Genomic DNA, 135,218 nt, shown 5'->3' on the forward strand with positions numbered 1-135,218 from the left:
AGGGAAGAAACTCTTTCTGGAATCTGTGCAAACAAAGGGGAACTCCTGCAATAAAGAGGCATTACGACTTACCATGGGATGCTCTTGGGAGAGGGATTTTGCAACTGAACAAGAGAATTTGATGATTTGCAGGACTATAGCCGTATGTTTGGGGTAATAATTACAGGCAGGGAAATGGGGGGAACAGGATGGGTCAGAGATGAACACACATGAGAAAATGCATAGAGCAGTAAACTAAGCTGCTAATTATGTAAGAAGCTTCTGGTCAGTGCACTGGTCTGAACAAGTTTTGCACCTGATCATCAGCCTGTACTATATTTTTAATAAACCATTTCAGTTATTTCCTGTGTGACTGTGCTCTTTTGTGTGCGTGTGTGTGACACACTAATAAACTTACAAGTCTTTTAGCCCGCAAGTAGGGTGAATGGTTTGAGAGACAAAAACCCAAGAGAGGTCTATGAAGGAAAGCTTCTCTGACCACTGATCCTTAGAAACAAGATCAGGCTATTCATGCTGTGTTTATATAGAGTGTTTTTAAAGTACTGTCTCCTGTCTGTATTAAACTTGTGTCATTCTTGTTGTGAATTTGCACACCACTCTGCTACTGGTGGGAATTCAAACACGCATTATGTTCCCATTCATTGGTCCAGGAAGGAAGGAAGCCTCTGGATCTTTCAATCCACCAGATTCAGCTGCACTTAATACTTTTTAGGGATAGCAGGTGTACCTGGCCAATATCGACAGTCCATTCTCCTTGTTCTATTCCCACAACTAAGCAGGATAGTAGGGATCTTCGAGAATATATCACTACCTGTTCCCTTTGGTGTCTTTATAGATTGGTTTTCCATTAGTTTGTCTACATGCCCTGTGAACCTGTCAATATTGCCTGCTCCTACAACTCCCATAGCTGCATGTTCTTATATTGTAAAGTACTTTGTTTTAAACTGAGCACCTAAAAACTGAAAACTGAGCAGTTTTAGCGTATGCCCCCAGTTCTATCATGGACAGAACTGAAGAAAGCAGATCTTTTTTTTTTTTTTTTTTTTTGCTTAAGAACAGTTTTCTATTCTTTTTATACACTGCCTTCTTTATTTTTGTAGATCTCGATCCCCCATCTGCTCACCAAATTCTGCTCATCAGATGATAGAATCACAGCCTTTCTAGTATCTCCTCATAAAGCACTTGTTCCATCTTTAAATTATTCTCATTGAGGCTCACACTACACTTCATGAAACTGGCTGGTAAGAACTGGCTGGAAACCTGTCTAGCACTATGCCTAAATATAATCGAGGATTCATGTCATCGGCAGCATCGCTTTCTCACATTTTAGGTGCCGACCTTCCCCACCCCGAGCTTCTCAGCAAGTTACAACATCCCAACCTATTTCAGCAAAGGAATTTTGCTGGAGAAACGTCATCTTGCAGAGCAAGCTATGGAGTGATGGTGACACTTAGTGGTCCTACAGGAGAAGTGCACCTTCTGGTTCACTTTTTTTAAAAAATATATCAGGGAGACAGTGGTTGCAAAGGAACTTTATACAAAGGCAAGTAAACAGCATTTACGCGTTGCATAAAGATACGTCTGCATACTGTACTGTACAGAATCATACAGTACAAACATACAAATGGGCATCTAGCCTATGTATCCGTATTTGCCTTCTTTCCCTTACCCATACTTATTTACTCAGTTCAGTCTGCCAGTATTCACTGCAGTCTGCAATCAACTTCAGACACCTCAAATCGAAAACCCTTTCTCTTGTGATGGGGAAGTCTGGAGTTTTCATATGCACTTTCAGGGAACGTGACAGCTTGTAATGGTGTTCAGCTTCAGTTGTCAAGAGTCGGATCAATAGCATGGAGAATGCAAGGGGAGAGAGAAGTCTGATTCAGACTGACCTCCAAGGCTGGGATGCCTTCCTGTTCAGAAAACAGGTTGACGTGACACATCCCAGTAAACCTGGAATAAGTGGGCTAAGTCTACACTGCATTTACTGCTATGATTGTAGTTCACATGCACCAAAGCTAGTCTGGTAATAGCTAGATCCTGTTATATACATGTACTACAGTAATGGCAGTGAGCTTGATGCAGACTATGTGTGATTTATCCACCTCCTCAAAGAACTGTTGTACTCCACACTCTGCTGTAGTGGCAAAAATAACAGCATTATTCCACCTACCTAGTTTGGCTCTGGTTCCAATTTGTGGGAGCTTGCAGTGTCTCCAAGACTACTCTCAAGAGGATATTTGAGTAGATTGGTGAGTGCTCTAGCCAGATGGCAGTACTTCCACATCATACAGGATATGAGAGGAAAGCTAGGTTTACTAGGCATTCCAGTGCTGTAATTATCATGAAAACTTGCTGACCATCATTACTGGATATGAGAATCAAAGTGTACACAACTGTACCTAATAATGGCTTCTTATAAAACATGGCTTACATGTGGGAGTCACAGTGTGTCTGGACAGTCAGTTTACTGCAAGCACTTTTCACCTACCTCACCTCTTTTAGGATGGGTTTCTAAGATGATAAAGGACTCATTGATCCTTTCTCCTATATAGGGCTGTTGGTGTGAGTCAGGAAGAGTTTGAGAGCTCCAGATATAACTGCCTTCCTGCAAGATGCGGCCTGAATGTCAGTTTCCACAACATTCACATTTGGAAAAATGCAAGTAGGTTTCTGAGAAGGAAGAGGTAGTTATTTTGTCTACTCATTACAAACAGGCTTCCTGCAGCTTGTGTGAGAGGCCCAACTAGGTGAGATAGCACTGCTTCTTTTCTCTACTTAGCCAAACTCACAACCCTTTCATCCCCATTTCTTCCAGCTGGCAGTCTTGTCTGATAAGCCTCAGAGACAAATATATTCCCACCTTGTACCTCTTGCAAGCTGCCCAGATCTCCGTTGGTATCCATGCCTTCCCGCACATAGACCAGCCCATCCACACCCTCATAATGTCACTGGAACTCTTCATCAGCTTCCTGCTAACCCTGGCAAATCTGTCCCAACACCATCTCCAGAAGGAAGAAGGTGGTCAGATGATCCTACCCATGCCAGGGTGTAGCTGCCATTTTGTCCTCTCTCTGAGCAGAGACTCAGTGGGCTGTTCTGGCTTCTGTCCTCCTACTTCTCCAGCTTTGCATTTCTTATAAGTCTTTATATAGTATCATCTCTCCCTTCCTTACCCTATATACCCTATAGTTTATTTCCTGTTTAACCAATCCTAGTGTGAATCTGCACTTCCTACCATGTTCTCCATGTTTGTGAGCTGAGATAGTACAGAGGCCAAAACCTCAAATCCCCTCATCTTTGTTTCCCATCCCTCAAGACAAAAACATCAACAACAAAACAGGCCAATGCATGCCAAATCACCTTTCTGCTCCCTGCAGTGATTGGGATGTTGGAAAACATAAGGGGAAGATCGGAATGCTTTGTCTGTGTCTAAGGAGCCAACACCAAGGGGCAGTTACCTGCCGTACCCTGAAGGCAGGCTTCACCTCTCCCCTGCCTTTAAATTGTGAACTACAGATGAAAGGAAAAGCAGATCAACAAGCAAAAGCTGATACATACCAGTATACTTCCAGATGTTACTGGGCCTGGCCATCAAGACTGTATGAATTTAATTGTTTGTCAGCATATCATACCACTTAAATTGCATGACCCTCTAGTTAGAGTGGGAATAGGCCCATTATGAGACATCATCTGTGAAAAGGTACAACACATGAAGTCACAAATTGTGACTTTTCTCAGGAAAGAAGCCTCCGAATGTCAAAGGTAAGCCACATTCCAAGGCCTTTACCCTTAAAGTAAATCAAAACAGGTTAACAAAGGAAATCCAGGCATACTTAAAAAAATTATATCTATTGATGAAAGCTTAAGAAATATTAATCTATTGGATATCTTGGTTTTATCTGTGGGCTGATATCTTGACAGATGTTTTGGCCTTACCTGTGGGTTGATACACCTTGACGCTATTATTTGAGTTTAGTAAGAAGTAACTAATGGAATAAGATTAAATAATAGCAAGTCATTGCATGCAAGTCTAAAAGTATGCTTCCCTTGCACAGAGACACTACAAATCATGAGATGGATCCATGTAGTCTCACACAGTTCTCAGTGGTAGCTACTTAAAAAGCTTGTCATTGCCCTGCAGTTACAAGAGAAAAATCTAAGCCATTGTGCACCTCACAAGGAAGCAGGAAATCTTGGAATAAACTTTAGAATCTGTATACTGTACAACATTTCCTAATAACAAGCCTTACGACTCCAAACTACAGCTCTGCAGTTTTGTATTTCTTTGCTGTTGTGCTAAACTTTGCTAAAATCAGAAAAATAAGGCAGGCAGATTCAAAGCACATTGCTCTGTCTCCAAACTGGCACGTGTCAGTTGAGTATATGGTAACATGCATGTATCCAGGGAATAAGGCATGTGTCCAAGCTTCCAAGAAGATTTTGCCAAGAGAGTGATCAACAGGGAGACGTAGTGACCAGAAAGTCCCAAATGCTAAATAGACATTGAATATTCTCCTTTATGAAGAGTGAAGGGTTGTTTTCTGACACAGCTCAGTGTTTTTGGTTTTATGGGTGTGCAAGAAGCCCAACTTCTAGTAGGTATCCAGATACCTACTGAATATTGTATCAAGATTAGAGACAAAGTGTTTTCTAAGCATAAGTAGGTGTTCAAAGTATCAGGATACAGAAAACCATAGAACCCTCCTGTCCTATGTCCTAACTCCTCTTTATTAGGGTGTATTTCAGAGAAAATAAACTCTGTGAAAACATTCTGTGAAAGCCTAGTGATTTATTCTGACTCACTAGAAGCAGTACAGTCTTTCAACCCTATTTGAACGAAACTGGCAGATAACCACAAAGGTCCAAGTAAGCCACACTCACCAAACCTTTATGAATGCTTCAGCAAATCCCTATCTCTTCAGCATGCCAACTGTCTTCTACATGTATAGATTTTAAATATGCTATTTATTTTTGATACGAGCTTCCTAACAAGGTCAGAATCTATTCAGGGCCCTCTCACATGCTTACAGTTCTCCTTTTTAAGGGGGCTGTTTCTCACTCCTTTTAAGAGCTTTGCTTTGCAGAAAAACCCCTTGGTAGCTGAGATGCTACTTGCCAGATTTCCTGTTAGCCGTATTGTGTTTTTCAGGCTTTTTTTTTTTTTTTTTTTTTTTTTTTCAGTCTGAAGCAGCAGAACTTTATAGGAGGTATAGGAAGTTTCTCAACTGCCTCCAGGCCATCTGGGCAACCAAACTGTGAAAGCTGCTGTGGTGAGGTGATGAGAGGAAGTCTCCTGGCCATCTGCCAGTTATTCATACCCCACCTTCATTTATACATACTGAAAGTTTCTTTCTGGCACAGGAAGGTGTTTCTAATTGATATCACCTAGAATAGGGAGCACCTATTCTACACTCAGCAGAACTGAGCAAGCTTCAGGTCACTCAACTACCGCACAGACTAGCCACTTATCACAGTCCCCAGTGTTTGCTCCAAGAGGCAAAGACTTCACTGACATCTACTGTAGACTCCTATCTTAAGGAAGCTTGCAGCAGGTCTTTTCAAACCCTCTGTTTTACCAACTTCCTCAGCCTCTCATGTGCAGCTGAACAACACCAATCTGATATGAAACCACAGCCCGGAAACATCTTTTTGTACTCACATTTCATGTACTTCATTTCCTTACTTAACTACCCCACCCAGATGCAAGGTAGCAAGACTTTTTATTAGGAGAGGAGTCTTGGTAGGCTTGTTTCTACTCAGATGTAACTTCATGGCTGTTACTTGACAGAAGGTGAAAAATAGACCCTTGACATGTGTCTATTAAGGGGCAGGAGATCCTGGCACATGTGCGCACCAAGTGCATTGTGTTACAATCTTCTATTTTTATTTACAAACTTCCTATCTGAAGTTCAACCAGGTAAAAGCACCATGCTACCTAATCTTCCTCTGTCCAGCCCAAATATCCAGAGTAGGAAACCTGCCAGGAAGGCAACTGGGAGTCTGTGCTGCCCACGTTGCTCCCTTGTCCTTTCCCATCCAGTGGCAAAGGAGCACCATCGGGCCGTACCTATTGACTCCCAGGATGGGCCAATATTAGAGGAATGCTGCTTGGAGGCCCCATGCAGTTTGTTCATTTTTTTGACCTTTTGAGCTCAGCCGTGTCCTCTTTTTGTATCAGTTGCCAAAAAAATTACTTTCTCAAGTTTTCTGCCTCACACCAAATGTTTGTGGAATTTATATTTTTATTTTTTTCTTCTCCCTACTGGAAAATAAAACTCAGAACAATAACAAGTAGGGGAAGAAGGACTGGCTCTGCCTGCTTTATGGGCAGATACTCTGAGTGGCTGGAGAAAAAAACAGATTTACTATCCAAGCAGTGATGTGGTAAATTTACCTCACAGGGCAGCTAAACCACCATAACTGCTCTCTCACTCCTCTTCCTCAGAAGAAGAGGAGGAGAAGAAAATACTATGGAAAGAAGCCAGACCCAGCCAGACCCAGCACAGTAGTTCACGGAAAGAGTGAACTTCCCCAGACAACCCTGGTCACATGACTTACTTCACTTTATATTTCCCTGAAATGTGAAAACTGAAACTAATTCTGTGGGAAGTGGGAGGCATAGTCATGTAAATTAGAGTTCCAACATGGGGAGTGACTGGCCCTGCATTAAAAAAAAAAAAAAAAAAAAAAAAAAAAAGAGAGAGAGAGAGAGAGAAAGAGAGAGGGAAAAGGAAAACAGTTCCATAAATCACTCCTAGATAGACAGTCAATTCAGATTGTTTATCAAAAAAGATCGACATTGAGTAGTGGTGCACAATACAAGAGATGATAGTAAAGAAGGTGTAGTTAACACTGAATATATTGTTCAATGCATGGGTATGCAAAAAGGCAAGCAAAAAAAGGGAACCACTACAATTCAGAGGGAGATATGACAATGAAAAGGACACTAACTACACTATGCATGGAATTGTTCTGTGCTCATCCCTCTTCACCTTCCTTATTCAGGACCTATTCAGGAGTCTGAGGACAGGTACAGTTCTGCTTATTCACCAGTATTTGCCACGGGGTCTTAATTGTGATCTTGATCCCATCCTGCAGTACTACCGTTGTCCTGGTACTACAAGCTGGTTGTAGCATTGAAAGTGGTTGGCATTGAGAGAAAATCCTGGAGCCCAAGGAATGGAATTCGGATCTGAAAGAGATATCTGCAGGATCACACCCTTATGGAATTTCTAAAATACTCCAGCTTGACATAAGAACTAGAGACAAACAAGTGTCTGCACAACACATAGAGAATTTGGAGAGAATTATTTTGGCCTAATGGCCTCCCTTTATAGGACACTGTCTGGAGATCTGGCAAAGTAGTTCTCCTTTGGCTTTCCTTTGCCTGTTCTTACTCTTCAGCTGTGAAAGAAAGATGGTTCAGAGGGCCATGTAGCAACCCCAGAACATGGTTAAAAACTACATTTTTTGCTTGGAGTTTGACTGCAAACACAATGTTGTGTTAAAACATTTGAGAAGGTATCCCAGAGATGGGACTCAGGGAGGAAAGGAATTCTTAAGCCAATATGACAACAAAAAGAAAATTTTGTAATCATGACCTAAGAAATGTTTCTTTCTCTTGTTTTTCAGACATTGAACTCTGTGCAGATTTCATCAACTATCAAGTCACTGCATTCTTTTCAAGTTCTGTGTACTTTATTTCACTTGAACCCAAAGTACTGCACGTCAAGTCATGTTTCACATAAAAACTAGGGCATCAGAAGAAACAGGGTGCATCCAACAGAACACAAGTGTGTACAGCAGAGTACACAGAGTAGAGCCAAAGCAATGAAGTTTTCCTTTTGGAAGTGGGAAACTCAGATTGTTGGTTCCAGAGCCATGGAGTTCTGGTAGGAATCCATCTAGACATCTGCAGAAAGAAAGAACAGGAAAAGGCACAGTGAGTAATGAATTTTTAGGAACAAGTCAAAGGGCCAAGAGGTCATAGGGAATGAATTGCAACATATTTTTGTCATTGACATAGGCATTTCCAGTTGCATTCAGATTTGGGATACTGTGAGGACTGCACACGTGAGGGATATATGGAAATGGAATAAAAATGGATCCTTTAAACTCTCTATGGTATGTTCAGACCCTGGTCTACACTGACATCAGTGTCCACAACTAATACAGTAGATTTCAATTCAACGTGCAGTCCATCTAGCACTTGATGGAATTAAATACAGAACAGAGGTGGTTTCAGGCTGCTTTGCTTGCTTACAGCCAGTTTTCTGATCCTACTATTTCATCTGTTCCCATCTTGAAAGCCTATTAACACTAACCTGAACTGCAAGGGGAATTGTATTCTCTTGCTGTGCGGTCATCTGTAGGAACAAAAAAAAAAGAATGTATGGTGAGCCGCAGAACTACATGGTAAGATAATGCCAAGCTTTTTTCTTTAACACAACCATCCCACTACCTTAATTTTTCAGGTTGTGAATACAGGAACAAAAAATTTCTAGAATTTTCCTTCACACATGTCCACTCCAGCTATAAAAGGTACTATTACACAGTGTGATGCCTTCTAATAGAAGAACGTTTTTTTAAACAGAAAACCTTTCAGTAGGCTTTCCTGGAAGCCTCATTTTTTACTGATAATTGGTAATCTCTTGTCATATAACAGTTTTTAAAGTGTACATATTAAGCACAAAACTTCTGGTAGAGGATGGGATAGCAAAGAGAGCATATCAGGTGACAGTATTTAGGTCTGTAAAGGCAGGATTAAGAATTCTCCTCCTCTTGACATAGCGTGGGAGGGGGAAAAATAAATAAATAAATAAATAAATCAGTATACAACATGTAGACCTACAGTGCAGCTTTCTAAATCTCCAGTGCTACCTTTCACATTTTGCTCTCATATTCTTTTTTAATAATTCTTATTGTTATGTCTGCTGTTTCGCCTCATACTGGTCATGGAATAATCAGAGAGTGGCTCACAATAACACCAAGATTTGTGTGTGCTAATAGTTCATTTAGAGCTTTAAAGGATAAGAAATTATTTTCTTAATATCTTCTCAGATGTGACAGCACCCAGTGGGTAGCAGGATTATTACACTGTATCTGAAAAGCATAGAACTAAATTCTGCCTTACGATGGGTCAGGGTGGCAGCATGTTACACTGATTTTAAACAAATGCCTAAATATTTTCAAGAGAGCTACGAAGAAGGAGAAGACCTGTTAAATTGACAAAGAAGTTTTCTTTCTGCAGAGACCTAGCCTGAAGTTAGAGCAAGTCAAAAAACACTGTAATTTTGAATACATGTACACCAAAAGATAACGGCAGTGTCCATCAGTCTCATCCCAAGAAATGTACAGGGAGAGAAAAGCAAATGATTCTGCAACATGAATGTAGAAATTCTGTACAGAGGAAACCCAAGATCAGAGTTGCTGGAAGAAGTGCACTGAGTAAGGGTTATAAAGGATATGAGCGGGGGGTAAGATAGTGACCCTCTGCCTATGCCACTGAAATCTCACCTGGCTTATAGTAGTCATAGACATGCACTGTTGCTGGTTTCAGGTTCTGTACTTCAATATCTTGTTCCACTGAGATGTTAAGCTTCAGAGAAGTCTTATCCAGCTGGAGGGAAGAACAGAAAGGATCAGAAATGCACTGACTGTCTCAAAGTCATCTGCATCCCAACTTTATTCCCCCTGCATCAGAGATTTCTTTATTCACCTTTAAATGTTCTCCCCCCCTGGCCCCTTCCTCTTTTGTCAAAATTTTGACTTGCTTGACCAGCCTAGAGATTTGTATTTCTGATCTCTAAAAGTCCCAACACAAAACACTGCTGCTGCTACTATGAGAGACCCAAGACAAAGTTCTGCTGTTGCAGCAGTACTGCTTGAATACTACTTGAATGAGCAGATCCCTGTAGTCTTCCTCTTACCTCTTCCAAGTAGATTGTGACTCTGTCTGTTTTTATCTCTGTCTTTTTCACAAAGAGTACCTTCTCCAGCTATGTTGGAAAACAAGAGATGTTTGGTTAGCATCAGCTCATTGGACTTGCCTGTTATTTCACACATACTTTGATATTTGTCAGTGTACCACTGCTAATTATGGCACTTAGCCTAGATAAGGGAAGGCCTGCATTTCCTAACTATAAGGGCATTGATATTTGCTGGGAGCACACAGAGCCTTAGAAAAGACTTTCTCAGATTTGGAACTAACGTCCTTGAGCTGTGATCCTACTTTCAGCACTTGTAGAAAAGGTAAAGCCCTTTAATAGGAAAATACGATGGATCTTTTAACTATTTCCCGGAACACTGAAGCAAGTCATTAAGCAACTCAATGAGATTTAACGATTATTTATGGAGTATCCCTCCAAATAAAATAGCACTGGTAACCGAGAGGAGTTTCAGTGCATCCCAAATGGTTCTAAGTAGGTGTTCTTCAGCTCGTTTCTAACTTCTTTCCTCATACGTGACCTTCACTACTGGACATGACAAAACTGCACAATCAGTTCAGTAAGCAGAAAGTTACCTTGTGAAATAGTACCCTATATCTGCACTTGGTTCATCTAGTTATCTTATATTAAGATAACCTCACAGTAGCTACTGTATTTCAGCAGTTCTTAGAGGTTTGGATATTTCTGGCTGAGTTACATCTGGAAAGTAGATCTTATCTTCAGAGGAGGACAGAGGAAAAAGTCTTACCGCATTCACAGACCTCTTCATAGCAATGAACCCTGACAGCATCTCCACCTCCACCAGGGCCATGTTACTGGTCCCACGGTCCCCGATGTAACTGAAGAAAGGCAGGAGAGAAGCACATTAGATGCAGAAGGCATCACAGCATTTCCAGTGATGGACTATGGTCCAAATTCTGGTATGCTCTACAGTGATGTGAAAGCACAGCAGCTTGCCTAGCTAATAGGAGAAATGAAAAAGTCCTATGCCCCATCTACTTGCTCAATATGGAGACAGATTGTGCAGCAAATGTATAATGCTTAATATTCACACTGCCCTCTACAAAAATTGAAGTTATCTGTGATATTACAGATAGGGAGCAGACTGGTCTCATTTTCTTGCTTTCCCAGTGCTCTGGGAGCTGCTGAGCTGACTGAGATGGTTGCTGTGATTATGCAAGCCACTGCCAATGTGTTTCCCTTGCTTCCCCCGGCCTTAGCTCTCACTTCATGATCTTCTTGTGATACCAGTGTATAGTTAACTTTTGTTTTGTGTGAAAGAGAGAAAATATGTACTTTGAGGAAAGGGCGAGATTACCTAGGCCTTGGAGATGTCTAAAGGATGTTTAACTGAGGAAATGCTAATCAGCAAGAATGTTATGTTGACATTCTTGAGGGAAGCATCCTGATGTATTCCCTTGAATATGTCACGAATCAACGTAATGTGAATAGTTGGCTGAAAAACAAAAATTAGGAGTATTCTAATGTGAACTATCCATGAACTATCCTCATTGTAATAGTAAAAACCATGTCCCTAGGCTGGGAGACCTCACCTCAACAAGGGACCCTTTCTTTCTGAGGATATATAGAATGAATCTGTCATATTGGCGGTTTGCTAATTATCTAACCAATCAGAGGCTGGGGGATTGTAGATGTATTGATAAGAGATTGTATAAAGAGTGGCTTGAAAAATCCTTAGGGGTGCCAGCTTTGTGGGAAACCACCTGGTATCCAGTCTTGCCCAATTCCGAAATAAACAGTATCTTGAGGTAGTGTGTGGATTGGCTCATTGCACACCAGGTAACGAATACAAACATTTTATCAGACAACACTTGGAATCTATAGAGGAGAAGGGTCTGCCCTGGTGTTTGTTGCCACAGACAGGAGGTATTTAGGTGTTTTTTTTCTGCTGAAGGAAGAGCTTTAAGGAACCCCATACCTGACAGAAATGTGGATGTCAAGCTGTTTCCCAACACCATCACATTCTCTTGGTATTGTTTGCACATCCAGGACAAAGGCCTCTTCTGTTTTTGGTGGTGGGGTGTTATAGTAGAGAGTACTCTGGTGGAGGAGAAAACATGCCTGTAAAGTGCCCCAGAGCTTCCCTGCAGGAGACAAAGGCCTATCTGCGCTTCCAGCTTTTAACAAATCAATAACCAGCAATGAACACAGCTGGCTACAGCTGTGCTTTCTGTTTAGATATGCTGTGTTCAGCACATAGGGTCTGATACATCTGCCAAGTGTAATCCCCAGCTTGGAGGCTCAGCTATCTGCAACCCAAGGCCTCACTCAATACAACACTGTCTCATTTTTACTGAAAAAAAAATTAAGTTGTGAGAAAGCACATTAGCTAAAATCCTGCCCATAAAGAGAAAGAAGTCAAGCTTCTTCAAGTTCTCAGAACCTGAGGCAATAGTACCTACTTAGAATCAAACCTCACTTAAAGGGTCAGTGGAAAAAAATTAACAGCTCTGTTCATTCTGTATGCTCACCTGTACATACACACAGCCACTGCCAGTCGCCTGTACTGTGTACGTCCCTGGGACTGCAAGAAGAGATGCCTGTTGCAGGACCAACTTGTTGTTCCTGTGCACGTGGAACTCTAACGGAGAAGCTTCCTTTCCTTTCACTGTCACATTTACATTTCTCATTTCTTGAGGAAACAGGGCTGCATACTGAGACAGTGCCTGCAGGCTCACAACTGTGTCCTGAAGATAGAAAGATAGTCACTTTGGTATGTAGCAATGCAGTACAAGATCCATCACACTAATCCAAGCACTACATGGAGAACCACACACCTCATGGCCCTGCATCATGCTGTGATGCAACTGTGCCAGTAAGGGCATAGGTAGCAGGATGACTTCTGTTAGTTGGCAAGGGTGGCTTCAGAGCCCTAGGACTGGCAGTCACAGAGTTGGGTGATCCCAATTACACCACAGAAAAGAAAGGCTTCCCCACAGCACTCCCCTTCCCAAACAGGGCTCATGTATGCCTCTCTTCAAAGGGTGGATCTGGAGTGACATGCAAGACATATGCACATGCAAGACACATGCATATCTCTCCAGGTACAGTCTCTCTCCTTCCCCCGTAACTTTCTCCAGCTTGTTACCTGTGTGGAAGCAAATCCCCCACGGGCATTTCTTTGTTCACTGAGCCAGTGCACAAGCTTGCTCGCTGTATTTTCATTGACTGCCAAGTCTGGGTTGGAGACGTGAGCCAGAAGGATGTAGGCTACTGTCTCAATCATAGAAGAAGAAGATTCTTTACTACTGGAATCTGATGTCAGATGTTCTGCTGTTGCAGGGAGAAGCATGTGGAAGAGGAAAACATTAGATACCTGTGAGCATTAGCTCATTCTGTGCCAGTAGCCCCGGAGGACTGGTAGCTTTCTTTACAACATCAGAAATGCCTGAAGCTTTCTGGACCACCTCAGAGTGCAGAAGCCAATCCTTCCTTCCTGTTTTTTTGTTGTTGTTGTTTTTTGTTTGGTTGTTTTTTTTTGTGTGTGTGTGTGTGGTTTTGTTGTTGTTGTTGTTTGTTTGTTTGTTTGTTTGTTTTTGTGCTCTGAAAGGCCATCTAGCTACGTTAGACTGCATTTCTTCCTTTGAAAGCACTGGAGATCCAGGCTGCATATATGGCCCCAAATCCTCATCATTTCTTCTAAGAAACTGTTCCTCTGGAACTGATTGATTCTCAACACAGGCTTTTTGCTTAAAGTGCCGTCCTGGTCTTATTGAGCTCTGTGTATATTGAAAGCTATGTCCAGTTAGTGGTGACAGTGACGAACCAGGTCCAATTCCCCTCATCCCAACCTAGGATGAGGGAGCCATATTGGTTTTTGCTCTGCACCCATGAACTTCTTTCTCAGTGATGTGCTGTGAGGAGGGTGGATTCTGGACAGTGACTAGTTCGTTAAGGTCATTAAGTGGTGTAGAATGCATGACTTGACTCTGAGAGCCTGAGGGCATTTTCGGTCTGGCGTGAAGACACAACTATTTCTTGCCTTAGAACCTAGTTTTACACTCTTGTAGAAGTCCCCAATGCAAATTATTCCCATCCTACAGTATTTTTGCTGTTTCTGCACTTACCTGGGATAATCTAACAGGGTTCTTCAAGCTGAGAAGCTCTAGGACTTATCTGCAGTCAGTTGCATCTATTTTACAATAATCGGTCACTCCTTGAGGGTGAATTGCTGGCAGGCAACTGGAGGAGCAAGACTACCCAGCTGATCTTGTTGCAGCCTACCTATACAGTGGATATGCTGGGACAATTTGAGATACTAGTGGATTTCCACCTGTGGTCCAAGCCTACAGGTGCTGAATGCATTTGAATTAGGTTGAAAGCTTTGCTGTGGTATTGGTAGAGGGTAGCTAAAATTCAGCTAAGAGTTTAGATTAATTGTGCTGCTGTAGAAATCTTCTGCAGATATGTGGAAACCTGAAGTACTAAGTCTATTTTCAAAACAAATCTTCACTTTTGAAAAAAAGAATCACAAAAACAGTTGTTTGCATAAAACCAGCATAAAGACTTTATAATTTAGCTTAGGGACTTTAAAGATTTGTATTACTTCATCATGCTTATCACAGTGGAAAGTTTTCACATGAGGCATTTTTGATTTGTTACTTCCAAGGTGACATAAGCAGAACAATTTTTTTGTTAAATGGTAGAAAGCCTCTGGGAGATACAGCCATAGACAACCTATAGATTAACCTTGATTCTTTAAAAAGCACCAAATTTCTCATCAAGATCCAACTGTAATCCTGCTAGTGAGGATAACAGAATCCCAGTCACCTAGCCACGGAAGTTATGTCTCCAGCCAACAGAAGGTAGCCCTCTCAGGCAGGGATTCTCCATTAGACAAACTGGCTGCTGCTGGTAGCTGCTCTCACATCCTCAGACTCAGCAGGCAGGACACAGACATATTTAGACAAGTTTAACAAACACTTTCCCTCACTTACAACTCCAATGTTCTTGGCATGTCATTGCCAGCTATTATCAGTGGAAGCAAGAACCAAAGAAAACTGTTGTTTGACCCGTAGGCAATTTGTAGTGTTCCATGCCCTAAGTTCTCAAGGGGATATTTTCCAAAGTGCTCAGTAAGTTAGAAATATCAGGCTGACTGAATATCAGTGAGGGTGTGCTCCAGTCACTCATTCCATATGTACCTTTTCAGTAGTAGCTCTAGTGTGTGCAATTCTACTCCTTCCAGTTCTCACACCTGCCACCCTGTTAAACCACCTCAGCAGCTTGAATGGATATGCAGTGAACTACACTGGTAGCTGGTGTGGCTGAAAAATACTCTCTTCCTTTTTCTTCTGTTATTTTTCAGTTCTTGGGGTAGTTCACCATACTGCCATATGAAGAGATATGGGGAAGAACTTATTTAAGCCAAGTCAGGTACTGCTGTTACCAACTATATCAGCATATGCTTACGTGATTTCAAACCCTACCTGGAATCTTCATTTGGGATCTAAGTCCAATTCTTTGCAAGTTAAAGAGACAAAAGGAAGAACTGAACTAAAGATTCATAAAACCAAGATCCCTGAGCTGAGTAGAGCAGCAATGTGGAAACTGTCAAAAGGCTTGAATGTCTTAACCAGCAGCTGAATAGACATAGTAAGGCAAGTTGCCTCTGCGAGGTTTCTTGTACTGTGTATGAATTGCTGAGGAATGATAGGGTCAAGATTTGAAGCCAACTCTTCCTAAAGTGAAGTGAGACTTTGACCCCACAAATTAAATGTAGATTGCATCTGTTCCTTTTGAACAGAAATTTTCTCTTTGGTCCAATTGTCTCCAGAATTCTCTCCTGAATACTAGAAACCTTTCACAGCTTCAATAAATTATCATTTTCTGACACAAAAAACGATGTAAGAAAAGTTAAATTTTCCAATCCACTATAATTAAATCCTACCAATATCAGGTCTTAAACGCACTCTCTTGAACCCATTCTTCTAAAAGGCAACAGCTTACCAGTTTCCTTCTCTAGCTTATCCAGGAGCTGTTGTCTCATCTCCATGTCCTTAGTCAATGTGAAGACATAAGCCATCAAGGCCTTGACATAAAGATTGGTCTCATCAATTGTTACATTCTTGAGGCAATGCAAAGCATTATCCAGCATTGTATCCTGATAAAAGAATCAGAAGAAACAGAAGGAATCAGAAAGAAACACTGTAAATTTCATTTGGGACATTTTTGTTTTGAAATAGTATCAATAACACTACAGTATCCCGGATACATCTTTTCTGCAAGCCCTGCATCATTTTCAAAGACTATTGTTCCCCCTAAGATTATCTGGGAATGGCAAATGCTCTGCTTGTTGCAAGTCAGAGCACACACCTTAACCATGGCAAAGATTTCTTTTTGAGATTATTCATGTGCAAAGGTGCGTCATGACAGAGCCTTTCACCAACTCAATCTGAGTATTCCCTGAACCCACAGACCTTGTGAGGAACGATGGGTGGATCATGCTCCCAAACCCTACAAGAGTTCAAATGTGACTTACATTCTTCTCCAGGTGGAGCTCCACGAGTGAAGCAGTGATATAGGCTGTTAATGAGAGTGTATCATCCACACCACCCTGCAAGTCACAGACAGACATCAGAAAGGGGAAAAAACAAAAACAAAAACAAAAAAAAAACATTGCTTGCCTGCAAGCATTGCGTGGACTGTTATTGTTTAACGACTGAAACTGCCTATGGATAGCATATTTACCAGAGGGTAGTAGCATGCTTCTGGACATTCTTGACATAGGAACTGAAAAAAATCACTCCTAGCTCATTTCCTGAACATTGCAAAAGTCTCGTGCTGAGACAGCCTCAGAGCCATGCAGCATAGGCAAGCAGCCTAGGCATAACTTTTCATAGAAGGGAATGAACCAAACTGTTCATAGCATCATAGAATGGTTTGGGTTAGAAGAGATCTTAAAGATCTCCTAATTCCAACACCCTTGCCACAAGCAGGGACACCTTCCACTAGATCAGGTTGCCCATCCAACCTGGTCTTGAACACTTCCAGGAGTGGGGCATCCACAGCTTCTCCGGGCAACCTGTGCCAGTGCCTCACCACCCTTGAAGTGGTGAGCTATATATTTTATAAAATATGTTACAAATGGACACTAGAACAAAGTTTTTATGGTGTAGGATTTGTATACAAGAAGCAATGCAAGGTTACATACAAATCGGTTGACAGCGAGAAGCTACAGATTAACATAGGTAAACAGGCATTCAAGTATTTCTTTCCCCATCAGAGGACATGCATTCTCAGGGAAGTTTTGCCTACATCCTTACACATGAGACAAGACTGCATCATAAATGAGGGGAGAAATTTGGGCTGAGATGCCATGAAGCATTGTTCACATTGATAGCCAAATCTTCAAAGTGCAATAGGAGGGCACTTTGTTGTGCCCCAAAAGATGTGTACAGACAGAAAGCCCATGTTAAGAAATGAATGAAAGTCAGAGAAGGATGAACAGTCTACATGTACATTCTGGTTTTATTTTGTACTGCATAAAAGTTTTAAGAAAAAAAAATGTAACCCCTTGCTTTGCTAAAATATCAGCTTGCTTTCTTCCATAAATTTGCCTTATATTTAGTAAGGGTGACTTTGCAGTATTATCAGTCTGACTTATTCTTACCGTTACAAACAACAAGAACCCAGGTACTGCCAGAATGCATGCAGATGCTTGGTACCTGAGCACCAGGGCATGTTCATCGTGCATTTCCAGCTACAGGGCAGGGATCAATTTTTGGGGTGCCAGGCTCCAGGAGAATTTATAGTCGGTGTACAGTGCAGGGACAATTGTGTCTTCAGATAATCTCATATTAGAGCACAAAATCAGGCCTATCTGGACAATTTCTACTGTGGGCTATGGCCCACAGAATGAAAAGAGGGATAATCTGGCCAAAGTATTATAGACAAGCACTAGAGGATACAAATATTTCTCTCTGTGCCCTTAATGGGCCTTGGTACAATCAGACATGGTGCCATTTGGCTAGAGTAAAAATGAAGAAAACCCAGCAGAGATTAAAACCTCATGTTGAAGAAATGCATGGTGTTTTAGGCCAAGCTTCTTCATTCTGCTCTGGGAAGCTGTCTTGGCTGTGCTAAGCCATGAGGAGATTGCTTTGTGCTACTGTGCACAGCAGAAGAGCCTAGGGAAGTGGCCCTGTCCCTGCGTTATGTTCCCCCCAATCCTACTTCCATGGCTATTGGCCATACCTTCAAGTCATTATTGAAGAGCTTCCCCACACTCTGGAAGCATCCACTGGGCAGCTGGTGCTTCCGCAGCCAAAGCACAGCATCCTGCACATGATCCTTATCGATGTAAATGTGAGAGCTGGCCTGTCCAAAGGACCTGGCCACAAAGGCTGTCAGCCTGTGGACAGAGCACAGAGTAATACTGTGTCACAGCCAGGAGCAGGAAGAGTAAGGACAATAGATTTGGGATGACAGCACCAACTCTGGTCACTCACCACGTGTTGCCCTGGGTGTCTGCCTTCCCAAAGGCACTGTAGGAACCATCATCATGTTTGTAGAGCAGCTGACGCTGGTAACCTGTGAAGACAGGTGCAAGGGCACAACTCTCAGTGTGAAGGCATGTAGCATCTCACACTTTACCCTTGCTGAAGGAAGCATGTTTTACAGCAAGAGACTTCACCAGTTCCTACAGAGACATTGAACCAAACCTACTATACCACAATGCCCTGTGCATCCCATGGCACCAGTTACCAGTTACCATTGCTACTCTGCTCATACAATTCTCTTGTGTAAGTTCCCATCTCCCAAACATCTGTCCCAACTTATGGTACAGGAAAGAAAGGGAGATGAAGGGAGTAAACTTCCTATCCGTGGGAGGCTGCTGAGCATTCTGTGTAGCAGGTTAAGAGGACTGCCAAGCTGGAATGTGATGTGCATTGCAAAATGAGACACAGATAGTAGCACTGCATTAAATTTGGATTGTACTGGACAGAGCTGACACACCAGCATAATAAATGTCCTAAACCAAAAGGAAACACTAAGTTATCAAACTCCTATCTGTCCCCTATGGCCACTCTCTATTCCAATTAAGCAGCTGATGTCCTCTTTCTACAAGGAAAAGGCCTCTGTCTGCCTCAGACTGATAAAAGAACAAAACACGGGCATCACTTTATAATGCAAATCACGTTACAATGCAAATCATTAATTACCCACACCACTCTCAGAAAAGCAGGCTTAATACCTCAATAATAGCCAGAGATAGAAGTCTTGTTTCTTCAGAAAGATGCTTTACCTTTCTTGAAACAATTTCTTGTACTCTGTAGTATCTTTCTTTAGTGTAGCTCTGGCAGTGCTTCCTCTCCTGCCGTGCTCCCAATAAACCAATGCCCTACACTCCTGATTTATGGTACCTTCTTTTTGCAGGAGAAGGAAGGACAATGCTTACCAGTTATCAGGAAATACAATGCTATATTTTCAATTTCTGGGTCCAATTGTTTAGTCTTCTGCAAGTACTCGAGTATGAAGATGTTTGGTGCAAACTGAACCATGTTTTGTTCACCACAGCCAAAGGGCATCTCAAGCAGCTGACCTAAATTCTGAAGTGCTGGGCCCATGATATCCCCTAAAATTTGAGTTGGAGGAGATAGAGAAAGAAAAGCACAGGCATTCAGCAATATGAATTGAGGGGATTCCTGCTTTCTTCAAACTCTGCTGGAATCCTGGAAAAGAGCCAGCTCCTCATTAAACTGAAGCAATTCATATCACATTCAAATTTCTTCAAATCCTTCCTGGATTACTCCAGCACAGCAAGGGAAGACTGGATCATTCTGGAAGAAGGCTGCAAGAGACATCAGAGGAGATACCCTGTGTCTTCCTCTCCAGTCACCTAGGGATCACCCATTCCATATTGAGAGGAATTACTGCTGAAAAAGGTTACTTGATACACATTTCTGAGGATAACATTACACCTCCTTCAGTTTATTTTAGGAGGAACTGGGTTGATGCAACATTAAGACCAAAGTATTATGCAAGCTTTTCCCACTGGAACCCAAGAGCAGGTAAAGCCTTTCTCACCAATGACAGAGAAAGTGGCTCGGCCAGATCCCTCCAGTGTTTCTGCAGGCAGGGTCAGGGAGAATTCTTCAGAGACTGTGTTATCTGAGGAAGGCAAAACCCAGGAATGTATTCAAGGGAAGACTTATCACACACAGTGACGGCAGCCTCCTCCATAGGCAGCCCGTAGTGAGCACGAGCGATGAGGGCACAGTGTGCCAGCTGGGTGCAGCACCCCCTCCACTGGCTGAACAGGAGGCCCAAGTATACTTTAACCCACTACGTGGCACCATTCTGTGACTATCTGTGCAGGTCAAGGCATAATGGAACCAGATAGCTGGTTCCAAGGGCAGTTTGCAGGGAAACCATGGCCAAACAACCAAAAACTCTCCCCAAAACCAGCACATGTGAAAGGGAGAGAGGCCAATAGCACAGAAGAATGGGAGCTTGCAATGGCAAGGGCCAGCAGGAGGAAGTCTTCACACAAAGCCTGAGGTGCCCTTGCAGAACTGCTTCACCCCTCTGCTGATTGACAAGGAAAGACCCCTTGCAGGGGGGATTGAGCTGAGTAAGGCAGCCCGATCTGCTCCCCACATAATAACTAGTGAAACTAAAAAAAGGTGACGGGTGATCGTAGTAGGAGACTCTCTTCTTAGAGGTATAGAAGCACCCATCTGCTGACCTGATCTGCTGACCTAATCTGCTCCTGATAGAAGTCTGCTGCTTACCTGGGGCTCATATCAGAGATGTCACCAAAAGATTGACCAGACAAGTGGCATTCCACAGGGGTCAGTACTGGAACTGGTGCTGTTTAACATCTTTGTTGGTGACACAGACAGTGGGATTGAACATACCCTCATCAGCTTTGCCGACAACACCAAGCTGTGTGGTGCAGTCGACACACTGGAAGCAAGAGATGCCATCCAGAGGGACATGGACAAGCTTGAAAGGTGGGCCTGTGCAAACCTCATGAAGTTCAACAAGGTCAAGTGCAAGATGATAGGACAAGGAGTTATGGCTTTAAATCAAAAGAGAGTAGGTGTAGAACAGATATAAGGAAGAATTTCTTTACTGTGAGGGTATTGAGGCACTGGAACAGGTTGCCCAGGAAAGTTCACTTCAACTTCACGATCACAGAACTTCACGACAGTCCCTGGAAGTGTTCAAGGCCAGGCTGAATGGGACTTTGAGCAACCTGGTCTAGTGGGAGGTGTCCCTGCCCATGGCAGGAGGGTTCGAACTAGATGATCATTAAGGATCCCTTCCAAACCAAAACCATTCTATGATTCCATCCTGCTCTCATGATGGACAGCAGCCAGGGATTTATGTTCCATACCTGTAGCACAGAGATAGGCATTTTGCGTCTTCTTTTGCAGTACACCTTCTGGCTGCAGGTGAAGAAAGAGTAATTCAGAATGGGAAGGCAGGAAAGGAAGTCTCCATGCCTCAGTAGGCCTGTTTCCAAGAAAGGTCTAAGCTTCTTCTTGTTAATCGCCTCATGGGGTAACTCACTGTCCCCAGGTGTTCTCCAGACTGGGTCTGACTAACCTTCACAAGCAGAGGTTTTATCACTGTGTCTGTCTTTCCTCGCAATGGTGTCACAGCAACCTGGTTATCACACAGATCATGTGAATCTTCTGCCACACTGCTTACAGTGATATTCACTTTGCCTGCAGGAAGCAAAAGGGTATGTCATTGAGCACTTGCAGCAGAGATATCTATGTACAGATGACAGGACCAGACACAGAGGCAGGCAAATTTCACACCTCCTCCCACTGTTGCCACACATCCCTCTGCTCAACCTCACCCAGTCTGGTGGCTGTCACATTCCACACAAAGGTTTGTGTTTCATCGGCACAGAGGCAGCTGGTGAACTGGCAGCCTGGACAGGCATCCACCTTTAGTTCTGGGGTGTCTTTGAGGGTGGTGTGCACCTGAGTGTGGTGGGGTATACAAACACGCATTAGCATAGAGTTAGTGCCAGGCCCTGCTCAAATGAGCAAATACCATGGGTCACAAAATATAAGACAGTGCTTTGTGGCCCAGATGCCTATATCTACATCTCCTGAGAAGCTCAGAGCTTGCCTTTGGGCTCAAGCTTTTGCTCCAACAGAGGCTATGGGACTGGGGGAATACTCACTTGGATACAGTCCTTGAGGTAGTTGAAGACAGTGGCTTTTAGGCTGAAAGTCTCTCCTCGGGTCACAGAGTAGGGCAGTGACAGATCTACAAAGAAAGGCTGGAAGACCCTAAGCGTGGCCAAAGGAGAGAGCCCAAAGCCAGTATCAGCAACACAGAAGGTATTGGTATGCCATTCTGTAATAGTGTCGGGTACAGTAAGTTGGAGAGATGCTTGCCCCTCATCACTACAGCAAGAAGAAAGAGAGGAGAACTTGCTCAGGAGCAGTCAGAAGTTTCCAGGGGTCTCCCTGGGGAAGGCAGGCAGAGGCTGTTACCAACCCAACAGGGACCAAATCCCAAATCCAGGTTTCTGGGAAATGTGTCCGTGGTTTGGGCTTTTCTGTGTCATCTGACTGCAGTACAGAATCAGCATGGCCAACATAATTGTCTGCAGAAAAGCAAGTGGTACATCAGAAAACAGCATGTGTCAGTATGGGTGAAATTGCTTCTTCATTTGCAGGCAATCTAACACAAACCATAAATGACCTGAGACACAGAACAGCATACACAGGATTGGCTTTTCAGTGACAATATGACACAGTGTCAGTGTCATTGGGGAACACAACTTTAGGGAGAGAGGGTTGGATGGACTTTAGCCTGAGGCTCGGTCTGACAAATCCAGAAAGTTTGGTCTGGATCCAGAAGGGGACAGAACACTTAAATGGAGTCACACTGTTTTAATAAGTCTGTGAAAATACTGGTGGAGAGCACAGTACCTTTTCTGTGAAGAGTGCAGAACCCAGGGACAGCCAATAAGGCAAAGAGATTTGAGCTTTTATCTGTGATTTATAAATCAGGTCCTTTAAACTGAACACAGACATCATTCCTTTCATACACACACAAAGGAGAAACACAGCAGGGTGGAAATCAGCCATCTCAGCTGCAGCCTGGTCAGGACTGGGAGAGGAGAGCCCCTTCAGTCAAGGAGATGGGCAATTTCAATTACTTACCAACTATACTGTCTTTGCTGGACAACATCTTTTTCTTAAAGTCTCGTTTTATACAGGAAACTGGTTTCTTGATTTTAGTATTGGTTAATATTTTCATGCGCAACTTCTGGAAAAACAGCAAAGAGAATAAATCAGTGATAAATAAAAGGGAAGAGGAACACTGAAAATACTTGAGATAGCAAGAGTAAGTGAGTTGTTCATAGATGAAACCATAAAAAATGCTACTTGTTTGTATGCATATGCATAGACTTACAGATTCACACTCGGGGCAGTGCATGAGGAATGCACTATGCTTACTGATAAGTTTCATCTTTCCCCATAGTCCCCAGGTGAGTGTGGACATGATGGAGAAGAGCAGGGTACAGATGACTTTTATCAATGAAAGTCAGGGCAGCTGAAGTTTGCTAAGAGCAAATTCTTGTAGGCATTCAGGATGTCATACTGGCAATCACTGTCTCAGGAAAAGTTTTGTACAAATGCAGAGAATCACCTTAAACAGATTAAAGACATCAGCTTCACTTTGGTACCACGGTGCTTCCTTATGAGTCTTTTTATGGAGACCAGATTTCTGAGGCAGACAAGGGTATGCATCAAAGTCTTCCAGGTGATAAGGGAACCCTCGTCCTCCAATTATAAAGCTGTCTTCAAAGACTGTCTTATACAGCTGCAATGGAAAAATAGAGGTCTTTATAAGGAACTGGGCAACATGCATGTATTTGTATGGGTCTAATATTTGTACCGTAGCCCTCTAATATACTTCATAAAGTTTCATACTTGAAGATGTTGGCACTGGCCCAGCTTGCACTACAGGGCACGAAACCCAAGTTGATAGTGGATATAGGGATGAAACCCTTAGTTTGCAGACTGTCACCTCTGACAGTTCAAGCTTTTTAACTCTAAAACGAAAGATTTGGATAGGACACATGATTCAGTTTGAGCACAGGGCATTGGCATATCTGAATTACAAATTCAGCCTTATAGGGTTCTGTCCCCTGGCTTCTGTTTTCTAAAGAACTGCTCAGGTGCTCAGCATGAGCTGTCATATGGTTATAATTCAGCAAGGCTGGAGGAAGAAGAACAGGAGGACCCTAGCAGGGGAAAAAATCACTTTTAAAGGCTTAGCCTCACTGCCTGAGAGCAGACAGAAGGGCGGAGAGGAAGGTAGATGTGAGGAAAGCACTTTCCCTCTAAGCAGTGAGCACTAGCAACTCTTTGAAGCTGCTCTCTCCACCTACTTCTGCAGTGGTGTGCAGCTCCACCACTCTCCAGACAGGCCCACAGTGCAGGGCAGATGCACTAGGAACACAAACAACACATAACTGCTCAGAAGAGGCCCAGGAGGAGGAATACCAAAGCAGCCACCTAAGGACACTATGTCCTATTAGGACTATGGGCTTCCTCCTTTCAGGATCCTCCTGCCAATGCATGGAGATAGAAGGCAGGCAGACATTATGGGGATGGCCATGGGAGGCTACACTCACTGTGTATGCTGTTAGGGTATTGTTCCACGTCAGGAGGACACTCTTGTCAACAGACTGGACAGAGCATAGGGATCCAGGAGCAGCCTTGAGATCCAGACTGACTTTTGACCCTGGGACTTCCTCCTTGCTTGAGAAGTCCAGTGCTACCTGCAAAAGGAGATGGGGTCAGGGGTTTACTGTTGGAGGGTGGGACTCTGCAAGTCTTAGGTGTCTGGACAGCAGGGTGAAAAACAGAGAATAAGGTAGGGAAGGGAGCTGAGATGCTGACAGAAACCATCCTGGTTCATCAAGGTTCATCCTGGTTCATCCTGGTTCATTCTGATTCATCCTTCATCATGGTTACTGGGGCTGCAGTGCATACAGCCCAGTGAAAATTCCCCTACTACCACACCGCTACCTCCTGCTGATCCAGAGCTCACACACGTAGCTAGGCAGGCAGGCTTTCTTTTGCATTAGGGAGAGGACAGGGGATAGTGTACTCCCAAGTCACTCATGGGGAATGCGGGGAGTTCAAGGTGGGCTGTTTTACTCCTTCAGAACAGCTTGCCACTCAGCGTAGGGGAGGGCAGAACTAGGAATTTAGGTAAGAAGGAGGTTATCTGTTTGTTTCCCAGTCAAAAATACTGGACATCTGGTTTAGCATGTGTCCAGCTTACACATTTTGGCTGAGGATAAAACAAAACTAAGAACCACAGCAGGCCAGAGCATATCAATGCTACAATTGTTCTCTCATTCCATTTTGTGCTTCTACCTACCTTGTTTTTAAAGCATGTTGCTACTTGAAACTGTTCCACATCAGCTACCACCTCTCCATCCAAGAAAAGAGCATACACTAGAAGTCTGATGTCAGGAAGGAAGTCATTGCCAACAGTCAGGGTGAATGAGAAGGAACCCTGTAGATCTGCACAAGACAACAGCAAAGAAGAGGGAGAAAGCTCTCACTTGAGTTCACACCATGCAGAATCAGCTGATTGGGGTAGGATACACAATAAGAATCAGAAGAGGGAATTCAATGCTTTCTACCTGTAGACATGAACACCCCACACATACACTGCCACAGATTACAGATTAACAATAATCCCATTATACTAGTCACTACTTTGGCTCAAGGTTGGCAAAAATATCTTTTTCTTCCTGTACCTTAAATAAGCAGGCAAGCTACACAATTTTTTATCTTCTCCAAAGATACAAGGTAGCAGCAAAATCAAAAGGTTGGGTATTAGGTTAATTAGACAAGACAGAAGAAGGACACTTGTCTAGAAGGCCACTGAACTGTTGAGAGTGGAGGTTGTGTTGGTCTAATGAGGTGGACCACACAATAAGAACTCATTTCAACAGCTTCTTCCTGTGGATAATAGTAACACCTGCAGAGATTGTCATTGGTTGGCAGTCACAAATTTCTGGTATTTGTTATGGTGCACTTAATTTTCATGAGGTTCTACTCACTCTCATGCTGGAGAATTGATACCTGCTTCTCTCCACTGAAAAGGATCCTGCCTTTGGAAATCACCTGAAGAGCAAAGAGAAGAGCCATTGAAGGGCCGGAATTCTGCAGGTATGAGGAGAGTGAGAAAAGAACAAAAGAAGAGAGAAGGAAACATCTGACATACTGCCACAGAAGCTCCTCTGGTAGGCTATGCCCTAAAGAGGTGGTGATAGCTGGGAAGGGACTTCAGAGGTATTGGTTAGGACATGAGAAGTTGCCACTTATGAAGCCAGAGGTACATCTGAGGCTAGCACTAGCAGCTGTTTTTAAGCACCACTGAAGTCTGATTTCACAATGTTAGGATACAACATTTTTCAAACTTATGAATGAGCTCAGTTCAGTAACCCATATACTAATAACCTCTCAGCTAGACTGAAAGTAGTCGGACCCTTGCTTTGGACTCACTTTCCTGTAATTGAACTTCATCAAGACATGGTAATGTACCTCTGGAGTGCATCAAGGCCCTGGCAATTTCAAGTTTTTGTTTTGTTTTGTTTTGTTTTGTTTTGTTTTGTTTTGTTTGTTTGCTTTTCTGTATGGAACCAGGCCAGGGGAAGTCAGCTGCACCAGAGATTGCCTCTGAGTTCACATAACAGAAATTAAGGTGAATGGCAGGTATCTATCACCCAAGGTTAGGCCAGGACAAACAAAGCAAAGCAGCTGGAGAATAGGAGAAGGCCCAGGATCTTGAGGATAGGAGGACAGGAGGTTGGGGCAGAACAGAACACACAAACTGACCTTTACTGTCCTGGGAACAATATACTCTTTACCAAGAGTATCTGTGTGCTATTGTGAAAAAGATAAATACCAGTAAGTGTGACCTTGCCCGAGATTCAGATGTCTTCTCTGCTCACCAAGTAGTAGAAATCAATGTGGTCTGCTTTAGAGCTTAGTTTATTCTGGTCAAGGATGTAATCTACTTGCACTTCCTGCTCTTGATCACAGGGCATCACATCATTCCTGGCCTTGATCTCAAGGAAGCTGTTGCTCTCAGAGTAGAAAGGTTTCAGCCAGTGTAAGCTATCCTCAATACCTTCAGATTTCTTCTCAGTGTCATTTCCAAGGTAGTAGGTGCCCTTCAGAGCACAAAAACACAAGTAAGCAGTCAGTATGACCTGACAAAGGAGCTTGTATACTTTGAGTCTGCAGAAAATACTAAGTTATTACCTGGCAGATGACACATCTGTATGTCATCTTGTTTAAGGTCATCATTTTGTTTAAGGTCAATTTTGAAGCCAATAACACTTTATCTTACAAAGTTTTAGCAAAAATCTAAGTTTAGTAGCTTTGCTCACAATCTTACTCTTCCTCTTTTATCTTTCCATGGGAACACACTTACCATCAGTCTGTAACTGTCCAGCATGAATGCAACACCCATGTTTTGTGTTTGTACTTTTGCTTAGATGCCCTTAAGTACAACAGGTGCCAAAACAGCTCTTGCATGATGAAGGTCTACTTCCCTGTGGAGAATCTAAGGCTCTGCAGACAATATCTGTGGGCCTATGAACAGGAATTAAAGCCTGTCCCTGGGCTCCCTGAGGACAGAAATCTACCTCCCAGATTACAGAGCCTCTAATCACCAAATCACATCAACCAAAATTAGGGGACCTCACCCTGGATAGGCTAGGGTCTCAGGGGAAAACATCCAGAGCAATAGTTCCTTCCAGTCTGAGAAACAAGTAGCAATGGGAGGTCATACTGCTTGGGCATGAATCCCTCATCAGCTGCAAGGAATGCAGAGAGTTGGAAAGATGCATGTACTGCCAGGCTGGCAGCAGTGAGCTTCAGGTGTAGGATCAGAAGGTGTCAAGAGAAGACAAGTGCTTCAAAGTCTGGTATTGAAAGGGAGGTCAAATGAGATTAGAAGCCAGAAGATTGTGCCCCAAAAACCTCAGGTGTCTTCCACTTTCTGCCCCATTCCTCCATCTGTCCTTACTTTATTTATCTTTTCACTGTGGGTGATGCTCACCTTCAAAGAAACCAGTGTGCTGTTCCAGCTGGTGGTATCCAGTGAGAAGTGGACTTCCCCTTTCTCATCTGTGAGGAATGACAGGTGTGTCTCCTCATCGTCTATGTCAATTGTTAGGTAGACTGTTTCATTTTGGAGGGGAGAGTCATCACTGTGGCATAACATCTACAGACAAGGGAAGGAAGATAACAACCCTCATGCCACACTCCCAGGCCCCGACAGTGCTTAATACTAATTATTACTATCATTAGGCTTTCTACATGTAAGTCTTTTGAGTTTTCAGACAGGTTGGAAGGGTCCAAATAAAAACTGAATAAATACACAAAAACACCAGTGTGCAGCAGTTCAGGACCAGAAACAAAGTATAGTGCAGCTATGCTATACTACACTACACTACACTACACTACACTACACTACACTACACTACACTACACTACACTATACCTATAGTTGGCTATAGGTAAAATTTACCTATATTGGGTAAAAAAGAGGTAATTTCCTTGGATCTTGAACTTTTTCTTGGACAATGCTCCAAGATCCTAGAAGATCAGAAACTGTCCTGTCTCCAGCAACTTAACTCTTACTGTTTTTTGCCCTCCTTCATGATGTGATTAGTACTGGCCCAGATGAAAGTGTTTCTAGCTCCAATGGGACAGCAGTCCTAGCATCATGCTGTGGACTTGGGTCAGAAATGACTGCCAGTGAATGGATACACAAGGCTCTAGTGGTTTCTCCCAAGCTGTCATAACCATTTGAACAGCTGTCCACAGGTAATAATATTTCCCTGCTGCCGACACCCCCATCCCATATGCCTTATATCACTCAGACTAGTTTCAGGAGCTGCTCCTGAGGAAGCTCTCAGAGACTGCAGCCGGCTCCAAAATTCCTTTTCAGGGAAATTACTGAGTTAGGGTGTAGAGAAGAAATGGCTTCCATAGAAGGCTTCACTCATAGTTGCTGGATATTGACAGAGCAGCACTTTCCCAGAGACTGCTTCTTTCTATCTACAGAAAATTAGACCTATGATGTATTCTCAGCAGAGAAGGGACCTATGGGTGTTACCTTCCCTGTGTATGGTAATCCACGTTTGTAGAATGGATGGACATTGATAAATTCTATAGACTTAATTCTTGTCACAATAGAAATTATAGATATATTTTCAGTCTTTGCTCCTGTGTGGAGAGAGAAGAAATCTGTTAAATCCCAGCAGTGCTTTTAGGAAGCAGAAGATGAGAATATCCTTTTACACTACCTACATCTAAATTTAAAAAAGAGAATACATTCTTCTAGTGTACGATTCCCTCAATCTCTCTGGGATATTTGCTTAATGACAGGATACATCAAACCTTATAAGCACATATTTCTAATGTTTTTGCAGATTAAGAGAAATCAGATGACTGTTCTGGTATAGACAACTATATTGTAGATGCCTAAAAGTGGCCTGAGAAACCAAACCCACAGTGTGGCAGTTCAAAAAATTGACACCTCCAGTTGGCAGAACAATGGGATATTAACACTGATGCTGACAACTTACCTCTTCATAGTCAATAATGTAGCAGAATAAAAGGGAGCAGAATGGGATTCCTGACAGCAGAAGAGTCCATAAGCAACCCTGCCTCAGGCTTAGGAAGTGAGAGGACAAGAGACTCTGTGAGTAGGGACTACCTGCTGGGATGGTGCGCTACAATTAGCAAGAACTGTGAGGATTTGTTGCAGACTTTTCCATGACTAGCCAGGGCTTTGCAAATGGTTGAGGAACTCCTCAGTGTCGAGGCAGTCACTGAAATGACATCTACATGCTTGTGGAGATGAAGGGTAGAGAGGATTAGGAAATCTGGTCCTAACAGGTGGAAGAGGTGCTAGAATAGAGAACATCATGCATGATAGAAGACTAGGGAACTTTCTTCATGAATTCCTTTCAAAAGGAATTCAACTGCTGCACAAAAGCCAAAACCAAAAAAAATCAAACAAGGAAATGAAAAGCTGTCTGCAAGGATTGGAACTTTTCACATGTCCTCCAGTACCTGTTCCAGTTTCCTCCATTTCCCCTCTCACATATAGGTAGCTGTCAGATTCATTTAATTCCAGAGTCTTTGTCTTCACCGTAAAAGTAGTACAGCCATTCTTGTCTGTCTGGAGAAACATGAACAGAAAGAAAGAGCATAATGTGGAGGTAGAGGAGCTGTTTCACAGATGCTGGGTAATCCTAAAGAAGTATTTCCAAATACTTGTGGAGCAGTGGGAAGTTCAAAAACCTGTAATTGCAGAAATCTGCCACGGATACCTTAGCTAGAGAACAAACCCATCACACTTGGATCAAAGTCATCAAAAATTGGCATCAAAATGTGCTTCAGACAAATGATACAATGGTTAGCTATGTCACAGGCTAATATGGAGACTGGATTAAGCCTGCTCCCTGCCTTTAAAAGAGCATTGGTGTCTACCTGAGCTGGAGGTAGCCTTCTCCCTAAAACTGTGGTCCTGATGAATTAATGCTGATCTGATGGCATTCTAGTCACAGCTGTCTCTGTGATGTGGCTATGCTAAACAAGGACACCCAGCCAGTTACAGATTTCAAGAGCTGTGCCAGTCATTAGGTAGAGACTGGGTACAGACATCCTGCCATGAGAGTGGGGGTGGACAAAGTGTTTCTAGCTGTGTCTGTTAAGTTCTCTGGAGAACCTTGCATGGCTTTTTGCATGCTATGTGAGAGGAAGCTGGCATGCATCGTTCCAGATGGAGATATTTTACTACTGGATGGATTTTAAAAAATGCAGAGATCCAGTTGGATTTTCATATTCTGGCTTGTTGCTGGCTCACCTGACATTTAAAAATATTTTCTTGTGACTTGAAAGCTAAAAGAGCTGCATCTGAAAGCTGAGGAAAAAAAAAAAAAAAACCTTGGGGCTTAACCAAAAACATATAATGAGCACAAATGTGCAGAAAGTGTAACCAGCACCAGACCTAATATTTTACAGGACACTGGTAAATTTAAGATTATCTTTTAACTGTGTGAACAGAGCAAGAAATGGTACATTAAGCCACTGACTATCTGATTGTCTGATTTACTGTTTACTGGTGGGAATGGTCACAAGGCTGAATATACCAGTTGTCTGATTCTGCACAGTATGATACAGATTCTTGGGAAAGGCCACAGGTACCATCACTTACACAGAACTCACACCTTCTCCTGAATTACTGAGTCAGATATGGGCAGCCAGAACAGTAATTCAAGTAATACGGGAGTTACAGGAAGAGAAATCAATCAGGTCTAAGAAGTGGAAAGACACCAGATTAAACCGATTTGTGTACATCAGAGGTGCAGTCAGGCAGATTAAGAGGACAGATGGACAGACATTTCCATCAGGTGATACTTTCCACTCTCTCATATTTCCACCTACCCAGCTCTGTTTTTTCCTCATCTCAGTAGAATTTGAGAAATCTCTCTTGAAAAGTTGTAATGATGTCAAAAAAGTAATGTCTATTTTGCCTTGAACGGGCTTCCCATAGGTATACCTGTGTCACAGGGTGGAAACACACACCTGAAGATGAGCTGCTTCAGCAGAAAAATTGAACCAGGCCCCCCCCCACCCTATCAGGGATGAAGTGGAGCCTGGGAGAGTGTTGTATCCTGTTTGTTCGGGAACTTCAGCTCACCCCTGCAAAACAGTTTACATTTCTCTCCACCCACTATACATCAGGAATGCGTTTCAAGCCACTGTCTCAAGTGTGCCCCTGATCAGCATCCTTAGTGTCCTTCAGTCTCACAGTAAATGAGAAAGAGTCAGTTCCACAGAGCGATCTGGCTCCCTCAACAAGGTAATGAAAGAACGTCATACTGGAAGGCCACTTCTCTACTACCAGCTGTTTAAAGGTGATTGTGGAGCCAAAGGACAGATACCACAATGGTACTCACTTGCCACATAACTTCAGCTGAAATTCCTCATCCGCTGTACTGATAAAGGGAGGGTGCTCAATCTCTAATTCAATTTTTGTCAGCTCTGCAGACAGAGGCATGGAAGAGGGGAAGAGGCATGGAAAAGAGGCATGAAGAGAAAAGAAAAAAAAAAAAGCAGTACTGAGTATGGTGTGCACTGACTTGAAATTCTGCTGTAACTGCAGTCAAGATAGTAAGGACCCCAGTTATTCATCCCCATGTTGTGATAGTGCTTACTCCCTTTGCCTCCCTCTGATGCTACAATTCCGAAAAGGATTGCTTTCTACTCTAGCTCCGTCAGGCATAAACATTGTAAACAGGTTAGAATCACTGCAACTGATCTGGGTTAGGGCATGATGCAGCTCCCTGTTATGGCAGCTGACGGGAGCGAACAGTACATTTAGCTTAGAGGAGCGTGACAATGAGCAGCAGAAAGTGCTCACCACAGGGTCCAGCTGCAGCTAGAACAAGATCTGAAGTCTTGTCAGACTACAACATCTGCCTTGTACCCTACTCAGCTGCAGAACATTCAGACCAGCATGAGATGAGTGCCCAGACCTATCTATGTCCCTGATCTGTTCTTCTCCCAGGGCAAAAGGTCTGATGAACACAGCCACGTCTCTTCTCTACCTATCCACACTGCTCTTCCCTCACCTCTGTTGTCCAAGTCTCACCATATTCTTTAACAACGAAGGTATTTTTAGCCATGTCTTGTTGCACTGAGATGGTATACTTCCCAAGAGCTGCTTCAGAGGCCAAGGGGAAGGACAGATCCACAATGCCATGTCTTGATTTTACATTCTGCCACTCAGCAATACGGTTACGTTTAGGATCCTATTTGGGAAGGAACATTCAGAGACACAAAGTCACACTGGGAGCATAGGTACCTGGAAGGTCCAACCATACTCAGGCACAAGAAGGCACTATCAGGGCTTAACCTTGCCCCAGCAGAGAGGATCCCTGGTCACAGCAGAAACCACCAGGTGAGATTCCTTCTCCTCCCTCCGGTACCCTTTTACTGAACTGTTGACTTGCAAAGGCTGTCAGTAAAGCTACTGGGAAGTGGTAATACCACAGAACCATAGGAAGGAAAAGCAGCTGTACTGTATCTATTGAGCATTTTGCCTTGTGCTTCTGCTCTGATTCATTACTGCCATGCCTCTAGCTCAGCTATGTGCTGGTTTGAAAGAAGAGCCCAGGCTGACCAGGTAGAAAAGAGTTCAGATGACTTATTTATAGGGTTACATTTGTGGCACAGCTCAGTCAAGGAGAGAAAGGGCACAGTGGAAGAGACAGACTCCCTCTGGTCAGTTCTTTGTCACTTACCAGCAGCCATATCTGGGGATACTGTAAAAAAAAAAAAAAAAAAAAAAAAGACACAAGCTCAGTTTTGTATAGAGCAAAACAGCATCCATGTGAACCAGAAAAGTTCTGCTCCATCCAGACCCTACGTTATGTCTCCTCCTTCTTCTGTGCTAGCACACACTGCAGTCTTTCTCCAGGGGACCAACGGATGCGTGGTTTCCCTTCAAAGATCGCTTGCCTTTAGGACTTAACAGGCATGCAGGGAGAGGGAAATGTCTCTTTCAAAAGCCTCTCAGTGTATATCATGCTGAGGCTCCTCCATCTATAAATGCATGGAGTGAAACTCACCTCATTTTTAATGACTTTAAGGTCATTGTCAAGGTTCACAATTCGAAATTTCACTGGAAATACAAAGGAAAGGATAGTAAAGCATTCTGCATTCAACATGTCCTTGCACAAATCTTGTTCTCCCTTTCTGTTCTCCTATATCTATGTATATCTCTGTTTACCTTAGAGGTATTCAGGTCTTCCCCCAAACAGCCCCTCCCAGCACCTGCCTTCCAGTCCCAACCCCAGCCCCCAACCCACCCAGGACTCTGTCTGGGAGGTTTATATGCAGCTGCAGGCTGCTGGAAGGATTATAATGATGTGTAAAACAGTGGGGTTGGTCTTTCTGCAGTCTGTTCATATTGTGAAAACTGTGGAATAATCCTCCATATTTCTACAGCCTGGAGGTGCTCTAAGCACAAAGCATCTATGCTGTGACTTTAAGCTTTACTCAAGTGTAAACAAGTATTCAAAAAATAACAAGGGATTGCCTAGTGTCCTAGAGAGTTCTGGCTTTCCTTTTGGCTTTATGAGAGATACTTCAAAAGAACAACACCGAGGAGCAGCAGGCTGAGCATTTGGTACAGCACGGCTTATGGGGGAACATCCTGACTCACATCGTTCCTGGAAACACTGAAAAAAGAGACCTGCTTTCTTCTAGCTCCAAAAGGCCTAGCTTGGTGCACTTGATGAAGTCTTCCCTCAAAATGTGGCTGCTACCTTAATCCTTCCCTCCCCATTTCCACGTCACCTTCTTGCCTTACCTGTTTCTCCAGGTTTGTATAAGGCCTTGTCTGTCTCTACCAGAATTATGTTCTTCTGGGGCTTGACCAGCACCTTCTTGCGACCCTCAAAGAGCACACTGTCATCGCTGTGTATCAGGACATGCAGAAAAACCACCTCCTCTGACTGTCAGAGTAAAATAAAAACTGCCTAAGACTAGAAGTAATTTGAAGGGGAAACCGAGGCTACCAAAATCTCCAATTCAGTCTTCTCTGTCCCCTTTCTTTGATTTAGCTCTTTCCTTTCTTTAGTCATAGACTTCCACACACACCCCGGTTTCCTTATTCTCTTTTCTCTGCCTTTCCCCTTGTCACACTTGTGCATTTCTACATTTCTTTCTCCCCATTGCTATCTTTCCCACCATGCAACTCCTCCCTTTAATATGGCTCAGACACAGGAGAGGCTGAAGCTCTCTAGTTTGTAAGAGGAGAGGCAGCCAAGAAAGGTGTCTTACTTGTGAAGCTGAAGCATCTGTTTCCCAGGGAGTTAACTCTGGTACCTAGGTTGATTGATGTAAGGAAAGAAATAGAAAAAAAATCATCAGAGATCTTGCATCTTATCCCAGATGTGAGACATCACCTCACTGTTAAACAATCCTCAAACTTCAGAGTCCAAACTCCACTGCACGAATCAGCCTCTAGACCACTTAATATTGCTTGAAGAAGAAGCAGTCACCATCTGTCTTTTATTCATGAATGTAAGAGTGAACCATATGACATATCATTCTCCCTGTCACAGAAATTGAAGATTGTTTTACAAATAAACAAAACAAAACAAACGAACAAAAAAACACATAGGGAAGACAGATATGGAGCTGACTAAGGCAGTAATGGGAAAAAGATACTGGTCAGGCAAAAACTTTGGACATCTCACTATCAGAAAGACTAAGCTCACCAGGAGAAAGTGTTTTTGTTTGTTTGTTTTTGTTTTGTTTTGCTTTGCTTTGTTTTGTTTTGTTTTAACTACAGATGTCCCTGGCTTTCCAGAACCAGGATTCACTCTCTCCTAAGTCCTGGAACCAAACACTTTGTTAAATACTGTCTTGCTGATAAAAGAACCAGAACTGACTACAGACCCTTCTCAAGTTCTGCTGGATCTGTAGGGCAATAAGAGCATAGGCACAGCAACTTAGTATGGTGCTGAAGGAGACAGGGAGAGTTTGTAGAGTCTCAGCACCAGACACATCTCCACGTCTCTCCAGCAATGTAACTGGAATTCCTGTAGTCATGTCAGAGCCTCAGTGTAGCTAGTTCAGCTAACTACAACAATAGGATGAAATCAGCTGATAGATTTTTTTAAAAAATATTTTCTACGCTGTGAAAGATTGCCTAGTTTGTTAGGTTCTAGGACACTCTTGTATTTTGCCTTGAACTGTTAGGAAAAGATACTTCACCTGCTTGGAACTTCATGGCAAGACAGAGAAGGACAGTGTGTCAAGAGAGCACTCCTGTCTGAAGTGGGAGTAAGATCATCTACTGACAAGTCAGCAACCACAGCTACACTCACCTGGAAGGTGATGCACTCAAAAGTACCTGGCTTCTCCACGTCCTGTTCCACCAGTGTGTGATTCTTGGTTTCCATCTCCAGGGTGACAGCCAGGTGAACAGCCTCAGTCAGGGAGCTGAGGTGAATGCAGAGCTTCTCCTCTTGCGAATGGTGAATGACAGCAGGGAACACCACCATGTAGTGGCTAGAAGAGAGCAGATGTTCAGAAACAATTCAGAGCATGAGGTGGACAGGCCAGAATAAATCTCTGCTGCACTCATGGAGAGGCACATCAAAGGTCTGAAATGCCTAAGAGGCCTACAGTGAAGGAATTATGGTGCAGCTCCTTTTCCATGCCAGAAAGAAGCAACACGCCCAGCATGGAACCAGACGGCTCCTGGTATGTGTCTGTCACCACCTTGCCACCAGCCAGGACACAGCTGCCCCAGCAGCAAGTACACAAGAACAGAAAGTTTAGGTGAGGAATGAAGCTGAAAACTCAGTGACCAAGGCATAAGGCTTCAGGCCTCACAACAAATTTCATCTTCACAAGCACAGGATGAATGAAGGCAAACTTGTGGCTTCTGCAGCTTTTCAGTGTGTACAGTGCACTGCTAGTGCGGTGCCTGCACTAGCATATACCAGGGGCTTCACCTGCAGTGGTGCTTGACACCCAGAGCTCCAAAGTAACTCAGAAGGAACTGCTTCTGCTCAGCCTCCCTAATAACAAGATTCCCTACATGCAGCTCTGTGATGCTAAACCATGCAGCACCTCAGCACTAAACCCTTCAACGACAGTCCTTTCCACCAAGCCCCCCAAAATCAAAAGATAATCTCACGGTTCCAGGCTTGCTTCAGCTGCAACTGGGAATAGGGTCAGGGCTAAAAGGAGCACTGGTGCTCCCATTGCTTGGGCTGGGAAAGACAGCTGTCAAGATCCGCACAGGAGGAGAGAGTAGCCTGTACTGATGGGCTATAACAATCCTAAATACACCCCTCAGATGTTCCTAAGGCCAAAGTGTGGGGGAAGTTTATATACGGAGATTATATCTCTTCCAGGCTAATGACACTAGCTAATATTTACTTATTTCCACCAATGGCAGAGTAAAGGCCACACAGCACTGTTCTCCACCCACGTCTAAGCTCAGATGGCATTCCAGGTGGTGGGATGTCAGAGCGCTGTGGGGAACATGTGGAGTGGGTGACCTCTAACCCAAACTGAAGGGGACTTAGGAGAAAAGCTCACCTCAGTTTTGGCTGGTCTGGATTCTGGCTGTAGCATCCCAAGGGAGACAAAGCAGCTATTATCCTTAGCTTGTGAAAAAGGATCCTCAGCACTCTGACTGTGCTTTATCAGTGATCTTCCCCTCATCCAGTTTTCATCAGTGCTTGAATTCAAAATCTTTCAATTAATTTCAATTTCAATTTCCTTCCCTCCCCCTCCCCCAAGAAACAAACAAACAAACAAACAAACAAACAAAAAAGCAGAGAGCACATGGAAGCAAAGTGAGAAAGAAAACAATTATTTTCTGCTTCCCATCAACAAGCAATGTTTGGCCACGTCCTGGGAAGCAGGGCCTTGATATGTGTAGCAGTTGTTCAAGAGGACAGATGTCTTCATAACGAGAGCCCCCCATCCTCCTTCCCCTTTCCCACCATTTACTGCTGAGTGCTGAGTATGACACCCCATGGTATGGAATATCCCTTTGGTTGGTTTAGGTCAGCTGCCCTGGTAATGTCGCCTCCCCACCTCTTGCCAACCCACAGCCTACTGGCTCTGGGGAGCTTTGAAGACAGTTTTGATGCTGTGCCAGCACTGCTCAACAATAGACACAATGCTGGTGTGCTACCAATGCTGTTCTAGCTACAAGCTGTGATTCTGTGAAGTGCAGAGTGCAGCACTGTATGGGCTGCCACAGGGAAAGTTAAGTCCATCCCAGCCAGGTCCAGTTCACAGCTTCATCCAACCATAACGTATTTCTACACTGACACCACCACCAATCTGCTTCAGACTCCTACCAGGTACTGCAAACTTCTATTTCATTTTTCTGAATGGCAGCAGTGGCAGATGAAGTGAGCAGGGCTTGGACCTATTTGCCTTCTAGGTACAACCTTATTTGAAGGTTGTTGTCCTCATCTTGCTTTGGCCACAGCCGTGTTTTTGCAGATCATAACCAAAGGTACACAATATAGAATGAATCTGCCGTCTGCCCACTCTTTGATCCCAGCTGAAGCAATCCCATGGATTTACTTTGGCATGGAGTCTGTGTATGTGTATCTACTCTCTGAGCTCACAGAGCAATGTAACTGCAACGTGCACCTTTAACCTAGCACAGATATTCAGATAATCTGCAGGTTTGAAGCACTGTATGTCACTGATCTGGGAATACATTTGATTCTCTGAAATAAACAGGGTTTTGACTTCAAGCCTAAATTAGCCAGACAAAAAACAGAATTCGATCTGATTTCAGAAACATTCCCCACAGCTCTGCAACTCTGAATGGTCATCAAGTTAGCCGCCTCAGAATTTAAATGGGAACAGAAAGACAACTAAAACATAATAAAGTGTTAAAGTTCTTCCCTTCTTCCAGGGAGAAGCTAGGGGCATTATGAGAGCTGTATGTGGAGCCCTGGATTGGCTTGGCCAGAGGCTGCAGGTCAGGAATGAAGTTTCAACACAAAATGAATAGTACATAAAGAAGTTCTACAGAAGAAATTCAAACCTAAAGCAAAATTAAACTTACATCACAAACAACAAATTTGCCCAAACATGTTTCCAGTGTTTCCAGGTCACTTCTTTACTTTGAGGGTGACAGAGCATTGAAACAGGCTGACCAGAGAGGCTGTGGAGCCTCCTTCTCTGGAGATATTCAAACCCCACCTGGATGCCACCCTGAGCAACATGCTCTAGGTGATCCTGCTCGGCAGGGGATGGACTAGATGATCTTCAGAGGTCCCTTCCATCCTCTGCCACTCTGTGATTATGTGATTCTGTAACAAAATCCCACTAAAGACACCTTTGTAAAAATTAAGCCCCCATACCAAATCAAGTATCTGAGCATTCCTGCTGTCATCAGCTATGCTGCATAAGATAAGGCAGAGAAACACATCTCCCAGAGAAATATCAACAAGGCTTACAAAGCCTTGGGGAAAGTGCCTTCAGTGCCTTGGCAATAAACATTGTCTCCACCCCTTCCACCCGCCCACATCCCAGCCCCAGCCATGCACAGCATGATTTCCACCTTCTTGGTTTTGAAGCCAAGACAGGCTTTCGAAAGAGACAGGCACCCTGTCAGAGCAAGAGCTGCATAGTCCTTCATCTCTGGATGAGGGGGAGAGGGAAGAAAGCAAGCAGCAAAAACAGGGGCAAAGGGGGGACAGAGGAGAGGCTCACCTTCCTGTGGAGGGATTCAACCTGCATTCAGCTATGTGGAGCATCACTCTCCTGTGGGGCAGCATCCTTCTGCCGTGTGCGGCTGGAACATCTGCAGTGATGTAAGAACCTCAGCTGCTTCGCATACGCGCACTGGTCTGGGGGGTGTTCTTGGGGGTTGGCAGTGTTTCCAAAGAAGACGGAAGGAGTTTCTTCATTTCTCACCTGCCCAAGTTTTCACTTGGTCTTCATGCACCCTCCCCACCATGCTACCCCCATTACTTGGCTCTCCCTCTAGTGCCTTTGGTATAGACCAGGTACTTCTGCAAGGACTCAGGTCATACCAAACTTGACAGCTTTCTGCATGTGTTTAATTCTGACCTGACCTGCCAACATCTCATATGTGCTCCTGTGTTCCAGAATATATTTCCTTTCGGGCTTTGCTTTTCTCCCTGGAGCCAGAAGTTGCCATTTAAACCTTTAGCAGATAAATCTGTGTGCCTTTACAAACTGGGCAAATGTGAGTCCAAGGTATCTAATACAGATGATCTTTGTAAAGCACTGTGCTGATTCTGCCTTAGCTGGCCGTGTGCTCCCTACGGTAGATGTAACAGTATGAAGTATGTCACTGGGTCTTAGCTGTGTTTCCTCAAGCCATGTGTGGTGTCAAATGCACAAGCGTAGTTTTAAAAGCCTGTTCTAGTGGGAGAACAGCCTTGGACATACTCTATAGGCTGATACAGCTTCCAATCAAATAAGGCTTTGCTGCTGCTTGTTTCCTACTGTTGCCTTCAGCATGAAGCTTTCCTTGATGGTTATACTGCTGGCTTCAGCAGGAAGTCTGCTGTCACACCTGCATGTCAATGCTTTTTGTAGCTTTATCAGAAGGTAATCCAGCCTGGCTCTAGGGATCCTTGAAAAACAGCCTCAGAGAGGCTGTGTGATACTTTCATAGCTCAGCAGGCAAGGACATGGGAAGAATCACCAGAGGGGTGTGAGACAATGTTCTGGAGTAGAGAGTGCACCAAGGGACCATCAGGAGCAAGTGAGGTTTAGGAAGTTCAAGGAGTAAGCCTTTAGTACACATCACATCCTTTGGCATTGTGGTAAGCAGGAGGTGCTGTGAGTCGTCCTAAGAAGGAAAATCAAAATGTTGGCACCTGTTACCATCTCCCCTAATATTAGCAGCAGACAGGCTGCTCAAGGCAGCTTGACAGCACTCAATTGTGAAAGCATTCAAGGCTCCTGGCCAACAGGACTTTGACTCTCTCTTGCTGTGGTTATGAGCTCCAGCTGAGAACTGCCAGCAGTTCACATCTGTGAACTTCACCATATCTGTGCTGTTCTGATCTTTCAAGGCCTTGCACTCCTGTTGCTGCAAAAGGTGCTGATGCTTGACACAGCCTAGGGACAGTAAGCAGGAGTAAGTTTTCAGACCTCCTTGAATGTTGGCATTTCTTTGGTTCTAACTGCTGCAATACCATTTAAGGTGAAACAAAACAAAAAGAACAGCTTGTTGGTATTACCCATGGGCACAGCTATGACAGCAGCCACAGATGTGTGAGATTTGGAATGAGAGCGAGGGCGGGTATGTGAGGGGCTGAAGAAAACGTGTTTATGAGATGCTGTGTCTGGGACATGAGGTCAGTACACTGGGTCTCGTACAACAAATGGCATTGGTTTTGGAAGCAGAGACTGTCTCTTTCTGTAAGTGTATGCAGCATGTACTGTAGCCTCAGTGGTAATGCCTACATTACCAGTAGATGAGAACAGTGTGATCTGCTCTCACCAGGATCTTGACAGTGGAATAAAGCAACCAGAAGTCTTACTAAGAAGTACCCAAATCCCAAAGTCAAAACTCATCCCATCAGAAAATCAATTTCATCTGGGTTATCTATCTATCTATCTATCTATCTATCTATTTATTTTTAAAGAAATTATGCCGTGGCAATACCATCTCAGCTCTACCACCCCTTCTCAGAGACAGTGTGCCTCCAGCTCAGCAGAAAACAAGCAGTCCCAATCCATGTGACAGTAACACTGCAAAGCAAAGCTGGGAATGCAAGTCTAATCACGCAGACCATCTCTCAGCTCATCTTCTTCCATTGCACAAGCTTCCAGGTGAGGAGGATATTTTCAAGGATTGTGAGTAGGGTGGCTATTTCATTTTCTGCTTTTGCTGGACTGGAAAGACAGTTAACTGTGTCATCCCATGGGACTCTCTTAATCAGGCTCTGGATCTTCTGCTTCAGCCTATACAGGTTCTTCCTGCTGTGTACCTTTTTACTCTTCTAGAAAACATTCTGAAAAGTACTGTGATATCTTTCAGGGCAAGAAGGACTGGAGCAATAAGAAATCAGTATAAAAATCATTATAACAAAAGACTGGGGATCCACAAACGAGATTCAGCTTCAGTTATGGTTACAATTATGCCTGCAGGTCCCTCCCCCTGTTGGACAGCCAGAGGAAGTAGCTTTTATTGAGATCACAGCCTTGGGAGCCGGTTCAGAGGTTCAGAAGAAACAGAAAGTCCTAATCAAGCATGCAGAGAAGAAGACTTTAATCCAGACAGACAAACCTGTGTACAAACCTGGACAGATTGGTATGGTTATAATGCCTTGTGTTGTGAGAGGAGGGACAGTCCTCAGGCCACAAATACAGGGTAGCCTCCAGCTCCTGCAGTGGGGCCTGCACCACCTCCAGCTCTGTTGGAGGCTGTTCCTGCTTTGAGGGATTTGGGGATACCTCTGCCACGTGTTGGCATGGCATGTTTTCTGCACTATTACCCATACTCGGACAGTGTGCCAATGTGAACAGGGCTTGTGTGTTTTGGCAGAGGCATGAGAAAAGGCCCACATGGCATGGTGTTGTAGTCATGATTGCTCCGGTCAGACATGGTCTGTGACTGCCCTGAAGCCTTCTCTCCCTCACAGACTTCCTCAGAGGACGATCATGGTGCTGCAAGCCCCACCACTAACACAATTCAGATCACCTCAGTGCAAAGCTGTTTTCCCCATTATCTCTCCACCTGCTGCTGGCACTGACCTTCACTGAAGGCAATACTGAGGGCTTCAGTGTAGGTCCAATGTCCATAAAAAATGCTGTTTCTCACCAGTGCAATCAGCCTTCCCAGAAACCCCATACTGTCCCTCCTACCATTTTTTTTTTCTTATTTTTTTTTTTTTAGCAGGCTACCAGCTCAGAGCAGGTCTTTGAACTTAGGCACTAAGCTTCTGCCCATACCCTTTCAATGAAGCACACTGGCACATCCATACATACTAACAGACTTTCATTTAGAATCACAGAATCATTAAGGTTGGAAAAGACCTTCAAAACATCTGGTCCAACCATCCCCTTACCACCAATGTCACCAGTCCTGTTTTTCTTTTGCTCTATAGTCAAGTTGCGAATCGTAACCTTGGATCAGAACTTCATTGCCAGCAATGAAACAGTAAGTCAAGAGGGGAGAAAACTTAGTGTGTCTGAAAGTGCTATGGGTTGCCTCCACGTTTTTTGGATCAGCGTTTAGCACTGCTAGGTGGACAGCTAGTCTCAGTCTTGGTTTCAGTGCTTAAAAACACCATTGGGTAATGCAGATACTGTTCATGAGATCCTGGGGCGTTGCTTAGGGAAGGCTCATGGATGACTGAGAGACAAAAATGCTGGGGAGGGGAGAGGGGCATGAGAGGTGGCTTTCCTGAAAGTGTCCTACCACTGTTATTTTCTTCCCACAGCACCGCCTAGTGGAACTGAAGGTAAAAAAACTTTGTTGAAAGTGGCAATCTCCACCCCTTGGGGAAGACAAAGGTTTGGAGATGACTGGGGGGAGGATATGGATGCAGAAAACCAAATACCTCAGAATGAAGGAGAACAGCACTTGAATTATTGCCCTTCCTTTAGTGTCCACACAAGTGTGGCAGTGCAATGTTATGACACCAGTCTCATAAGGGTTCCTGCACTGCCAGTGAGAATCAGTTAGCTGTCCAGCCAACTTTTCTAGAATGATCAGAATACTTTTAGTCCCTCTATCATGTGAATTGAAAGTTTGTGAAAATATAACATCTTTTTCAGGAGATTTTTATATTGTTAAATATACAAAAAATATAAGTTAGATCAGTTAGTGTTGTGGCTACACAGCTTCCTAAAAGATCCAAGCTTCCTAAAGCAGCTCTCAGGATATTGACCTTACAATCTGCTAGTCTTAATACAAAATGTAAAATATGAACTACAATCACCCAAGCTGAGGAAAGATGCCCAAAAGCAGTGTGTTTGTAATAACCCATACAGAGAGGTCCCAGTTCCAAACAGCAACAGACAGTTGTGGGCCAACCATGACTATCAATAAAGCCTCAAAAGGAGCTTACAGCTCCACAGCCTCTGCTCAGCATCACAGGTCTTTAAATCCTGCTTTCTGTTAGGGACCTCATGTTGCCTTGCATGGTGTCCGGAACTTATTTCCCCAGACTTTCCCAGGGATTCAAGCTATCACACTCCCCAGTGGTCACTCTAGTAGATCATGCCTTAGGCAGCATGTGCTGTCAGAATTGACCACTCTCGCAGTGATCTTGGGGATATGCCAGCTCAGATCACCAAAGGGGCATTTGAGAGGAACCACCTCTATCTCTTAGTGAGACCTGCTGGCAGCAAACTACAGTTTTGCAGCAGTCAGTGAGATGGTAGAGAGCAATAACACAATAGAATGGCTTTCTCAATGAGACAGGGAGAAAGGCCCTATAGTCTTTAAGCTGAGACTCACCTGAGCACCATAGCTGTGTCATAGGTCTGGGCTCTCAGGATGACTATGTGCACTCAAGCCATGCTGTGGTAGCACAGGTATTCTGGAAGTGTCTCTTTTTGCACTTGTAAATAACCATTCTCTATGACTGCCTACACAGGACCCCAAAAGGAACCGAATTGCACAGTGGCTGAATGTTACCCCTGTGGGAGGCATTGTGGATCTGTCCTTCCCTCTGGCTGCAGAAGCACCAGTTGGAGAGTATACCATCAAAACGCCTGACCGCACACATACCTTCAGTGTAGAGGAGTATGGTAAGGGTCTAGGGAGCTCACAGCAACAGAGAAAAATTCATTCCCTCCAGATTCCCAACTTCTTGCAGGGCTGAATTGGCCTTGCAGCTGTGAACAGCTGTGCTAGTTGCGCAATTTGTGCTAGCACCTCAAATGTCCCACCATATGCTAATAGGTGTTATCACTGACTTTCACTCAGACCCACTGGCTTTCTCCTTCCACATGTCTTGAGGAGGGACTGAGGCACTGTCCTGCAACTGTGCTCTGTGAAGTGGACTAAAGCTGTCTACTCACACCACACTCTCTTAGCCATGCTGCTGTTGCATTCCTACAAGGCCTTGTGCCAGTCCTGTCAGGGACAGGGACTGCCTTTCTGTGAACAGCCATCTGGGGAGGTTCTGGACATCTGGGACAAACAAGCTCTCTCTCCTTACTGCATTATATTTCTCTTGCTTTCTCACAGTTCTGCCCAAGTTCAGTGTCTCCATCCAGATGCCTCAGGTGGTCACCATCTTGGAGGAGACCTTCCATCTCCATATCTGTGGCATGTGAGCTGACTTACCTTGGCAGAAGCTGCATTCTTACTCTTTTAGAAACTGAGCAGCTATCAGTAACCAAGCGCAAAAGATCTCTGCCAACTGTCCCCCTTGCTGATGTCTGGTACCCTGACATCCTCTGCTAAGGAATTCTGCTGGACTCTCACCTTTCTCTGTATTCTCTCTCCCTACTTATTTATCTATGAGACTGAAAGTAAGACAGTGGATCTCCTTGGTGAGGCATGTGCCATACATTACAGTACCTCTGCTGCATTGATTACTGCCACTGGGGAGGGAATAATGACTCAGACTTGTGGCCAGCACAATGTCTGCTAGCACTGTCTAGTGGGATTAACGTAAATTTAGAGAGGAGAATTCACCCACCACTGCCTTCTGCCTTAATCTGATTAAGTCTTTGTAAATTCTTGGCTCATGATCCATGAAGATATTTCCAGCTGCTGGGCTGTATAGCTGCAAACCACAGGCTAAAGCAAATATCATTTGTCTTGAGTCATTGTTTCTATGCATGTATGTAAGCCCTCTCTGCTATTTCACCAGGTACACATACGGAAAACCAGTTCAAGGTAGTGTGAAGGCTGTGGTGTGCCGTAAACATATCCAGTATAAAAGGAAGTCTCCCAAAGCCAAGCGTAGTATTTGTAAGGACTACATTGGCAAGGTGAGCACATGGGCTACCCAATACTCCTGAAAAAGAGAAGAACAGGGGCAAAGAGAAGGAATAATGCTAATGTAAGATGTGGGGTGGGGATCAGCTGTTGAAGCAGCATGTTCTTCAGTCCAGTCAAGGATGATGGACTAATACGTTCTTAATTTCACTGTGAAATAATTGTAACCCATCTCAGTAATTTATCTAAATGCACTTTGGTGCACTCAAAGGAAGGAGCATTTGTAGATAAGCTATCTGCTGCAGATTTACCTACAAGCCAGGTATTGTGACAGGACAATAAAAATAGAGATACTGTCCACATCAGTTGATTTCTGATGGATGCCTCTTAGCAACAGATTTTCAACTGATGTAAAGAAAGATGTATATACTGTTTCCCAGAAAGAGCTGTTTTGGAAAGACAGAGATTACCTCTTATGTCTAAGCAAACAATTGCAGTTCAGCATAAGCTTTACTCATTTATCTTTGGGGTTGAATAAATGTATCTACATTTGTTTACGTGTTTTTAAATAACCCAGCATATATATATCAAAGATAAATCCTGCCAGAGCAGAAAACATCATGTTTCAAGGAGAAATGGCAATTAATGTTTCCTAGTGGCAGGTGAATGGGTAAAGGATGTAAAGCATGTTTCATACACACATGCTTGTGAACCAGGATCTCCTATTCCTCAGTGCTCCAGAAAGAAGATGGTTCATGCCAGTATGGGCAGTGCTCCTTTATCTCAAGTGTCTTAGTCATGTAATTTAGACTTCTGGGCCTTGGGTTTAATCTGCACAACAGAAATGATTAGTGCATTCATAATCAGTTAACAGATTCAATTTCACTCCCTCAGACAAATGAGGACGGCTGTTTTACCACTGAGGTGCACATTAAGACCTACCACCAGAAGCGTACTGACAATTACGATTTCAACCTAGAAGTTGTTGCTGCTTTGAAAGAAAGTGGAACAGGTAGCAAAAAAAAAATCTACATTTTGTGGAAGGTCTTTTTATTTACACTCTTACAATATGTTTTCATTTGGGTTTTCACCTGCAAGACTCCCTGTGTCTTGCACACAGGGAAAACGTGGAACTTTATACACTGGCTTCCAGGGGGCAGGTGTTCAGAGGGTTGTGTCTTTCCTGGAAGCACTACAGCAGCATGGGGCGTACCACTGAGATCTAACTCAAACAGGCAATGTAAGTTCTTCCAGTTGTAAGATAGGCTTTACCAGTATGCTTGCTACCCTAGAAGTTGGTGTGGCCATTCCAGCTCTGACAGTCACCTTGGTTTATCAGAGGTGGACTAGAGCTGCTGTTTCTCCTCATCTGGTTACAGGAGAAATGTGGACCAGGCCACATTCTTTTTTTTTTTTTTTTTTTTTTTAAATCACATTTTAGGAAAGTCCTTTGGAATGAGGAGGGGCTTAGAGTAACCAGTGATAACCTGAGCCCCGACTGAGCCCAGAGCTAAATCTCCCATCCTGGAAGGTGTCCTCTCTTCCAAAATGTTACAAACCATTCCTTACAAGAAAATGTTTCCCAGCCCCTTGCTGAAAGCAGTAATATGTATTCACTTACCAAGCAATGACAGTGATTTCAGTTGGGCACCACATGACAAGACAGCAGACCGTAAAATAAGTTGTGTAGTCAAGGGGAAATGCTGCCTTATAGCGACTCTGCTGTGAGAATGGAAGGAGAATGAAAGGGGATAAGTGGGAGTGGAACAATTTTAAACAAAGTCAGAAAGAGCATTTGTGTCTGGCAGAAACTCCCTGGTAGACCTCTGTCCTTCCAGCAGCTCACAATGTAGGAGACACTATTAACAATTACTGTGTGTTAAATGACTTCTGAAGCTAAATGGAGAAACTACAGTTCCCTGTGAGTGATACATTTACCTCCATCCATTCAATCCTTCTGCCTTTGCTCATACACGTGATACTCACTTGCATGCATCTCCTGTCTTTCTTAGGAGTGGAGTTCAACACCACTGAAAACTGCAAAGTCACTTTTGGTATCACAACTCTTCAGTTCTGGGGGACAAGCTACTACTATCAGCAAGGAGCTCCCTACTATGGAAATGTAAGCAAACAGAGCAAAAATGTGGAATGTTCAGCCTGAGGGGATGGCAGACACAGAAATAATGAGTCCCCTTGCTCTGAGCTGTCCAAAGCTGCCACAACTCTTCTATCCCAGTCTTTTCTTTGATGTCTCCACCAAGAGATAATCCAAAGGTGTGGCCACAGAATAGGTACATAGCTTTGCCAGGTGGGATGGCTTCTGCATAAATGGCGAGGCATTGGAGGAATTTGGGAGGCCACACTGAGAATCCCTTTGCAGAGAGGGGAACTGAGTCTTCTGCTGTGAAGCAGATTTTCACTCCCAAGGCCTCCAATTTTCTGTTTTCTGCATTGTTGCAGCTGGAACTCAAAAGTGGCAATGGGACCCACCTGAAGAACAAAAAGGTGATCCTTACAGTGTCCTATGGTAGCAGGAAGCAGACCAAGACCTACTTCACAGATGACACTGGGATGGCCTCTTTCATCTTAGAGACTTCAGCATGGAACAACAGTGAAGTTCGACTGCAGGTTAAGGCCAATGATTACACTGGATTTGGCTAGCACTAAGCGATGCATCCCTCAGATCTATAGTCGATGTCATTGTCTCTGTATAGCCAGGGAGGTGGAAGTGCGGAGCAGTGAAATGACAGACCTAGGGCAAGAGAAATGAGCCAGCATTCTGATGACACACACAGTCCTTGAACAGTCAGGAGACATGATGACAGACAGGTTTGTGGACAAAGGCTGTGTGATGTTGTGACTGAGGTCTATCCACATAGCACCTCTGGTTGAGGTGGAAAGGGCTCTGAGGCTGGGCAGGGACAGAAAAAAAGAGGAAGGACTCCCATGAGGCATGAAATGGGAAGTTAGGAAAGGAAAGGAGAGAAGCATCTGAAAATACATGTAGAGAGGAAAAAATCAGTGACCAGTTCACTATATATCACCCTCATAGCAAAAGAACTAGGATATAAGAATCTTGGATGTAAAAGGAAGGAAACTTAGGAGAGAAAGAAGGAAAACTAGTAAGGAACCAGTTGCTGCAAGACAATCTGGATCAAAACAGGTAACCAGGATAGAAGGAGCAGAGTGGGAGCTAAAGATGGCTGCCAGGTATAGGGAAATGACAGAGAAAAGTTCTGTCTGCTTTCCCAGGAACAAGGAAGGCTTGTCTGCTCCTCGGGGTAGGTTTCTAATACCTGCCATATCTACACTTCCTAGTCAAGTCACTTCAAGGCAAGTCTTTCCTTTTCATCATATTGTATTTAGTATCTTACATGAAGGATCTTGACATGGCTGGAAATCTGTAAAATGTTAATTAACATCACAGTCTCAGTACAGATAGATCATAGTTTAGAGATGAGCAAGGCTATTGATCTTCAGTTGTCCCCTGCCATCCCTACTGAATGGATCAGGGAAATTGCTAGAAGAAATATGGTGCGTGACTGGAATAACACTGAACAGTGAAATACATTATCAGGGCAGATCCATGTTGATACTTGCCCCACATGTACCATACAAATGTGAAGGGTTCAGTGGTTTGATCCAGGGACTATTACGCCACTCTGCACGACTGAATGATTTGGCCTGCTCTAAGGATAGCAGAAGCCTCCTCCTTGCCTCCTTCTGTACTTTTATTTCTCCTTCCTTCAGGTCAGTATAGTGGTGCTTTCAACACCTTACTGTGGGAGGGTTCAGAGGCTGCTGTCCCATCAGTCACAGTTTTGGCCTAGGGAGATTGTAAGAAATGTTTGACGACTGAGTCACCTTTTCTATGCCACAGGCAAAGACCCAGCCAGAGGAATTCAGCAGTCAGAACGCGAGGGTGTCTTATGGTACTGCATCCCTCACATTGAGGGCCTTCTACTCCTCCAGCCGTAGCTCTGTGAGGATCCAACCAGTGCAGGCAGCGCTGCCCTGTGGGGATGTGCAGCAGGTCACCGTGAATTATCATCTCCTGGCCACTGAGCTGGGGGACGGGGCTGCCGGAGCAGAGTTCTACCACCTGGTGAGTGCAGGGCAGCACAGGCAACGAGGTCAGATTTGCAATGGGTTTGTGTTGGCACAGGGCCCTTTGCTGGCCCAGATCAGCCCACTGCTCTGTTCATTCCCTTTTAGGTTTTGGCCAGAGGATCCCTTGTGCATCATGGCCAAACAAGAGTACTTCTTGATCCACCAGTAGGTAAGAGTGTCTAAATACCAAGAACAGATTAAGGACCCAACAGAAAAACCTACATGGGGAAGGACAGAGAGATCTGAGACCAACAGGAAACAACAAAGCTAGAAAAAATAATTCAAGTGGAATGGCAAATATGCTATCTCTCTTCTGCCTTCTAGTTTCCTTTTTTTTTTTTTTTTTTTTTTTTCTGATCAAATGAAGAAACTGTGAGAAGTTAGCTGCCAACCAGGAATTATCAGAGGCCTCCAAGAGAAAACTCAGAGAAATATATTTGCCACACTCCAGTGGAAAGTAATTTCTCTTGCAAGCATGCAGTGTTGCAAGATCCCTCATGATATAAGATCAGTGCTAAAAAATGGCACTAACCTACAGCCTGGTCTAGCCTCCCCAGAAGCAAGACAGAATAGCTTTTTATCCAAGTAACTGTACAGAAGTATTGCAGAGGAACCATTTTGCTGCCATAATCCTTACAGTCAGACCTCCTTGCCTCTTCCTTTACTGCTGTTTCTCCTTCTTTGCTTAGGTCAGTATAGTGGTACTTTCAAGATCAGTCTTCCCATTGACATCATTTCACCCATGGCTATGCTCTTTGTTTACACTACCTTCCCTGAGGGTCAAGTGGCAGCTGACAGCTTCAGCCTGAAAGTCTCCAAGTGCTTCAGGAACCATGTAAGTAACACGCAAAACATAAGGGGGTCATAGGCTGGAGTGTAGCCAATTAACTAAAAACTGACAACAAATGTCCAGCAGAACCCAGTAGTCACAGATTCCTCGTTCAATGTCTTCTGCCCCTTTTTCTTCTTCCATTTCAGGTGAAGCTTGGCTTTTCAGACACAGTGGCTCTTCCAGGATCAGCTGTCCATCTCCATTTGCAGGCTGCACCACGCTCCCTATGTAGCATTCGTGCTGTAGACCAGAGTGTACTTTTGCTAAGGCCAGAGGCTGAGCTATCCAGGGCTAATGTGAGTTTAAGGCTGAGCCCTGCTGATATTGGAAAGATGCCTTTTGAATATCTAATTACAGTCACTGGGTAATCAGGCACAGTGGATATATCAACAGGTATTTAAATGGGGACAGGACATGGCTTCATGAGGAAAAAAAATGAAGGCAAACATCAATCATCAGCCAAAATTACTGGTTTCTGTGGATGGATCTAATAGAATAACCCACTGACATGCCCAAGTACAAACTAATGACACATTCTTGCCAAACTTAGTGTACTTTGCAGCAATGGCATCCAGATGTCTAGGGACTTCCATCTCCTGAACCACCTTATGACAGCGCTCCAAAAGAAGAGTTACGTTAGAAGATATGCCCAGTGTATGATAGGCTCCATAACTTTGTCCCAGCTCACATGAACTGGACAATCCTTCCATTCACAGACTAGACTGGAAATGGTGCTTTGGCAGTGGAAATGTCTAATTTCTCACCTAGGCCTGGGATGCATTATGTCTGAGGACACTTGAGCTGCATCTTGACACTGTCTTGGCAAATCCGGGATGTGCCCTCAAAGAATCCTTCTAAGGATTCTTACTGGCCTCCTTGCTGTTTGCATTAAGCTCTCAGGTGAAAACTATGAGCCACAGCTAGGCACATATTGTTACTGTTCATTCTACATATCTGAAACTTGTGAAGGTTTTCTGTGAAGATAGAAAACCTTTGGAGATGGATTTTTGTGGCAGGCAGGATCCAAGCTCTGCGTCCATCACAGAGAATCTTGCCAACCTCTCAAACTAACCCGTACTGTTTTCATTCTCTGCCTGCAGGTGTACAATATGTTCAGTTATCCTCAAGAGCACCCCAGTATCCTCACAGACTCTTACAGTGACTACTGTACTGTCCACAGGAGTTCAGGAACCACCAGTTCTCAGACCACACTTCCACCAACAACTACATCACCCTTTCTGTACAACAGCTATTCTTATGCAGTGTCCCAGCCAGATGTCTATGGACTTCTGAGGGTAAATTTAATTTCCATAAACCCTGAAATACTAGAGCTGTGCCCTTTTGTATGCTGGGTCAGCCCAGAGCAGCTTCACAGACTGTTCTTCCTGTAAACACAGCAACTTCACGTTCTGAATTTGCCAACCTTTTGAAGTAATAGATTTCTGACATCCCATGCTCCAAGCTTTATAAATTCCCATTGATAAGGCACATCCCTAGAAGCCGGCTTACCACTTATCCAAGACTCTAGGCCCTCAGACTTTGTAGTGGTTGGAAGGAAAGGGAAGAGTCAGAGGAAATAGGAGGTTGGACCTAGGCTTTGTGAGTAGGATGGCTCCACATTCTCCCTGCTTAAATTTTCAAGTCAGTCAGAGGTGTTACAACACAGGGTGGTTGATATGTTGGGAGGTGGGGACAGAGACAAACCCCAGACATACCACTCCCTCCACTGAAATCTGCCTTCCTTTCTTCCCCTTCTCTCCCCCAGAATTCAGGTCTAACGTTTTTAACCAGCCTTAAAATCAAGTCTCCAATCGAGTGCCGCACCCAGACCACTTTCTACGACTACATGTGTACATTTTAATTTATCCTGCTTCTTTGGAAATCACGGGTAACATACAGGTTGCACAAGGGCAGCTAAACGTGCAGTGTGTTGAGGAACTGGGAATGGCTTCCAGAGATAAGTGGGACGTTGCACATGAGATGAAAACCACAGGAAGGGGAAGGGTCCTGACATGTCTAGTGCACTGGAGTGGCAGAGGGTTGACTGCAGTGGTTCATCTGCTTCTGGCAGACAGGAGGATAATATGGCCAAGGGGAAAAAGCTAACTCTCCCATAAAGGAAGATATGTTTTTAAGACTAAGAAAGGTCTCACTGTAAACCAGATAATGAGCCAAGATTGGCTCTGGGCAGTATAGTATCCAAGTCTTTCAGCAGAGGCTGAGAGATCAGAAGTGTGAGCAGGTGGAGTTCTTCATGGGGGAGCACACATATGCTGAAATCCACGTGCTGAGTAGTCCACTGGAAGTAGTGAAGTAGGTCAAGGGCATCTTGGAGAGGACAAGGGGGATCAGAGTGGGAGAGGGAGGGATGGAGAACTGGGTTTTTCCCAGCTGAACTGTATCAGCAAAGTAATGTCTTTGAACGAATGCTTATATTCCCAATAGCTTATGACCATCTGGAAGACTTGGAAGACTTGGATCTAGAACTAGATGATGCTGTTGAATATGCTGAGTCAGAGCACATTGAGCTGGGCAGCAAGGCAGGGCCAGTACGTGCCTGGTTTCCTGAGACATTCATCTGGAGTCTGGTCCCCATCAAGTGAGTAACTGTGGGCTGTGGCCCCACACGGACTTCCTGTCAGTCACAGCAGACAGAGAATGGGCAGGAGCAGAGCCAAGGCATTACCATCTTCCATGCCCATAAAGAAAAGGGGAGTGTGAGGAACTGGATAAGGAGTTCAGCACAGTTCCTGGATCTTGAGGTTTTCCACATGACCCTGGGGAACTTAAAATCACAGGCTCCTGTAGGATGGAAGGGGCCTCCTGAGGTCTGGAGCTCATCATCCTGTGCAAGGCAGATGAGGTTTTAGATCAGGTTGCCGTAGTCAAGTTTTGAGTGTTTCCAGGGATGGAGACACAAACTCCTTGGGTTCTGGTGTTTGACTGTTCTCATGGCATACTTTTTCTTGTCTCAAGTCAGAATTTTCCATGTTCCTGTTTGTGTTTGTTACCTCTCATTGTATCAATAAGCACCTCAGAAGAGATTGGCTCCATTGTCTCTACACCTTTGCATTAGGTAGCTGTAGAAAGCAGTGTGATTTTACCATAGCCTTTGGTCCCTGCTCAGATGAGTCCCTAATTCAAGAATATATCTGAAAAATATTTGTAGTATTGCCTTTTCCCCCAGCTGCCTTCCTCATGAACAACTTGGTTGTATTTCATAGGTGTTACATTTCTGTAATTTCCTCTATAACCTCCTCCACTGACCACAACAGCCCAAACAATACTAAAATGTACCACCTCTTCATATGGCAACCAAATGTGACAGTTGTAGGCATGGTTATTTTTTAATAGAGTGAACACTATTACTACTATTACTATTGCTATTACTATTCCTATTATTCAGGTTAAGGCTGTGATTTAAATTCAACAACAGGAATCTTTTTTCTGTGAGTACTGTCACATCAAAATGTGTTCTTCCAATCCTTCTCCTCCCACAGATGCCTAGAAATCTTCCCAAACACCATAAGAAGTTTTTACAGGGATAGGGCTCACCTCTTCTGCTCTGTTTCCTCCTCAGTGATTCAGGATCTGCTGAGTTATCTGTCACAGTACCTGATAGTATCACAGACTGGAGTGCCATGACTTTCTGCACATCAGAGACCCATGGGTTGGGAATCTCAGAGACCACCAGCCTGCGGAGCTTCAAGCCCTTCTTTGTGGAACCCATCTTGCCCTACTCCATCTTCCGGGGAGAGTCATTTCCCCTGACTGTCAAAGTTTTCAATTACCTGAAGCAGTGCATGGTGGTGAGTGGCTCCCTCCAGAATTGGTGTTGGGCAAGGGAATGTGTGGTAACCATACTTTACTGACTGAGGCCCTCTTCAGAAATCAGCTCTTCAGAAATCTCCACACACCTCCATCTCTGTCCAGGTTTTCCTTCCTGATAATCTCAACACTGTAGGGTTGTGATGCCCATGGGCTGTTGGTGGCCCACAGGTATTGCAACAGGGCCATTATCAAACTCACCCTGGGTCTAAATGACATTTGGATCAAAGAGCTTAAAATAGCAGCTCTGTAACCTGAACTCCCTTTCATTTCACCTCTAGCTCCAGCTTAGCCTAATGAACTCCAGCGATTTTGAATTTGTGCATGCAAATGTCAGATTCACCGTTTGTCTGTGTCCCGATTCAGCAAAGACATTTTTCTGGGATGTGAAAGCTACTAAGCTAGGTAAGAGGTGGACAAGGGAGGGGCAGCGTCTCAAGCAGGAATGGGACTGGTCTGGAAGGGAGAGTGACCTGTTGTGGGAACCATAAATGCGGCCTTAGGCTGAACAAACTGAAATGTAGGCACTGATGTGCCACCTGGCACCTTAAACTTTTGTTCTCTAGGGAAGGTGAATTTCACTGTCACTGCAGAGGTGATTGATCAGAAAGATGTGTGCACTGAGAGTACAGCTGTTGTGCCAGAGTCTGGAGGGAAGGACACAGTGGTTAAACACCTGCTGGTGAAGGTCAGTGTGCTTCAGGTTCCTGGTGGGATCAGAACTGGGTCAGACTCAATACAGCCTGGTGGGGTGGGTCTAGGAAGGGAAATCCCACTTGTCTGTTGGTACATTTCCCAATGAGGCTAGTCAAGGAGAGGTTCTTACAGTAAGTTGTGTAGGGTTGAGAGCTGAATACCACCAGTCTGGATATGCTTGGTAAGACAGAGACATCAGAACTGATTGCTAGCAAGGCAATGTAGTCAGAGGCCATGCAGCAGCTAAGAATCTTGCTTCCCAGCAAAACTTCACCAGCAACATGCATATTCTTTTTAAAGCCCTTTGCAAAGCCCATGAGGATGGAAATCTTGCAGGAAGGTGGGGTGCTGTGCAGCTGATATCTCAGATTATTGCTCCCTCTTCTGCACTGACAAGCCTTTTCCCCACCAGGCAGAGGGGCTGCTGGAGGAAAAGACCCACACCTCGCTCCTGTGCCCTAAAGGTAGGTGCAGATACCAGAGAGATAGGGACCATCTCTCCCTAGAAATGGGGCAGTACATGTGTGAGAACCATGGAGACCAAACAGAAGCAGGGTGGTCTGTGAACAAATCCAGGAGTGTCTAGAAGGGCATGGAGAGGGGCAGGTCAGGGATTTTGGAACTTTTATGGAGAGGCAAAGTCATTCAGCATTACTCAGTAGCACAAGCTCTTGGCAGCACAAAGCTGCCACATGACAGAGTCACACATCAGTGGGTGGCCTGATCTTTGTGTCACCCTGTCTTTTCAAGGCTGACTTCAGTACAGATGAGGTGATTCCAGCCTTTTTTACACCATCTCCTGTGGATGCCTGTGGCTCTGCACTCTCCCTCCTGCCTGTTGCTATGCTGATGCTTTTGCCGTTTGCAGGAACTTCAGCTTCGGAGACAATCACTTTCACTTTGCCAGAGAACATGGTCCTCGGGACAGAGAGAGCCCACATCTCTTTCTTAGGTGAGATCCAGAGGGGACTTAGAAAGTAAGATTTTTTCCTGCAGGATTCTTTTCTTCTAGTGCCACTTCTGTAACTTCTGTAGCAGCATAACAGGAGGAAATGTGTACAGGGAGGTGTAATATTGGGTCCCCATTCTTCCAGAGAGTTATCCAGTCCTGGTCTCTCTTATACAAGTGACACTGGGCTAGATGGGCTTGTAATTTCGCCAAGCCAAGAGACATAGATGAGTACCATATTGCTATTATTACAGGGCTGCACCTTTGATCATATAGCTCTGCATGGCCAGAGCCCTGTAGACATTAAAGTCACCTTAGTATGAACAGAGGTGAACTGAGCCCACTTTTAGCAGGTTATCTGGAGAATCAGTGAGCACAGATTTTTTTATATGCAAGAATTTGTAAAGCTGCCAAAGCTGTGATTCTGTTGTACAGGTGACATTTTGGGGACAGCACTGGACAACATAGATGAGCTCCTCCAGATGTCCAGTGGTTGTGGTGAGCAGAACATGGTTCATTTTGCCCCCAATGTCTTTATCACACGATACCTTCAAGAGACAGGACAACTGACTCCGGAAATCAAAGAGAAGGCAATTGGCTATCTGGAAAGTGGTGAGTGTATTTCTGCTCATGCTGGGTTATCAAGCTGGTGATGTTCACTATGCTAGGTTGTACAGCGGGGACCTCAGGAGAGAGATGATGCTGAAAAGGATTGGTACAGTGTCATTTGTGCGATACCATGGGAATTACAGTGTTGTGAATCAGGCTGCCGTGTCTCAGCTAAACAAAGGGTTCAAGACACCTTTAAAAGCCCTTTGCTGAGTTCCTCCGAGACAATGCTTTCTATAGTGATCTGCAGACTTATTGTCAGGGCAGGTTGTCACCTTGAGAACATGCCAGACAGAAAATTTTCACTACCTCCACTCTCTTCCTGCAGGATACCAACGGCAGCTTCTATATAAACACGCAGATGGCTCATATAGTGCCTTTGGGGAAGGAAGCGAGCCAGGGAACACATGGTAAGCAGGGATGTCCAGACAGAGTTGAGGAACAACAGCCTGACCTGGTCAGGCTCAAGCTGTCCTGGATTTTGGCCTGGGGAACGTAAGGGTGTCTGGAGATGTGCAGGTATTTCGTACGGACACCACTTCTGAGGCTTTTTGGAAGAGCACCACGAGACAGTGAACTGACCTGAGGTACTGCTGTTTGACTGTTTGTGTTTGGACACCCTAACCAAGCCTGCTTTTGAAAACTTGGCTGCAAAGCCTTCTTCTTTCCAGCTTTTCCAGTGTGCTTTGTTCCCAGAGGGGATTTGGGAAAGGGGCTGAGTGAGCAGCCTTTATACTTACCAAATATCAGCCCTCGTGGGTTTAAATCACAGATGTGGACTGTGTTGGAATTGGAAGAGGTCCAGGGGAGCACTGAACTGTCAGTGAATTTTCTATCTCAGACATCCTCTTTCTGCAAATGGGTGAATCTGAGCTTGAGTTTCAATAGCATCTATCTCATGTGCATTGCTTCCAGTTCCCAGTCTGCTCAGAGGCTCTGACATGCTGGCATTTCTCCAGGGATGAGATAACAGAAAACACAGAGACTTTTGTCTCCTTCTGGAGATGGATGTCAGTAACTAATTCAGTCTGATTTTCTTCACCCTTCCTTGGCTCTAGGCTGACTGCCCTTGTCCTCAAGACATTCAGCCAAGCCCAGGACTTCATCCATATAGATGAGCAGAACATAAAGGATGCTGCCAGTGCCCTGATTAAAAGTCAGACTCCATCTGGCTGTTTCAAGAGTGTGGGGAAACTCTTCAACAATGGCCTGATGGTATGACATACTCTGGTTGTTTATTGGATACCTCAGGGCTGCTTTACTTTCTGGCCCAATGTGGGTGCCAAAAACAAATGAACCCTGCTGCAGGAGGGAGGCTCTGATGTGCTCAAGGTCACCCTTGAGTGACAGTCAGGGCTGTGCTTAGTCATGGTTGCATTTTTGTTATTCCCTTGGTAAACAGCTTCCTTTCCCATTGCTGAACTGCTGTTTCATCCTTCAGTCTGAGTTTCTCCCTGTACAGAGAGAGTCTGAAACGGAGTAAATGGCGATTAATCGCAGCCACCCATGTGAGACTCACCTTACCAGGGATGTGCCTTACTCAGTCAGAAACACAGCACTTGTACATGCACAGACACACACACACAGCACCATCAAAGCAGAGCCTGCAGCAGTTCAATGCACCAGACCTCAGATAATTACTCCTCCAAGTGAAGAGAATGGTACCTTTCATTTCCCCTTGCAAAAGCTATGTTTTATTTTGGTCCTTCACACCCTGGACCCTCGTCCAGGCCCTCAGCTGAGGCGCCACTGTGCAGCTGGGTTGTGGGAATATCACTTTCCCCTGGCGCTGAAATCTGCTGCTGCAAATCCTTTGCAGGGAAGGGAAAAGGGAAAAGGGAATGTGTTCTGTGTTCAGCAGAGGGTGATAAGCTACACAGAGGAGCTTGAGGTGCTTTTTTTGGGAAATGGGACCTGCTAGAATAGGTACCACCCGTGGCACTTCTTTAGCAGAGGAATGGGACCAGCATTGCTGTCTCTGCTGGCTTGGAGTTCACTTGAGGCAGAATGCAGTGGAAGACTTCTCCTGCTCTTTTCTCATGGCATCTCTCCTGTTTTGTGGTGGCTGCAGGGTGCAGTGGAGGAAGGACTGGGGCTGAGCTCTGCCATCATCACAGCTCTCATACATGCTGGGACACCACGTTCTGTGAGTAACAACAGCAGGGACACTCTGTATGTGCAGCCGTGCTGCAGACAGTACAATGGCACCCTGCTTTTGTTCACACAGGAGTGCATGATGTGTTTTCTCCCTGTGTGTCCCGTCCCTATTTCCACCCTCCCCTGCACACATTAAGGCTGCATTCCCTCCCCATACACCCTGCTATCAATTGGTGTGCTTTTATTTGCATCCTAGGACCCAGCTGTGCAGAAAGCTCTGAAATGCATAACGGACCTGGTCAATGCTGACAGCGGCAGTTCCAACCTCTACAGCCTGGCACTAGCTGCAAATGCCTTTGCAGTAGCAGGTGATAAGGCACTGAAGCAGAAAATCCTCAAAAGACTGGATAAGGCAGCCATAAGATCAGGTACCAGAGACTGCAGGACAGGAGAGAGGGGTGTTGGCAGGACTGCGTGGAGAACCCAGGGCTGAATCACCAAGAGAATGTGGGGCAGGAGGGGGGGAACACTGGCAGAGTTCTGGGGAGAGCCCAAAGCTTGGATAGGCTCTGTTTGCCACAGGCTATATCCACGCTGTGAGACAAACTTGCTCTGTGGATGATATCACAGTCCTGATCTTCCAGGCATCCAAACAAGGGGAGTGTCATGGATATTGTAGAGCTCCTCCACAGCCTGCAGGTCTGTTTTTTATTGGCAAAAGCAGGATGTGGAGGACAAATAGGAAAAGATGTACCCATATCTTGTCCCAGTTCATGTCTTTACTCAGTGCCTAGGAACTCCAAGGTCATTAGATACAGCTACAGGCTCAATAAGTCTTCCTACACTCCACCTCTAGATGCCCAAATATTCTGGAGTCAACAGTCCAAACAGGAAGAAGATTCCCTACATTGGTATCGGGCTCCATCTGTTGATGTGGAATTGACATCTAGTATCCTCATGGCTCACATTTCAAAGTCAAGCTTGTCTTCAGATGACATCAGAAAGGCATCCCAGATCGTGTCATGGCTCATCAAGCAGCAAAACCCTTATGGAGGCTTTGCTTCAACCCAGGTAATCCCCTGGGGCCATTGGCAGTAAAGAACCTGCTGTCAGCTGTGGTTTTGTATTAAAAAAAAAAAGAAAAAGTTAAAAAAAAAAAAAAAAAATTAAAGTATGGATTTACAAGCCCCTGGGTGTTGATGAATGGTAAATATTTGTATTGCTCTGAGTTAATCCTGTGCTAAAAGTCCAAGGGGAAATCTCAACCAGGGAGGGAAAAGCTAAGGACTGGGATGCACAGGAAACAAGGATTCTCTTTTGCCAACTATGCATCTCTTCCATCAGGACACAGTGGTTGCCTTGGAAGCCCTAGCTTTGTATGCAACCAAGACCTTCAGCAAGGATGGCCCTGATCTTCAGGTTTCTCTCTCCTCTGAGGGCTTCAGTAAAAACGTCCGAGTAGACAATACCAATCGCCTCCTGCTGCAGACAGTGGAGCTGCCTGCCATTCCCAGAGATTATACAGTGCATGTACAGGGCCATGGGTGCCTTTTCCTGCAGGTAATACCAGTCCAGGGACAAAAGCTCTGTCTGGGGAAAAAACATGGAAGCTGGGGGCCTCTACCTTGCTGTTAAGTCAAGACTGAAAACAGCCTGCTGCAGTGATTTGCAAGAGTGTGGGGCTTCAGAAAAAGATGGAGCATGACTCTTTGCTCAGTCAGATAATGATAGGACAAGGGGTAATGGTTTTAAGCTAAAAGAGGGGAGATTTAAATTAGAGGTTAGGAGGAAATTCTTCTCTCAGAGGGTGGTGGAACAGGTTTCTCAGAGGCACTGGAACAGGTTTCCCAGAGAGGTTGTGGATGTCCCATCTCTGGAGTTGTTCAAGACAAGGTTAGATAGGGCCCAGAGCAACCTGATCTAGTGAGTGGTGTCTCTGCCTATGGCAGTAGGGGTGGAACTAGATGATTTCTGAGGTCCCTTCCAACCCGAGCCATTCTATGATTCTGTGATGATTCTATGATTTGGGGCTGGTAGGAGTAGCTGGGATCCAGCAGGGAGGAAACTGCAGTTCCCAAAATGAAGTCAAGATCATTGCCACCCAGTCAGAGCTGTATTTCTGCTCCAAGGAGTGCAGTGACCACCACCAGGAGCAGCACAGTAGCATCACCTCTGCTTCTGCCACATTATTTTCTCTTACACCAGTGCAAGACGGAAAATGGCAGCAAAAGACTAGACAAGGCTACTCACCATCAAAAAATTGCTGTTTTATGCCAACTAGCCTCTTTATGTCCTGACAGGCAATTCTGCAGTACCACATCCCTCCACTAAGGAAGGACCTCACCTTTGCTGTGTCTGTGCAGACAGAGTGCACAGCACCCGACGCCACCCAGTTTCCTGTCACCGTTCATGCTCGGTAGGAGACACTCAGTTTCCCCTCTCCTCCCCTGTGCTAAGAGGCTCCTGGCACTACACCAGTCTCTTGATAGCCAGGATTCCCCTTTATTCATGAGGTCCAAAAGCTAAGATGTCCCTATTCTTTTAACTATGCCACTCCTCAGCTTTGTGGAAGGTACAGGGCCATGGAGGGATGAGTTGGGCTGTAGTCCTATCTCATCATCATGCCAGTCATCACAAATTCTCCCAAGCTCTGTGAGTCTCACCTCCTTCTAAGACTAGGTCCCAAAACACTGGTGTTGTGAAGGTCCTGTGGGACTTCCTAAGTCTCCCTCCCTCCTGGTTAGCTGTCACATCACTCTCCTCTGCTTTACCATTGCCTGATTTGGGACAGAAACTACCAACAGGACAAGAGGAGGTTGTGATATTCCCTGCCCTGACTAAAGAAGGAAACTCCAGAAGCCCCCAAAGGAATAAAATTCTCCTAGGCTGAGCATAATTCAAAGATAAATCAGGGGAAACACAAAAATTTATCGTAGTGCAGAAGCAGGTATGTTTACAGGAGGAACACTGGAAGGAAAGGCAGATTCCTCCACCTGTGTCCCAAAGCTGGGCTGGAGTATCTGTGGAGATCATGGCTCAGAAAGTAACATTAGTGCTGTCCCCTGGGTTCCTGCTGCAGCTACACAGGGAACCGTGTGTCCACCAACATGGTCCTGATCCAAGTGGAGCTGCTGTCTGGATACAGCCCCGTGGCAGATTCACTGGATGAGGTGAGACCACAAGTTTGCGTCCAGCTGGGATGGGAGTGGTGGCAGATGTGCGTTGTGCAGGTTTCTATGCAGAACCATCATCATTTCTGTGGACAGAGAAACGTTGTTCTTTTCCTTCTAGTAGATCCTTACACCCAGAGTCTCTTCCAAGCCACACAGTGATCTTCACCTTTTCTTCCTACTGCCTTTTCCTACCCCAAGCACTTTCTTGGCCATATGAACATTTTACCCATGCAAAGGTCAAATACCCCTGAATATTTCTGCTTCCTGCTAGAGTTTTTCTGACTTTTTTTTTTTCAGCTAAAGAAAATGCCCTTAGTGAAGAAAGTTGAAAGTGAAGCTGACCGAGTCGTTCTTTATCTGGAGGAAGTGAGTGAATTTAGATTAATGTCATCACTAAGAGGACTGTGGGCTGGCAGATAGCTTTTAGCTTACTCATGCATTTTGGCTCTATTAGTATATTAAGCATTGAGAACTGCTGTTCTGCGTACCAGCCACATTTGTTAACCTGGAGAAGTATGTGTGTCAGCCTGCAGTATTTCAGCTTTAGAGACTGTATACGGGGCCACTTAAGTGAAATGCAGCTAACTGATGATAAGACTACATCTGCTGGCACTGTTCAGAGACTGCTGAAAGTCCGTATACAGTGTCTGATCAGGTCTGGAGAGGTAGGAGTATCCACCCAGTAAATTCAAGCCAGTCTGAATTCTTAGAAAGCCCTTAAGTGGCTTGAATTTAGTAGGGCACATCCTGGATTGCACATGGAATTTGCCAAGATCACTCAAAATTAAACCAAGTGGTTGTGTGAGCTGCAGCGCTCACTCCACAGCCTCGTTAATCAACAGATTATCGACCACTCCAGGTTTTCTCTGGCTGTATGTAGACATATACAGCAAAAGAAACATGAGCTGTCATGAATTTAAAATTCTGAATTTCCAAGGAGCACTTCTACTGTTCTGTGATTCTTTATCTCCAGCTGTCATTCAGCCGAACCAAGTTATCCTCATAGAAAGCTGGTTATTGTAATGCATCAGACTTGCAGGAGGACTGCTTTTGTTACATGTACAGCACAGGGCAGAGAAAGATTTCAGCTCCAGCTGCCTGGTAGCACAAGATGGGACTGACCATCAGCATCTTGTGTAACTACCATCATCCAACAGATGTTAATCCACAGCTTGGATGTGGCTGCTTCATGGTGAGAGTTGTGTGAGGCTACAGAATAAGAGCTGATGCAATAGGACTTCATATAAGCAAGTAGCCACTGTGGCAAAACACATGAAGGAGAAGAGCTGGATGGGAATGTGGGATTGGTTGGGAACGCCAACTCTGTATTTATATACCGAATGCACATTGACTCTGTGGACTTGATGCCTTTCATGAATTGAGTAAATTTTGGAGACACAAAATGGGAGATGGCCACAGAATGTGAAGTAAAAGTTTTTTTTTTTTTGAGATGGACTAGAAGGCAGAGCAGATCTGCTGCAGTGGTGATGTCTCCACAGCAGATCTGCTCTCTGGTGAGAGCAGGTGGAAGGGATTGTCTTACACGACTTTGGTTCTGGTTCTAATCTGTGCATCTCTTGGTCTTAGCTGACTCGACAGCCTCATGCCTACACTTTGCTGATGCAGCTGGACATGCCAGTGAAAGATCATAAGCCAGCTAATATCAAGGTTTATGATTACTACATGCCAGGTGAGCTTAGATGCTGTACTGCAGAAATCACAGAAATGTCCCACTGGGAGGAACTTTCTGAAGCTGTCTTTCTGAAATTAGGCTTTCTGGTCTATGACAATACCATCCCTAGCATGTTTATTTAACTGCCCCTTAGAAACTCTCTAGTGGTGGACTTACCCTCTTGGGCTTCAAAACAGTGGATTTTTCTTTCTCTGGACTCAGAGCTTGCAAGCCTGATGTTGGCATGTGGCTCCACTTAACATCTAACTCTTCCAACAAGGGATAGGCAAGAAGCTCGGAGCCATGCTTTTGTACACTCATTTTGTGGGAGGCAACAAAGGAAAGGGACTGTAGTCACTGTGGTGAGGGGATGGCTTGGAAGAATGACAGTAATAATTTGTTCCCCGTTCCCTGAGGTCTTTAGCAGGAGGAAAAGCTGGAAATGTGTCTAGGATTGTTATTACTTCAGAAAGTGGGGAGTCCATAACCATAACTGACCTGTTTGGAACTTAAGGCTTCAACAGCTCACCAGCCCCATAACCTGAGTGAATCCAAGCTAGCTGCAGCACCGAATCTTTGCTACATGCAAGTGGTTCCATGTGTCAAAGCAGAGGGGAGACATGGGCTGTAAGCTAAGGGGACACCTCTTCTAGAAACAGAGGCATAATGCTGGGTTGCTTTAGGGAGTTTTTGGAAAATGTATCTCACTGGTATATTTTCCTCTCCTCTTTCAGAAGAAACAACGGTGATCAGCTACAATGCTCCCTGCACATGAGGTGAGGGCTGGACACCTGTTTTGTCATCACAGGCATGGTCCTGAAGAGTTTAGAGAGGGAGGGGGATGCAGGCAAGGGCTCTTGGTCAAGAAACTTTCGACACCACACACTGAGAGTAGGGAACAATTAGCAAGGTTAAGGGTGAATTCCTGTGTCCCAGTGATTAAACTGAGGAAAGGGAGAATTGAATTTGAAGTGGAAAGTTTGAGGTGACCAGCTCTTAATAGAGCTGAAGGCACGTTTCATAAAACAAGGGCTGACTGTCCTGAGTCTTACCACCAGTCCTGGCATTTTGTATTGAGTATACTTAACACAGTTCCTATTTATGTTATTTGTCTTGCAATTCTGCAACCCTCCAGCCCTGTCCATGCAACATGCTGTGTCAGCTTTACTGCAAGGCCTGACTTCTTTTCAATGCCAAGCCTTCTGCAGCCTTCTGAGCCGTGCCAGGGAATGGATACCTGTCCCATCCCGCTTCCAGGCTGGGCGAAGGCAATGCTTGAACTCTGAGTGTCTGGTCATGTTCTAAACTTTGCTGCATCCCCGTGCTTCCTTGTCTTCAGTCCACAACATGGAGAAAAACACCTGCTTCATGGGTCACCTGTGGGAGACACACAGCCCTGCCCTGGGATGCCTGCCACAAGCCCCACATTCTTGGTGAAGATGCTGCTGCAGGCTTTGTACAGGCAGCTAAGATGTACTTGTAGGACAGCCAGAGAGAGCTCTGTCCTTGACAGCTTGGCAGTCTTGTTTGGTCATGAGGCACAAAATAAAACCCTTGAGTTCCCAATGTTTAGTTTTAATACTTCCGGAACACAGACTTTTTTGTCCTTTTTTTTGTCTCCACAGGAACAGGAACAGACATTCTCTGCAGTCTCTGTCCATCAGTCCTTTGTCATCCCTGCTAACAGCCACCACATGGAGATGAGAAGCAAAGAGAAAATACTTGAAATTACCTTCTGAGCAATTAGTTTCCTAAAGGCTAGGACTATCCCAGCTTTCTTATTAAAAGTCAGTAGACTAGAAGTGTCTGGTTGAGTGATCATTCAGGTTTACCGTTTTTCTTCCAAACTAGGAAAATCATCTTTAGGAGAACATGGGCAAAACAACTCTGTTCTGTGTTTGCATATACAAGTTCTAAATTCTGCCCTGCCAGTAGCAGACTTGCTTGGGAGAAGGTAGAGCACATGCCAAGGCAGAGTTTGTACTTGGTGGCTGTGACCAACAGATAAGCTTTAGTCAAAGGCAAGGGAGGACTGGGATATGTTCAACAGTTCTCTGGCCAACAGCTACACTTAAAGAACTTTACCAAGAGCAATTGGCAAGGATTTACTGCTGAGAGGGGTTGAGAGGCTACAGTGTCAATCATACTGCATTCCTCTCTGGAGCCTGCTTCAAGAGCAGGAATACAGGAGCTTGCAGGAAGGACATATGAGATATGGCTGTCACAGCATGTACAGTTGCACCTTATACCCCAAAGCTGCCTGGGTCTTACTCAGCAGAAAGTGCTGGAGACCATGAGGAGAGAGCAGGGGAGGAGATAGAAAGATTGTACACCGTTGATGGCAGAATTAGTATCCTTATGGGCTAAGCCTGCAGTTCATCAACAACTGGCACAATGACAGCAAGGTCAGGGGTGATGCTTACTTTAATTCTTCTTCCCAGGAATATACCAGATATATAACAGCCCCCCCTCACAGCCCAGCCCCCTCCCAGTGCAGGCACAACTGCTGGACCGTTGTGATCCCTAAGTCCATCCACTCAGGCACAAGACCACACGGGCTCAACTTTAATGGGGGCAGTGTCGTTCTACTGGGGGTATCTGGGGCATCTCCTTCCATTCGGTCCCCAACCTGAAACATTGGGCAAAGGCAGAAGTCATGGTGTGGCAGTTTCTCACTTCTCCTTTACCACAAAACTGTGACTGCCTCCTCTCCTTTCTGAGGAACCATGTGCATGTGGGAAACAGAAGGTAAGGCAAACAAGGAGGGAGTGATCCAGCACCTCCATGGCTATCACCAGACTTGTGTTGGATAGGAGTGCCGGTGGCTCTCTAGGAAGATCCCTAGGATCTGTATAGGCAGGTCCCACAGTGGTCTGTGTGTGGGATTATGTCAGGATGAAGCATATGCCATACCAAAATTTTGCTTTATTCTTCCAGAAACAACAGATCCAAACCTGTCCTCACCTCAGGCTGCTACTAACAAGCCATCCTCTCTCTAACAGCTGTTTTTGTCACCCCACAAGACAAAGTATTACGTCTTCCCAGCTTCATCTTGCTCCTTTGGCTCCCGGAATTCCCCCTTTCTACCCAGTAATGAAGGTAGCAGGGGCTGGGGACAGACTGGAGCAGTTGTCTGGGTCTGAAGACCCTCATTAGTGCAAGCCACTATAGCTCTGCATTCTCAGTCCACATGATGCAGTCACCATGCTCTCAGTCTTTCCTTCCTCACTCCCATTTTAAGACTATATCTGCTGTCAGCCAGAGCCTTTCAGCTGCTTTCCTGTCTGAAAAAAGCCTAGCTCTACACACCCAGCCACAGGCACCTGGCTGTTCCTCATTCTTGCTGGACATATACTCCCCAATGACTACCGTTCTCCTTCCCACCTCAGATTGCTCACAAGCTCCCCAGATATTCCCACTCTCCCACCCAAGACCCATCATTTCCTGATGCCACCATTTGTATCACACAGGGACTTGTTGCCTACCTCAGCTACAGACAGCACTGTAGTCAGCCAAGGCTCGCTCCTCTGCAAAAGGAAATGAGAAAGACAATTACACATACATGAATGTGCACAAGAAATAGCACACAATGACTTTACAAGTTACATCCAGAGAACTAGTAATCCAGCTCTCCATCTCAGAGTAGGAGGGGAATCACCAACCAACCTGGCTGGTAGTAATCATAGACTTTGACGGTGGCTGGTTTCAGGTTCTTCATCTCAAATATTTGTTCCAGTTGCAGACTGAAAGTCTGAGATTCATCATTGAGCTTATGGAGATTGAAAGAAATTAGCAAGGAAGGGAAGTAAGAAGACATTTCAGTTTTGTCTTCTCTACCTTGAATGCTTTCCTGTAAAAAATCTCTTTAATCTATCAGAGATCCTGGATTTTAGAAATGGAGTATGTAAGAAATAGCAAATGCTAACTGTACAACAATTAAATTAGGTAAGCTTCTTCTGCCCACAGTTCTACTAGTGTTATTTCCCCATGGCTAGCCCAGCCCTGGCCTTCTCACACAGTTCCTTGTCCTCTAGTCTCTTGCTCTCGTTATGCCTAACCTAATGCTGTCATTCCCATTTACCTTGTCCAGATAAATGTAGACCACATCAGCTTTCACTTCTATTTTCTTAACGATGGTTTTGCGCTCCAGCTGGGACAGGAAAGAACAACACAGGTAAATTTGTGTTGATGTTGTATTGATGGCACAAAGTAGAACTGGACCCTTTGTGGATCTTTGTCTTTCACATGTGTAAGGGCTTTATTGTCTCTATCTTGAGTAGACCCTCCTGGAGCACTCCTTGTGAGCCTCATCTCAAGGACAGACTAAGCTGTCCCTGCTCAGTTAGAGGAATCTCCCACTCTGGGGACAAAAGGCAGTAGATAGTATATAGGACTTAATGTGCTGGTCAGCAAAGAGGCACAAGTAAAGACTGTTGTTATCTTATCTCACTAACTGCTAGAACGCTCTTAAATACACCTCTGGGTGTTGTGCAAATAATTAATCTTTCATCTTCATGTGACAAACAAATACTGTTATTTAGCACACCCAACAGAATAGTGTTAATGGGAGAAGCTGAACCATCCTTGAAATTCCACGGGTGGTCCTTGCAGGACCTTGTATGGAAATGGAGAGATTTTGGTTCAATTTCAACAGTGAAGGGTCATTCCTAATGTAGTTGCCTCATGGCCTGAATGAATAGCTCCCAACAGCAGCAAGCAGGTGGGACCCATTTACCAGAGCCACCCTTTTTCTGATTCCAGACTCCTTACCGACAGCCTGGAGCCTGGAGCCAGGACAAATCCGGACAACAAGGAGACCTCCATGATCACCATGTTGGATGTGACTCTGCTGCCAATGTAGCTGAAGAAGATCACACAGTCAGATGGTCTGTCTAAGAGAATAGAGTCCCCCCCTTCCCTTTACCACCATATCTTGTGTGTAGGACCCTGAGCCATCTGGGCCTGGGGTCAAGGTAGACAGTTTATCATCTCACAGGAGGTGAGATGCAGGTAGCCAGCACCTTCCCCTTCCACCCATTAACTACTGCCAAATTTACCCTCTGTCCTGCCTGTGTTCAGTCCCTCCAGCGCAGCCCTGAGGCTTTTCCAGCTGTGCTCCCCAAGCACAGCATGTCTTGCTGGAGGAGGAAACAACCCTCAGGATTACCTGACAAGGATGCGGACAACGAGGGCACGCGTGTTGGCCTGGCTACAGTTGGCCAGCTCTGTGCTGACACGCAGAGTGAAGGTTACAGTGGTCCGCGGGGGAGACTTGTGGTACCTCAGCACTGTCTGCAGTTTGAGGGTCAGGATGGAAAAGACAGCCCATGCATGAGTTCATCCAGGGCGAAGAGGCAGAATCCTCCATCTATCATCTCTCCCACACTCACCCCACCACCTTACCTGAGCAAAAACACAGCTGCTGCCCTGGGCCTGCACCATGAACTGCCCTGGGATATCTGTCAGCTCTGCCTGCTGCACCAGGAGCCGTTTCTGGCGGGTGACTTGGAATGTCTTCCCAAAGCCCCTGTGGGACTTCACCCTCACAAGCGCTTGGCCTGATGTGCTGAAGGTCCTTGCTGCATATTTTGCTAAAGCTTGCAGGGCAACAACTGTGTCCTAGGGAGAAAGAGACAGTCACCTCCCTGAAAACAACACCTCTAGCAAGGCCAGCTTGAGACAGGAAGACCTCGAGAAGACTTGCCCTGCCAACTTCAGGAAGAAAAGTATATGGACCCACATGGAGCTACATGTTACCTGGGTGGAGGCAAAGCCCCCATAGGCATTCTGCTGCTGGGTCAGCCATGCCACAATACCAGCTGCAGTTGTCATGTCACCTGCGTGCACCCGTGGCTTAGAAAGGTACGCCAGGAGCACGTAGGCTGTCAGTTCTACATCCACTGACTGAGTGCCAGGCCAGAAGGCTGTGGAAGCTGGGGAACTTGGTTTGGGGCTCCAGTGTATTTGTCCTCCTGCAGAAAGGAAAGGAGTGTGCAGGCTATCTGGAGAGAAGGGAATGAAGGGTTCTGGACACAGAAAGCAAGCAGTAGAGGGCTTTCAGAGCTCCTTCTGCTCCTTCACTGTCAGGCCAGTATCGCTTTGTTAAGTTGGTTCTCCAGGACTTCATCCAGTTCTAGCACACAGGTTTCTACCCCCTCCCTCAATAAGATCTTTAAATCCTCCAGGCTGAGGAAAATATTTCTTATAAGTCACCCTCACAGCTTGCTAAATAACGTATTGCAGTTAACATGGTGCAGTTCCTGGACAAATACAAAAATAGCAGGTGCATTTATTTTTCCCTCAGCACGCCTCTTGCATAGGTTAGCATATTCCACGTTTATCAGCTCTGGCTAGGCAACATGCATGGGTACATTGCTCCAATCCCAGCAGGTGAACAAGAGCTATTACTGCAACAAGCAGCCAGCACCTACCTGATTTGATGGCCTGTTCCTCCAACTTGTATAGCAGCTCCTGGGTTGTCTCATAGTCTCCAGCCAAGGCAAAAGCATAGGCCAGAACAGCTTCTGTGTAGATACTGGTGACATTGTGAACTGCCTGCTGCAGGCAGTGGAGGGTACTCTGCATCATCTTGCCCTGCATTGGTAGAAGACATGTGCCAAACACTGACAGAGGCAAAGCAGAGGTCAGGCTCTCTCTGGGACTATGTCTTGCTGGTGTAGCTCCAGAGAAACCCGCAAAATTATCACCCTCTCTTGCATAAAAAAGGCAGTGCAGCCCCATTGTGCACTGGAAACTATGGCCACCAAACACTATTGCTCCATGCTAGTGCTACAACACCGTCTCTTATGAGGAATTACTTCAGTTCCACTAAACGTTGTCTCCCTCTCAGCAGCCCTTGATGTGTTCCTGGCCTGGAGAACGTCAACATTATGAGCTTTTTCCCCATAGCAGGGTGCAGGCATGGGAGAATAAGGGAGAGCAGGGGACAGCTGGTGTGTGCTCACCTTCAGTGGCTGACCCAGCTCCAGCAGTGCTGCAGCGACATATGCTCCCAAGGAGATTTCATCATCCACACTGCCCTGTGAAGGGAATCCATTGCCAGAGACAAACTGTGAGGAATCACCAGTCACCAGAGACCCTCTGCTGGTGAGGGATTCCATCTCTGCAGAGGCACAGCCCTGCACCTGGAGCCTCTCGTAAGCATGGTCTCCACGGCTCTCAGGTGTGTCATTCTGACACCCCAGGACCTGAAGCACCTTTCACTCTCTAAGGGGTGTTTCAAAGGCTCAGGGCATGACTTCCCAGAAGGATAGGCATTCTTTATGCTGTCTCTACCCCATTCCTTGCTCTCTTTAAGTCTAGTTGCATGACTTGCACGAGTGACTTTCCAGGATCGGTTGTGATCCTATGACCCTTTGCTGCCACAATGCCTGCCCAGCCATTCCCCAGCTGTGCTGCCTGAATTGTCTCTCATTTACCTTTATAGAGGAATGAAAGAAACTCCCTTTGGTGGCAAAGCAGCCGCTGGGGAGTTGATTTTGCTCTAGCCAGCGTAAGGCATCCTGGATGTTCTTATCATCTACATAGATGTATTTCTTGGCTTGGCCAAAACTCTTGACTACAAAAGCTGTCAGCCTAGGAAGAGAATGAGTTGCGAGAGAAATAGAAACACAAAAAGACAAAAAGAAAGCCAAATGCCTCCTGGTGCTTGTCTCTGAAGTTAACACTGACATATCAGGGTGTTTAAAAAGACTCTCTTATACGCAGAAAAAAAAAAAAAAAAAAAGATCTCTCATACGCAAAAGCAAACTAAAAGTGGAAATGGTCTCTGGGACCAAAGCTTCTCTTCTTCAGCCTGGGTCCACACAGTCATGTACTGCTTTACCCAGTCATTTCACAAATGAAAAACCTCTACCCCTTCTACTTTGCCTCTTGCATCTCATCTTCCTTGAATACCTAGACACAATCTTGAATACCCCATTTCCTTCATTTCTTCATTTCTCCCAGCCCAGCCATCATAGTGCCAATGCAGTTCATGCAAACTCTCCCAAGCAAAACCCTCCATGGGAAAAATGACTTTTCATTGCCCTTCCCTGATCTTCCTCCAGTCAGTATGTGCCCCTATTGGCTTGCTGGGGCTCCACAAGTAGAACCCCTTGCTCTGTTTGGGGCAGCAGCAGGACCACAGAAAGAAAAAAAAAAAAAAAGGATCTCCTTGACCCTGAGACCATATCTTTGTGTTCCACTTTCCCAGAAACTCTGCTGCCCTGCCTCATACCTTTTTCAAGTGTCTCAATCCCTCAATCTGTATCCATGTCAAACAGCTCCTCGGGGGCTCCATCCAAAAGAAGGAACATGCATCCTATCAGCTTTTCTTAGACACATTAGCTGCTCTGGCCCAGACAGTACAAATTAGGAGCAAGGGATGTTCCCAGTGCTTACCAAGTGTTCCCTTCCCCATCCTGCTGCCCAAAGACACTGTAGGAGCCATCTCTATGCTTATAAAGGAGTTGTGCCTGGTACCCTGGGGAAATACAAACAGTGATTAATATAGCACAGTAATAGAGAAAGGCCAGTACTGTCAGAATAACTGCAAGGAAGAGAGCTATTGGTAGATTAGACACGGGGGAAAGCAGAGGAGCAAGGTGGATCTCTTGAACTTACCATTGTGCAGGAGTCCCGTTGCCCTCTCCTTAATTTCAGGGGTCATCTGCCTCGTCTTCTCCAGGTACTGCAGCACATAGACAATGGGGGCAAACAGCACCATGTTCTGCTCCCCACAGCCATGGGGCAACTGCACCAGGCGGTCCAGGTTCTGTAACACAAGCCCCATGAGGTCACCTATGCAACAATATAAGAAACAAAGAAAGTCTCAGTATGATTTCAGATGCTTCTCAGCCAGGCCCTGGATAATAGTGTGTTATCTCAGCAAAGGAGAAAGAAGAAAATGGAAAGAAACAACTGAGTATAGGATGAAGGTGACTATTCTTCATCTTCCCAGTCTGGGGGGCATGCAATACAGGATAACCACACTGTGGAGTCTCTGAGGAACTTTTTCAGTGTGAAGGGCTCCAACCTTGTAAAGGGCTTTGAGCAGGGCTATAGTTGCTCAGGTTGTGTCATACAGACAGATAAATATAGAAGTACTTAGGAGAAGATTGAGATGTCTCAGGTCTTCTTTGAGGAATTATGGCAGGCCTGGTTTCATACCAGTACGAACATGGGGACAAAGGAGCACAGTGCAAAGAAACATATTGAAAACATTTGTCTGGTCCCAGTGGCCTCTCCAAATAATCCTTTTGTAACTTTGTAATGCTGAGAAGGATTTCTTCTCTCCAGCAGCTTTTATTGTAGCATTGAAACTTAGCAGGGGATGAGATGGTTATGAATTTTGCTGATTGTATCTACACTGAACTAGCCAAGATCCCAAAGTCCCAGATAAAATTTGGCCCCAAGGCTCTGCTACCAAGTCCTAGCCAGAAAAATGAGGATTATTCTCCTCTGCAACCTACTTTTCTCATGAAAATCTAAGTGCAAATCCAAAAAAAAAATTTGAAACCATGTTATTGGCAAACCTTGCAGGGCATTGAAACTTATTGTTTTCTCTTTCAAGCAGTGTCATTTCAAATGGATCCCCTGACATCATTACCAAGTTAAGCCCTGCTCATCTGTAACATTGGTCAGTGAGTTCACAATAGAAATGGCTTACCTGAGATGGAAATTGAAGCTCTGGCAGATCCTTTTACTACATTATCCGGGAGGTGAAGGGGCACAGGATCTTCAACCATGTTTCCTGATAACAACAGGGTTAAGGTGCAGCATGAAAAATCAAACCAAAAGTATCTAACCAGAGTGACAAAATCAGAACAAGTAAGTGGGACACTGCCTACATCCTGCTCATGCAGAGTGTTCTCTATAATCTGTCTCAGTCGTCACACCAAGCTCCACTGCGTGGAAACTTTTCAGATTAGAAGTGACTTGAGAGCTTATGGCAAGGGCAAGGGCATACTAAGCTTCACAACTCAATTCACCGTGCTTCACAAGTTCCACGAGGATCCTAGTTGATCATCACTTGGCAGGAGGACATCCTGCAGAGGCTTGTAGTGCTGCAGGGTTAGGGTGGTATGGCAGGAGCTTCTCTCTCTTGAGTGACTATCATGCTCCAGGAACACCCAGAGGCTACATTGTGGGAAGGAGGCTACAGAGCACGATTTTGCCACCTAACTCAGTGACAAATTCAACAGGGAAGGACGTGTGGAAATAATATTCCCTGTCCTTTTCTGTCCTAATAAGAAATTAAATTTCCGCTGTGAAAAAAAAAATAAATTTTGAAAAAAAAATCTTTCATAAGCCCTCCCGCAGTTCAGTCCTACTTTCAGGTCTAGTTTTATCTTGTTCAGCCTGGAGAAGACTCCTGGAAGACCTTACAACAGTCTTTCAGTAACTAGAGGGTGCCAACAAGAAAGCTCAATACAGACTCTTTATCAGGGAGTTTGGTGATAGGACTAGAGTAATGTTTTTTAACTAAAAATGGGTAGATTTAGATTAGATACTTGGAAGAGATTCTTTAAGATAAGAGTCATGAGGTACTGGGATAGGTTGCCTAGAGAAACTGTGGATGCCCTATCCCTGGAAGTGTTCAAGGCAAGATTGGATGGGGCTTTGAGCAACCTGTTCTAGTGGAAGGTGTCCCAGCCCATGGCAGGGAAGTTACAATTAAGTGATCTTTAAGGTCCCTTCCAACCCAAAACATTCTATGATTTTAGTTATTTCAGGCTGCAGGACCTGAATAATAACCAGGTCTAGTTATTTCAAACTGTCCACGTACCTCCTCTTGGGCACAGAATGGAGCTGTAAGACTTCTCCACTAGCACACCTTCTGGCTGCCATGGCAGGAACATAAATATGAGACAGAAGACACAAGATTACACACAAAATTCCCAAACAGCAGTAAAATTGCAGAGCAGGTCTGAATTCAGCTTTTAGTTCCCACGTTCTCAGGGACTCCTCCTCACCTTTGGCAGGGCTGCACTGAGACTGTCTGCTTCACTGATCACGAAAGCAAAAGCAAGTCTGAGGGACAGGACTCTAGTCAGTGAGCAGATACAAAAGCTCATGTATGGTTGGTCATTGAGCAGGAGAATGTATAGGGAGAACCATAGGTATGGCATACAAATACAGCTCAAAAAAGAGTAGTGCAAGAAAGGAATAGACCTGGCTAGGTCCTGGGAGGAACAGAGTAAACCAAGCCCAGGCCTTGGTATGCTAATACTGGACAGAAGAAAAAAAAAAGAAAAAAAAAAAAAAAAAAAAAAAGAGGAGAGAAAACTGTTTAGCCCAGCTCGGTCTCCTTTCACCCGGGGCAAGGACACTCAGGGAGAGAAGTGAGCCTGCTCTTATACTGACCCGAACCAGCAAGTGTTTGACCAGAACATGCCTCCGCCTCGTGGTAGCTGGCAGGGGCTTCCTGTCCCCACAGCGTGGTGTGGTGTCCAGTACCTCAGTCCTGATTGTGATATTCAGAGTCCCTAGCAAATAAATTGAACAGTCTGTTTCTTACGTCCGTAGCCAGAGTCAACTTGCTTTAACTGACAGTGGTCTGAGGTGCTTCAGGAGGCTGAGCCTCCCAGCTTCAGTGGCTTGACAGGTAAAGATGGGCCAGTCAATGCCAATGGTTTGTCCAGACACCATAAGTATGAGGGGGCTAAGTAATGCCTCACCAACAATGACCTTAGTACTCTATATGTGACTATAGTGTGAGAAGGTTCGGCAGCCCCTTGGACCCCAGTGACCCCTTCCCATTGCACGTGAAGCACAGCACCAGCCATACTAGGTTCTCCCAGTCACATACATGCAGCCCGTTCCTCCCAAGCTGGTTCTACACCTCTATCCCCAAGAGTTCTCCACGTCACCCATTCAGTTCCCACCCTCCCTGATGAGCCTATCTAAGAAGGGAGAAAGAAAGCAACCATGATGGTTTGCATTCTTGTACCACTAAAAATAAGCTTTGGGATCCAGGGAAGGCAAGGCTCTGCCAGCTTTTCTGGACCTCCCACTCCCTTGCAGTTCTTTCTGAGGGCTCCCCACCACTGCTCCCGTTCTGATTGCCACACCCAGCTGGATTGCTGTCATGTTCCACGCGAAGGTCTTGGACTCTTCTGCGCAGAGGCACTCTCTGTCCCTGCAGGTCCGGCACTGCTCCACCTGGAAGTCTGGGGATTTAGCCAGGGATACCTGTATCTAAAAGAGTGCCAACAAAGGAGAATGACTGGGCAACTGGGGAGAGATGGTGTGGTACATTTGCTGTAAAACTGGAAGGCATGATAGGTCTGTCCCACACAGTATTTGCTGTGGCACAAGCACATACCTGTATGCACTGCTGCAGGTAGTTGAAAACAGTAGCCTTCAGCGTGAAGGTCTCTCCTTGTATCACAGAATATGGCAAAGTCACATCCACAAACACAGGTTGTACTGTTCTGAGACTTGTGGTCGGGGCAAGTCCAAACCCCCTCCCAGCCAAGCAGAATGTCTTGACTTTCCACTCAGCGACAGCGGCAGGCACTGTGACTGGGATGCTCCTGCTCCCGTTGGAGCTGAAGGGAAAAGAGCACTTGCATAAGGAAGTCTGTCCCACCCCACTGCAATGGGAAGAGCTCAGGACACCAGGTGAGGGATGCTGTGCAGATCCTCAGACTGAGATCAACATCTGCCCTCTCATCAATTACTCCCACTCGAGTGGCTCAGAGTAAGACAGATATAAGAAATCTGTTCCTTAAAGCCATAATTGCTGCTTAAATGCTTCCAGTGATTAAGTTATACCCTCTTCCTGAGCAAGACACTCTCCTGGCATTCCAGCTGTATACACTCAGTCAACAGCATAATGTCCAGGAAAGCAGCAGCACCACATTCGCCTGAGTGCTGATTCATCAGTCCCAATCCAAGCATTGTGGCAACAAAGGTTATACATTTAGACAGTGCACCCACTAAACTGGGAAATCAGTAGAGTGTACACCACTGTGTGAGAAGAGGATACTTGGTGGCTTGATCATGAACATTGCTGTTTTCTAAACATGACTAAGCAGACTAAAGTTTTGCTCCTTGAAGTCTGCTAGTCATTCATTCGGATGCACTTTAAGTGCAGGGAAGAGCCATAAGATTTACATGCAGACCTCTCTTTACACCTATGGATGGCTTTTTTGAACAGATACAAGTCAGCCAAAACTTAATAACAAAGGGTTCATCCCTCTGTCCACTTGTAAAGTCTAGCATCACTTACCCAACAGAGAACAGATTCCAGATCCAAGTTTCAGGCAAATAGTGGTGAAATCTTCTTTGGGTTGTTAATTGGGTTTGTTCCTTGGTCATTCTCCTGTATTCCATAGAGGGACCCCCTGAAAGAAAGAATAAAATTCCCACAAGAGTGGAAGAAGTGAGCCCTGACAATGATCAACAGCCAAGAACTGGGACAAGAGGCAAAGCAAGCAGTAACAGATGTGAGTCAGGCAGAGCAATACACAAGGGAGTGAGCTGAGTTGGTAGGAGGGGGAAAATAGGAAGGAGAAGAAAATGGTAACAGGAAAATCAGTTTGCAGTGAGCGGGCTGTGGCTATAAATTTCGAGTCTTGGCTAGGCAAAGCCTCTTCCCAATCTGACCCAAAATTGGTGTTGAAGAGACTATGGACCTCTAGAGGGCCCTTTTAAACCAACATTTCTGTAATTCTGGGAATAACAATATTCCCGTTTGCTTGTCTGCAGAAAACGCAGAGACCTCTGCAAACAATAGTAGTTTCAATATCAACAGGCAGATAAGGCAGTTTGGTATAATCACCTAGTGCAAAGCGAGACATTAAGGAAGCAGGTGACAGTTCCTGCAGCCAGAGGTGGGAACACAAGCCAAAACACAGCACGGTTTGTGGTGTAATGAATGGGAGATGCTCCCCTTCAGAAACCACTAGGTTTGTCTGTGCCCAGAAAGGGAATGACATTCTCTAATGTCAGGGAACATGCAGGTAGGGGAATTTTTCAAAGCTTTTAAAAAAGTGACCTATTTGTTCCTGCTGAGGTCTGACAGACCTGGCAGTGAGGCTGTGGCAGCAGCATCTGTTACACCTCAGCATGTTAACATCCACCACCAGCAAACCCCAGCGATCAGAAGGCTCTTCCATCTATGTGATATCAGGTCCCAGCACAAGGATAGTCTGAAAGTTCAGCTCACCCATCGTTGGCTTCCTACCTGCCCGATTAGAGCATTGAGTTGGCTTCCTGATTGCAAGGTTTGAGAAGATTTTTAGACCCATGTTCTGTTGGAGAAAGAAGGAGGGGAGGGGAAAAAGAAAAGCAGCTGTGAGTGGGGAAGGGCAGCCACTCTTCCTCAAAATGATTCTGAAAACCATCACTTTTAGGACAGCCAGCTGCCCAGACAGTCCAGGTCAACACTGGCCCGAATGGACAACATGCCTGGTTCCTTCTTTCTCAGAAGGACTCTAAACAAGTGTCTCACTGGGGAAAGACAGAGATGATTACCCAGAAGAGGTTGAAGATGTCAGGCTGAAAGGAATGCTGCAGTTTCCCTTGCAGCAGAGGTGACGTGGAGTGGGGCTGAACACAGTGATCTGGATACTCTTCAATTTGAGCAGGGTACCCATGTCGGTAGATAGCAGGGAACAAGCCATAGACCTAGGAAAACTCACAGGCAGAGGAGAATCAGGCCAGGAGCAGATATCTCCAAATGCTTCACTAAAGCCTCCCCAACATAGAGCCTGCCATCTTTCTAGGCAGACCCCACGTACTACTTTCACTCCTCCTCCACACAAAGACCCCCTCACCCATTAGCCTCCAGCTCCCTTTGCCACAGCCCTGCCTGTATTTGCCCAGCTCATATATCATGTCCGTTTTTTGTTGGTGGTTGTTTTTATGTTTTTGTGGGTTTTGTTTGTTTGTTTCTTTGTTTATCTGGCTGCACAGACACTCACCATTTGGCTTGTCAGCTCACTCTCTGGTCTCACAAGGAACATGTTTTCATCCACGGCCTGTACTGCACACACGGAGCCGGGGGCTGCCTGCAGCCGGAGCTGCGCTGTTGACTCTGGGTGGGCTTCTTTAGCCAGAAAACCTACTTTGACCTTGAACAGCACACCATATAATATAAATATATAAATATAAATATAAATATAAATATAAATATAAATATAAATATAAGAAATATAAAAAAGAGAAAAAGAGGGGTAAGGAGGCTGACAGACACAAGGCACAGACAGAAAGAGGGAGCTCAATTAACATCCTCCCGGCTCAACCTCTGCTACGAATAGAAGTCACTGCTAAATGGAAGATCCCAGTCCCTGGGCATTGTGCTCCAGACATCCCCTTCCTCTCTTCCCCCCAGTTCTCTGAAGGATTTGAGTGTTTTCTTTCCATAGCCTGCTGACTCCAGCTTGTCAGCTGTCCCTCAGCTCTCGGTGTGAGTCTCACCTCATTTTCAAAGCACAAGGCAACATCAAAGCGGATGCTATCTGCTGTTATCCCTCCACTGGGGAAGATAGCGTACACCACTAAAGAAGGTGACGGGGTGAAGTCAGCAGTGAAGGTCAGAGGGATGGAGAAGGAGCCCTTCAACACTGAGGAAGGAAAAGAAAAGTGTTTCCATCACAGCCCCACTGAGACCTTCTTTTGGTCTCCTTTTTTCTGCTTTATAATCCCACAGTATCAAACTAATTCCTTCTGTTTTTCTCTCTGTTCTCTCCTTCTGTTCCTTAACCCTGTGTGTTCCATCTCCACACAGTTCCTCCCAGTCTCTCCTCCCTTCATTGTTTCACTCACTCTGTCTCTTTGTCCTCTCCCAGCTGATATAATTGCTTCCTTGTCTCCATCCACCCTGTTTGTTGACTGCCCAGGAGGTGTAGCTTCAGGGAGTTCAGGAGAAACTCCAGTAACTTTCACCATCCAACCTAGGAACCCACCAAGCCCAACTGTTCCCCATGTTCAGGCGGGCCACTTCAGACTTACTGTTCAGCTTCCCAACCTGGACGCTCCTCTGTCCCCTGACAACAATGCCAGCCTTCCCAGTGACCTGAGGGAAGAGGACACTGGGTGAGCAGACTGCTGTCTGTCACCAGGGCACACTCATGCTTGCCCTGTGTGCATCTTGCACTCTTAAGCAACCACAGAAATAAACTGTGGGTCCAATCCAAGGTGACCCAGGTGAGAAGGGTGAGCTCTATGCAGGGGTAGAGTTCCCTGAGTTCTCCAAGAACAAGTCCATATCGTCATCCCTCCCCCCACCTCAGTTCTCTACTACCCTCACTCACATAATATGCAAAACCTATCCGGCTGGTGTCTTCTCCCAGGTCATCCCGACTGAGTGTGAAGGTCACCTGGACACTCTGCTTTAGTCCACAGGGCAGTGTTCCTGTGAGTGGGTGTATGTCCAGGAAGCTCTTCGTTGTGACATGGAAGGGTTGCAGGTGATGGTAAGCATTTGTGTAACTGACACCAGTTTGCCAGGGTGCGTGTGTGAGATCTTCCAGCGTAAACCTTCCCTGAGATGAGATCAGAAACATACGGAAATCAGGACATGGGAGTTGCACGCTTCAGTGCTTTGTTAGGTTAGGATGTCATTAGCTTGGTTTGGGAAAAGCCATTGCTTGACACCTTCCCCGTGGCTCTACACCAACAGAACTGTGTGGGGAACCCAGGAACAAGCTGTCAGGGGGCTGCAGGGCAGGAGCGGGGAGCACTGGCAGAGTTTGAGGCTTTTCACTCTCCTGTGTGCAGAGGTGAGATTTACCTCCAAAAAGACTGAGGAGCTGTTCCAGGCAGTTGTGTCCAGGTTGAAGGATGCTCTTCCATTGCCATCCGTGATATACATTTTGATAAGCCGACGTCTCATGAACTTTATTACGAGATAAACTTTTCTGTTTTTCATACCATTTCCATGGTGATCCTGAAGCTTAATCTGGGGACAGTAGGGAAGGACAGAAAAGTCAAAGTCAGATGTCAGTCACAGTGTCATACCCAAACCTTCCTTCCTCTGACAAGCATACTCCTTCTTGTTTAGGTGGCCTTGGCTTCAATCTGGCCCCAGGAAGATAGCAGACCTGTAAAACTCCCTCATCTGTAAAGTTAAGCTGAGGGTGGTTTTATCCTCCCCAAAAGCAGCAAGTAACTAGACCATAAGGAGCTCAGCTCCTAGCCAACAGCTGAGAAATTCCAGCAAAAATCACTCAGTGCTCTCAACAGAAGCCAGAAGTGTAATCACACCAGGGAATCTGAAATGCAGAAACTGGAGCCATGCTGCGCCTATCAAGTAATGTCACACAATGAAAGGAAAACTGCTCTGAGGAACAGAAAATGGTTTGGGTCAGAAAAATTTGCTAGATACTAAATTCATTGGCAAATGATGGGGAGGGAAGAAGTATGGGAAAAGTCACCTTCCCCCTGTAGGGTACTCCGGGAATGTAGTAAGCATTTGGTGTTTCAAACACTGCCCGTGCAGCTGTCCTGGAAATGAGGATTTGGCTGGAGGAGTTGATTTGGACCCCTGTTGGAATGCAGAGTACGAGGGATGCAAGATCATTATCAGAGGTGACTACCGTACCCTAGTTTAATCTCACTTTGTTACGCCCAGGCCTTCTGACTGAAGCATCTCAAAATTCCCAGTACAAGTATATTTAATGTACAGAGGCTGTTCCTGTGGCAGCTCATTCCTTAGCTAAGGTGTTTCTAAGCCCCTTTTTGGCCTCATGGACCAAGCTCCCAGACACTACTCACCTGCCTGCTGCTGGCAGAGCAGCTCTCTGCAGATGCAGTGAGCTCCTCAAGCAGGAGCACCAAGTCCTGTGATGGCCCCAGCAGTGTGGAGGAGAGGAGGAGGTGTGCCTGCTCTGACCTTCACACCCCAGGTACGGACACTCTCATCCTTGGACCTTCTCTACACCAAATAACTGTAAGCAGACCTTACGGGTACCTGTGCCTGCCTCCAGAAGAGAAGCTTCTGCATAGATTTTGCTGTCCTCCTCACTAGGAGCCAGATTAAACACCGATGTGCTTACAGAAGGTGTGAAGCACCCCTTGCTCACTGTCTGCAATGGGAAATGGTAGATAATTGAGGCTGGGGAGAAGTGAAGGAGTTAGAAGTACACAATATTAATCATTCTGTCATAACTTGATCACAACAAGTAATAATGCAGACTCAGTCAGATAGAAAGTGTTCACATTTTAAAATTGGTATTTCCTATTTTATACGTATGCATGCATGTAATTCATATTGTAGAAATATAAAACAAATCACCATAGTTGCATGAAGTTTGCGATGTTGGTAACTTTCCAGCTTTAGCAGAAAACTGAAGGTTGCACTAACTGGATCACAAAGTAGTTATATTAGTATTTCAAGAGATCTGACTAGGAAAACTGCAGAATCAAATGAATCTAAAGAATCAAAGTAACTTATCGTTTTCAGAGCTGGAAGATTACAACTACCATATGTCCTGATGACAAATCATAAAACATGAAAAGTTTTAATCATACATGCAGATACGAAGAGTCCAGTTATGACATGTTTTGTTAAGGATGAAAAGAGTGAAATAAGGTGGAAAAAAAAAAGTCAGTACATGATTTGGCTGTGGAAATAACTGTCTACACTGTACATTGGTAACCTTATGCATCTCCAGGGTAGGTTCACCTTAACATGGTATTTTTGCACCTGAGAATTTTTGCACCTGTTGCTTCTTCCACTATATCACTTCCTGGGTATTTATACTTCTTTACAGAAAAGAACAGGACTTTAAGGTCTGCATATGATTCCTCTTTTCTATTCCCTATCCTTAATAAACAAATTTACAAATAAGAACTTCTAGGGGTAAAGGTATCTCAGTTGGTCAGAGTAACCATAACTGCATTAACTGAATAAAAATGTTTACAGATTAGACTACAGGTAGAGGTTGGCAAACCTTCCTAAGTAGCAGTTCATTCCATTCTCTCAGGCATTGTCACACGTTGTCATATGTGGTGCTCTTCCACCAACCACGTAACCCCCAGGATTTTACTCACCTGACCACTGTATTCTCTACAGATATCCTTGCTGACATTTTGAAGACGCCTCCTTGCCTTCTGGCACAAAGTCACCCTCATGGTCCCTTGCACTGCTTTCCCATAGTGGTACCTGCAGGGAAAGCACCAGATGACCTGCCAAGCAGAGACACTGAGGAGAATTTTGTGGTTTGCTGAGCACATTGCTACACACAGGTGGGCTTCCTGATGCCGGTCTTCATTCAGTTTGTAACCAAGCAGGCACAAACAAAAACACAGTACAGAGTATATTTAGGGAGTGCACAGTCTTGCATCCAACACAGTCAGACACAGAGCCTAGGCAAAAAAAAATGGGACCATGCTTTCCAAAGCTCTCTCACTTCTGGGTGCTTTCTGTTCTGGAACTGCAGGCAGAAGAAAAGAGCTGGCCTGAGTTGTGTGCACACAGCATGGAGCAGCACCAACTGGAGATACTGGCTCAGGTGTGAAAGGAACAGAAGCCTATGTCCTTGTACACATGAACAAAATGTGCACGATATGACATTAATAGAGCTACAGTATTTCTGCTTCTGGTGATGGCCTTAGCAGCCACAGCTCATTTGTCTCAGCCCCCACAGCAGACACACCCAAATCAAAAACATTTTCCATTGTCACACTGACTCCTTGGTCACTGTAATTCAGGAGGTGGTGGGATGGTTGGTAGAGCAAAGGCAAAACTCATTTTCTGTGGTTTGAAAAATCTATTGTTTATCCAGCAGGCTTTCTGTGTGGCTTTTAACAGGTCTATTTAGTTGCAGAGGTGGAAGAACCTCTGCAGCAGTACCTGCCAGAGCCTTGGATGAACCAGCAGGCTTTGCAACCTCTTTCCCCTCTTTGGGAGCTATAGTTAAGCTCCAGACCTTAAGCTACATTATAGCTATACCTATGCCAGTGCACTACTTCTCAGCCTGACGCACTGGCTTGACTTCCAGGATTCACCTCAGTCCTTCCTCCTCACCATGGGTTTATCTTATGATCTGGCCTCTTCTTTCCATCATCAGACTCAGACTGACTCTGATTCTTTCTTTTTTCTCTTTCTTTCTTTCTTTCTTTCTTTCTTTCTTTCTTTCTTTCTTTCTTTCTTTCTTTCTTTCTTTCTTTCTCTCTCTCTCTCTCTCTCTCTCTCTCTCTCTCTTCCTTCCTTCCTTCCTTCCTTCCTTCTTCCTTCCTTTCTTTTCCTCAACTATAGCAGAGTCATGCCCTTGTCAATGTGGACTTTTCCACTGACTGCCTTGCTGACTTTCTGTGCTTCAGCTCCTCTCTGGTCTTCTCTTGGGGAGCAATGTTCCCTAACAGCACCAGTAACAGGAAGACATCCATGAATTACCCTGTTGATGAAGAGTGCTGTGCTGTTTCCTATTAGCAACTTAAATGCTCTGATTTGAAATGTTTTTTAATAAGAAATGATGCCTGTTCAGCAGCAAAGAGGCACCAAAAGTTTTCAGAAAAAACAGCTCCAAATGTGGCTCTGTTCACCTCCTTTATCTGTCCACAAAGTGCTTTCCAGAGCATTCTCCTTCTTCCTTTGTGCTTACACCTTCTGAGGTCATGCCTGCCTTCACACCCTCATCTGCTCAGTGTTCACTAATGATTACAAAACTAGAGAAACTCTGCTACTAAGAAGGAAATAAGTTCAGCAGCATAAAATAAAATGAGAACCTTGTACTGATCCTTGTACTTCAACAGATCAGTCCCATATCAGATATGCATATTTCCCCATACAAGGTCCACCAAGGCCAGATGGACACAGCTTCCAGAGAAGGGTGTAGCTCAGGTACCTCCATCCCAAGCAAGAACCAGTTAGACTCTTGTACTATCTATTATTCTTTGAAAGCAATGCTTGTGTTTCACGCCTCTTTAGCCAATTCTCCTTGATGGACTCAAGAGAGTACATGTGTGGAAGAACAGACAAGATTTTGATGAGCCATTTCTCCAGAATTTTCTCCTCACCTGCCACATACACGCAGTGGGAAGGTTTTATCTGAAGCATAAATCTGAACCGGTCCTTCGAAGAAAACATCAAACTTCTGCAACACTAGAACAAAAAACACAAAGTTACTCTGTCAAAGGCAGCAGGCTACCTAGACATGGATCATGAAAGGGAAGAGTTTGTTACCATAAAGCTGGAGTCCTGTAAAGGAGCATGTTCATGAAATAAAAGCTAATTCAAATTTTTAAATTAAAATTACTTTAAAACAGGGAAACTAAAGGAAGAATCTTCTTTTTTTCCCCAACCTATGAAATGCTACAGAGGTCTTAGGATTATTCTCTCTCTGTGACACTCTAGTAACTCTTGTTACTAGATGCCCTCTCCAGGAATTTCCAGTACAATCTCCCTTGTTGATATTTGTGATATTGCCCACTCTATACATTTTTGTTGAAATCTAGCTCTCAGACAGTAAAACTTAGTTTACAGTGTTTGGCTGCATATTGTTATAAGGACAGAAATAAGCAATTCTTCCATCCCATTCTTTGTTCTCCATACTCCATCTTACCATGTTCCTCCACCTTAAATGTACTGGACACTTTTGGGTTCACCACATTGATGGTGTAAGTCCCCAGAGAGAGTTCAGTAGCTAACTGGAAAGAGAGATCTGCAATGCCCTGTTTTGGTCTCACATCCAGCCACTGGCCAATGCGGTTTTGGTTTGGGTCCTGCAGTTGGAGGAAAGGAGACAAGAGACAGTCATCAAAAACATCTGCTGTTCTGTTCCCAAAGCCCACTGGATTCAAAGTTTGAGAGATTTCAGAGGCTTTCACAGGCTCCTGTTTTTTGTTTTGTTTGTTTGTTTGTTTGCTTTCTTAATGGGAGGTGCTGCAGCAACCTGAACACTGAAACAACGACAGAGACGAGCCCAACACACTAAAGGTTGCTCTACATTGTACTGCCCTTGAAAAAGAAAGTGTGAAAGATCCCAACATTTAAACTCTCCAGTCTTAATGTAAGTATAAACTTTAAGAGTTAGCTAAAGTCTGGATGGAGCTCCTGAACATTGAAAGGAATGAACAATTTGTCTCATCAATGCTTTTTACAAGCATGTGGATGCATATACATGTATACAGTGATGCTGAGAAAAGTAAGTTGACTCAGTAAGACAACGGCCTAAATATCCCTCCTGAAGTACCTTTCCTCATAACACTTGGGGAGTCCGACACACCCACCTGGATTTCCACCATGGAGTACTGCAAAGCAAACAGATAGCAATATCAGAAGCTGGCATGATATACCAACCTACATATAGACTTATCTTACCCACCTAGCCCACATGACAGTCCCAAACATTACAATACAAGAAACTTGATCCTACAGAAACCAGGAAAATGGTTTTGAAATAATATGGATATATTTTTAAGATGCGTTTAGACATATTCAAGCTTTATTCTGTGACCATGAAAGCTATAGTTTGCTATTTAAAAAAAAAAAGAAAAAATAGAAAAAAAATATAGAGAGAAAATTAGAGATACTCACAAATACAATCATTCCAAACTCATAAATATTAAAAGACATCAGTTTTGTAATACAAATCCCAGCAAGTAGCAAAACCGCATCATCTATAGGATGAATAAATCCCATATTTTCCTGTAAAGTCCCTGGCCTTGGAGGTAAGGCTTGGGGATAGGTAATGCTGCTGACTGCAGCAGCACATCCAGGCAGGCACAAAGAAGGGCCTCCTATGTCTATTAACTCTGTTCTTATATCACAGGAACTGTCAGCCAGGAGGCAGTAGTGGTGTAAGGAGAATGAGGCATAAGGAGGCAGGAGCAGGGGACTGGAGAAAGTAACTGGTCTGTAAACAAAAGGCCACATTTGATTCGCATTATTCATCATTCTGAACTTTCATGCAGGTTATCATAGACATGTTTGTTTTCATTTAAATAAACAAAGTGCATTTATATATTTATATAACCAAATCCACTGTCAATGCTAAGCAAAACATGCCAGTGAACAGCACTTGTGTTATCACCAACCCACCTAATTCATAAACAAGATATTACAGCTTTAATGCTGCAGTGCACTCAAGCCTCATAATAGCTTTGGTTAAATAATTTTGAATTTTCGTCACAGCATTATTAACAGTTATAATGCTAATTTACTCATGCTTACAGATAGCCACCAAACATTTATGGCCAATTATCTTCATGAACCAAATGCAGGCATGGAAGCAAAGGTATTGCTTACTCTATTACCTAACTAATATAAGACAGATGCCTTCTATTTCTGGGGCAGGAAGTGAGTGCGTGATCCTAGGCCCTCATCAATAACCAAAAAAAAAGGGGAAATTAAGTCCACACTAAAGAAGCCAGAAGGATCTCTCCCTTCATCTCAGTCTGGAGGGATTTGATTTAACGCTCTGCACACTTATGCCCCTCAGCATTTATCTATCGTGGCATGAATTCCAGTTGGCTCTCCTTAAATTGCTTCAGGACAGAGGAATGTGAGATATTTACAGCCGCTGGCAGCAGGTAAAATTGCTCACTGTAGAGAGATGCTAGTCTTGCAGTTTCCTGGCTAGCACCTATGCAAGTCTCTGGCAACTTCTCACTTCCTTGACTCAGGCAGAACAAGCTGCTGCCAGCAGCAAGTCAGTATAATTTGCTTATACTGCCTTCTCTCTCGTCTCTTTTTATAATCAGTTTGTGTGCATCCTTTCCCATATCAATTAATTTTTCTTAAAATTTTGCAGACATGCTGTGGCTTGCTGCAGGCCCCTCCCACCACCTATAAGAACAACACACTGCAAAAAGCTGCAGAACTCAGTTCTGGCTGAGCCTGGGCACAGCCCGTCTGGTAACTGTGCCCACAGCCAGCAGCCTGCAGATTCCCTCAGAAGCCAGCTTTTTTCTGGCAAGGGGAAAGTGCAAGCAGCTTCTGAGCTCCTAACTCAGCTAGCAGGCAGCGCTGGCATGCTCCCCAAACCTCAGCAGCCATACCAGAGATACCACCAGCCAACAACCGTCCTGTCAGAGCGACAATGCAGCTGGGAGACTGAACTCAGCAAGGTTTGGTAACAGGTCAGCGTCTGCTGCCTTGGGTACCGCAGACACACAGACCATGTCTGCAGGCACAGTGTGGGGCTGGCAGAGGAGGCAGACTTGGCAGAGGAAGTCTGGAGACTTCCTTGCATCCACTTAGACAGGCTTTACCTTGCTGTTAACAGGGACAAAGTCTTCAGTCAATGTCACTATCCGAAATTTCACTGAAGGGAGAAAAGGAAAAGATCATGTTGTAGAGACAGTACATTCAAGACGGGGCTAAACCTGTGCTTACCTCAACCCCCAATCAAGGCTCTTACTGCCCCCACGCCTGCCTGCAGCCCCCTCTTGGTGCTTGTTCAGCCCTGCTCACCACTTCTCCCCTCCCCACACACAGCAGGCTGTGGCATTCCTGCTTTGCTTTTTGACAGATTGTCCCACCCGCTGGCACCACTTAACCGTGGGACAGGCTTGTAGGCACAGGCTGAGGAGGGGGGACACAAAAATCTCGCTTTGTCCCCAGCCTGTGGCTAGAAAGCCTGCTCCTACAGCCTGTGAGACCACAGCTTCCAGCCCCCTCCCTTCCCTGAAACACAAGCATAAATGGCCTCTGGTGCTGCAGATGGTGGCAGAAGCCTCTTTGGTCACACACAGCTTCTCCCTTTGTCCCAGCTAGGACTACAAGGCCCAAAGCACCAAGCACAGCCCTCGAGGGAAAAAGGGAACAAAATACAGACAGGTCAAGGCAGGGGAGCTTCCAGGGTGCTCCATGCAGAGCGCTCACCTGTCTGTCCTGGCCTATAGACAGGTTTATCCATTTGGATGAAGGTGCCAGTGCCAGTCCTACGAATCAGGACTTGCTTCTCCTCCTTTGCACTGAAATAGTGGCCATTGGAGATCTGCAGCTGGACAGTGCCCACCTCTTGGCTGCCTGCAGGTTTGGGGACCTGGGACAAGGAAGAGAAGTCACCAGGTTAGCAGGGAGCAGGTGAAGACATGATGGCATTAGAACATACACTCTTCTCGTCGCATATCCTGAACTGTGACGCCTTCTTCTTCCCCACCTTATTCTGAAGGCCAGCACAGTGTGTCCCTTCAGGGGCTTATTAACTCTTACTTGCCAGCACAAACAAAGAAAATAAGGTTGAAAGAAAATATGGCAGATCAGAAAGCTTCGTATAGAGCCTGTGTAAACACCCTGCTGTGCCCTTCCTAGTCCCAAAGCACACTTTACAAGAAAAGCTTAGGGAGATGCAGGTGTGAGGGGAGACTGCCTGAGCTAAAAGGTCTGGTTCTGCATGCATCACTGCACAGATGACATCCTGTCACACTGCATCCTTCTTAGTGGAGAGAATGAGGTAACAGCTGCCATTTGGGCGCTTCTGAGCTCCTCTACCTTCCTCGCTCCTTTGGTGACTAGCCAGGCACCTGTGGTGAACTGGGCCACCAGGGTGGATAGTAAGCTACCCAACAGGAACAATATCATGCAGACAGACAGAGGCAGGGAGGAAAGACACTAAGCTCCCACTAAACACTCTGCCTGACTTTACATTAACTCCTTTCCATGCCCTCTCTCCTCCCATCCTCCTCCTAATCCATTTCTCTGGCAACAAGAGTCATGAGCCAAAGGAGCACTTTGGGAGCTGTTAGCTACAGGCTGCTCCCAGGAATGGTCCTTACCTGAAACCTGGAGCACTCAAAGATCCAGTTGTTCCGGACAACCTTGCGGTAGATGCTGATGTTGCCAGAGGCATGCACAAGAGTTAAGGCCACGCGAATAGGCTTCTCCACACCACGCAGGTCCAAGCACACCCTCTGGGAGGAGGGGAAGGGCAGTTCAGCTGGGAGGATAATCAAATACTTCCTGCAGTGGGGAAACAAGACGATCAGCTAGTCTCTTTGCCTTGAGACTAATACTCCATGGTCTGAGGAAGCAGCAGGGTTTACCTCTTTTCCAGGAGCAACTGCTCTGCTTGGGGAGAGGGACAGGTGATTAACAGTGAGAATGTGCACCTCCCAGTGTTGATGGAAAAGTTATAATAAATTTCAGGAGACTACATGAAAAATGCTTTGAGGTGACCTCACATTATGCTGGTGTGTATGGAATTCTGGAGCATGCTACAGTAGCACAAGGAAGCATTTACAGCAGAGACCAACTCTGCCTCAGCAAAGAAAATTCTTTTTTAAGGGCTTCCCAGTACACAGGGAAAAGGGAACAGTACTATTGGACTGGGATATAGAAAAAGTTTCAAAGTTAAGACTTGGATCCAAAACCAAACTGCTGTATTCACTCAGGAAGTCGCAGCTGTGTAATTCTGATTCCAAAGCTCTCTATGATTATGGATCTGTTTGACTCCGACATCAGAAGTGCAGGATTCTCTACAGCTTTTACTGCAGCCTCAAGAGAAAAGGATCCACCTTTCTTGCTTCGAGAAGGTTCATCAATTACTTTGGCAGCAGTCTGGTTCCTGCTTAATTATTAGGGTTGCCCTGCAACCCTAAACCTCTTGCCCTTCTCTTTATCTTACACCTTTCCCTTAAGACTGCCTCAGGCTGCAGACCCATGTTCTTTTTACTCCCACTGACAGTCCTCACTTGGATCTTGCACTGCAGCAACATTCAAAGAAAAAATTCCCACATTTAGAAGGATCCTGTGCTCATATCAGGATTTGTGGCATGCATACCACCCCATATCTATCCCTTATAGGAGATGACTCACAGGGTCCCATACTCTCTCCCTACCATCCTGGCCCCTCCCTCAGCATTGGACCTGTCAATCACCAGACCTCAAAATGGCACTTACGGTTGTGCCACTATCGCCAGGGTGTAGAGCAGGCAGCTCAGGAGGAAAGGAGTCCACATTTTCTTGGGAGAGCCCCAGAGAGATGGAGAGCAGGTCAGGAGAGAAGATGGAGTGCAGCTTCTCTCCTTCCAAGGTCTCCAAGCCACCTGCTGTTTTTGTCGTTTCTCCCAGGAAGCAGACAAGAAGCCCCAAAGTTTCCTTTCTTCTGCCTCATTCCTATGTTTATAGTGCTCCAGGTACAGGGTTGTACCGTTCAGGATGTTCTCCAGCCAATCCAAGTCCTTTTGGCCTCCAGCCTCTGCTTTCCTACTCCCCTGTGGATGCACTAGCATCATTCAGACAAGTTTACTTTTTATTTTGCTAAGCAACAGCTTGTTTCCTTTTCACTGCACTGCCCCTGGTCCTTGTTCCAGCTGCAGCCTCTATTCCATTGTTTTGCCCTGAGATGGATTGTTGCTCGACCCCTTGGTGTGTGCATTCGGCTGGAGCTCAACTCAAACTCTTGTGGTCATACTGTCCCCAAACCTTTTTCGTCTGCATCTCCCCAGGCAGGTCTCAGTCTTGAAAGGGAGACTGGATTCTGAACACAAAAATTGCATATACATAGCACTAGGCTCCTTGACACGGTGCTCCCACACCCAGCGGGAGAGCAGAGAGAGAAGGAAAAAACTAGAATTCTTATCTCTGCCCTGCAGGCGTTTGAGTTTCAACAGGAAATCTTAACTGCAGTGCACTCCAGCAGTATCACACACCTCTGCTTAGTTCAGTCCAGGGCCAACTTCAGCATGCATTCACCAGTAGCAATAGGGTTTGGGCAATAGGCAGGCAGGTCAAAAACCGCATGTCTTGAGTCCTGTGGCTTTCCCCACACCCCAACAGGCTGTGGGTTTCTCTCTACAAAATGGCAACGCATGCTATCTGGTTTGGGAGCTTCTTTCTACAGGCCAATTTTAAACCTGTTATCTGCTGTTTATACTGAACTTTTACCCGAGCATGTTACCACAATTCAAAGGAAAATCTGGTTCTTGAACTACTTCCTAAATTAAGGAAGCTCTTCTATTTTAGTGTAATAGCCATTTCACATCTATATTATTTATATCATTTTTATATCAAAAAACGGTTTATCTTCAGGTGCTAAACTGAGATTTTAAACATTTAGGAATATTTTCTTTTCATTTTGGAAAGACTGACGCATTAGAAAGAAAAAAAAATGATTTTTCTGTTCTTGGCAGAGTGGGCAGATGCAAATTCTTTTTTTTTTTTTTTAATTTTCTTTCGTTCCAGGGCTTTGTTCAGCTGAGTTATTCTGGTGTCAATGGCCGAGAAGAAGGTGAAAGTGCACCTGGATAAACAAATGAACAGGAACCAGAGAAAGAAAGGGAATCACTCTGACACCAGGCTGCCCTTCGTTTCTTTCAATGGGTCTCAAAAAGTACGGGCAGTGCCTGCTGAACAATCCCAGCTGACATTTGTTTGTTCACAGTAGACCCACAGCAGTTCCAGGGGACAGCCAAATTCCTCATAAAAGCATATGGGCTCACAATGGTATTTAGAGTCCTGGCTCCTGCTGATTTCTGTAGCTGTTTTGTGAGAGCAGAGTCCAAACATCTTTGAGTTCTCTACTTACTACTGATTGGAAACTCATATCCTGAGGGGAAAACAAACAAACAAACAAACAAAAACCCACAACCCAACTCACAGACAATGAAGCAGAATGAAAAAAAATGTTGGAACAGCAAAAACCGTGTCCCAGGCTTGGTGTGCACTATTCATCCAACTCAGTCCCATTTCCAGCCCCTGTGACCAGCATGGTGACCAGCTACTCATGGCCAGGGGGTGCCTTGGCAGTGAGTACCTCTCAGCAGGGTTCTGCTCCTGCTGCAACTTGTGGCAGGGCACAAGTTATGTGGCTGCTGTCTTTTGCTGTGGTCCTTTCTCTCATGGAGCCATTGACCGTGAGGACAACAGACAGGCAAGAGGCCTGCAAGCAGTTAGAATATAACAGAAGAGTTCAGTAGGAAGGGACCTGCAAAGATCAAGTCCAGCTGACTGACCTCTTCAGGGCTAACCAAAAGCTTAAGCATGTCACTGAGGGCATTATCCAAATGCCTCTTGAACACTGACTGGCATGGGCCATCAAACACCCATCTGAAAGCCTGTTCCAGTGTTTGGCCATCCTCACTGTAAGGAATTTTCCCCCGATGTTCAGCCTGAATCTCCACTGGCACAGCTTTGTGCTCTTCCTGTGCGCCCTGTCACTGGGCACCAGGGAGAAGGGACTTGCATCTCCCTCTCCACTTCGCTTGCACAGTGAGCTGCAGAGAGCAATGAGGTTGCCTCCTTTTCTCCAAACTAGACAACCTAAGTGTTCTCAGCCTCTCCTCATCGGACCTGCCCTCCAGGCTTTTTACCACCTTTGTTGCAGTCCCCTAGATGGGACTGGGTTTGTGTCTCTGAAGGCAGTCAGTACTCAAACAGTGGAGTTGATCAAAGAGTTGATCAAAAACCGGGTAGAAGAATGCGCACCACTAAGTCCCCAGGATAAATCACCTCACTCTCTCAATTTTCTAAAGGATAAACAAATGGATACTGTTAGCTCTAAGCAGAGAAGGCAAAAATTAAGCTACAGAGAAGTTGATGCATTTTGTACAAAAGTTTTTGTTTTTGTTTTCCTCTGTCTTTACTTTTTCCGTACTGGAACACCACCACCTCCCTCCAAATGCTCTCTAGAAGCCAGACCCAACAGATACTGCAGTTTAAGCCTGAGAAAGAATATTTTGAAGGAACTGGAAGAGTTCTTAATAATGTGGGCAGAGAAACTGCAGTGGATAGCAAGTAAAAAATGTTGCTACGTGCAATTTTTACATTGCGTGTGTACACATATGCATGTGAGCGTTTCTGTTTTTCGGGGGTGTGAGCTCCTCTGGCAATTATGTGTTCAGGTATGAACTACCCCTTCTGGACTCAATAAGGAGGATGCAGAATATATGTGTGCGTGTGACCAATATAGCAGTTGCTTTGCCAATACATCCCTATTCCAGAATACAGGGACTTTTATCACATCTGTTGCCTGTGCTTTGCTAAGCAGTGCAAAACAGATAATTAGAACATTGTGCCAATGGCAGTGCTAAGGTGGGTCTTGCCTTCTCTGCAAAAGCAAAAGCTGTAACCAGTGGTTGCTCTCTAGGTACTGATACCAATACAAAGTACAAACCTCATGGGCTACAGTTCTGGTTTTGGATTAAGAGCAAGGATACAAGCATTGCCAGAGATAAAGGAAATGGGGAGATGAGATACCTGCAAAGGAAACTGCAGTACCTCTAAAGTTATTTTTAAAATGTTTTAGAGAAAGTAGTATTCTGGTGAAAATCCTGCTCTGCTGAGTTGGGTTCTGTATTGCTCATGACCTGCTGAGGAAATTGAATAATGAGGTGGAAAAAAGCACCTGTTTAAACAAAGGTGCACAAACAGGGAGCAAGTGACTCCTGGAGTAGAAGCCAATTTCAGTGCAGACACTTCTGGCACTGCACAGGGCACTGGTAACACCTAACCACTATGCTGAATTTAGGCATTCATTCTGGTCTTATTATCCTGTACATGAAACATGGAGCAGGCTTTCAGTAGCCTGCTTTACAGGCAGGATTCTTCAGTGCTTTAAGGAGAGCATTCACTCTGAAACAGAACTTCCAGTGCTTCTGTCTTTGCCTCAAAGTGGGGACTTGCTGAGACTTTATGATTGCTCCAGAACTTTGAAGTTGGAATTTAAGTGCACTCTCCAAATCCCTCCCTCCAAACCACCACAAATCCCAGCCTTGCTGCAGAGTCTGGTCTGAAGAAGTTCCAGGGCTGTTGCCAAATCCAGACCCTCAGCTCCCTGCCTCTCTTCCAGATCTTCCACTCCTAAGCCTGACTTTGCAATTAGCCATTACACTGTCACAGCCAACTCTAGCAAGGTTCTAGGGAAACCTGTCTATCCAGGGACACAGCACTGACAAGCTTAAAAATCCTAGATCACAAGATGTAGTTCCTTAAACTGGGAGGTTTGGTTTTAAAAAGCAGTAATAGATGTTGAATTTTCACCTGCCCTTTGGCTGCTGAATTGCCCTGCCTCTCATCGTCTCATGCTGAGGAGACCTGTTCACTCTGTCCACTCTCCAGAAGCTCATTAGGAGGGATGGAGTCAAGCCTCATGCACCGACCCTGCTCAACAGCATGTGTTTCAATTGTCATGTGGAAGATACAGCTTCAGAGAATGAGAAAATAGAATCACTCCTCTCCATCTTTCTGGGCAAGGAGGACAGAAGTTTAGTGAGATCAGTCTCCAAAGAGGGCTGGAGTCCTCACCCTGTGCTGATGGCTGCACGATGTTGCTGGAGTGAAAACCAGTGCTGGAAGAAATGAATGCCAGGTGTATGGTTCAGGTACCTGTCTCTCTAAGAGTTTGCTTCTGCACTCTCCTCCAAGGTATAGAGTAAATATGATCTGTTATAGAGTACAAACACACCACAGGACCCAGATCTGTGATTTATATTTTATTTTCCTTCTTTTTACAAGCAAGAAAATCCCTGGATTAAAACAATCAGAATTAATCAGACACCCAAAAGAATTCACCAGGAAATGGCTGTCAGGATGAGCAGCATGGCATGGGCGGGGTTTGGTGCTGAAATCCAACTTGAGATCTGTCCCAGCACCAATATCCCAAGCCCACTGAGATGTGACTTTGCAGGTGGTGTATGCCCCATCGTACCAAAAGCAATAATGCAGCAGCCATGCTCTTCTAGGGCATCTCCCACTAATGGGACCCCTGGGGGTTGAAACAGTGGATAGTAAGAGAGCATACCGGGTCCTTGGAGAAAAAAAGACAGTACGAAGAGGGAGGAAGCCAGAGAGAAAATAAGATGACTGAAATGATTAATTCTGGGATGCTAACAGCTAGGGAGACCAGACCCTCAATAAGAACTCTCAGGGAAAGTGTTTCTCTGGTTTGATCAGGTATTCTTGTCCTAATTCAGCCTCTCCCCAGGAAGAGGTGGGATATCCACCCATATCCAAATAGTGTAAGCTGGAACTAGTACTATGAATTCTGCTTGGAATTTCTGCTGGAACAGTGAAAACTGTCTGCAAGCACTGTCACTCAGCTGGCAGGCAGACCCATCAACTATACCAAGCCCAGATATCCCCCAGACTTTACAGCAAGAGCATGTGTTAACCATTTCATGTGCCACCTACAGAGCAATTTAGCAAAGACAACACAAAAAAAATCCAGAAAACAGAGGACAGATGGAGGCCCAGGGAAGTCCAGATGTAGTTCTAGATGATGCGAACATGCTGAATCAGAGGTACACAGGGCTCCTCCTCTCAGGCAAAGATAGTGGGGCTGCAGAGAAAAATTCATGAGGCTGCTAGGTCTGTACAGGGGCTAAGGAAGGGAACAGCAAAACATCTTTGTGGGGCTCACACCTACCTCAGACACAGAAAACATTATAATCAGCCATGGCCTGCTCCTCTGCAACAGGACAGGAGAGACCAAAGTTATCCTTGCACAGAGTCAAGCACAAATACCCAGACAGCCCTGGTACCCCATGGTACCATACTCACCTGGATGGTAGTAGTCATAGACCCTGACATGGCCTGGCTTCAGGTTGGTCACCCCAATCTCCCGCTCCAGGTGCAGGACATATGTCTCAGACTTATGGCTCAGCTGAGGGAGAAAGGCAAATGGCAGTTCACTTATGAGCTGTTGTTTTTATTCCTCACCTAAATTTGATCCTAAAGACAGGCAATAACAACTCTGTGGGAGCCAAAGACAGGACTTCAAGACGAATCCTGCTCTGCTACCCCAGTCCTGGATTCTCCACACAGCTTTTCCAGTGTCCTCCACTCCTACAGCTTCTCTAGTAGCACACACTTACCTTGTCCAAGTAGATGGCAACACCTGCTTGGGTTTTTTCAGTTCTTTTCACAGGGTGCCAATGCTCCATCTAAGACAGGAGAGTAGAGGAGGCAATTTAGTTGAGTAATGTGGAAAAGAAGGTGTGAGACATCCTCAAAGGGTTTATCTAAGCTTGACTGAGCACATTCTCGTTCACTCACTTCCAAAATTATTTGGGGCTCTTAGACCTTCAGTCTGATCTCCTTACTGGGTCACCCACCTCCTGCAGAACCCAAGGACAGGAACCTAGGCTATGTGGCTGCTGTATACTGAGTCAATTGGGCTGGAGGAATCACCACGCTCAAGGTACAAGGTAAGAGACTACAGCAAACGTTCATGTTTCTTTACATGGCAGAGTGGTAGGGATGATGAGATTGCTCGAGAGAGAAGCAACAAATTCCTATGCAATCTCCCCTCCCCTTGGGCATGGATGGTCCAGCTGACACTACACCATCATCCTGATTCCAGGCTTCTTACAGGCATCCCAGATCCTGGAGCCAGGACAAATCCAGACAGTAGGGATACCTCCACAATCACCATGCTGGAAATGGCTCTCTTCCCGATGTACCTGAGGGAGAAGATCAAACAGAGCTCACCCAGCTCCTCTTTTCCTCCATCACCATACCCTGTGTGCAGATCCTAAGCCAGGAAGCCCAGCCAGGACTGTGGCCAAGGAAGTTGCTGCTCCCTGTCATGAGGCATACGACTGCTGCACTGCTGTGAGCACCCCAAATCTGAGGTGACTACTTCCACTCTTACTAGCAAGAACCAAAGACCTTGGAAACATTTCCCCTTCCCCAGACACCTATATCTTTCCTTCCCACCCATTCCATCTGGCATCTGGCCCTTCTGCTGAAACTGCTGGATGCCTCTATTGCAGCCAAGCACCCCTAACCTTTCCAGCAATTTGTGGCTTTTCTTCCTAAGTGTGGCTGTGTCTTCTGTGTCTTTACAATCACCTGACATTGACGTAGAGAGTTACAGAGTGGGTATCATTCCCGGTGCAATTGACTGGCTTGGTTTTCACTTGCAAGAAAAAGGATTTGGAGACTTGTGGGAAGGGTGTGTTGTACCTCAGCACCATCTGCATAAAGAGACAAAAAGACAGAATAAGACATGGATAATAAATTCAGTATCATCTCCATACCTTTTCAGTAACTATTCCAATCCTCAAGGTACGGACCACAGACAGTGACTGGATAAACTATATGCAGTGAGCACATTCATCCCTGTACCAGAAATAAAGGTGACTCGGAATGGAAAACTTCCATGATCGTTCCAACTGGGGCTATTTCTGCTCTCCTGTCTGCTTGAGACCATGCAAAGTCAGGCACACAACAGAGGGACCACTATACAAGGTTTACATCCTCCAATACCCCAAGAACCACAGAAGAAAAAAAATGTGGACACGCTATATCTGTCTCTTATGACACACAGGTTTGTTGCATTGGCAACAAGGTGGAAGTAAGACCCAGCTAATGCACATTTCCTTGCACAGAGCTGCAGCAGACTGTTGTTTTTGACAAGATGGTGAGCAGAAGGTTGACACAGAAGGGGCTGTGGGAAGCGAGCAACCTACCCGGGTAAAGACACAACAGCTGCCATGGGCCTGCACTGAGAACTTTCCTGGGATTTCTGTCAGTGCCACCTCCTGCACCAAAAGTCGGTTCTGGTAGGAGACTTGGAACTTCCTACCAAAGCCTTTCTGAGACCTCACCCTCACTTCTGCAACCCCCTTTGTGCTGTAGGTCAGTGCTGCATACTTAGCCAAGGCCTGCAGGGCAACCACTGTGTCCTGAAAAAGAAGAAACAATTACATTTACATGCTTGCTCCACAGCTCTGAGGCCCCAAGTCACTAGAACTTGCTGACCTGAGGACCTCTGTATACAAGGACTCCTCTCATCAGTGTTCACAGTGTTTGCAAGTTTGCATAGATTCTGCAAAGCATCTTTCGCAGGCAATATCACCTTCCCCAGCCCCGAGTTACCTGTGTTGAGGCAAATCCTCCATAGGCATTCTGCTGCCTGGTGAGCCAGGCCACAATGCCAGAGGCTGTGGTGAGATCAGCCCTTGTGACGTTTGGCTTGGAGAGCAGGGCCAGGAGGACATAGGCTGTCAGCTCCACATCCACAGACAGTGGTGGTGACCAAGCACTGGGTGTCTCGGATGGGCTTTGACTCCAGTGGATCTGCCCACCTGGGAAAGAAAGGAAGTAGATAATACTGAGAGATGTCAGGGAAGAAATCTTGAGGTCTAGGAGGCACAGTGGCTTGTGTGTGCAAAGACCACTGAGTAAATACCACTTGGTTTGGTCATCACATCACTGGGTGAGCTGCAATATCACGTATGCAAATTTGTGTTTTGCAATACCTGATACTCCGTATTACACAGTGAAGACCCATTTATCAATGTGATAGAAAAAAATAATAATAATGAAACAAAACACAAACTAATATGCCAAAAACCTGCATACTGAGTAGCTTCCAAACATCTGATTTCTCCATTGTCCTGTTTGCCAGGTCCACTAGATACCTGATATTAGCTAGCTACTCATGAGCTGGTCCTGAGGGTCAGGGACTAAGAAGAAGTAAGGCAGCTTGTCAGGTTACATGTCCCTTCTCTGGTGATCACCAGGCTCCCATACCTGCTCTGATTGCCTTTTGATCAAGCATGTCAAGAAGCTCTTGTGTGCGTTGCTGGTCCTTAGCCAGGGCAAAGGTGTAGGCTAGCAGGGCCTGTGTGTAAGTGCTGGCAGCTTTGGGGAGGGAAGGAGCGATGCAGCCCAGAGCCTTGCGCACCACTGTACTCTACAGAGAAAAGTTACATTGATATTAGTCTCACACAAACACGAGGTAGGCAAACACAGAGGTACACAAGCAGAAGGATGCACTAGCATACGCTGACATAGAGAGCACCTCGTACACACAACCATGTATCACTGTGCTTGAGCCTGCACTCTTCCCTGTGTATCCCTGCAGTGTCTCTGCCATGTCTTAGTGTCCTGAGACACTAACTTGTGTCTCCAGCCCTTGGTGCAAGGTGCTTGACAGAGACTGCCCCCAAAACTGGTCCTGCAGTTCAGCAGGGCTCTCTCAGGGAAATAAATTCCCTTACTGTTGCAATAACACCAGCACATCTTACTTAGAACACAACAAGAGTAACAACACAATTGCAAATGCTTGTACCCAGCATAGTGACCAATATTACTGTGTTAAATTCAGCTCTTCAGTGCCTTAAGGTCACTCGGACTTCCAGTTTCCCTCACAATATCAGTACTGTTGGCAGGACACAGCAAACCAACCAGTTTCAGCAGCACTGTATTCCAACATTCAGTTACACTGTTCCAAGCATGAGCCAAAGGCTTGCAGTGGTTGCCTGTTGGCTATTTGTGTATCTACAGCAGTTTGTGGTTTTCCCTCTCCAAGTGGCTTCTTGATGAAGTATGGTAAGGACCACGCAAGGGCTACATTTAAGATTTATTCTGACACATGACATGTTCCTCACCTCTTTCCCTTCTATTGTCTGTGTCATTTTGGAGCTCTCTAGGTGGTAGTATTGCTGGATGCAGCCAGTGATTTTCAGAAATTCTCATTGCATCTACTCATAGAGTTATCAAATGTTTCCGGGATACAACTGTTTCTTTTTGGTTGTTCTGGTAAAGCCCAACAGAAGAGCTAAGCTAAGCTCTCACCATATTTCTCATCAATAACTGCAAGTGGCACAGTAATCTTTGTATTCTGTAACTGAATAAAGCTACGTAAGAATTAGAGCAAATCCCTGAATTGTTCAGAGTTCAGAGGTTCCTTTATTATTAACTTTCCTTCTTGTATCTCTCACTTACCCAGATGGTTAAAATGGAGTTAACAGAGCTAGTGTCTGTCCAACTACCAGAATTCAAGTGTCACCTGTGAAGTGGTGATCATTGTCATGCATCTTAATACCTTCTCTATGAACAGTCTAACATATTTTAACCCATCTGTCTCTCATGTCTTCTGGTGAAACTAACACAAGAACTGAGTGTCACTCTACTGCAATCTGTGCTCATCCTGGTGTTGGCAATAGCTGTCCTAAGTGCATACTGTACAGAAGCATTGAACTTCCCCGAGAGCAGTCACATGCCAGCTAAGGAATTTCTTCTCTACAATATGCCATTTGTTTCTCCAGTCAACATAAACAATCTGTTTTGTTCAAAGGGATCTACTTCCAGAACACAGTGGAAGTAGAGGGCTGTTTGACTGGATTTTTTTTTGTCATACAGACCATGCTTTAATGTTAATTCATTCATGACAGCATAAACTATCTTCAACATATTCTTCACATTTTAACCCCTAACAATTTGCATGAGCCTTGTAGGTATGCTGGTAAGGGAAAGTAGGATCTGTTCTGAACATCTCAAGTGCATCAGCCCTTGCAGTACGCCCTCAATCTCTTTCTCAGGATTTTCATCTCTAGTGACTGCATTCTTTGTAAAACCATTTATAACCCACTCAAGAACGCTCTTTTTCTGGGCACTATGACAAACTTTCTGTTTCCCACTTTGTCTACTCACAGACCTCCTCAGAATTGCCTTCACTAGGGCTAAAATAACTATTGTGAGACTTGTGTTTTTATCTGTTTGTCATTACTTTTGACTTCTTTCACTATCATGGACATTTTATCTTAAAACAATGGTTTATGCATGGCTGTCCAATAGCTCTCTGTTTACATTCAGATCAGCAAATCTGCTCCAGTGAAGCATTCCTCACTCCACAGACAATCCTTTCTTAGATAACAATGCTGTTGTCATCTTCTCTAGAGCCAGAAGAATCACATCACCAGTATCAAAGTGCTAGTCACTCTCTGTGGATTCACTCCAGATAGAGTGGCTTCCACTGTTGATCACACAAATTGATTTGAGGTCCTGTTTGTCTCCATTTCTGGATTTTATTCATGGATTTAGAGCACAGTCTGGTTGCTTCTCAGTAACTTTGCTTTCCTTTACAAATAACAGAACTTGCTCTTAAGATATACAATAAACTCTTTTTTTTTTTTTTTTCCTACCAATATGAAAGTGCTTGTCCTTGTGTTTCATTCTGCTACATTTGGCAGAACATGTCAAATAGTTTCATAAAAAGACTTCTCCACAAAAGTCAGCCAAACTCAGACACTCAATGGAATTACCAAAAAACAGAATAATTCAGATTAGGAGGGACTTCAGAAGGTCTCTAACCCACCCTCTTCAAAGCAGAGTTAGCTATGAGATCAGACCAGGTTGCTTAGGGTTTTATCCAGTCAGGACTTCAAAATCTCCAATGATGGAGATGACTAAACCTCTCTAATCAACTTGTTCTAACACTTGAGTGTTCTTACAGTGAAAAAGGTGATCTGAGTACACCTGTTGTCAAAATGAAGCTTAATTTCCAACAGTCTTTTTTTTTTCTTTTTTCTTTTTTTTTTTTCCTTAAACCCACAGCTTTCAGATGCAATGAAAAACACCACTCGTTCACTTAATTTACTTATTTCTGGGGAACTCTGTTTTTCCAAGTCTGTAGCAATAGCATTTCTTCATCAAGTTGACAATATTTTTTAACTGCCAGTACCACAAAGTCCAGTATTTAGTTATGAGCCTTAGCACTCGTAAGAGTTCCCCCTTATTATTATTACTTAGCTGCACAATTCCAACTGCCCAACATGTATCTCCCTACAGTACTCCTTTCCAAGACTTCCAATTTCTGGGAAGATAAAGCACATTAAAAATGTCACTATGTGTATTAATGTGGCTGCAGGAGTAGCAATGCCCACATCTCCTCCCTAACAATTCACTGCTAACTATCACACAGTGCAAGGTGCAAGGAGCAACAGTACAGTGTGAGGCTGGTGGAGGGAGCAGGAATCAGCAACCCAAGACTGGAAAATGAGCATAGTATCTAGCCATGAACTCCAATGGTTCCCCTTAGTTTAACCTCACATTTTCCCCTGCCAACAGTGTCCTCCACAAGGGACAGTATAAGCTTTTTCCTGAGAAGTGACGATTTTTTACTTTCTGACCCATTACTTTGTCCACAAGCCTTTCCAAGATGTTCTGTTGCCTGCTTAAAATCACCCCACTAAGTTCTTCAGGATTCAGACATGAGCATAGTAAAGAATCCAGGTATTTACCTCTGGTGTCTCCCCTGCCTCCAAGTATGCAGCTGTGATGTAGGCAGCCAAGGGGACTTCCCCATCCACACCTCCCTGCAAAAAGCATAAATATCCAAAAGCTGGGAAAGGTAATACAAAAAGACCTGAAACTTTACAGAAAATGTCCCACCTATCCCTGTTTTTCTTCCATGCAAGAAAGCAGAACAACACAGAAAAGTGAGCTCAAACAGTTATCAGTACACTTGGCAAGAACTGCTCTGAGTTACCCTTCAAGGTACTCTGGCTCCTACCTTCATGGCTGTGTGAAAAAGCTGGCCCACGTTTCTGAAGCACCCATTAGGAAGCTGGTGGAACTCCAGCCAGTTGAGAGCAGCTTGGATGCTCCTATTGTCCAGGAAAATGTATGGCTTGGCTTGGACAAAGCATTTGACCACAAATGAAGTCAGCCTGGTTGGAGAGAGAACAGAAAAGATGCATGAGAGAAGGAAAAGAGAAACAATAAGAGACTGAGCAAATAAGAATGAAGGAAGAATAAGTCAAAAGAAAGAATCTAACCAGAAACCAACAAAAAGGAATAAAAGTGGGAATTTAAACCTCTGGGTCCCTCCTCACCTATTGTTGTGCTATCCTAATTTGTCAGTCCAGTGTCATCCTTCATCTCAAGGATAGTTGCATACCAGTGGGATGCCGTAACCCAAAAAAACATTTATTTGGAAAGCTTTGTATCCTTTTTAACACTTTTTAACACTTTGCATCCAACAGGACAAAAAAGGATTCAGTGCTAGAAGCAGAAAGCTGCCCACCTCCAGGCTGTCTGACAGCAGGAGGACACCAGGGAGAGAGCCGAGGGCTTACCAAGTATTACCGTACTCATCCTTGGTACCAAATTCACTGAAAGAACCATCAGGGTGTTGATACTGCAGCTGTATCTGGTACCCTGAGAAGTAGGATAGGATGTTAGGGTTCAAACTGGTATTTTCAATGAGATCACTGAGCAGGTAATGGGAGTGGTATTAATGTTCTGAGTGGTGGAGTACCCTGCAGGTAAGGGGAGTAGGCACCAGGGACTATGACTAGGTTGGACAAAGGAGAAGGCATAGGGGCAAGGTGGGTCTGTTGTACTTGCCCTTGCGCAGGAATCCCGTTGCCCTCTCCTTGATTTCAGGGGTCAGCTGTCCTGTCTTCTCCAGGTACTGCAGCACATAGACAATGGGGGCAAACAGCACCATGTTCTGCTCCCCACAGCCATGGGGCATATGCACCAGGTGGTCCAAGTTCTGCAGTACAGTCCCCATGAGGTCACCTGGAACAGAGTATAAGCACCCTGACCCCCTCCTGGACAGGGGTTTTGGGTATTCGCCTCCTCAAACAGGTGACCAGTTCCTGGTAGTGTACTAGGTAAGATACCCCCAGCACAGCAGTGTGCAGGTAGCTCTGTCCAGTCAGCTTATCAGTTCCACTGTGCTCTGCATACACATTCCCATCCTGCCAGGGGAAACCCATAAAGAGAACAACCTCTCCCTTGCTGAGTGTTTTAGGGCATCTGGAACCAGGAAACTCAGCCATAAACATGGAAGGACCAAGGGAGTTGGAGCCTCAGAAACCTCAGAAAGAGTATAGGGAATTCTCGGTTTGGGCTTTCCTAGGACTGTTCTCAGAGATAAGGAAGTTGGAAAGGTATTATCACAGCTGAATTCCTTACCAGTGACCGAGACTGTAGCTCTGACTGAACCTTCAACCACATTTAGAGGCAACATCAAGGACACAGACTCCTGTGCTGGACTCCCTGACACCAGAGAGTGTAAGGTACAGGGGGAAGGAGAAAAAAGAAAGAGATTCTGACAAAAATAGCCTTAAAAATCCCCAGAAACTGTTCAAGACAGTGCTAACATCCCATTTTATTGTCACAAAAGTTGCAGATCACCTCACAAAACCACATTCCATTCCACCCTCAACTCTTATCCACAGTGCTTTGTGATTGTGCTATCCCAATAGCCTTCCTTCTCAAGAGAGTGAGAGGATCTTCTTCTACAAACCATCTGTGGCCAAAGCCACCTACCTGCTTTTCTCTATGTAAGTTACCCCAACTTGTTTCAGATTTCAGTAGCAGGCATGTCTTCTCAATGCACTTAGCACTCTCAAAAGCTGCAAATAGCCCCATAATATACCATAATAGTCAAGACAGGAGCAGAAATCCAAAGTCAAGCCTCATCATGTTCAATAGTGTGGCTATTACTGTAGGTGAAAAAGTCCTCCATATTAATTTCAGGGATGTGGATGCTACAAGCATGAATCCCCCCCTCCCCACCCTTACCCAGGGGAAGCTCCTGAAGGCATCACAATTATAGTGTGCTTCCATAGCTTGGTCATGTTGACATAGGAAAACATTTCAATAATTGGAAAGACCCAGGAGGTAGCCAGGAAGCAGAGGATGAGCAGGGTGAAAGAAGAAAACAATCTCTCTACCTTTTTTGGGACACAGGATGGAGCTGTGAGCCTTTTCCACTAGCACTCCCTCTGGCTGTTGGAGCATTTGAAAGTAGCAGTAATGAGTACATAGGAGAGAAACAGGATTACAAGTTGATTAGAAATAGATATGAACAGAATTCTGGTTCAGGCTGGAGATCCAGATGTAGTAACATCATTATGACATAAAAATTTTAATTATTGTCAATCATTTTAATTTCAGATAAGAAATCAATAAAGATTTTCAGAATATTTTAACTTCTGAATGTCTGTGAAATGTATACAGTAAGATTCAGCAGACATGTCAGGAGAGAGAACTTGAAAAGGTATAAATATTTAAAGTTTTTTCATGTAGAGGCCTGACCACAAACAGAAAAATGGGGGCTGAGAGGAGACCCACATACCTCCCACATTCATCAGCCCTCAAAACTGGCCCCAGCTCACGCCTTGAGATTCTAATTACAGACCTTGAATAACAAAGGGCAACTCTCAGAATTAATCTGCACCAAATTGGGAATTGCACAAAACCCATTGTAAGATCTAGGTAACAGAAGAGGTTGTCTAACCCGGACAAGAAGGAGTTTGGTGATTGTGTCTTTCTGTCCTTGATTTGGGACAAATGGTATCTCTTTGCCACAGAGCTCTTTGGTGGCCACGGCCTCTGTGCTGATGGTGATGTTCATGGGCCCTGAAAACAAGGTACATTTAGTACAGAAAACATCTTTGAGGAAGCACTTCCTGTTAATATAATAGAATTCACCTGTCAGCAACAACAAAACTGGATTAGAGCCCTATGTGCAAGAGGTTCTGTACCTCCTAGCACAAAACTGTGAGCAATCAGTTGATTAGGATGAATGCAAATGAGCGCCCTCAGATTTAACAGGGCATATAACCCAACTCCCTCATTTAGCCCTTATAAATCATCCTTACCTTGGTCCCACTCCCTCCCACCTCCACCACCCCAGCTCCTCTGTTCTTCTTACCCAGTTGCTCAGCTGTGACACTCCACTGAAATGTTTTAGCTTCTCCAGCACATAAGCAGCTGCTGTAGACACAGCCTTCACATGGCTTCAGCTGGAAGTGTGTGAACTCCTCCACAGTCACTTGGATCTGAAGGGGCAGCAGGGATGATAGATGGTACCAAGACAAATGTCACCTAATTATTAAAATAAGCTATGGACTTTAGCCATCTCCTACCTACCCATTCCCCACTTTTCTTTCAAAGCTTTTCAGGGCTCACCTACCTTCATGCATTGCTGCAGGTAGTTGAAGACTGTGGCCTTCAAGGTGAAGGTCTCACCCTGGATCACAGAAGATGGCAGTGTGAGCTCCACAAAAAAGGGCTTGAAAACAAGCAGATTGGAGGTTGGAGCAAGTCCAAAGCCATTACGTCCTGTGCAGAACATCCCTGCTTTCCATTCTGTGATGGTGCCAGGCGCAGTGACAGTGACACTCTTGTTCCCACTGGGACTGAAGAGAAGTAGACAGCAATGAGAGCACTTAACCGAATCTTGTTGTATGCAGCACCAGATGTCCTCATCTGTGCCCTTCTCCCCACTGCACCCCATCTTCTAACCCCCTCCACCTAACTCCTAACCTCTACTGAATTTACGTCCGTTGGAGCATAGGCAAAGCACCCAAGGACATATCATTAAGCTGAGCTACACATGCCAATACACACCATCCATGAGCAGCTGAGGGAAGAGGTATTCACAGAATCTATTTCAGGTGTCTGATTTTGGCAGCTTAGTCCCCCATACAGGCCCCTGTGAGAGGTAAGCTCCCCTCAGCATTACACCCTTTGACCCTCATTGATCTAGCTTCACAATGTCTTCTCCTCTGGCCTCTGTGTGTTTCACTGCCTTGCTATTCCTTTCCATCCATCAGCACACTCTCCCTGCAGGCCAATATAAAGTCTGCAAATTTTCAGACTAGGCTGGAAGAGCTTACTTACTACAGGCACTTGCTATTTCTGACTGGAATAGTGCCTTTCTTTCACTCTTTCTGTATTTCACGTTGACAGTCAGATGGTCTTACCTAGATAAATTAGGGACCCCTGCCTCAGATATTTGTATCAACAGAAAACTTTTGAAAATAATTTATATAGCTGAAGGATGCTATCATCATATTTGTCACTTTTCTCACACAGCACTTGCCCTTTGCACATGTGAAAATGCTTTACAGCTGTCAGCAGTTTTATTCCTCTAGGCCTAGGAACAGAGAACCAGGCACCAAAAGAGCAGCAGGACTGGCCGAGACCATCAGAATTTAGCCAAAGAGACAGGTCCAGCCATTCACCTTTCTGTGAAACACATTGACAGCTTGAACTCTAACATGAAGACAGGGCAGAGACTTGGCCTATGCCCATGTCACAATTTCTGAGAGCATCAGACTATTCTACAGCTGCTACCACAGCAGACAAAAACAACCCTCATTAAAACTAATCAACATTATTTGACTCCAACAATTGGAAACATTTGCTTTCCCCTAAAGAATACACTTTTGCCAGGCACATACAATATGAAACACCTTTGGTTGTTCACATCAGGCTGGCAGGCAAATCACATAGGAGATACCCACTGATAGCGGGTGAAGAGATGGATGTAACTGGAAACAGAGGGCAGGTGGGAGAGGGCAGATCTGGGAGGATCTGGCCTGAGCACGTGCCAGTCTCCAGACACCAGACAAGAAATTCTTAAAGCCAGGGATGGAAAATCTCCAAAAGCTCATCCTGCCCCTCTCCTGAAGCTCAGTGTAAAATGGCTTCCCACACCACCAGCACTCTGCTCCCTCTCCTGGGGCATACACTGCACACCCTTCCTGGTTGGAAAATACCAATTTGCTTCATGGTCCATGGGGAGTCCTGGAGGAATAGGGAGCGTCAGGGAGGGAGAGCAACATTGATGCTGAGTAGGAACTCCTTCTCCAGAGTACCTGGAGAAGTACCTGGGAGTTCATGCAGTGTTTGCCCTTTCATCCCCCCATCTTACACTCACTCCAGACCCAAGTAACTTGTCTTCCTCACTTGTGCTGACGAGGCTCCCTGAACACTCACTGAACCGTCAGCCTTTCTCACAGGACATAATTCCCAGCCTTGTGAAGGTCTTCTGTGAAGCTCAGCTTCTCCTGCACCCCAAGATACAACCCGTGAGCCCACTTTGGGAACTGCTGACTCACAAGGCTACCACAAGAGTGCAGGCAGTAAACCAAGCTGCTTAGCCAAACCACACCTGCTTTCTTATATACTCATGCCAGCCATCTCCTATGGATGGATGGTCATCTACGACAGGAAAACACACTTGATGCAGACATCAGCTTCAATGTGACACATCCTAGTGTCTTCCTTGGTAGCTCATGATCTAAAGTGGGTTGCATCTGCTGCCATTCCAGGTCAGATTAGACCACCCAGACTAGGCCCCCACTGCTCAGTTTACTCACCCCACAGAATACAAATCCCATATCCAGGTTTTTGTGAAATGTTTGTGCACTTTCTCTTCAGCTGGAGAAACAGGTGAAAACATGGTGGGCTGATGGGTAGATGTCAACAGATGCCCTGCTGGAAATAACAAATGCAGTGTTACTACAGGTCCTCAGCACCTTAGAACAAAGGGGCTTCATCCCAGCTCAGGCTGCAGGTCAGACAGTCAGCTCATGGGAAGCACTGCATTAATCTTGCCTATTTGAAATGATTGAGCTGCTTTGGGCCTTACTGGTGTTAGAAGGAAGGGCGACTACTCCCTCATGTCAGAGGTAAGACCTGGGATCCAGACAGCTCACTAACATTTCCGAGCCAGAAGTTCTGAGTCCCACACAGTATCACGCTAGCACAACAGGTTTAGAGCCAGGGAATGGTCTTTTCTCCATTTGCAACTACAGCAAGTACTGCCTCTTAGCTCAAACCCGGGAATGCTTTCACCAGAAAGACTGAGCATCTCATGTAAGAAGAAGCTGGCAAGTGCTTACTGTTAGGTGCTTTATGAGGCTGAGCAAACATCAACATGGGCCTGGAAGTGATCACGTCTGTTTCCTGCAGCATAGTTGTTGACTGAGTAGTTAGACACAGTCTTGATTTCCTGATATTGGTGTTGGACATAATTTTCAACCCCACTTCCTGTAGGAAAAAAGGAAAAAAGAATGAGGCACCATATACTTTTCTTACCCTCTCTGTCCTTCATCCTGTGCTTTATTGTCCCTTTATGTAGTGGGGACTCAGCTGTCCTTTGGCTTGGTAAACTGTTCTCTTGCTTCAGTTTAGGAGAGAATTATTCAGATCCTCAGCAAGGGGCAAACCTATGTTAATCCATCTGGTCTGAGTCAAACAAGTTTCTTCCTTTTCAAACATGTGGTCATATAAGCATTATGTCTTCTCAGCCTGCAGAGGGCAATTCCGACTAGATTAATTTTGGGCAGCCCAAATTGCTTGTGATATAGAGATTAAATATAACATGCAGAATCCAATTAAAGTAATCAATGATACTTGGCATCCTGAAAAGCACAACTGAAATGCAGTAACCACACAATAATTTCTCCTTGGTCAACAATTTCAAGTCACTTATTCAAAGAACAAGTGAATTATCAGGACCTATACCAAATCTGTTCCCTATACTATCTTTGATGACATTCCTAGGGTCTTGGTAAAGTCAGGGGGCCACAATTCCCTCAATTCATGAATTATACCAAGCCACAAAATCAACCATTTTTACCTTGAATGCTGTAAACACATCAGGCTCATCAGAATTTGGGAACCCGCATGAATGATCATCTTCAGACACTTGGCGAGGATACCCGGAGTTATAAACAGATGGGAAGAGCCCATAGATCTGGGGGAAAAAAAAATTAAAAAATCAGTGCAAATAATACCTGGCATTCACTTTGTGTAGCATATCCAAGGCCTGTTTGAATTGCTCCTGGCTATCACGCACGAATGCATGCCAGAAAGCACAGGCTCACTGTTACTCTTCACTGGCTTTTTTTTGATAGAGCCAGCACAACCTGCTGAACTGAACATGAGACAGAACAACAGAACCTGGGTCTGGATTTACTACAGGTGCACTGAGTGGCATTCAACCTCTTTAAGAGATGCCTCCTAATGCTTACCTGTGCCACACTGAGAGTGCTCTTGATCCTTCTAGTCAGTGCTTTTAGTTCCTTGAGAGAGAAGCTCTTAACAGATGCAACAGCTTGTATTCCTCTCTCTCTCTCCCTCCCTCTTCATATCAGTACAAAGGAAGGGGAAGAAGTCAGAGCAGACTTACTCACCATGGAGCTGCTGAGTTCTTTTTCTGGCTTCAGCAAAAAGGCACTCTGATCCACAGCCCAGACAGCACATGTGGACCCAGGAGCTGCCAGCAGGTTCAAACCAACCTCTGAATCAGGAAGAGTCTGGGACGTTGAGAAGCCCAGCTCCACCTGGATGAGAAGAACAAATAAATGCAGGCAAAATATATATGGCATTGCTGGTGTTGGCCACCCTACCACTTCCTGTGCAGGAAAGGGCCCTACATGAAGAGAATTTCCAAGGACACAACTTGAACTGGAAACCAAGGGATCTCATAGGGACTCACAGAACTCCTGGTGTTTAAGAAAACACCACATTGTGATTCTAAGAGGAAAGATGACAGGTCACATGAACGACAGAGGGGAAACCATCTTATCCACCATCACTGTGTGCAGGTAACAGTACTGGAGATATTACAGTGTTAGAACACAGCACACTCTTTATCCAGCAAGCCAGCCAGTCATGATCACACACCTCACACAGCTTGCTTTCTGCTCCTTTTGAAGCTCTCTATAAAGAACAAGCCTGGTCTTTATCTCCAGACTCTTTGTGAGGTTGGTCTCAGTTTCCTGAAGCATTTCCCTTTCTTGCTTGAATCTGACTGTTCATGGCAGATGTGCAGCTGTGGAGCAGGAGCAATTCTAGGTCTCAGACATTAGTCTTTGGAGTGCTCAGAAAGCAGATGTCCATGAATGTCACAATGATTACAGAAGTTCAGCCCTTTCTAAATGGCTAGTAAAATCCACTTCTTCCATCATCTGTCTTACTAATATAATGTACCAACAAGATTAAGTGCCTTCTGCAATAGCAGACCAGCCCTGAGCCCTTCTGGGAGTCACACAAATAACCATGCTGGACTTTGATCCTACCGGATGCACTTGCTATACAAGCTTATGGAGATAAACACAGATATTCTCTGCCTTTCCCAAATACAGCAGCACAGAATCACAAAATGGTTAAGGTTGAAAGGAATCTGTGGTTGTCATTGGGTCCAACCTCCCTGCTCAAACAGGGGCACTTAGAGCAGGTTGCCCAGGACCATGTCCAGGTCACTTCTAAAGATCTCCAAGGAGGGAGAATCCACCACCTCTTTGGGCAACCTGTGCCACTGCCTTATCACCCACACAGTATGGAAGTGCTTCCTGATGTTTAGATGGAAGTTGTCTTCCAGTTTGTGCCCACTGCCTCTTTTCCTAGCACTAGGCACCACTGTAAAAAGCATGGCTGCATCTTCTTTTCACCCTCCCTTCAGTTATTTATACACATGGATAAGATCCCCCTCTCAGCTCCTCTTCTCTAGGCTGAACAGTCCCAGCTCCTTCTGCCTCTCCTTGTCAGTGTTTCCACTGACAAGAGATTCTTGTCAGCCCACATCTCCAACCAGTCCAGGTCCTACTGGATGGCTGTGCTATTGAATCAGCCACTCCCTCCAGTTTCTTTTTTTCATGAATTTACTCTACCCCATTGTCCAGATCACTAATGTAGATGTTAAACAATGCTGGACCCAGTACTGATCTCTGGGGTACTCCGCTTGTTACTGGCCTCCAGCTAGACTTTGCACCACTGACCACTACCCTCTGTTTTTGTCCACTCAGCCTTTTTTCAATCCATCTCACTGTCTACTCATCTAGCCCATACTTGGCACAGCTTCCCTATGAGGATCTTACATTGGACAACATCAAAGGCCTTAATGAAGTCCAGGAAGACAACAAGCACTGCTCCCCTCTCATCCATCAGACTAGTGATTTCATTACAGAAGCTGATCTGGTTGGTCAGGCATGATTTCCTTGTGAATCCACACCACCTATTCCTGATGATTTTCTTCTCTTTCATGTGCCTAGAAATGGTTTCCAGGATTAGCTGTTCTATCCCCTTCCAAAGGATCAAGATTTGGTCCTTTGGTTGACGAGTGTGTAGTTCCTCCTTCTTGACCTTCCTGAAGATGGGAGTGACATTTGCTTTCCTTCAGTCTTTGGGCATTTCTCCCAGTTGCCACAATTGAGCAAAGATTATATACAGAGGCATCACAATTACCCTCAGCTCCCTCAGCACTCATTGGTGCACCCCACAGCAGCACATACCTGATGAATTCATTACAACACCCTTCACTATTCACATGACATGGCACCCCACACAGTGCCAGCCACACACAGCACACGTATTATGTACTACACAGTCTCTTCTTTGGTTGCAGCAGACACACACTCTCGCACACTTAGTCATGGCCTCTGACATGAATCCTACCTTATTTCTGAAACACGTGGAGACACTGAAGGTGGCAGAATCAGCAATGATTTTTCCATTAGGGAAGATAACATAAACAATAAGTGTTGGAGCTGGAGCATAGACTGAGCTGAAGGTAACAGGGATGGAGAAGAAGCCTTTCAGCACTAGATGGGGGAGAGAGGAAACAAGAGAAAAAAGTAAGTTTGGTAATGGAAATGGACTCAACTTTTGCCCTTCTGCATGTGTCTAATTCCTTTCCTCAGCTTTTTCAGGACCGTGGAGATTTTGAAGACCACTGAAACAATCAGCACATCTCTGGACCTGGTATTCAAGACCTGAAGAAGACTCTTCCTGGTTCTGTTCATTGCCTCAAGGAGATGAAACATTTCCTTTAAGTTCAAATTTATCTCCACAAGGACTAAGTCTCAGACATATTTCAAAGCCTCCCATCACCAAGCATCTCCCATCCTATCACCAAAAAAAGAGGTCACATTTGTCTCAAAGCACCTATAATTTAAGTTATATTAGGTTAAAGAAAAAAAAAGACAACAGTGAGTCAACAGTCAACACCCATCAAAATGATAAGTTCTGTCATTCTAACTACTCAAAGGTTATTTGTAGACACAATTACAAATCAAAGCAGAATAGTTTTGATAGAGGGCAAAGTTATAGTTTCATGCCCTTGGCATGGGCAGCAAAAGGAGAATTTTTTAGAAAATGAAGGCAACAAATGAGCCCGTGGGCCAGGAAATACTGACCACTGTTCTCTTGGTACCAAGCAAGAGGGAAAAAAGACGTGAAAGATAGAAATGCAAGTTGTTCTGACATGACAGAAGAAGGGTGAGCCAGCTCTAAACTGCAAAGAGGTTTATACCACACATCCAATAAAGGGATGCCACACAGAACACTGAATGCTTGCTTAACATGAAACCAGGCAGTGTACTTACTTCTTGGCAGCCCAACCCAAACAGTCTTCTGGCCTGCATGGACTATCCCTCTTTTCCCCGTGAACTAGGAAAGAATTCAGAAAGGGAAGGGAATGCCAGTCACATAGTCTTTGAGACCACTATGCAAACCAGTGTATGCCTGAAACTGGAGATTAAATGGGGAGTGTGAGGAGGATAGGAGCTTTACACATGCTCAGGTAACAGGGAAAGTTCAGAGAACTTGGTGGGGGGACAGATAAGGTCAATACTTGACCTCGACCTGTGCAGAGCCCAAAAGAAAGGTGCTGCTTTTCATGCCACTACTGCAGTCCTGGAATCAAAACCAGGATGCTAGCCCCATGATGGCTAGATGAGCTACCTGTCCTGGGCCGAGTCCAAGCTATCAAGTATCAGGCTTGGGTGCTTCCTGTGGAGGATGCTGATTTTGTGTTTTGAGCCACCACCTATTAGCACTTCCCCAGAAACTCACGAAGTAGGAGAAAATGACACGCTTGGGCCCATGTTCCAGGTCTTCCTGATAGATTCTGAAGTCCACCTGGATAGCCTGCTTTTTACCACAGGGCATCGTTTCTGGCACACGGACAATAGTGAGAAAACTCTTGCTGGTGCTGTAGAATGGACGTATGAAATGAGAGGCTTTCTGGTAACTCAAATCAACTGTCCCAGGCTCTCTATCCAAATCTTGATGCAGTACACTTGCCTGGTAAGAAAAAACAAACAAACAAACAACAGGTTATTTCTTTAGTTAAGCAAGCCAACTGCAATTTACTCCAGCTGTGGCTTAATAGGAACCTCAAGACAGGTCTGAACAACACCATCACACAAGTCTCTGTGTGAACAGCCCATGAGGAAAGCAGCTGGTATCCAGAGAATAAGCTCTAAAGGGACACCAAGAGCCAGAACATGCAGAGGTGTTTCAGGTTGGAATTCCAGTCCCTCAAGAGGGAACAAGGAAGATGTCTGTGGGGCAGTAAATAGCACTGAGAAGCATGCTTACCCCTCACCTTCACAACCGATATGAACACAGAGAGATGTGAACACAGACAGTTGTAAGAACAAAGGTCTGTGAGACAGACGTTTGTTTACTTACCTCCAGGGAGGCTGAGGTGCTGTTCCAAGCAGTTGTATTCAGGCTAAATGAAACTTCCCCAGCATCCCCAGTGAGGTACTTATGCTGAAACTTCTGCTCACCACTGCTTACTACGAGGAGAACTTTTTTGTGCTTCAGTGTCTTGCCTTTGTAGTTGATGACTCTAATCTGAGAATACCATGGCAAGTGACAGAAACGTAGAAGACTGTCAGTGGACAGAGTCTCCTCTTCTCCAAGTCACTAGCAGCATGTCCAAAGCCAGTAAGGTCACCCTTCCAGTCCCTAACAATTTTACCAACACTGCTACTGGTAGCCTCCTATTATCCCATGCACTAACCTGTTGATTCATATTTAAGCATGATGAAATCCCCGTACTCTCCAACCCTTCACAGAAGGCCTTCTGGCTGCTGAAGTTCCAAATGCTTGGGTGCCCCCACCCCCATTCCCACTCCTAGATCCCCATAGCTGCTACTACTCAGGGTTTATTGACAATGACAATTGTCATTATCAATGACAAATGATAGTCTTGGGTGTTTTTCTCACTTTTGACAATTCAGAAGTTTTGTCTCTGGGAGTCCTTCATGCCCTCCCAAGCCCTTGCTAGAGGTGGGGCAGAAAAAGATGTTACTCTCCAAAGGACCATAATGGGAATTACCTTCCCCCTGTACATCTCTCCAGCGTGGTAGTAAGAATTCACATCATCAAACAAGGCCATTCCGCCAATCTTGGAAATGAGTAATTTGTGGGATGCATTGACCTGTATCTCTGAATAAGAGCAGTAAGACAGAAACATAAGGGAGGGAGCAAGGAAACCAAGCACTTCTCAGCAATTTGCCTGTAGAGTGACCCACTGGTAATACTGATGTACATGCACATATACATTTCGTATCAGAGAGATGACTCGCCCAAGGGCTCCAAGTATCTAGTCTCCCTCCCACTTGCTTCGAGCCCTTAGAAAGGTCCCTAAGCTTCACTCCATGAGATTAGACCATGGACAGTCTGAGTGTGTCATGCCTTCAGGAATCTGTGGCTTTGCCTGCATTTGTGAGGTTAGATGGCAAGCCCCAGTGGGCTCAAAAAGCTCAGAGCCCTTCTTAGACTGAAAGCCTCTTGTGTTCTTGGTAAGACTGTGTATCTTCAAATGCCTCTTCATAGATAGCAGAGATATTTCCAGTTACCTGTGCCATCTTCCACCAGTGAGGCCTCTGCAACTATGCTGTCCTGATAGTATCGGAAGTCTCGGCTGAAGGAGGATAGGGTCACATTTGTGAAGAAGCAACCTGTCTTGTCTGTCTGAAATCATGAAGAGAGGAAACAACATCTGATTATGACAATTATGTCAGAAATTATCCAAATGGGGCAGTAGCAGCAATGCAAAATCCCTGCTCACAGATGACTATCTAAGAAGCAATCTCACTCAGAGAGTGCTGCCATGTTCACAGCCTCTGCCATCCATCCCCACTAGGTCACAATGTGACACAGCCAGATGCCAGCACCAGAGAGACATGAGGAGGTGGAGGGAAGCTGTCTTCATCCTCTGTGAGTTCTTCCTGTAGTACCCTTTTAGCCTGTTTTTTTGTTTTGTTTTGTTTTGGTTTGTTTTTTTGTTTTGGGTTTTGTTTTTTTTGGTGCGGTTTCACAATCGCTTTTATTTATCTCCCTGAGTGAAAAGAACCTTTAGATGTTATTACATGTTAAATTAAATAAGGCCCCATTCAATAGGAAAACAAGGCAGTGTACGGATAGCAGTCAAGAATGTATAGCAGGCACATGTTACACACAGAGTCATAGTCAGCAGACACAGTTACTAGGAGGCAGCACTAGCAGACGCTTGGCCAAGTAGCCAAAACCAAGGGGCGCCATCACTACTGTTTCAGCTAAGGGCTCCAGCAGCCTTGCCTTATCCTAGGGTTGGCCATAATTTTCACTGCATGGGTTTCAGTTTCTGCTAAGCATCTCACCTGGCCGTGGAATTCCTGACAGAGATCAGGTTTCGAAGCACTGGGTAAGAACACTGCTATCTTCTGGCAAAGCTGCACGTGAACCATTCCCTGGACACCCTTCCCATAGGTGTATCTGTTTGGGGGAGCAGGGAAAGGAAGAGAGATTCACACACAGTGGGAGAACACAGGAATTTCCAGAGAAACTTATTCATGGCTATTCACAATATAGCACAAAGGTGGCAGCTGTACAACAGGCCCAGGAGCCCTGATCCACTCAACAAGACCAAGCTAGGATATTGCAATGATGGGAGATCAAGAGCTCTGTGACAAAATTAGTGTCATACTACGCTATTCTTGGAAACTGAAATGTTTTAGGTGCTTACCCAACACAGAGTTCTGCGCTTTCCTTTATAACCTTACCTGTGATAACCCTGGGAAATGCTGAAGGCATGCATCCTCCGATGAGCACAAGCATGAGTGACTCAAATAAAATGCCTTTACATTATGCTGTTAACCCTACTGTTGTCCTTGGACTGTACCTAAGGCAATTTCTTTTTGAATCTCTGGAGATTCTGCCAGCCTGTTACCTGGAAAAGCTTCCCTTCTTTTTCCATGAGTTTGTTCTGTAGGGAGGTGAACACTAAACACCTTCCATGCTCTGCACCTCAAATGGCTAGTTATCAAGGGTAAGCCATTTCCCCATATTTTGTGTGTAGACATTTGTGGACTGTTTTCAGAAAAGGGCACTAGATTACAAGGGTAATTTTAGGATATTTTTTTTTTGTATGGAATGTTTATAAAATGTAGGAATATTTTGTTTTGTTTGTGCAAACAACTGCCATAGAAGGTTCTGGCCTCCTGTAACAGACATAGTAAATTTCCTTTGAACTTCTCATGAGTACCTAACCATCCTGTACTTATCTCATGCCGGAATTTAACATAGAGTCCACCTTTTCAAGCAAAATCCTTACCTGCCACATACCCGGAGTGGGAAGGTTTCATCTAGTGCATAAATCTTAATTGGTGCCTCAAAGATCACTTCAAATCTTGGCAGCACTGGAAGGAAAAAAAAAAAAACAACAAAACAAAACAAAACAAAACAAAACAAAAAAAAAAAACAAAAACAAAAAAAAAAAAAAAAAAAAAAAAAAAAAAAAAACAGAGAACTGTAGGAAACACTGGCCAAGGACAGCCTTTCCAGAGAATCAACATAAAAATGGACTGCATTGGAATAAGAGCCAAGAAATTGAGAAGGAAACTGGTGGGAAAGAGAAACGGAAGATTTCCATTACTTCTTTAACAAATTTGCAGTTAGCCCCTCATTGACTGATCTTTTCTAAACTAAAATCCAAACATGTCCATATCCCTCCACATCAGATCCACATCAGATAGCTATTTATCTCAGCACAGTTAATTAGGGAATAAAATAGAAATGGGATGGCACTGAATTTCACACACTCCTGAAAGCCCATCCCAATGACCTTGTTTTGTCTCACACAGAGATCTACAGTGATCAGCAGTGTCACAGGTCTAGGGCCATGCACAACATCGCTCCCACACACCAGCCCAAGGTCCCAAAGTGTTCTTTCTGCTGAGCCTCAGCTCAGACTCTTTTCTATAACAGATGCTATTACTTTTCCCATTTTCTCCCAGAATGGTTATCATGGAACAAACACCCATCTTTCTGGACCAAAGAGAAAAGTTATCTCTGCAGCTCAAACATATTCCCCACAGGCTCATACCATAATCCTCAACAGAGAAGCTGTCGTATGCTTCCCCACTGGTTACATTGATGACATACGTCCCAAGCAGTGGCTCATCACTTAGCTGGAAAGACAGATCTGCAATGCCATCTTGGGGCACCACATTCAGCCACTGCTCTATCCGGTTGTTGTTAGGGTCCTAAATCCACAAAAGAGAAAGAAGCAATTGTTCCAGCATCTCAGTGATCCACACCCCACAGAAACCCAGTTTCAGGATTTTTGTGCTAGCTGGAAGACAGCTAAGAAAGAAGGTTTGGAATAGTTCAAAATAATTCAAACGGAAATTTCAAAAAACGTTCAAAAAAATTCAAAAGAAAAAAAAATCAAAAAATTCAAAAGAAATTTTGAAAACAATGTAATGCTACATTTTTCTCTTGGCATCTGAGTCCCCTTCTACACTTCTCTAAATTCTGATCTTAAAGAAAGATCCTTTACAAGATGGTCCAAATGGTCTGAATTGTTCTGTCCATACTCCTGTATGTCAGGATCAACTCAGATACTGAAGTAACTGAGAGCATAATATCAAGTACATAAAAGAGGCACAGAGGCTGTATGTAGTAAGTTCAATTAAGTAATCTTGAAGTCCTACCATTCTACTCACAGATCCATAAAATCTACCAGGAACTGAATATGAATAGCCCAATGAATCGGCTGCCATCAACATTACTGTAATACTAGATTTCAGCATCACTCACCTGAAGAAACAGGGAAATCTGGGAGGGAAAGAAAGGTAAAAACATTAAAAGAGAGAAACACATGCTGGTAACACACACAAGGTACTTGAGATGCAAAGCCTTCTGTGAAGGGTGTGGGACTAGTGACTTGGAAATTTAGAGCACTGATAAGCAATATAAATTGTACAAATGTCACCAAAAAGGAGAAATACATTGTGGGTCCATTATGGGAAGGTCTGGAAAAAGGAAAAAGAAAAGCCATTTTGAAGGTCACCCAGCACTTGCTAATGACTTCCTGACAGAGTCCTCCATCAGGAAAACTCGCTACTAAAACTGATGTAGCTCTGGCTCAGCTGCAGAGTCTCAGAGGATTTACAGAGTTACACAGTCCTGTAGTTTGGAAGGAAGCTCTGGAGATCATCTGAAAGCACATCTTATTAGAGCAGATTGCTCAGAGCCTTCTCCAGTTGAGTTCTGAACATCTGCAAGGAAGAAAATTCCTTCTCTGGGCACCTATTCAATATCTGTTAATCTTCACAATGAAAAAGCTTTTTCCTAATGTCTTATCAGAATTTCTTATATTCCAAGTTGTAAGAGCCAGCCTAAGAGCACCCCTCCACTCCACAGCCCCAGGAAAACCTTAATAGCAAACTACTCACATGGCACTAGCACCTCACACATCAATATGAGCCATTCTTGTGCTTGTAGAGCTATTTTACCAAGATGAGCAAGAAACACATACATCTTTGTCATCTTCCTGAGTTACCTGAGTTTACTTGAGTTACCGTTCTCCTCTAGACCTTCACTAGGCCTGGCCCAGGGATGAATGCAGGGGACAAGGAGAAATTGGAGCTTTGGCAGATAAGCAGGGGAAAAAAGAAGTGGGATTCACACATGGAAAAGGGCAGCCTCTTCCATGGCCCTCAGGACTGGCTTACCGAATCATTAAGTGCAATGAAGTCCTCATCCAGAGTCACAATACGAAATTTCACTGAAGGCAAGGAAACCAGGAAATATATTTATTACATTTCAGTCCTTCCCTGAAGACCCCTGCTTCTTTTGTATCCCCAGGTCCTGTTTCCATTCTACATATGTGTGTGGTAACATCTGACATGGGTATTCCCCTATGTAGGATATCATGGATAAAGAGCTACTGTCTCCTGCAACTTTACAGTCACCACAGTCTGCACATCACAGCCACTCCAAACATAATTTCAACATGAGTTATATCAAAGCCTTCTGCTAGGGTTTTCCATGAATCTCAGGCAATTGTAGTCTTCTCATATGATGTTACAAGCAGAGAGCCCAGGCTCCACGCTTGCTCCCATCTGCAGCTCTTACCTGTTTGACCTGGTTTATAGGTGGGCTTGTCTGTTTGGATGAAGGTGCCACTGCTGGCCTTTCTGATCAGGACCTTTTTCTTATCCTCAATACTGATTCCTTGGCCTCTGATAAGCAGCTTGACAGTGGCAATCTCCTCTGTGCCATCAGCTGGAGGTGCAACCTGTACAGAAAAGAGAGAAGAGCATGCAGCTCCCAAGTGATATTACCTCTGGGGGCCCTGAGCAGGAATTGAGAGTAAGGTGGAAATGGAAAAAATAACCAGTTCTTCTTCACCTCCCACACGTAATGCCTTTCAACATCTGGACTCAGATCACATCAAGAATGCACTCGGTGCACTCACTACACTACAGCAAGAGGCCCTGCATACCATGGAATCCATCCTTTTTCCTGCTGTCTAAGGAACTTTTGGGACAAGAAAGTGACAGCTAGGTAGATGAGAAAATGCCAGAAAGGTGGGATATAGAAGCACAGAATCGAAGCAGAGAAATTGAGCTGTTTGACATAGCCTCAGATGTTAGGCCTTCAAACCTATGCAGCATATGTAAGTAAGAAAGCCACATTACAAGGACAGAGCAAACCACAGGGTCTTCCTGATTCCTGCAGCCAAAGATCCCAGCAGCCTCAGCACAGAATATACTGCATAATAAAAGGGTTACTGCTGAGGCATGCCTGCCTTATCATAAATCTTAGTTAAATTCTCACTAACAATGAATCAGCTCTAAGATGCTGTTTACAAATAACAAGTGCATCCATTTCCAGTTCAGTACATCCCAAGAGTTGAGCTGCTGCCTGGCTGCAGGTCCTACAGAAACTGTAGTCTATCACATGCAAACCACCATTTCCCTAGGCTTTAGCTATGGAACTGCACAAGTCCTTCAGAGACAAGAAAAGCTGCTCTATCTGATCTGGAGTGGAGGACAAGGAAACAGGTAGGTCCTTACTATATACTCAGATGGGTAGTAGTTTTTAACAAATGTAACTTCAAATTAAAAGTCAGATTCAGAAGAGTAATTCAGTGCCGAGCAAGGGATACTGTGCTGAGCTACACAACCACAAGGACCATCCACTCTCCTTCCTAGCAGACTCACCCCAAGGCAAAGTAGAGCCTGTCCATGTCAGCCCTGGCTAGGGAGCAGCTACAAGGGTTTTACAGCTCCTGAAGAGATGCAGTTTGCCTAGAGTGGCTCACCCAGAACTTAGCGCACATGAAAGTCTTCTCCTTCTGGATGGTTTCTTGCACTAAGAGATTGTGTCCTTCAGAGCGCTCCAGGACCAGTTTCACTTGAAGCTTTGCTTCGTAACAGGTGATATGGAGGCAAGCCATTTGGGTGGATGGGTAGCGGAGAGCTGCAGGGATCGCCACCAGGTAATGTCTGGGACAGGAGAAAGAAGACATCAAAGGTTGCACCAAGTTGAGGGCTCAGAGACACAAAAGAGCTTTCCTGCAGCAGCCCACTACTGCAGAATTCCTCAGCAAGGTGACATTACTGTAGTCAACAGTCCAAAGCAACAATGCAGTGATTGCTTTACAGCCTACTTACGAAGTAGTTTCTGCTTGATTTAGCTTAAGTACAGACTTATAACCTATTTCAACCCCTTTACTGCATACATCTCCTCAACTTCCCAAAACTGTCCTTCACAGTCTTCAGGAAGAGGTGGCCTCATAGCAGTACAGTCTAGGCACAAGTGATTTGATCCAGTTAGACAACAACAGAAGCAAACATACCTAGGCATAAGGTCTGACCTGGAAGACTCCCAAAGAGAAGATTTGTATTTTAACTTACAGGACATAAGAGGTAACATAAACAATTCAGCTGCTCTTTGGGATGATCTGATAAGAGCAGGAAGAAGGACAGCTGATGGCCTAGAATATGGTCAATCTACCTAGACTGATGCTTTTGTGAAAGAGACTGAAACAGAAATTCAGCATCACTCACAGATGGTGAAGAGCAGCAGCAGCATGGAACAGAAGGCTCAGGAGGATGGCTATCCTCATCTTGGGGGCTCTTGCTGCCCAATCTCCAATGACCCTCTTCTTCTGAAGTCACCAAGGCTGATTTTAGGGGGGTAATTTCTTTCTAGGACAGCCTAAATGGAGATTTGGATGGGGGGAGGAGCTAGCTTCTCCCCACCTCCTTCTCTCTCCTGAGATTATACTCATTCAGCAGCAGAGATGGGCATACTGTGCCCAGTGTCCCTCAGCCAATAGCAGATGCTTTGGCTGCCATCCACCAGTTCATAACATCCCCTCCTGCAAGGCCACCTTGGAGACTTTTGACCAAATGGGCTTTTCATGGAAAGAAAAAGAAAAAAAAAAAGCACAAAAAACAGAGAGAACTTTGCTGATCATTGACCCAGGCCAGGTCCTGATCACCTGTCACTCGTGTCCCTTTGTTTCATCTGGAGATGGATTGCTGCTGTGCAGCCAACAGGAAGAGCTCACCCCTGCACACAGTACACAGAAGGCAGTGCTGTCATTCGGGGCAGAGGTTTAGTAGCTCTGGAACAGTTTATGGCAATGAGGATATCTGTAGGCTGTTTGGTGTGAAGGCACAGAGCAATTCCTTGTGCACAAAGGAGCACTGTATCGACACTACCACCAGCCACTAACCACTGATTTGACAGTGACTTTGCCTTTTCCCTCCCTGTACACAATGAGTAAAATGGAAACATCCACTGACCAACAGAGGTCTCCATGAGCTCTCTGCAACATCCATTAGAAAAGGCACTGTCTGCAAAGATGATGTCTCAAGAACGAGTTCCAGTTCCTCATTGTTCATGTCTGGGTCTGAAAGGTCGAGAGTGCAGGGATACCATCTTTTAGCACCCGAGGGTCAGCCTAGAACTCACAAATTAAACATGGGGTCCATTTTCTAGCACTGACAACCTGTATAGAAAGGTAGGCAATTGTGCTGCTTAACCATCCTGGCTGTCAGAAGAGCATTGTCATCATGTAAATTGCCAGTCATGAGTAGTACGTGGATTGTGTAAACTCATGAACTACATCTGCAACTCATGTGAGACAGCATTAGTTAGTTTAGGCGGAAATGTAACAGGGACTGTCCTAATAATACAGACAGCTCAGGTTCTGCTCATGGAAATATTTCCCAGCACTGTCTAATCGTGCTGATGCAGCCTAAACTTTACATATCTAGGTCCTAATGTGGCATTACTCAAGCAGGCAGCTGGGACCTCCATGTCTGGCAAAACCAGGCTCCAGGATGCCTAGAAATCTCCAGCTAACCTGGGATTGCTGTTCCCCAGGCTCTCTATATTCTTTTTCCAGCTGGGGTTTGGAAGACTGATCTCCATTTCACCTTTATCATCAGGCCACTCTAGAGCAAGCGTGGGTCATGTGGGCTATCTGCTATGCACAGGAGCACTTGGTGCTAGTACTGCCTTTTCCTCAAGTGAGTATTTCACTGCTCATCTGGCCTCTGGCCAATTAGATTAATCAGTTCTCACAACTCATTTCAGAGATCACTTTGAGTCAGCCTAAATCAGTGCTAGGCTCCCAGGCAAGGAAGACTGGCCACTTTTTATTTTGATAGACAAATTCTCCCCGTTCTTGTGAAGGCAGGTCACGTTACTGAAAATGGCAGACAAATTTTTTAATTGCTCCTTTGCCTAAAATCTGACATTTTCCCAGAGAAAGCACCAGCCAGGTGCAATAAAATAAAAGCAACAAAAACAATAAACCGTAGCCAGAGAGGCCCAGTTGCTGGCAGACTTCTGACAGGACCTGTGCCCACCAAGGCCCCACGTGCTGGGGAGAGCTCTCTGATCCTGTCCCACTGTGCTCCTTCTACAGTGTTTGCCCAGGTGCATTCTCTGTTTCTTGTTTGACTTAGGCAAACCTGGCTCTTGGTCACAGCAACATGCATATGAAGGATATGCATTGAAGGCACTGACTGACAGCTGCAGAGGTGTCATAGACCTGAAGAAGTCTCTGAAATACCGAGAGTACAGCAAAGCTGTGCGCAGCTTCTGCAGTTTGCTTCTGTACATGAACTCAGAGAATGCCTTTGTGATAGAAGTGCTCAGTCAAGGGATTCATGGGAGGTGAAGGGTCTATATCCCTCATGAAAATACACTGTTCAGCTGGAGCAAAGGACACGCATAGTGGTAACACAAAACCAAACAGAAACCTGTTTCTCACTAGATGGTTTGCATCAAAAGTGGAAAGGAAGGAGTAGAGACTTAGTAAAGGTCACACCCATGATCAGGGAAGACACCTTCCATAGTTCAGAATCAGGATCAAGTGTGATAGCACCTTGGCACTCACTCCAATGTTTTAATCTAATTGAAGAAATTTTAAAGGCACTAATATTGTCATTTTCTATCAGAAGAGCACTGGGAAAGCTGACAGGAGACTGAGCAGAGAAGAACTCATCATTGCCCCTCCCTGGAAGTATTCAAAGTCAGGTTGGATGGGGCTTTGAGCAACCTCATCTAATGAAAGATACTCCTGCCCATGGCAGGGGTAGAGCTGGACTAGATGTTCTTTAAAGGCCCCTTCCAACTCAGACATTCTGTGATTCTGACTTTATCATTTTCTTTAAAGAACCACATCTGTTACAGAGCCTATGCTGCAGAATCAGCCATTAAAGCCACTGAATCACTCTTCATTTTCCTGCAAACACTCATTACCATCTTCAAACAGGCCTGGGGTCTCCTCCGTTGTTGCCTTCTTTCCTTTGCAACCACAAACTTCATGCTCCTGATCACTGACATTCCCAGCTCACCTCTTATACACCCATAACATCTATACATACTGTGTAGCATCTTTTTTGAGGACAATCGGATTTGATAGTATACTGACGTATACTGTAGCATACTTTTGCGTTAAGAATTTTTCACAGACCATTCAAGGTTTATAAAATCTGTGAGGCCATAGTATTTCTGCTACCTGACTAGCACACATAACATAATGGAGTCCTCAAAAGAATCCCTCTGTAATATCAGGGTGGAGAACTTTCTGCTACTTTGACAGCAAAATTTGTCCACTGCACCAAAGTCAAAGGACTTGAGAGCACACCTGGACAAACAGCGGAAGGAGCAGGAACTGACTGGGTCAGAAAGCTTGAAGGAGACATAGAGTAAATTGTTCTGTGCCTCTCACAATGATTGGCCTCTACACTGAGACCATCTGCAATTTGAAGGAAAATCCAGAAGCCTGTATCAGGATTAATCCCGTCTTCTGAAATCTTTGCCTGGGAATCTAGTGCAAGGTTTTATATTATAAGCTTTGAATTTGTTAAATGGAACTGAGCTTTGGAGAATTATGAAAATATGGACTTTGGAAATCTTCACAAGAAGGTTATCAGAGGGCAAGCCATGTCTCTCTCTTTCCAAAACACAGGTGTAAACCGTGAAACCTGCAGCTTTTGCATAGTTTACATCAAAGGGCACAAATAACTAGCAAAGCTTATTTCTAGCTAACATTCCAAAAATCGATGCAACCCATTGAAAGCATCTATTATCTTCTGAACCTTCTTGACACAAAAACAAAGCTCTGGTTCTTGCTTGATCTCTCCCACTTACCCCACTGAACTGAGAAAATCTCATCAGCTTTCCAGGCATAATGACTGCTCTGGTTCTTGTCTTTGCAGGCAGCTGCTTGGACCCTACTAGTTCTGGATCACTTTTCTTCACCTTCTGAAAGAGTCAGAAGAAGAAAAGAGAGGGAGAGGTGAGAGGTATACTAGTGTCCTAAAGAGTTCATCATAAGCTTTATGCTTATATCAGGCCAGTGACAGTTATGAGGAGGACCAACAGCATTTCTGCATGTTTCTGGCACGGCCACTCCTTTACCATCAAGGTGCTCTAGCCAGCCTATTGAAAGAGTGAGAACAATCCACTAACAGACTTGGGGCCACATAAGAAGAGACACAAGGTTTAAGAAGACTTGTTCTTTACTGAGAAGGGAAGGGCAGTTGTTCACCAGATACTGCCTTTCCCAAGTACCTCTCCAAATACAGTGGGGGATCCATTGCTATGTTTGAACTGAAGCTCCCTCTGGTAGCCTGGGTGGAAGATAATAAGAGTGAAGATCTTCCAGAAGCAACAACTACTTTCCATCTGACATGATGGTATTGTATTCATGAAAAAGAAACCACTTGTTAAGAGAACTGGATCACTCAGTACTGACAGTAAAGAAATGGTGCAACAGATCAGATGAAGCTGTCTGCAAGAACTCCATAGCTTTAATCTTCAGCTTTTCTGTCAGCTGCCTTGTCTTCTCCAGGTACTGTAGCACACAAATTATGGGGACAAATTGTGCCATGTTCTCCCCACAGCCATGGGCATCTGGCTGGGATACAGAACCAGGTGGTCCAGGTTCTTCAGAGTCATCCCCATGATGTTACCTGGGCATCTAAGATAAAAGACAACAAGGAAAGGGCAAAGCTCAGATATTCAGGCATACTGGGGCAAATGGAGCTTCCTTTTGCAACACCACTACTTACCCCATAACTCCCTGTTTACCAAAAAAAAAAAATAATAATAATAATAATAAAAATGGTGAAGCAACACATTTAAAAAGGAGGACTAGAGTGGATACCTCTCACAAAAACACCTGGAAAATATGCAGGTCACTATCTTCAACCAATAGTTAACCTAGTCCTGAAACACCACCGAAGTGTTCATTTAACCATAACCTGCAAGGTGTTCCAGACTGAACAAACCTATTTGTTTGGAAAGTAAACAAAATTAATTTTTCAAATAATAAACAAAAATCACAAGGACACAATAGATACACCTGTTCCTCTTACCTGCCACCCTTTCTGTACCCACTCTTCCCTACAGATACCTGAAAAATAAACAAAATTCCAGTGAATCCAAATGCACTTCTGCAAAGTCCTCAGCCTCTTCACTGACATTCAATTCTTCCACATACCCGTGCAGGTTCCAAGTCACATGCCATTTGCTAACACATCCTTTTCCCAGCTTCTGACCACATCAGGTACCTGACAAATTCCTTACCCAGCACCAACACTTGGGACCTTGTTGAATTTTACACCATGTTCTCATGGAGCAGCATGACACCATGTTCCAGGTGAAATTTCCCACCAATGGACAGCAAAGAAAATAATGACTCAACACATGAGGGACATATACCACCCAGCCAGAAACACAAAAAAAAAACACCTCTGACAGTGATAGCTCTCCTGAGGTCCAACGAAGAAGGGAGATGAACTAAACATTTCAGCTATCAAGTAATGAAAGAAGAAAGATCAGTTTGAACCGGTCACATACTGATCAGTGACCTTCAAGTACGTACGCATCTTGGCACATTTATATAAATTATGTTCCCATTATGGAAAAACAAGTATTCCTTGTGTACTAATTGCTTTTCACCACCAGCAGCTGCTCAGCACATTTTTACTCCCTAAATCAAAATTCTTTTGTTTCTGAAGCCTTTCCTGACTTTTCAATTCGCATCTACCTTTTTGGCAGAGGGGAAAGCTGTGAGAAATCTCCCCAGTACATCTTCCAGCTTGTGGAAGACATAAAGGAAAATATAGTAAGTACGTAACAGTGGGGAAAACAACAACAACAACAACAACAACAACAACAACAAAACAACAACAACAACAACAACAAAAACCACTGCTGTCACTGTGTACATTTGCAAAAGTTTGGGGCTTTGTTTCTTCACTTACCTTAGAGAAACCAGAGGGAGTCTTGCATTGGGAATGTCTTGGCATTTCACAGAATGACAGAATCACAGAACTGTAGGGGTTGGAAGGGACCTCAAGAGATCATCGGGTCCACCCCCCCCACCAAAGCAGATTCCCTAGAGCAGGTTGCCCAGGTAGGCATCCAGACGGGCCTTGAATATCTCCATAGAAGGAGACTCCACAACCTCCCTGGGCAGCCTGTTCCAGTGCTCTGTCACACTCATCATGAAGAATTTCTTTCGCATGTTGGTGCAGAGCTTCCTGTGCTCCATTTTGTGGCCATTGCCCCTTGTCCTGTCCCCACAAACCACTGAAAAGAGGTTGGCCACATACCTCTGTCTCCCACACTTAAGGTATTTGTAAACATTAATAAGATCCCCTCTCAGTCGTCTTTTACCAAGGCTGAACAGACCAGGTCTCTCAGCCTTTCCTCATAGGGAAGATGCTCCAGGCCCTTTATCATCTTTGTGGCCCTCCACTGGACTCTTTCCAAGAGATCCCTGTCTTTCTTGTACCGGGGAGCCCAGAACTGGACACAGTACTCCAGGTGAGGCCTGACCAGGGCAGAGTAGAGGGGAGAATCACCTCCCTTGACCTGCTGGCCAAGCTCCTTTTAATGCACGCCAGGATCCCATTGGCCCTCTTGGCCAGCAGGGCACACTGCTGGCTCATGGTCAACCTGTCATCCACCAGGACACCCAGGTCCTTCTCCTCAGAGCTCCTCTCCAGCAGGTCATCCCCCAGCCTGTACTGACACATGCAGTTGTTCCTTCCCAGGTGCAGGACTCTACACTTCCTGAAGTATTCAGGAAGATATTCAGTACTTCAGTATTGCTGTTCCACGAGGTGGACAGAGTATTGTGTCTTTCTCTTGTGTGGCCACACACATACCCTCCTCCACCTCCACCTCCACACCCCCACACACACCCCCCCCAAAAAAAATAGTTATTCATAATTAAATACAAAACCCACTGGCTTCTTTACCTTGTCATTTGCAAGAATTTTCACTCCTGTGTCTTTTCTTTTCATTACAGGTTTTAAAAACAAAACAAATAAAACATTAGAAATGGAAGTCTATGTTTCCTTACAGTATTGCTTCTTGGTATGTCACTAAACTAATTCCCTCCATTTTCTTTAGCACCCTCCATCTCTTCTTCCCTTCTTCCTCCAGTCTTTCCTGAGGTCTTTTCATAGAAGTTGAGGAAACTAAAACTTAATGATTCCACAAAGTGGGTGGTTGTCCCATTTGTCGTCATCACTGCCAGCAGCAGAATGCCCAAGGATCAGTCTGACTGTTTCAGTAGTACATTGTATTAGCTGCAGAAAGCAAGCCATAAGGCACAAGGCTATGGTCCATATCAGATATTTACAGTGAGAGCTGTACTTCTAAAGAGAAAATTGAGTTTTTGTTAGTGTTGATTGTTTGTTTTAACTTGGAGGAAAAAAATAATAATAGTAAACCCAGATCCTTTTGTAGCTGCAGGACTCAGAATTCAGCATGGAAACTTACAGGCTTAAATTCAGACTTAAGGACCACTCTGCTACATTCACTGGTTTTACTCTGGAAATTAATTTGTTTCAGACATCTAAGACAAAATGTATCTGACAGTTTGTATTGTCGGCACCTGAACACAGCCCAGATGGACTCCATTTTGATTTGTCTATAGTGAGTATGAAATGATCGAGAGCAACGTTAACAGACATCATTTGAAAACCAGCCTCTTAGCACTGTCATGGTTGAGATAGAGTTCATTTTCTTCACAGAGGCTCATACGATGCTCTGTTTTGGATGTTTGATGAAAACTGTGGCGTTAACATACTAGTGTTTTTAGTTATTGCTGAGCAGTGCTTAGACAGAGCCAAGGATTTCTCAGCTTCTCATACTGCCCTGCCAGCAAGGAGGCTGGGGGTGCACAAGCAACCAGGAGGGGACAAAGTCAAGACAATTGGCCTAAACGGGCCAAAGAGATATCCCATACCATATGACATATATTGGGGTGTGGGTGGGACAAGGGGGTCACCAACACGTAGCTGATTCTCCCCTCCATCCCGACATCATGCACAGCAGTAAAAGTTGGGGTAAAGAAGAAGGGAGAGGATGTTTGGAATGATGGCATTTGTCTTCTCAAGAAACCATTATGTGTGATGAGCCCTGCTTTCCTGGAGGTGGCCGAACACCTGCCTGCTGATGGCAAATAGTGAACAAATTCCTTGTTTTGTTTTGCTTGCATACACAGCTTTTGCTTTACCTTGTAAACTGTCTCTATCTCAACCCACGAGTTCTCTCACTTTTACCTTTCCGATTCTCTCCCCCGTCCCATCTGGGGAGCGTGGTGGTTAGCTGCCTACCAGGGTTAAAACACAGCAAGCTTTAACAGCTTGTCTCTCTCCTGCAGGTTTCTCTCCCTCACTGTAGGTGTTGCACAGCTTCTCAGCTCAGGAAGAGCTTGTAGGAATCTACCTTTAGAAAGCTGAGGAAGTCAAGCTGGTTGATTAAGTCACAAGAAAAGGTATCTTCTACATTCTAGGGACAGAGGATCAATGACAGGTATTGGAAAGGTATTGGAAAGGCCCTGGTACAGAGCAGTCAATGTCCTCATCAATTTCAATCTCAAAATGGAGGTTATCCCACCTACTATCACACAGGAATGCCAAGAGAAAGGAACAAAAGGCTCACACTGCAGACAAGACACATGATAGAATGAACCATAGAATCATCAGGGTTGGAAAAGACCTCCAAGACCATCTGGTCCAACCATCACCCTACCACCAGTGTCACCCACTAAACCATGTCCCTAAGCACCACGTCCAACCTCTCCTTGAACACCCCCAGGGATGGTGACTCCATGATAGATTATCACCCCACAGATTTCCTTCTTCCTTACATTTCAAATACCAGCAAGCCACCATGCACTGTAGCACCAAAAAAAAATATTTAAACAAGATCATCAGGTTTTAAAAGGTAGAATTATAAAGAAAAGAGAGACCAGGTATATTTTTCACTGAGGAGGAGTATGCTGTTGAAGATCAGCAGTGATCTATCTTGTACAGAAGCTACATGGCCAGCTGGTCAGTGGATGACTATAGGTTAGTCAGAGAGCAAACAAATAGTTCTCAGTCAGACAGAATATGAACTGCCTCTTGCCCTAGCCAGAAGAACAGAAATACAGGAAAATTGGGTTATAAGAATTAGGACACTAAGAATTCATAAAAAGCAGTTTAAAATGAAGGAGAAAGAAGTAGACAAATAACATATAAGTCAAGAAGTCAAACTGATTTAGTTTTTGGTGTTTATTTAACAGGCTGGTTTAAAAATAAGTATTTTTACAATTCATTTTAAAATCATAACAGACATATGCTGAGTTCTGATTAACCTTTTAGAATACAGCCAATTAACTAAAGTAAAAAATTAATAAAGCCCTACAAGTTTTCTACAACATTTTGAAGATCAAACTACTGAGCAAGTATGTCATTAGTAACAGTCCAGAAAACAGTTTACAAAGGTGTTCAGCCAGTTTTTGACAAGAGCAGTCTGTTCATGTCCTCACAGAATATTTCCTTCCTTCTGTTTATTCACCTGTTTCAAAGTAATGACTAGCTTATTCAAACTAAAAGAGGCTTAGGGGACTGCAAAAGCATGGAAATTGCTTTTTCCCTCCATATCTACAAATAGGAACTAGTTTTGAGGAGATAAGCTCCCTGATTTCTGAAACACAGAAAATAAGTAACCAGAAAAAGAAAAAAGATCGATCAACTAATTATTTTTTGAGAGATAAATCTTGCTTTATTTAAATTGAATCCATGTCTGTGTCAAGTATGTTTAGACAAGTTTACTTTTTGTGAAAACAACATGTTTAAGGTAGCTGTAATGACAAATTTTAAGTGCTGAGGGATTGTGCATTAACTAAATTCCAGCTTCCACGAAACTATACTGAAATGAGTTGAGAAACAAAACCTAATGCTAATCTAGTTATTTATCTATCATGGAAAAATGATAAAAGTGCAGAATCTAAACCATTAACTTAACAGGGTTGATTAAAAGGCACAGCCTTAGTATGCACACTTCTAAACTAAAAATAGTTTAAAATGTAACATAAACTATGTTTATTCAGTGTATACTGGTTACTACCCCAAGGGAAGATGAAACAGCTTTAAGACTTCATATCTGTCCATTTCAATGTATTTACATAAATGATTTACAGCACTTCAGTTTGCATCAGTTTATCTCAGAAACACTGCAGTTCTGACCCCGGTTCTTTTCTCAGCACAAACACCTGCTGTCCATTCACCAGCTCAACTCCTACTCCAACTCAGTACAATTTTAATGTCTTTCTCCCTGTTCTGCTGCCTGTCACAGCCAGCCATTCACGCTGCTGTTGCAAAGCTCATCCCCCGGTCTCAGGAGCAGCACACTCCAGTACCAAAGAGCACCCTGTGCCCTGATCCCATTACAACACGCACCGAGGCAAGAGTGCTCAGGGGACCCGAGCGAGGGGACCCCAGGGTGTTCAGGAAGGGCTCGCAGGAGGCAGCGCCCGCCAGATCGGCTGGCGGGGTTTGGGTGCACCTGGGGTGGTGGTGGCCACCACGAGACCTATGAAGGCTGCAGTGGGGCAGGGACTGTGCAGGGACAGTGCTGCCATGGCTGCTTGCGGCGGCCATTTTAGCCCACTCACAAGGAGCTCCAGTCATTGTATCTGCCCTGCAGAAAGCCATGTCCTCTGTGTCCCCTTGCGGCCTCTCCAGCCACGGGGAGCAATGCGCCTACCCAGATAGACATGCGGCCATCCAGGCCCCGGGCTGCAGGGTGTACCTGAGTGATCTGCCAGTGCCTGAGGGGAACAGCGAGCACAGCTGTGGGAGCTGTGCACAGGCCAAATGTGAACTGAAAATATCAGACAGATGATACAAACAGATCCAGAAGATTCCTCAAGCACCTTGATGGTAATTTCTAGGTACCATTAATATAATTAAGGGAGCTGCCTAGGAATGGTGCTGTACTACATCTGTTTCTTGTGAACAGAGAGGATTTCATGGGTGAAGTAGCAATCGGTGGACATCTTGGCCATAGTAATCATGAAGTAGTCGAGTTTAAAATCTTTGGTGATAGAAAGAAAAATGCCACCAGAACTTCAATCTTGGATCTAGAGATAGCAGACTTCAGGATGCTCAGGGAACTAGTTAGTAAAGTCCCCCAGGAAGCTGCTTTTGAAGATACTGCAGCCCATCAGTGATGCTGGAGAGCAGCCCTGCAGAAAGGGATCTCAGGGTTTTCGTTGACTGCAAGCTGACCATGAGTCAACATTGTCCCTTGGTGGCCAGGAGGGCCAGCTGTATCCTGGGGTGCATCAAGAAGAGCAATGCGAGCTGGTCAAGGGAAAGGATTGTCCCACTCTACTCTGCATTGGTGTGGTCTCACCTTGAGTACTGTGTGCAGTTCTGGGTGCCACATAAAACTGTTAGAGTATCCAAAGGAGGGCAGCAAAGATGGTAAAGGATCTAGAGCAGAAGATGTATGAGGAATGGCTGAAGTCACTTGGATTGTTCAGCCTGAGGAAGAGGAGACTGAGGGGAGATCTCATCACGATCTACAACCTCCTCAAGAAGTGGAGTGGAGGGGCAGGCGCTGATCTCTCCTCTCTGGTGACCAGTGATAGGGCCCAAGGGAATGGCATGAAACTGCAACAGAGGAGGGTCAGGCTGGATGTTAGGAAAAGATGCTTCACCAAGAAGGTGGTCAGGCACTGGAGCAGCCTCCCCAGGGAAGTGGTCACAGCACTGAGCCTGTCAGAGTTCAAGAAGCATTTGGACAACACTGTCAGACACACAATCTGTCAGCTTACAAAGGCAAAATTTCGTCATTTCATCTCTTCAGTTTGCATCCTCTCCAAATAAGTTAACATGCACGTCACACACACAAAAATAGGCAAGCCATTCTAGCCCAATGTACTGCTTTAAGCAGGTTGCAGGGCCAACTTTACATCTAGATGAGGTCATACTGGGCCCGGGTATGATCATTCCACAGCATCTTCAGGCACCTGCTCCAATGCTGCATTGCTCTCACACTAAGTAACTTCCTCTCACGTCTAATTCATATTTTCCTAGTTGTAGCCTTAGTTGTATCTTCTATCTTCAGGAAAATCTCCTGCTAATACTTTGTGGCATTTGGAGAATACAATCAACTACATCAATTCTACTTCTGTTGATAGTTTCACTGGAATGATTCTTTTTTAATATTGCAAGGAAATTTTTATTTTGATATTTATTTCCAATGTCTTTGTGTGTTTGCCCTTGGCAGTTCAAAATTGTATTTATTTGTTGTATTTTATTTAATTTTTATTTTTTTTAGAAAGTAAGCCTGTTTCACTGGTTAGCCCTGTTGCTGTGGTCACTGAAGAAGATAGTTCAACTGTTTCACTTGGAAGTACAAGGAAGCAACACCTTTAGAAGCTTAGTTGTGAGTGGGGAAAAAAAAAAAAAAAAAAAAGGAAAAAAAAAAAAAAAAAGCAGTGTTAACTACATGCCAGCAGAGGGAAACACAGCCTCAAGAAAACAAACTCAAATCTCCTTTGGAGATGTTTTTACCTTGTTTTTTACCCAACACATCCATTAAAACTGACTTATTTACCCAGAGATTAATTAGACTTATAGAAATGTGGTAAGATATATCATCTTGTTTCCTGTATATACTATGTACATCACCAGAAATATATAAAAGTGGTCTTTGATTTGCATTGCTTTTGTTAATATATGACTATGACATCTACAGCTTGATTTTTTTCAAGGTTATTAAGTGCTTCCCACTCTACGTGAAGTTAATGGATTTAGAATTCATTTGGAAAAATACGATCCTAAGTCAGCATAGTTAGAAGTGACTTCTGTGTGTTGGAATTCACATCTTTCACCTTGAAAGATGTCATTCAAGTATTAGTCACTGCAGCAGTAAGTACATGTTTTTGATAAAACCATTTCTGGAAAAAAAGAAACAGAAGAAATAGGCATGATATGCAAGCTCTATGAGTACTTCTCCTGCACCAGTTCAGTGCACCTCTGTCCTGAACACTGATGACTGACACCCTTTCTATGCAAAATAGAAATACAATGTCAGGCAGGTAGATGTTCAGAAAGCCAGTGCTAGATTTTATTAGAAGGGGAGGATTTTTGTTCTTATGGAGGTGTGTTCAGACAGCATGCATCCAAAACACTGGGTTTTGGATGCATGCAACTTCTAATTATAATGAGGCAGGTAGGAACTTTAAAAAGTCTTCCAAGAGTGGGTCTGCCTAGGAGTGTGAATTTCAGTTCTCTGAAAGTTCTCACTATCCAGGCTCAGAGCATCTGCTTTCAAATCCCTCCAAACCAGCCTACTTCTCATACTCACTGTTCTAGCTCCTAAGCGTTACATCTGTTAAAGGACACTTATACAAATATTAAAATATATAAATATTAAAATAATTTAATATACATTTAAATAAATATTAAATAATAATTAAAAGATGCTGGACTCCTCCAGACAACCAAAGGAAAAACACACACT

The 135,218-nt window shown here is 44.7% G+C and overlaps 4 protein-coding genes and 1 long non-coding RNA gene across 5 annotated transcripts; 1 reads left to right on the forward strand and 4 right to left on the reverse strand.

The window, feature by feature from the left end:
- Nucleotides 1-7,910: 7,910 nt before the first annotated feature.
- On the reverse strand, nt 7,911-36,793 carry LOC116489844 (alpha-2-macroglobulin-like protein 1). The gene is made up of 37 exons (XM_032188586.1): nt 36,726-36,793; nt 35,908-36,091; nt 34,856-34,900; nt 34,383-34,527; nt 33,640-33,692; nt 33,313-33,333; nt 32,661-32,820; nt 31,966-32,050; nt 31,451-31,565; nt 30,074-30,182; nt 29,112-29,221; nt 28,050-28,214; nt 26,935-27,156; nt 26,041-26,104; nt 25,350-25,495; nt 24,595-24,741; nt 23,604-23,777; nt 23,114-23,219; nt 22,443-22,551; nt 22,123-22,348; nt 21,790-21,916; nt 21,531-21,652; nt 21,319-21,370; nt 20,004-20,087; nt 19,375-19,551; nt 18,425-18,506; nt 18,171-18,327; nt 16,456-16,530; nt 15,924-16,077; nt 13,063-13,247; nt 12,446-12,661; nt 11,893-12,014; nt 10,702-10,792; nt 9,936-10,004; nt 9,523-9,625; nt 8,331-8,372; nt 7,911-7,918 (listed from the first exon to the last, which is right to left on the reverse strand). Exons 1-37 carry the CDS (start codon nt 36,791-36,793, stop codon nt 7,911-7,913), a joined length of 4,320 nt encoding a protein of 1,439 aa, XP_032044477.1.
- A 4,022-nt stretch (nt 36,794-40,815) lies between these two features.
- On the forward strand, nt 40,816-65,154 carry LOC116489923 (alpha-2-macroglobulin-like protein 1). The gene is made up of 34 exons (XM_032188723.1): nt 40,816-40,847; nt 41,555-41,618; nt 41,699-41,861; nt 42,658-42,710; nt 44,155-44,308; nt 44,751-44,835; nt 45,382-45,502; nt 46,344-46,461; nt 47,462-47,571; nt 47,910-48,077; nt 49,330-49,554; nt 49,665-49,728; nt 50,249-50,394; nt 50,538-50,687; nt 51,492-51,686; nt 52,157-52,241; nt 52,837-52,990; nt 53,972-54,200; nt 54,501-54,624; nt 54,786-54,907; nt 55,328-55,379; nt 55,784-55,867; nt 56,300-56,476; nt 56,802-56,883; nt 57,532-57,688; nt 58,827-58,998; nt 59,427-59,641; nt 59,915-60,130; nt 60,871-60,986; nt 61,650-61,740; nt 62,041-62,109; nt 63,331-63,433; nt 64,150-64,160; nt 65,041-65,154. The coding sequence occupies exons 1-34, from the start codon at nt 40,816-40,818 to the stop codon at nt 65,152-65,154; spliced, it is 4,221 nt and encodes a 1,406-aa protein (XP_032044614.1).
- Nucleotides 65,155-66,901: 1,747 nt separating this feature from the next.
- LOC116489991 (alpha-2-macroglobulin-like protein 1) lies at nt 66,902-90,274 on the reverse strand. The gene is made up of 32 exons (XM_032188847.1): nt 90,216-90,274; nt 89,093-89,276; nt 88,197-88,359; nt 87,584-87,636; nt 85,601-85,621; nt 84,934-85,093; nt 84,389-84,473; nt 82,421-82,532; nt 80,160-80,327; nt 79,379-79,442; nt 78,845-78,990; nt 78,349-78,498; nt 77,900-78,052; nt 77,610-77,676; nt 76,653-76,767; nt 75,744-75,969; nt 75,490-75,616; nt 74,783-74,904; nt 74,205-74,259; nt 73,086-73,169; nt 72,041-72,217; nt 71,819-71,900; nt 70,855-71,011; nt 70,381-70,455; nt 69,847-70,009; nt 69,173-69,387; nt 68,819-69,034; nt 68,583-68,707; nt 68,186-68,276; nt 67,497-67,565; nt 67,082-67,184; nt 66,902-66,942 (listed from the first exon to the last, which is right to left on the reverse strand). The coding sequence occupies exons 1-32, from the start codon at nt 90,272-90,274 to the stop codon at nt 66,902-66,904; spliced, it is 3,828 nt and encodes a 1,275-aa protein (XP_032044738.1).
- A 5,405-nt stretch (nt 90,275-95,679) lies between these two features.
- On the reverse strand, nt 95,680-96,190 carry LOC116493026. The gene is made up of 3 exons (XR_004253709.1): nt 96,128-96,190; nt 95,814-95,916; nt 95,680-95,721 (listed from the first exon to the last, which is right to left on the reverse strand). It is a non-coding gene; the product is annotated as an uncharacterized LOC116493026 (long non-coding RNA).
- A 410-nt stretch (nt 96,191-96,600) lies between these two features.
- Nucleotides 96,601-113,750, reverse strand: LOC116490060 (alpha-2-macroglobulin-like protein 1). The gene is made up of 21 exons (XM_032188975.1): nt 113,655-113,750; nt 113,186-113,249; nt 112,257-112,402; nt 109,994-110,143; nt 109,438-109,554; nt 108,698-108,845; nt 108,173-108,287; nt 105,979-106,204; nt 105,718-105,844; nt 105,301-105,422; nt 104,735-104,789; nt 103,971-104,054; nt 103,395-103,571; nt 103,124-103,205; nt 102,559-102,715; nt 102,287-102,361; nt 98,793-98,955; nt 98,136-98,344; nt 97,727-97,942; nt 97,107-97,231; nt 96,601-96,715 (listed from the first exon to the last, which is right to left on the reverse strand). Exons 1-21 carry the CDS (start codon nt 113,748-113,750, stop codon nt 96,601-96,603), a joined length of 2,769 nt encoding a protein of 922 aa, XP_032044866.1.
- Between the last annotated feature and the right edge of the window lie 21,468 nt (nt 113,751-135,218).

This window comes from Aythya fuligula, chromosome 1, assembly GCF_009819795.1.
Source record: "Aythya fuligula isolate bAytFul2 chromosome 1, bAytFul2.pri, whole genome shotgun sequence".
NCBI classification, from domain to species: Eukaryota; Metazoa; Chordata; class Aves; order Anseriformes; family Anatidae; genus Aythya; species Aythya fuligula.

Bases quoted from the DNA above. Each gene is read 5' to 3' on its own strand.
- LOC116489923 (XM_032188723.1), top strand. From the start codon at position 40,816: ATGTGTGAGATTTGGAATGAGAGCGAGGGCGG. The intron at 52,991-53,971 runs GTGAGTAACTGT...TTTCCTCCTCAG, and splicing joins TGGAGTCTGGTCCCCATCAA to TGATTCAGGATCTGCTGAGT. The intron at 54,625-54,785 runs GTAAGAGGTGGA...TTTGTTCTCTAG, and splicing joins TGTGAAAGCTACTAAGCTAG to GGAAGGTGAATTTCACTGTC.
- LOC116490060 (XM_032188975.1), bottom strand. From the start codon at position 113,750: ATGCCCTGTGGTAAAAAGCAGGCTATCCAGGTGGACTTCAGAATCTAT. The intron at 108,846-109,437 runs GTAAAAATGGTT...TTTTTCCTACAG, and splicing joins ATGTGTTTACAGCATTCAAG to GAAGTGGGGTTGAAAATTAT. The intron at 108,288-108,697 runs GTAAGCACTTGC...TATTTCCAGCAG, and splicing joins GCCTCATAAAGCACCTAACA to GGCATCTGTTGACATCTACC.
- LOC116489844 (XM_032188586.1), bottom strand. From the start codon at position 36,793: ATGGGAGCACCAGTGCTCCTTTTAGCCCTGACCCTATTCCCAGTTGCA. The intron at 16,078-16,455 runs GTAAGTCACATT...TTCTTTTATCAG, and splicing joins AGCTCCACCTGGAGAAGAAT to GATACAATGCTGGATAATGC. The intron at 9,626-9,935 runs GTAAGAGGAAGA...TCTTCCCTCCAG, and splicing joins TCACAATCTACTTGGAAGAG to CTGGATAAGACTTCTCTGAA.
- LOC116489991 (XM_032188847.1), bottom strand. From the start codon at position 90,274: ATGTGGACTCCTTTCCTCCTGAGCTGCCTGCTCTACACCCTGGCGATA. The intron at 71,012-71,818 runs GTAAGCACTGGG...TTCTCTTCCTAG, and splicing joins GATGGGGAAGGGAACACTTG to GCTGACAGCTTTTGTAGTCA. The intron at 70,456-70,854 runs GTAAATGAGAGA...TTCCCTTCACAG, and splicing joins TCTTTCATTCCTCTATAAAG to GGCAGTGTGGATGATGAAAT.